The sequence below is a fragment of the Haliotis rufescens genome, unplaced genomic scaffold (assembly GCF_023055435.1).
Source record: "Haliotis rufescens isolate VD_foot unplaced genomic scaffold, xgHalRufe1.0.p SCAF_3, whole genome shotgun sequence".
Lineage (NCBI taxonomy): Eukaryota > Metazoa > Mollusca > Gastropoda > Lepetellida > Haliotidae > Haliotis > Haliotis rufescens.
In genome coordinates this window covers 10604999-10748660 of record NW_025964001.1, presented here as the reverse complement: position 1 = coordinate 10748660, position 143662 = coordinate 10604999, and the positions used below count along the sequence as shown (strand labels likewise).

The 143662-nt window shown below is 41.2% G+C and overlaps 1 protein-coding gene across 2 annotated transcripts; it reads left to right on the top strand.

The window, feature by feature from the left end:
- Nucleotides 1–37291: 37291 nt before the first annotated feature.
- Nucleotides 37292–143352, top strand: LOC124146661 (protein dispatched homolog 1-like). Of its 2 annotated transcripts, none has more exons than XM_046517066.2 (4): nt 37292–37414; nt 118560–118683; nt 126096–126369; nt 128007–143352. In XM_046517066.2, exons 1-4 carry the CDS (start codon nt 37401–37403, stop codon nt 130979–130981), a joined length of 3387 nt encoding a protein of 1128 aa, XP_046373022.1. In that variant the 5' UTR covers nt 37292–37400; the 3' UTR covers nt 130982–143352. The 2 variants fall into 2 exon arrangements, with proteins under 2 accessions (XP_046373022.1, XP_046373023.1); XM_046517067.2 differs by lacking the exon at nt 37292–37414 and adding an exon at nt 78316–78713.
- Nucleotides 143353–143662: the final 310 nt, after the last annotated feature.

Below are 143662 nucleotides of genomic sequence, written 5' to 3'. Positions count from 1 at the left end.
CAACAGTACTTTTTACACTTAAGACACTGCTACATACTGAAAAAGTTGGAAGAATGATGTTGGAAGATAAATAACATCTCACCCTCGTGTCTTTTGACAAGCCTCGGAGTTTTTCCACTTTTATCATCTCGTCCCTCTGTTCAAGATTCGATTTGGTCAAACTAAATTAAGACAAATTCCTTGAAACAATGATTGGTAATCCCCAATATTGAAGGCCGCAATAAATAATTCCACGCAATCAAAACTATGTCAAGAGCGAAGAAGGTTCTTTTACCGATGAAGAGTTGCGGTCCTCAGTTGTTCCAGGATCCGCTGATTCGAATTCTAGATTGAATCATGGTTTCACAATAGTTGTAAAAGTCTACGTCCCGCCCAATTGTGGCGTCCCTCCCACAGTAAGCTGACACGCCATGATAAAAACTAAACTGATGGGCAAAATAAATTAGACACTTGAAAATTGGATTTGACCAAAAAAGTCCCAAAACTTATCAAAACGTTACTAGGCTGAAAACAGTCGCGGAAACTCTGTAAACGTAAGGTCCAGAACAAAGCCCGTTGGTTTGGAAGATGTACGCGCATCAGTAAAAATGCGGTACCCGGTACCCGTAGAAACGGTGTTCAATACATCCTTGCCAAAATATCCCAGGTAATGAAATATCACAGTAGATATGCCACGTGTAACGGTGCAACAGAGAAAGAGGCAAAGGGTCATCCAGGATTTCTTGGCTTGACACAGCGTCGCCGTTCTTCCATTGCCAGCCCTCTCACTGGACTTAAAACTACATTATAGCTAAAATGGATAGAATTATCATAAAAACGCCCGCATGTTATCAGAAATGAGCGGGCCACTGTAACTTGATAATGCCCTCATATTACTTGACGACGGGCCATTATCACGCCCGTTGTTAGGTGACGTCATAGGATAGGGATAGGTGACGTAACGTTCAATAGTGACGTTATCTGGTTTGTTCTATGACGTTTCAATATTTGTTAAAGTGGGTCAGTGACATTCGTGTTGATTGCAGTAAATGTTTGAAAACCGATATTGTTGTTTCTTTTTATTTGATAACAAATTCCATCAATTTTAGCTATAATAACGGTAACGCTATTTTTCAGGGCATTATCATTTGCAGAAGCCCTCGGTCTTTTCAACTGCCCTCCTTCGTCGGGCAGTTAATGGAAGACCTCGGGCTTCTGCAAATGATAATGCCCTGAAAAATGGCGTTACCCTTATAATAAACGATTGAAGGATCATCTGGATCGTCAGATGAGGAGGCGTCCTCATCAGCAACAGAACTTTCAACAGCAGGAAGACCGCACAAAGGAACGAGTGGCAACGGATCCCCAGTGACGTCATCGGGCGTTTGACGACACCTCGGCGTCTGGGCGTGCATTGGTGTTCGTGGCCGTCACAATCGCTATTGAGAGTGTCTTGTGTATGTGAACCAACTGAAACAGATCATGACAATATCTGCTTCACTCTGCTCATTACTCGATACTGTGTAATTGCAACACCCACGTTCTTTGAAACGTCATTTGCGCGTCACCTGTTTTGAGATACGCATTGACACGATGCATGTAATATCGCCCATGGTGCCTGTATCAAATACACCACCATGGAATAACCATTTCTTGTTTGTTTCATGTTTTAGCCACCGTCAAACATGGGTGCAAATGTTCTTTTGCCCGACAATACTGTTCAAAGAGACGTTAGAGGGGTATCAATTTAAAGTTTATACCCTCTCATTTTATTGTGTCAGTCAACCAATAAGTGATGACTATTATTAACAGTGACACCTCCTTCGCCTGGACACCACTGATCGGCTGTGTGTCTGACGAATACTCTTTAGGAACGTCTATATAGGATTCGTTTTTCGGGAAGATTACTGATTAGGAACGTCTATATAGGATTCGTTTTTCGGGAAGATTACTGTTTAGGAATGTCTATGTAGGATTCGTTTTTCGGGAAGATTACTGTATAGGAATGTCTATATAGGATTCGTTTTTCGGGAAGATTACTGTTTAGGAATGTCTATATAGGATTCGTTTTTCGGGAAGATTAGTGTTTAGGAACGTCTGTATAGGATTCGTTTTTCGGCAAGATTACTGTTTAGGAACGTCTAAATAGGATTCGTTTTTCGGAAGGATTAGTGTTTAGGAATGTCTATACGGGATTCGTTTTTCGGAAGGATTACTGTTTAAGAACGTCTATATAGGATTCGTTTTTCGGGAAGATTACTGTTTAGGAATGTCTTTGTAGGATTCGTTTATCGGATGGATTACTGTTTAGGGATGTCTATATAGGATTCGTTTTTTTCGGGTGGATTACAGTTTAGGAATGTCTATATAGGATTCATTTTTCGGGAAGATTACTGTTTAGGAATGTCTATATAGGATTCGTTTTTCGGGTAGATTACTGTTTAGGAACGTCTATATAGGATTCGTTTTTCGAGAAGATTACTGTTTAGGAATGTCTATATAGGGTTCGTTTCTCGGAAGGATTACTGTTTAGGAACGTCTATATAGGATTCGTTTTTCGGGAAGATTACTGTTTAGGAATGTCTATGTAGGATTCGTTTATCGGATGGATTACTGTTTAGGGATGTCTATATAGGATTCGTTTTTTTCGGGTGGATTACAGTTTAGGAATGTCTATATAGGATTCATTTTTCGGGAAGATTACTGTTTAGGAATGTCTATATAGGATTCGTTTTTCGGGTAGATTACTGTTTAGGAACGTATATATAGGATTCGTTTTTCGGGAAGATTATTGTTTAGGAACGTCTATATAGGATTTGTTTTTCGGGTGGATTACTGTTTAGGAATGTCTACACAGGATTCGTTTTTCGGGAAGATTACTGTTTAGGAACGTTTTTTTATGGTTCGTTATTCAGGAAGGTTACTATTTAAGGACGTCTATATATGTTTTGTTATTCAGGAAGATTACTGTTCAAGAACGTCTGTATAAGACTCGTTATTCAGGACGATTACTGTTTAGAAACGTCTGCATAAGATTCGTTATTCGTTTCCACAATCGTTAGAATATCTGTCAAATGCAGCTTCGATGGTACGATTCCGACTGTCTCATTATCCTGCTTTTATGAATCACTTTCAATACTCAAGACTCTTTTATTCTGTAATAAAGGCCTCCAGCCCAGAGTACATGTGTATATAATCAAGTCACAACAATTTTAAGTTACAAACAACAATTACAATCATTAAGAAGAGATCTACTATAATCATCAAGAGGAGGTGAAGCATTCGTAAACTGTATATAAAGTTGTCTCCCTTTAACCCATGAGATAAACCTGCCTTGCCTGCGTGCATTTAACAATATAAAGTGCTAAAGATTCTGACAAAGAATTATCTGTCATAACTTTCTCAAATTTGTCGAGAGTACAAAGATTACTAGTAAAAATACTTGGCAAAAGCATATTTCTGAATTTGTTATACAAGTAACATGATGTAATAAAATGAACTTCATCCTCCACAATTGATACACTCAGATTATCAAAACAATATTTACATACTCTATCCTCTCTAGCAACACCTCCCCACCGCCCATTTTCAACAGCCAGTTTGTGGTTACCACATCTGAATCGACTAAGAACATTCAATAGTGATGATACCAGATGTTCGCGACAAGGTGAGCGTATACTGCGCCACCGGTCGCGTCAGTCCGCACACATTCAAAGGCAAAAACAATTTATTGCCGTAAAACACTGAGAAAGGTGAGTGTTATTTGTTAATACCGTGGTATTTGACAGGTGTGAGGTTGGATCATGTGAAATACTGTGTATACTGAAACCCCCTTTATCCGGACGATATACCGTTTACGGTAAAATCTTTTTCATTAACACATTGTCGAATTGATTGTGCGTAGTAATGCTTCTATCATTATATATAGACGAACCTACCCATAATTATATATAGACGAACCTACCCATAATTATATATGGACTGACGATCCTACCAACCACGGTATGGTTTCCGGGCGGGGTTTCAGTGAATGCCTTAAAATACGAACGGGTCACTTCTTTGCCAATCTAAAAATTGTGTTCTCGGAATTCTATTGTACCAATAAGTTTGATATTCATGGTGAATATACTTGTGTAGGAGGAAGAAAGAGAGAGACATATTCCTATTCCGATCTTGTAATCGGAAGGTATTTATATACGTTCCATTCATTGACATCCATATCTAGAACTATGTCAGTGGGGAAATGCTGAGGATCTTATTCATTCATAGTTTATTCTAGAACATCGGTTAAATGTTTAAAATAAAAAGCATCCACCTTCGAGGTATCTTAAAATATGCTACCATTTTTGGACTTTATATATATATATATATATATACTCCACGATCAAACAGCTGAGGCCAGCTGTTCTTTGATCGTGATTATAAAGGCTTGGCTGTTACGATGTACAAGAAAAACCCTTCTATTTCTGACTTAAGCTTCAGGACAAAGCCTCTTACGTTCTTATCGTCACGTTGTCATAAAATACATTTCCTCTTTAAAGAATACAGACAAATGCACTCAAGTCCACAACAGCTCAGTGGAAATCTAAGAAAAGAGGCATTATTCATTTTTAGGGCTTTTAGTTCTATTTCAACATCCCAATATGGACATGTTCTTTTTAAACTTCGTCTAAAAGAGAATATGGAACGGTCACTATATGTAACAAATAGACAAGGATAAAGGAACACTCCCTGTAGTTCCCGCACCGGCCCATCTAGTCTCACGATTTACAGAAGGATTTGTAAAAGATCAATAACTCCATAGTGACAAGCAAAGAAGACTTTACTGTGATGATCTTGCAGTTCTGAGCTTTAATAGTTTCCATTTTAAACCTTTCCTTTCATCGGCGGCGAAATGCCAAGGTTGAACGTCGCCAATATATGACTGGGGCTGTTCGCTGTGTGATGGTGTTCTGTTATAATATGGACAAAGTGGTCGAATGATAGATATTTGTATGTGGGAGTGTAGTGAGCTACGTTCGTTTGAGGCCCTGTGCTGTAGAATGCGTTTTTGAGGTCTAGGTTCATTTGGGGTCGCTTGAATGTGTGTTTGATGAAAACTTCGATTCGTTCGTCTTTGGTCCCTTGGTGTGTTCGATGAAAACTTCGATTTCGTTCGTTTGGGGTCCCTCGCTGTTGAATGTATGTTTGATGAGAGCTTCGTTCGTTTGGGGGTCAAACATTTAAGAAAGGACAATTGGTGAGAACTGCATTCGGTTGACCTCATTAGAAAATTCAAGTTTGTTGAGAGATACGTTTGGTACCCATTACTAGTTAATACGTCACTTTTTGGAACCATTTCCCTTCGGGGCCCTTCTCTTGTGGCTTGTCGAGAACTACGTTCCCTGCACGTACTAGGAACTCTCTGTAAAATGCGTGTTTATTGAGTGCCGCTTTCGTTTGGACCCAACACTATAAAGTACGTGGTTCCAATGACTACTTTAGTTTGTGGTTCCACACAATCCCGCGATGCCATGTGTGTTTGTTAAGAGCTGTGTTCGTTTGCCGTCTCTCTCTCAATTAAGGTGAAGCATTTTGAGAATTACGTTGGTTTTTAACCCCTTATTATGACATATGTGTTGTTGAGATTATGTTCGTTTCAGGTCCCATTCATGTTTATGATAGCTACGTTCGTTTGTTTTATCGCAATCTCTACTTTCTGTTTGGTGAAAGTAAGTTTAAAGAAATTGGGTCCTTATTAACCGATTCTGATGTTTGTCTGTTTGTTTGTTTGTTTGTTTGTTTGTTGTTTAACGCCGCACCAAGCAGTATTCCAGCTATATTCCAGCGGTCTGTAAATAATCGTGTCTGGATCAGACAATCCAGTGACTGACATCATGAGCATCGATCCACGCAATTGGGATACGATGACATGCTCCAAACAAGTCAGCGAGCCTGACCACCCGATCTCTTTAGTCGCCTCTTACGATAAGCATATTCACATTTTACGACAAGCATGGGTTGCTGAAGACCTATTCTACAGATCTTCACGGGTCGATTCTGATTCTCGTCAAAAGATCGTTGAATCATGTATACATTTTATTCTATATTTGCTCTGGATGGGATACCATGTAAAAGATATGATTTCTTGATCACGTGACTTCCCATGGTTAAGGGCAGGTTTGTGATGCCTTGTCACGAATAAACCATAATTAATAACCATTAAAAGACATACTTTTTGGTGGAACTCAACCTCAATATTAAACAATTATTTATAGCCCAGTCGTCAAAGACGCCGCAATTCATTGTGCAGAGTTGCTTCCCTTGGGCACGCCCGAAACCTATGATTGTGGGTTTGGGTCCCGGTTCGCCCCGATTATGTTTCTAGGTTGTCAGTACTATACCCGTGCTCTTGGGTTTCACCAAAGTGGTTAACGTCTGAGACCTGCATCTCTTCGGGCTTTAAGTTGCAACGGCGTAATTTAACAGCACCGCCGTTCAAACCACTCACTCACTCTGAAATGATTATGCAGCTTACCGTCCCCCAAGGGGCCCAGGGGCCCAGGGGTCGCGACTCGGCACAGTGAGATTCGACACAAGACCACTCTACCATCCCAACCTAATCTTGTAAATGTGTTATAACTGCCGGGAAAAAGAAAGTATTCACTTTTAAATTGGATTTGATCCAAAAATTACAAATGTTATCAGAACATTACTGGGATAAAACAATCGCAGAAACGTTGCAAACGTAAGGTCTAAAACTATGGTACCCGCATGAAATACGTCATCATCGAATAACCATTTTTTGGTGTTTCATTTTTTGCCACTACCAAACATGGGTGTATACTTCTTTTGCCAGACAGTTCATAATCCCTTCTGGCAATGCGCATTTAAAGCTGGGAACCGTTTAACAGCATTTTCAGTAACTTTCTGATTACATTACGATAAGCGGACTCATCGAGTTCGGTTCAACGCCGCTTAAAACAGGATTCCCCTTATATCACGACGTGTCAGCTTGGTGTGGGAGGAAAGCCCGAAGTGGTGCAGATCTTAAACGTTTACTACGTTGGTAAAACCCACAAGCACGGAAATGGTGTTGACAAACCCAGAAACATAATCAAGATGAATCTGGGATTCGAACTCGCAAGGACGCAGCTCCGCACAGCGTACTATGGCGCCTTTGACGACTGAACTACTCGTGCCCCAGCATTACGGTAGAAAGGAACGCGATGAACAGAGTAACCAAATCAGTCCCTGTAGACGCCACAAATCAACGCATCGCTGTTTATGGCTTCCAGCGAATGAGCCATATTCAGATGATTTTTTCATAACCATAAATTGTGTTGACTAATATACAAAATATATTACAGGAAATTTGGCAAGATATCTTTGGCATCCATCCAACCTCTTAAACTATCTACACAGTGGCTGAGAAAATAGCTGCTGTTATTCTGGGGCAACTGATCGAATAGACTCAGCAATCTTGGCGTTCAACGTTGCCGTTAGTTGTCTTCGAGAAACAGTGTGTAGGAGGACTAGCCTTGCTAAACAATGCTTTCTAGATTCGTGAATTGACAGGCTTGGCTCACAAATCTCCACTTCGCCCTTACATCCAATCAAACATCGGCAAAGAGATGATGAATCGTGAATCTTTCGATAAACCCTTACTATGCTCACGGAGTTCACTTACAAATTAATGATTACACGGAAGAAGCGTTCTGAAAGGCGCTGTCGCTTGTGCCCGACATGTGGGTAAGCGCCTCATTCTCAACCGGACTTGATTATAGAATGATGCTGTTTTAGAACTCATTGCGTGTAGCAGTTCTGTTTAATTACATTTCATTCAGTGCGTGTGGGCGCATACTTGGAAATTAATTCTGAATCTCACACAACCCTCCTACTCACAGACTAAAAGGTCTCGGCGGGGGTGCTACCGGACATCATTGTCTGTTCTGTGGGACAGATGGTGACATATTTGAACCTTTACAGTGACTGAGGTTGATTTAACGCCGCTTTGAACATTATGTCTGTTATAAAACAGGCGTGTCAGCTTGATGTGTGGGATATTCCCAAAGGTCCAGGGCCCCGTTCCACAAAGCGATCTTAGCGCTACGATTGTCGAAGTCAGTGTTAAAGAATGGGAGTTACGATCGACTTAGCGCTAAGATCACTTTGTGGAACGGGGCCCTGGACGTTTAATTACCGCACTGAGGTGAAATCAAAGGACAGGGTGCTGACAAACCTTAAACATGATCAGGGATAATTTGGGATTCGAACCCACGGTAGAAAGGTTTCCTGGCACTTCTAAGGGCAACAATCCTGTGCATCGCCTTGGACCATCCGTATCCTTCATCAGAGATCTGTGAGTGAAGTGTCTTGAATTTGTCACCTCAGTTCCCCGCCCGTAAGTGAATGAATAAGGTTTTACGCCGCAATCAGCAATAGTCCAGCTGGGCTAGGCACAACCAGTGGTCAGTAGTATGAGCAATGTATAATCCACGCCGTCCAGGACTGAATTGACAGAGCTTTTCAGTAATATCTCCGCAAGTCAACTTAATCAGGAAGGGGTGAGGTAAAATTGGGTTTAACGTCGCGTCCAAGATTAATGCACTTATATAGCGACGTGCATGCACCTGTATGGGTGTGGCTGCTTGTACTAGTCCGGGCTGATGCCGATTTATAGTGCTAGCTCACTGAGATACCATGCCGCAGTTTAACATGAATACCCCACTCAGACACAGTATACTGGCTCCGAGCCGACCAGTCCTTGTTTTAGACCCTAAATGCCGAGCGCCAGACAGGGTGACAACAAGTACCATCTTTTAACGTCTTTTGATATGACGCACCCGTGGATCGAACCCCGGACCTTTCGTTCTCCGGGCGTACGTTCTACCACTAGACCACGGGGGGGGGGGGGGGGGGGGAGGGGGGGGGAGGGGGAGGGGGGAGGAAAGCCACAGAGGGACGCAGAACGTTTACATTTTTGGTGAAGCCGACGAGCATGGGTATGATGCTGACCAGGAATCATATAATCAGGTTTCAACCGGGATCCGAAATGCGCGATCTGCGGATCCTGCCACAACTCTGTGTACTGACACACTGACACAAAGATGACCAGCATCATAGTTGTCTTGACAAAATGGCAGACCTAGCAAATTTGATTCAAATCCCTCAACTGACAGTTTCTTTGTCTGCGAATTCAAATGGTATGATGTATGTCAATTTATCAGAGCTTGATAACCCTAATTACAGAAAGACACTGTCTAAGTTTTATGTATGGTATTAAAACAATGTCTAGGCATAACAGAGCATGGACGTCTAGACATAACAGAGCATGGACGTCTAGACATAACAGAGCATGGACGTCTAGACGTAAACAGAGCATGGACGTCTAGACGTTAACAGAGCATGGACGTCTAGACGTTAACAGAACATGGACGTCTAGACGTAAACAGAACATGGACGTCTAGACGTAAACAGAACATTGACGTCTGGACGTTAACAGAACATGGACGTCTAGGCGTAAACAGAGCATGGCCGTCTAGACGTAAACAGAGCATGGCCGTCTAGACGTTAACAGAACATGGATGTCTAGACGTAACAGAGAATGGACGTCTAGACGTGAACAGAGCATGGCCGTCTAGACGTTAACAGAACATAGACGTCTAGACGTTAACAGAACATGGACGTCTAGGCGTAAACAGAGCATGGACGTCTAGACGTAAACAGAACATGGACGTCTAGACGTAAACAGAACATTGACGTCTAGACATAACAGAGCATGGAAGTCTAGACGTAAACAGAACATGGATGTCTAGACGTAACAGAGAATGGACGTCTAGACGTAAACAGAGCATGGCCGTCTAGACGTTAACAGAACATAGACGTCTAGACGTTAACAGAACATGGACGTCTAGGCGTAAACAGAGCATGGACGTCTAGACGTAAACAGAACATGGACGTCTAGACGTTAACAGAACATGGATGTCTAGACGTAACAGAGAATGGACGTCTAGACGTAAACAGAGCATGGCCGTCTAGACGTTAACAGAACATAGACGTCTAGACGTTAACAGAACATGGACGTCTAGGCGTAAACAGAGCATGGACGTCTAGACGTAAACAGAACATGGACGTCTAGACGTAAACAGAACATTGACGTCTAGACATAACAGAGCATGGAAGTCTAGACGTAAACAGAACATGGACGTCTAGACATAATCAGAACAAGGGCCTGCAGCGTGGACTCCATGTCTCACCCGCGGATCCTAGTGAATAAATCAAAATTAAATCCAAATCCAGCCTAGAAAGATATGGCAAGTCTAGATTCCTCAGCCATAGGACCATTAAGAAATCATAAATTTAGCATTGTCCTGGGCTCCATTTTACTTTTATTGCTGATATTAAATGTGGTTTCCCTCATCTTCCCGAGGCAAGGGAGTTAACTGACTGTAAAAGTCCGTGGAAACTGGACTTTAATATGATTGATGGTGGCAAAAAATGAAACAAACAAGGAATGGTCATTTCATGTCGATGTATTTGATACGGGTATCACAGTTGTGTTTGGGGGTTTAAGTTTGCAGTCTTTCGGCAACTGTTTTTTGGCCTTGTAACGTTTTAACAACCTGTGTAATGTTTTGTTCAAATTTAATTTTCCAGTATATACTTTCTTTTGCCAGGCAGTTTATGTTACTCGAGGGAAGTTCCGATTTCCTGATTGATGTGAAATGATGAAACACTACACAGTGACACTCGCCTATAGTGCCTACAATGTTCTCCTGCAAACGTTTATTTAGGAAGGCTGTGTTATTAGAGCAGAACTATATCATCAGTTCCGTGGACTATACTCGCCACCCCCACAAGGGCTACAGCGGCCAGATATCAGATAATATGTTACAGTGCATATGTCAGCTGGTTGATACGAGGCCAGATATAATCAGGAAAGCTCATCCCTTGTGAGTTAGGGCGGAATCGCCTAATAAATGAGTAGGTATCTTCTGTGTCTGCAGGATGGGTACGAAACATATCATGGTAGACCCACGTAAGTTAATAATAGTATTCCGCCGCAAAGGCACGTGTAGACTGGTAGACAGAAAAAATAACAGAACAGTTGAGAAGACAGATCGGATAAATACATATAAAACTAACTTTAGCACTGGATTCAATGAATCCCTGTTTTTCCGCTCAGGGACAAACTTTCGCTAATCTGTAAATATGCGATCTGTAAAGTCACATCGGCAGTATTTTAGCCATATTGTGACTAGTGCATTTGCAAGCTTTATATCAAAATGAAATCCTGTCAACAAAAAACAATAAAACAGCCAGTAACACATTGAGTTTAATATAAGCGACAAAAACATTTCAATAATTATAAGAAATCTCTACTGAAAGCTGAATCCTTCGTACGATTCCGGCCCTACCATAAGCATGTGTTTATGAAATCACTATAAAAAAGTGATGATACCTGGTGTTCGCGAAAAAGTGAGCGTATACTGCGCCACCGGTCGCATCCGTCCGCACACATGCAAAGGTAAGTCAACTTTTCACCGTAAAACACCGGTACATATGGTATAAGTAAACAGCGACATAATCTAAAATTCAGGTTATAGATCACCAGCATCGGCTGACAGGTAAATGCACGCACACACACACACACACACACACACACACACACACACACACACACACACACACACACACACACACACACACACACACACACACACACACACACACACACACACATACAGTAAACTACGGATATAACGAACACGCCTATAACGAACTGACCGATATAACGAACTTATTTTTAGTCTCGACCATTTGTTGTATTAATGCTGTTTATTTGCTTATAATGAACTACGGTTATTGCGAACTAGAATCAGTGGTCCCTTCGAGTTCGTTATAACCGTAGTTTACTGTATATATATATATATATATATATATATATATATATATATATATATATATATATATATATATAATGTAGACAGACAGACGTATTTCGTGAGAAATCAAACTAAGAGCATGGCAAATGTTCACAATCACGGCTTGGTTGCTCCGCTCTACAAGGATGGCTGGGATGTAAGACAATGAGGCTGGTCGGTGACGTCAGTTCCAGTGATTCCTGGGAGACCGCTTCAACAGCGGACGTCGAGTACATGGCGGTCGTTAGCCCTGTAAGACATGTCCAATGATTGCTCTTCGTGGACAGTATACGTTAAGGTTACATTAAATACTCAACTAAATGTTTCCCATAGATTTAATAGATTATTTGTTTAAGTGTGTATGTGTGTGAACAAGTTTTTTATGTCAGCATTTCAGTGATATTGTATTTTATATACGTTTTTAGTTTAAACATTGGTTATTCTCATGAAAAGGATTGGGCACAAGTTACCACAACTGAGAACGCCCTCTCGTATAGTTTTACATGACTGCCTACTTACAATTAATATAGTAAAAGGCAGATAGGAACGAAGAGGAAAAAGGAAACGTATGTACATTAACATAGACTAACATTTAGTCTCTGAAATCTTATATTACACAATATCCTTCTTGACTCTAAAATAAAATAAAATATTTCTCTATGCTGATTTCTGTGGAATAAAGCTAGCTTGAGCTGGCTAGACTTGCTTTTCTAGATTTATTTTTTTCCATAAAATAAATATATTCCACGGTCATGGTGCAGGACTAACATTAACACTGCACACGCAAACCTTTTTGTTTTCTTTATATATGTATGTACATTATTAAAAACGTTTTCGTTCACAAGATTTGGTAAAGCTGCATTGCGAACTTCCACCAAATCCATATTCATATCACGATTATCTTTCACAATTAACAAAAGTGAGTACGTCAGTTCCTTTTTGATATAAAAAATGATCATTCAATGAAATAATGATATGAATTTTCACATTGGTTTCCATCACATAACATCGGTCTTTGGATCCTTGTTTAAACCTCGGGACAGTTTCTCTTGTAACGGTACTGTCCTGATTAACGGTGTTTTTGTTTGTTTGGTTGTGTGGAGCGTTTGTGTAGGTGTTTCTGTGACATTTGGAGCACAGAAACGCCATCGCATGATTCGTTACTCCAGAAATCTTTAATTTCACGGAATATCGGGGTTTCATTTGATATTAATCATAAACCGTTGCGTATAGTGAGAACCAATTAATAACATGGAAATGAAACTAATGATTTATACGGTCAACGGTAACTTCACAATGTTAACCTAATTCAACAACAGCACAGCAAATTGACTCATCAAGTAACTGATTTAGCTTTCAGGTCATTGACATTAACTTTGCCAAGTTAGGCAACTCCGTCGGCTCTGTGAGAACACAATCAGATAACTCAGTTTGGGAGAAGAGGCACGGGGAATGTTTGCCACCATACCGCCCAACATGACTTCCCGATATCACTTGTTAACATCTTTTTGAAATTGATGACAGCTTCCCAAATTAGGGTAATGCACTGAGTGAACCACTGCTGGCACTCGACTGTAGTATATTGTACACTTAACAGATCCACTGACAGAAAAGGGTTATTTCTGGAGGTTTTATTTGATTACCCACACGAACTGACTGGCAAATGTAGGCCTAACAGTTCGCAAGAAAGGGCGCTAACCCTTGGCACGTCCTCTGGGACACATCGCGAACGTAAGCACATCATTTGCGAGAAATACATAATTCCGTTTTGAAATTTATATTCTGTTTTATTAAGCCTCCGGATGATGCTATTCTGTAACTGTGTCGCTTGTCGCCCCTTTGCGCCCGACGGCGAGGCTGATTATTGGAAATGTCTCAAATTTCAAACCTGGTCAGTCGGGCTGATGGTGGAGCACCGTGTACCAAGCCCAACTTGTTTCTTAATGGAGTGAGACCGACCGAATTTCACACTTTCAAACACACATAAAATATTTTATGATAGTAAAGGGCTGCATGTGATTGTGTTTGTGCAAGCGTTTGTGTGTGACTGTGTGTCGTTTAATATTTACGCATGTGTGTCTCTCAGTGTGTCTCATTGTGCGCGTTCATCTTGGGTTGTCACTTAGATGTCGTGTGTAAAGATATTTTGTGTTAGTGTGTGTTAATGTGTGTGTGTGTTTGTCTGGCTTTTAGTCTTGGCGTGTCACTTAGAGATCGTGTGTGTGTGTGTGTGTGTGTGTGTGTGTGTGTGTGTGTGTGTGTGTGTGTGTGTGTGTGTGTGTGTGTGTGTGTGTGTGTGTGTGTGTGTGTGAGAATATATTTTTGTGTTAGTGTGTATGTCTATCGGGCTTCAAGTCTTGGTGTGTCACTTAAAGGTCGTGCCTGTAGGTATATATTTTTGTGTTAGTGTGTATGTTAGTGTGGGTGATAGTGTTAGTGTGTGTGTGTGTGCGTGTGTCCGTGTGTGTGTCACTGTTAGTCTTGGCGTGTCACTAAGAGGTCGTGTCTGTAAGTACATGTTTGTGTTAGTGTGTGTGTATTGTGTGCGTCTGGCTGTTCTTCTTGGTGATTTTTGGTGTTAGTGATTTGTGACATTGAGTGAACAGACCCACCATGACTTCAGACTGGAGATGCAGCTGTTGAATGATCGATGTTAACAGAATAAAGTGACGTAATCAGAACACCGGGGGAAACTCGCCAGTGAGGACAAGCGGAACCTGCCACAAGGGGAAAGACATATTTTTTTTGGGGGGGCGGTCGGATAGCCTAGTGGTTTAAGCGTTCGCTCGTCACGCCGAAGACCGGGTTCGATTCCCGACATGGGTACAATGGGTGAAGCCTATTTCTGGTGTCCCCCGCCGTGATATTGCTGGAATATTCTTAAAGCGGCGTAAAACCATACTCACTCACTCATCAATCAGGGTTTCACTATCAAAGTCCCGATTCCAGAATTTGTTTTATAGACATTCAGAGGAATTGACTTAATATGACATTTCTCTTGTCAAACTTGTCATGCCCGATGCCATCCCATGCTATGACCTCCACGTTGAGTTTTCACAGCTGCGGTAGACGGGGATGGTTTTATAAGATTTGACATTTGAGATTGGGTCTCTTTTGATATTGTTTTGATCAGATAATGACTCGATTATCTCGAAACATAATGTCAAACGTCGTTAACTCCTGGCGACTAGGGAAAGTATGTGGAGTTATCCACAGTTCGAGACAAGAGGAATGTCGATCAGGAGTCCGTCTGATAATTGAAGCTACATCGACTTTATATATCTATATACAGTATTTATATCGATTCACACCATGACCCTAGGACACTTTGGTGTCTCTGCCTCTGCAGTTCATATGCCCTGCTATTCAATTAATATGAACCTGGAGCTTTTCCCCATCAACATAACATAGCTCAGATGTTGTTCTTTTGAAGTGAGTGAAAGAGTAAATGAGTGAGTGAGTGAGTGAGTGAGTGAAGATCATCGGGGGAACACATTGACAACAAGGGTACCTCATTGTATTTTCAATGTGTATCGTTTAAGAACAACATCCATTTGGATATTTTAATATAACATTTTACACCTCTCGTGTGACGCGAGATATACTGAAATCCTTCCATCCTGTCAAATCACCTCCTTTTTACGAAAATTAATCCACACGAGACCGCTGCCAACACGATCGAAGTGTAATTTTGATCTCAAAGAGCACGAAATATAGGCCGCGGCTAAAAATAGAGGAATATAGACAGATCATGTGCGATTCCAAATTTCGTTTTCGATTTGTCCCTAATTTGAATCCCTGAAGATGAAACTGCCAGTGTGAGTTTCAGTGATGTTGTGGCCCTCCTGGTAGCTGTCCGTTTGTTTCCAGTATAGAAAATGATCGATTCAGTCCCTTCAGTACGCGCCACTGTGACGAGTACATCACACCTTATAACTTCAGAAAGACCCGTCTGAGCAAATGGACTGCGAGATGCTTCATGACACGCCGGTCAACAGTAATCATATTTCGGACTACAATAATGCTAGGTTGAAAAAGACCAGTGTTTAATAAATTACACACTTACCGTTTGTAAGGCCATGACAAAATACCCCCGAAAATAATTTCATCATCGTCATTAAAAAAATCCATTGTGAATGATTTATTTGTTTTCAGTGCGATCAATAATGTGTGGTGTAATCCGATCCGGTTTTAATATTAGTTCTGTTATGTTTTCAGAAATATTATTAAAATTGTGAAGTCATGACAATAAATATAGTTACACACTTGGGTGGGTTTTCATGCAAGTCAGCGAAAGCAAGCCATGTAAAGTTTCATCTCGACCTCCTTAAAGTGTGCGCGGTTCTTGTGCCAGGAGTGATGGATAACGGGAACACCGATCCATGCTGTCAGGGTTAAATGACATATACAACCATGAGTTAAGATTTGCCTTCCACAGAGGAGCAGGAATGTTATCCCTATATCCATGTACTTGGATGAGTGAGTGACTATGGTCTTACGCTGCCTTTAGCAATATTCCAGCAATATCACGGCGGGGGACACCAGAAATGGGCTTCACACATTGTACCCATGTCGGGAATCGGACCCGGGTCTTCGGCGTGAGGAGCGAACACCTTAGCCACTAGGCTACCTGACCACCCCCCCTCCCCCATGTACTTGATATTTGGGACCCAGGGTAGCATAGGCACCCGTGACTCTATTGCTTGTCGTAAGAGGCGACTGATTTGGATCGGGTGTGCGGGCACGGAAATTAAAGCCCGCCACAATATTGGAAGGCATACACGTTAAGACTGAGTGAGTTTGGTTTTCCAGCAATATGCCTACCCGGCCGACAAAAACCACAAATAGGCTTCAGACACCTTTTATACCAATTTTGGCATCGATTCTGGATATTCTGCGTGACTGGTTAACGCTGTAAGCACTAGGCTATCGCACCGTGCCATCACACGTAATGACCGTTTCCATTTCCGGAATCACCCATCTCTGGCATTTTGACCTTTTTCAAATGGTGTCCGATGCAAATCCCTATTTCGACTTTTTCAGGTGAACAATTGACTTGCAATTGCATGTGACTTTGACAGGTCTTGCCACAGGTGTTGTTGGGGCAGGATACGCTTACCTTTTCGCAAACACCTGGTATCATCACTGTTTGATAGTGATTCATAAACACATGCTTATGATATAGTCAGAATCGTTCAATGTTTTTAGCAGAGAATTTTTAACATTAATGAAATGTGTTTTTCGCTTTTATTTATATAAGGAAAGGGATGTATTTTATATACAGTAAACTACGGTTATAACGAACTCGAAGCAACGTAGTGCATGTGAACTAGGCTTCAGCTGACCCGCCGTGATGTAACCAACGGTCACTTTAAAGCGACATTGAACCCAACTAAGGCACAAATTCGATTTTCGTCATTGCAAAGGTAACTGAGTCAGTTCGATTTAACGCCGCTTTGAACATTATTCAAGTTATATCACTGCGTCTCATCTTGATGTTGGAGGAAAATCTGAAGTGATGCGAGTCTCAGACATTTACCACTTCGCTGAAACCAAAGAGCACGGGTATCCTGCTGCCGAACCTAGACACATAAACAGAGAGAGCCGAGTGCTGAAGCCAACGATCATATATTCCTGTCACGTCAAAGGGACGCAACAGCGAATTGCAGTGCCTTAGACTTCTCCAGCATTAATGGTAATTTGAACTGTTCGAATCTTAAAGGAAATGATGTGACAAGGCGTGGGTAGACAACATATGCCACAATATCTATTTGTCTAGATTCAGTTACCTTGCAATAAACTAGTAATAATATCCAGCCACTTGTTTTATTATGATAGCATCCATCTCCCTGGTGTAATAGTACCAAGTATTAACTTGAATGGACATGCGTATTTCCGTCGAAATCAATAACCCTGACGTTGTATTAGCGTCATGTAGCGTTTGATATGAGACATATACTGAACAAGAAAAGAAACGTCGGACTTTATTTTAATCAGAATTATATTTCATTGTCATGATGATGTAAACTGTGATATAATATTCCATAACATGCACTGCCTTGTAGGTTGATATCGGTTGAAATCAGTTGCTGAAACATCCGTAGAACGATGTGGCTGACGTTAATGTGGAAGTGGACCGCATCTGCGGTCTAGTGGAAGAGCTTCCGGGGTCCGGGGTTCGATCCCCTACCGCGTCGAGCCAAAAGACGTTAAAAGATGGCACTTGTTGTTACCCTGTCTGGCGCTCGGCATTAAGGGTCTAAAACAAGGACTGGTCGTCTCGGAGCCAGTATACTGTGTCTGAGTCGGGTATTCATGTTAAACTGCGGAATAGTATCTCAGTGTGCTAGCACTATAAAATCGGCATTAGTCTGGCCAAGTGCAAGCGGCCACACACACACATGTGCATGCGCGTCGCTATATAAGTGCAATAATCTTGGACGCGACGTTAAACCCCATTTCACCCCACCTCACTACTGTGGAAGTGGTATCACAACTGAAAGTCACATGATCAAAACCGTGTTTGGCCACCGCCTGCACCAATCAGAGCTCTGCATCGGCGTCGCATTGACGTCACTTGTGTCTAGATTTCTTGTTGCAAGCAAGGCAGTTTCAAGTTCGCGAATGTTCTGACGTCGTCTTACACGCCCGTCCACAGAGTCCCACAAATGTTCAACTGGATTCATGTCCGGACTCTTGGCTGGCCAAGACATAACATCAACACTGACATGCTGACCGTGTGCAATTCCTGCCCAAACCATTACAGATCCAGCTCCTCCAAAACGATCTCTCTCGGCAACACTCGGCAACACTCGGCAACACTAGCATCAGCATAACGTCCATTCTTCTGTCTGCACAGCCGCTGTCGACCTCTGGATAGTAAAAAACAAGATTTATCACTAAGGAGCACTCCATTCACGTCCAACGCAGATATGCACGAGCCCACTCGCGACGTTGATGTCGATGCCGTTGGGTAAGAACTGGCCAACGAATGGCCTCCTGGCTCTCAGACCATGCTGTCGCAGCCGACTGCTAACCGTTTGAGCACTGATTCTGTGGTTAGAAGTTCCTTGAGTGGTCTGTGCAATTACAGTTGCTGGGAGAAAATGATTGCGTAAATATGACGTCACAATGTCGCGGTCTTGAGCTGGTGTTGCTACACGTGGACGTCGACGTCTAGGGCGATCAGTGGTTGCTCCAGTTGCATTGTAACGCTCCCTCAGACGTTGTACCTACCTCACGGACGCCCCAAACTATAACGCAACGCCTGCGCCACACATGCCTGTTCCGGTGGCTCTGTCACGAAAATTATTGGTGATTCTTGGCATTTGTTTTAAAGGTAATAGTTGGGAAAAGAATTTGTTTTCTTGCGTGTTCTTAAAACTGTCGTCAATGGTAACCAGTCACCTTAATTTTACAAAATGGTACTTGTTGTTACCCTGCCACGCACACACACACAGAGACGTGCGGGCGGTCGGGTAGCCTAGTGGTTAAAACGTTCGCTCGTCACGCCGAAGACCCGGGTTCGATTCCCGACATGGGTACAATGTGTGAAGCCCATTTCTGGTGTCCCCCGCCGTGATATTGCTAGAATATTGCTAAAAGCGGCGTAAAACCATACTCACTCACTCACTCACAGCGACGTGCATGACGCTTTTTAGTGCAATAATCTCGAACTCGACATTTTAAACCCCATTTCGCCTCACATCTATATTTTAAGATTAAACTTAACAAAATGAACACAAAGACCGCACACACATACATTGACTTGAGGTGCAACTCAAGGTGCATCTTTAACGACCACGCAACGTTCGTCGTACTGCAAACATGAAAAGTTACATCAAATACGCGCTCTTAATTCACAACAATCGATCATGGATGTTGAAGTACATCACCAGATATTGTTTGTGACAAAGGCCGATATCGTCCTTGACCTCGTCACTAATCAGCGCCACCTGGTGTTAATTGACATGGAGGAGTGGTGGCGACATAGACACGCCATGCAGTTGCTTTGTCTTGTAACGAGAGGCGAGTCAGATGCATTGACTGTCTCTACAGGCTCCAGCATGTATATTGACAGGCAGCTAAGAATGACAAACCGATGGCACTTGCAACTGCGTGAAGAAGACGCTGTGACAACGACCAGTGCCACTAGAACTGAATCGAAACATACCTGGTGCATCATATAACTAACATGACGTCATTGTTTGATAGCGATTTTATAACACGCTTCACTGCATCTTGCTTTAGTGTTTAGTGATTTTTTTGTAGATTGTCTACAAGTAGGATGACACAAAATGTTTTCTTATACACTGACAAGATTACCGATGATGTGTAGTAGTTCTTGTAATAGAGGTGGCCCAGTCGTCTTAGGCGCCGCGATTCGCTGTGCAGAGTTGCGTCCCTTGGGCACGCGAGAAATCTATGATAGTGGGTTCGAATCCCGATTCGCCCCGATTATGTTTCTAGGTTTGGCAGCACCATACCCGTGCTCGTGGGTTTCACCGCAGTGGTAAACGTCTGAGACCTGCATCACTTCGGGCTTTCCCCCCACATTAAGTTGACACGCCGTGATATAACTGGAATACTGTTAAAAGCGGCGTAAAACCCAACTCACTCACTCACTCACTTTGCTTCAGGCATACCTGTTTGTAGTGTCCATCCACAATATACCTTCTGTTTCATGGAAGCAAACCGTATGTTTTATTGAAGGCAAATATGAATGCAATGAAACTGATCGATCCCAACTAAATATCATGATCCTGCAATACCGCCTCAGTGGTCGAGTTTGATCCCCTGGCCGCGACATACATAAAGACGTGAAAAGATGGTATTTACCCGCTAGACAACGGATGCGGTCTAGTGTGATTAGGGACTGTTCATGGCGAGGGAGAAGGTATCCGGCAACGCCTGACATGTGCTCAATAGGGCAGATATCGGTGCTCTGTGCTGGTCATGATGGTGTTGTGGTGTCCTGATGCTTCAAGTGGGCACGTGTATTGTCATCTTGGAAGGCAACACGTCGACCAGAATGGTGAGGTGAGGTGAAATGAGGTTTAACGTCGCGTCCAAGATTATTGCACTTATATATTGACGTGCATGCACGTGTGTGTGTGTTTGTGTGGCTGCTTGTACTAGTCCGGACTGATGCCGATTTATAGTGCTAGCTCACTGAGATACCATGCCGCAGTTTAACATGAATACCCCACCCAGACACAGTATACTGACTCCGAGCCGACAAGTCATTGTTTTAGCACCTTAATGCCGAGCGCCAGACAGGGTAACAACAAGTACCATCTTTCAATGTCTTTTTGTATGACGCGGTCGGGGATCGGACCCCGGACCTTCCGCTCTCCGGGCGGACGCTCTACCACTAGACCACGCAGGCGGTCTCCCAGAATGGCGTGAGAAGAGTAGCATCAGGTGTCAAGGTAGTACTCCGCTGTCACCTCACATTGACGACGTGAAATGGCGTTGTGTCTGCCATGGTGATCCCATCCCGACCGACCCTTATTGATTGAGTGAGTGAGTTGCATTTAACGCCGCTTTGAACAGTATTACTGGCGTGCCCTGGCTTTCTGGCGTGCCCAAGGGACGCAACTCTGCACAGCGGATTGCGGCGCCTTAGACGACTGGGCCACCCGTGCTCCCCACACCATTATGTAACCACGACATGCTGATGGCACATAACCACGACATACTGATGGCACATAACCACGATATACTGATGGCACATAACCACGACATACTGATGGCACATAACCACGACATACTGGTGGCACGTAACCACGACATGCTGATGGCGCGTTACCACGACATGCTGATGGCACGTAACCACGCCGTCGACATGCTGATGGCACGTAACCACGACATGCTGATGTAACCACGACATACTGATGGCACGTAACCATGACATGCTGATGTAACCACGACATACTGATGGCACGTAACCACGACATACTGATGTAACCACGACATACTGATGGCACGTAACCATGACATGCTGATGGCACGTAACCAAGACATACTGATGGCACGTAACCACGACATGCTGATGGCACGTAACCACGACATACTGATGGCACGTAACCGCGACATACTGATGGCACGTAACCACGACATACTGATGGCACGTAACCACGACATACTGATGGCACGTAACCACGACATGCTGATGGCACGTAACCACGACATACTGATGGCACGTAACCACGCCGTCGACATGCTGATGGCACGTAACCACGACATGCTGATGTAACCACGACATACTGATGGCACGTAACCATGACATGCTGATGTAACCACGACATACTGATGGCACGTAACCACGACATACTGATGTAACCACGACATACTGATGGCACGTAACCATGACATGCTGATGGCACGTAACCAAGACATACTGATGGCACGTAACCACGACATGCTGATGGCACGTAACCACGACATACTGATGGCACGTAACCGCGACATACTGATGGCACGTAACCACGACATACTGATGGCACGTAACCACGACATACTGATGGCACATAACCACGACATACTGATGGCACGTAACCACGACATGCTGATGGCACGTAACCACGACATACTGATGGCACATAACCACGACATACTGATGGCACGTAACCGCGACATGCTGATGGCACGTAACCACGACATGCTGATGGCACGTAACCACGACATACTGACGGCACGTAACTATGACATACTGATGGCACATAACCACGACATACTGATGGCACGTAACCACGACATACTGATGGCACGTAACCACGACGTCGACATGCTGATGGCACGTAACCACGAGATGCTGATGGCACATAACCACGACATACTGATGGCACGTAACCACGACATACTGATGGCGCGTTACCATGACATATTGATGGCACGTAACCACGACATACTGATGGCGCGTTACCATGACATATTGTGGCACGTAACCACGACGTCGACATACTGATGGCACGTAACAAAGACATACTGATGGCACGTAACCACGACATACTGATGGCACGTAACCGCGACATACTGATGGCACGTAACCACGACATACTGATGGCACGTAACCACGACATGCTGATGGCACGTAACCAAGACATACTGATGGCACGTAACCACGAGATGCTGATGGCACGTAACCATGACATACTGATGGCACGTAACCACGACATACTGATGGCACGTAACCACGACGTCGACATACTGATTGCACATAACCACGACATACTGAAGGCACGTAACCACGACATACCGATGGCGCGTTACCACGACATACTGATGGCACGTAACCACGACGTCGACATGCTGATGGCACGTAACAAAGACATACTGATGGCACGTAACCACGACATGCTGATGGCACGTAACCACGACATACTGATGGCACATAACCACGACATACTGATGGCACGTAACCACGACATGCTGATGGCACATAACCACGACATACTGATGGCACGTAACCACGACATACTGGTGGCACGTAACCACGACATACTGATGGCACGTAACCACGACATGCTAATGGCACGAAACCAAGACATGCTGATGGCACGTTACCACGACATACTGATGGCACGTAACCAAGACATGCTGATGGCACGTAACCACGACATACTGATGGCACATAACCACGACATACTGATGGCACGTAACCAAGACATGCTGATGGCGCGTTACCACGACATACTGATGGCACGTAACCACGACGTCGACATACTGTTGGCACGTAACCACGACATACTGATGGCACGTAACCACGACATACTGATGGCACGTAACAAAGACATACTGATGGCACGTAACCACGACGTCGACATACTGATGGCACGTAACCACGACATACTGATGGCACGTAACAAAGACATACTGATGGCACGTAACCACGACATGCTGATGGCACGTAACCGCGACATACTGATGGCGCGTAACCACGAGATGCTGATGGCACGTAACCACGACATACTGATGGCACGTAACCAAGACATGCTGATGGCACGTAACAACGACATGCTGATGGCACGTAACCGCGACATACTGATGGCGCGTAACCACGAGATGCTGATGGCACGTAACCACGACATACTGATGGCGCGTAACCACGACATACTGATGGCACGTTGGCGTTACGTGTACTGCCACGTCTCGAAACACGACCGCGTCTTTCAAGTCGAGAGTGAATATTGTTTCGTCTGTTTCTGCAATACCTACGTCGTCTGCACCATTGACGTCGGGCTGCAATGTGGCGATAAATCAAACGTGGCGACGTGGCCCAAAACGGTGATGAGCTGCATGGAGACGATTTCGAATGATCTACTCGGAAACTCAAACACCAGTAGCTATGCATAGAAGGTTTGGCGGCTTGATTGCCGTTTGTCCGCGACGCAGCTGAGCCTTGGTCAAGATGAGATTATCCTGGTTGGGGTTACGGATCGTCAACGTTTTGGGTTGGCTAATCACAGACTGTGACATAGTCAGTGAATTGGCGCTGATTTGTATCAATAGAATCCTATAGCCCTGAGACGTCGGGTTGTTAATTGTACATCTACCGATTATTAGATGGTAAAGAGTGTGTTTCAAACAGTGTCATTAAGGTCGGTTGTATTCACTGCAAGGAAATTCAAAATCACATTCAAATTCTGTGTTAAAATACATACTAAAATATGAATACAAGCTGAACGTTTCAGTACTAACGGAAGTAGTGGGAAAATACGAGTGTGTGAATTAAATTTAGGTAATTCTGTATGAAAGCCTATGCCTTTAACAAGGCATCAGTTGTCACGATTGTTAACTGAATTGACTATCTTCAATGAATGTAAAGACATCACCATGCTGGGGGATCCTTACCAGTCAGCTTGATGTGAACTCTTTCTTGGCGCCACTTCACACAGCAAAACTTTGTTAAGTATCGTTAATCAACGTGAAAGTGTTGGAATTAGAACAGTTTTAGCTCTAGACTCGTTTTTGTGCATGTGGGTTCTGACATAATTACGACAATGGAGGGCTTTTCAGATGATGTGTGAAGTGGGCTTCTTGAAGTTCTGACGTCACCCGTTTGACGTTTCCACTTTTCGCACTACAAGCGCCCCCCCCCTACACACACACACACACACACACACCACTACCACCACACGCATGCACGCATGCACACCCTTACAACGGCCATGGATAACACTATGTATATATATTAAATAAATTTACCTCTTTGGATCATGAGTGAGTGCGTTAGCTGGGTTAAACCCTACATTCAAACAGTGTTTTAGTTATATCGCGCAGTGTCAGCTTAATGGGGGAGGTCAGCCCAAAGTGATGCCGGTCCCAGACGTTTACCACTTTGTAACTGAGGAACATTGCTGTGGAACTGACTGACCAAGAACCATCATCAAGTCGGGATTCGAACCCACGACGAGCAGATCCTGACACAGCTAGCGGTGTGTTTAGACCACTGTTTAGGACCAAAACGTGATCCTCTGACATAGAGATGACTTTTTCGTACTTGTCTTAAATGAGAGTTTTTTAATGAATATTAAGAATTATTAACTCATGTGGCTCGATACAAAGGATCTGAGACAAAGGCTTTTCCATTCAGAGATATTCACATCGACAGCTCTCTGGGTATACAATGTTAACAACAACAACAACAACAACAACAACAACAACAACAACAATAACGACTACAACAACAACACCAATAATAATAATAACAGATGTACGATTTGCCGATTCAAATGTATTTTAGTTTAAAATGATCCATCAGATATGTATAGCTAAATCGGGCGTTTATCTCGTTATTGGCCCTAAACACTAAAATAAACAAATAAACCAAATTCAACAATATCTTTCATTTGCAGAAATACTGTGACCAAAACAATTATTTTGTGTGTGTACTGAATGAACATTTAAAAATAGCCATAAAATCATATCAAATATTGGAATCCTAAAATAGTTTTAATGAAAAAGAAAACTATTTTTGGAAACGTTAATATGATTTTGTGGCCATTCCTGACATTGAGATGTTTCCAGTTCACCAAGCAAATTAACCCCAAAAGTAATTCACGGTGTGGCCTGGGGTTATTTCTACGATCGACGCGTATCAATGAAAAAACCCGATAAAATGGATATTTTGTTTGGATGTGATCTGAACTTTCATTTGGTGCTTGATATAAAAGCGGTTCAGAAATAACCTCGACAATGGTTTCTTTCCAATTACAATAATATCTTTTCCCAAAATGTCCGGTAACTTACCAATTCCACAGAGATGAACCCCCGCGTGTCCCGTGAGAGCGATGGAGTTTTGACATTCAGAGACAGCCTCGTTAAAGAAATTAATTCAAACGTGCTTGAATGAAAATTAGTTTCAACGATATCGGTGATTTTCAGCATGTTTGACGTCCCTCTTGGTGGTGGGCACTGTCGATATCCTCCCAAAATAGAAGCCCTGTGTCCCAGTCAATAACCAGAGATCAATAGGAGGGCTAAAAATACCACATCTTCTGCCTAATTCGGCAATGGAATATAGATCCACCAGGCCGGGTGAATCCTTGGAGAAGAGACGGTTCAGAACTGTTATGGACAGACGCGCTGTCTGGCAAACACTATCAGCATTGCGTTAGACGCAGCCAAAGCAATCAGGACATTGGGGTAAATAAAGTTGCGTTTCCAGCTTTCTGTTCCAAGATATATATAGACCAATCTGTTTCCTTTGGAGTGCCGTCTCCAGAGAACTAATGTGACACACAACGTGAGGTCGAGATTATCGAAAGTCGAATAATGTTCCTTCAGTGGGTCTCGATGAGAAAAAAAATCATGTTTATCAGTGAAAGATGGTAAAATAGACCAGCTTACGTCGATAATCATTGATTGGGATAAAGACAGTGTGCTGTTCTTCAACGAGTTTTACGAATGCTTACGCTTTATCAGAAGTTTATATACGAACGGTAGAAATTAACTAATTCTGTTACGTTTTTTAAATTGTTTTGAGAGGGACATCGACATGCGGAGATGCGCACGTGATTGTATGAGGAAAACAGTGACAGAGCGAAAGAGTGAGAGAAAGGAGAGTGTGAGTGAACGAAGAGAGAGAGAGAGAGAGTGAACGAAGAGAGAGAGAGAGAGAGTGAACTAAGAGAGAGAGAGAGAGAGAGAGAGAGAGAGAGAGAAAGAGAGAGAGGCGGATTCGGTTAGACCGTATATTGAGTGACAGAAAAACACAGTTGTATCGAGCAATGAGACGCATACATGCCCATCAGAAATAAGATATGACACTTATCAATGCTCCTTTATATTGATATAACGGTATCAGTCTGCCATGCACTAACGAGGATGCTAGATGAGGCTGTAAACCATTTAACTCTAACGCTCACGTAGTATGGTTTTTCATCCCATACATAAGTAATACATAGGTGAAAGTTGGTTCAATGAAAACAATAATGAGTCTCCAAGTTCTGAAATTGATAAATTGATTGGTTCCATGTCGGAGATTTCTTGGGTTTCCATTTTAATTTACATTTCCTGCATTAACAAATATTGGTATATATGTAACGAAAGGGACAAAAATAGCACCTTGAGTCATCCAGTCGACAGCGATGTCAGTTTGAACATACTACAGACTCTCTTAATGCTAGAGTTATCCAAACTTTACTTTTCTCTGATACTGCACAAACATACTCATATCCATCTGTCAAATAAACCTGTTTGAGACTGAATACGTCGTGGTGGATTTAGCAGTGGTAAAGTCGCTCGATTACTGGAGATTATGCCTTCGCCATGCCTTCTTTCTCGCATTTGCCTATGGCTATACACCTACATTAAAATTCCCAAAGAGTCTAAATACAGCGCTCCCCATCGATTAACAGATTAGCCGTGTCTTAAGGGACCCGTGTGCCGCATGCTCTGACGTCATAACCACGTGACCCTCGTATCTACGTGACATGACGGGTCTGTATGCCAGTGACCCATTAAAACCAAGCCACTGAAGGCCATTGCGAACCCTATCTTCTTGCCGAGAGATGATTTCTGTGGACCTTTGGGATTTGATGCAAATATTTCGGAAATTGGCACGGGACGAGAGTGCGATTTGTGATCTGTGTGACGTGGGCCCTCACGCCATTTCATTACGAGGTTAGCTGGTGTGATGGGTTTCGCTGTGGGGGCAATGTAGGTATTTAAATGAGAAATGGGGAGTTATAGATGGGGGAACTTGGTGATGGTGGTTTCCAAGGTTTCCAAGGCTGTTTAGCTGACCAGATGGCTTAAAGTAGCTCACATGTGACACATTCACAAATATTTTATTCGGGAAACATTCACCGATATCTGTTACTGGAACATTCACATATTGGTTATTACAGAAACAGTTAAATAATGTTTCACTCGTGAAGTAACTACACGTCGAAGTGATTCGTAGAACGTTTCCTTATTTGATGTAAATTCTTTTTAAATACCATAAAAATGTTGTATTATTTGAACAATGGTATAAGTCTCGGTGACGGTAAATGCTTAAAAGAAGCCGGGGTGTAGAACGAAGGGTACCTGTACATTTATACATTCGCTTTGACCTTATGTTGGTACGAGACCCGTGAAGATCCGGGGTAGAATAGGTCTTCAGCAACCCAAGTTTGCCCTAAAAGTCGACTTTGCTTGTCGTAAGAGACGACTAACGGGATCAGGTGGTCAGGCTCGCTGACTTGGTTGGTGCATGTCATCGTATATCAATTGCGTGGATCGATGCTCATAATGTCAGTCACTGTATTGTCTGGTCCAGACTGGATTATTTACAGACCGCCGTCATATAGCCGAAATATTGCTGAGTGCATCATTAAACAACAAATAAACAAACATATATTGGTACGGATTGGTACTAAGACATACGAGAATGCGTGAACTCGAGAATGAAAAAACAAATGGATATTTTACGTTTTCGTGTCTTCGCGATTTTTGCGTTTGTGGTCTAATTTGAGAAGTCGACAATGTGGTATCCAAATGTCCCATTTGTACGCTCTCAAACTTTGGCAAAAGCAACAGTCTTCTATGAAGAAGAGAGAATACTGGATGCCATAGTCGTAACGCTGTGTTGCCCTATAAACGATTTTGATTTTGACTTGTCGCTACATAACAGCGCAGAGATACGGTTACCGTAGTTATGTTATGTTAGATATGTTCCTCCCAGTATTCCGTACACTCATCAGTCGCACTCCAGTTGGCTTAACTCCATTTACTGGTTATATTGCCTGTTCTTGTCATGACGTCACGGGTTCATTGGTCGACGCAAGTCTAGGTTGCCCTGACCTGAAGAGAGAAGGTTATCTTCATGAGACAAACTACATTAAAGTACACATTACTGTATAGCTGATACGAAATTAATCATAAAACAATCTATTTTAATTACGATTGTTACACAGGTTCTTTGCGACAGGAGATGGGTCATTCTTGAGGTCATGGTGTAAGTATTTTAACCTATGGATTTGCCTGGTGATAGCCATCAAGGTTTTGTTTATCTTAATGTCAATACACTTAAAGGCACCCATTCTTTGATGTATACTGATAGTTCTATATTATCTTGAATACAACTGTATATATCGGTTAAAGTGTTTGTTTGTTGTTTAACGCCGCACTCAGCAATATTCCAGCTATATGACGGAGGACCAGACAATCCAGTGATTGATATCACAAGCATCGATTCGCGCAATTGGGATACGATGGCATACATCAACCAAGTCAGCGAGCCTGACCACCCGATCCCGTTAGTCGCCTCTTACGACAAGCATTGTCCTTTTAACGGCAAGCATGGGTTGCTGAAGACCTATTCTACTCCGGATCTTCACGGGTCCGGTTATAGTGTTGTGTATGCATCATGTATTAGAGATACCCCGATATATCCATATAAACACGCGAATGTACACATGGATGGTTGCTATATACGTTCACAATACGCTTGAAATGTACTTGAAATTAATAACTGTACATTTCATTATTGGAAGAGTTAGAATTCCAGCTATATCAAGACGGAGACAAGATTTAACACTATCCATGTGTGAAATAAAACCTGTTATGACGACGCTCCTCTTGTGTCGAACTACGGATATTGATATATTTTCGACTTCGACGCCTCGAGTTAGCAAGGTTTTGCTGCAGTACTAAAATGATTGTTGAAAAGTATGTTGCATTTTATGTTAATAATTTTTTACCCTTCACGTGAAGTGGCCTCCGTCTTTAAAATCACAGTCTTACACATCTCCAGTTCCACAATAGAACGCATTCAGGTTTTATCGAAAATACAAATGCATAAGGGAACGTATTAAAAATCCGTTTTGTATTCGAAATTTGCATACGGAGAAAGTTATGTTTTAATAATGGCGTCTGAGCGGATTTCCGGATTATCTTGTCATAACGAGCTTCCAATATGCAGCTGCAACAAGACATATCGCTGTGCATACACTCTATAATATATTGATTTAGTAAGTTGTGTTCTTCAAGATTTCAAGATACTGTGAGAAAATGATTATATTTTGAATTTTCACATCTTGAATAACTGTGACACCAATATTTTAGTGTATTTTTCAAACAATAAAGTTTGGTTTTCAATATTGTAGTACATGTATGGAATAAAGTCACAAAAACGAGAAAAGCATGCATTCCATGCAAAAGTTGACTTTTATGCACGCCCCATGCATTTCACTACCCAAGAATGGGTATAAAAACATGTGCGTCAACAGGATTCCATGAGCATTGTTTAGCATCGTGCTGACAACAACCACTCAGAAAAACAACAAAATTACGCAATTATTCAACACTACTAAATGCCCGAAAATGAGCGTCTGCGAGCCATTGGTATGCTTGAAGCAGGATCGAGTCAACGTGATGTTGCAAGACAATTTAACGTCCATAGAAACACCATTTGGTGTTTATGGCAACGTTGGCAACAGACGAATGCTGCCAGAGACCATCCTCGGAGTGGCAGACCACGCGTAACCAATAATCCACAAGACAACTGGATTCGAACAACACACCTACGAAATCGATTCCAGCCAGCAACAGTGACAGCAAGAAGCATCCCTGGCCTTTGACGAATATCTTCACAAACCGACGAGTCTCGTTTTCACCTCAGCCACAGCGTTGGACGGATTCGAGTGTACCGACGTCGAGGTGAACGTTACGTCAATCATTGTGTCATGGAAGAAGATCAGTTCGGGGGCGGCAGCGTTATGGTATGGGGTGGGATTACAGCAAGACAGAGGGCCCTTTTGATAGTGGTAGAGGGAAATCTCAATGGACAGCGCTACTGCGACGAGATCATCGGCCCTGTTGTTCTATCGTTTTTGCGTCATCATGGCCCGGGCATTACCTTTCAACATGACAACGCCCGGCCTCATATTGCTCGACTTGTTTAGGTTTCTCTTGAACAAAACAACGTGAATGTCATCCCCTGGCCGGCTCGCTCCCCTGATCTCTCACCAATCGAGCACATGTGGGATGAGATGGCTCGGCGATTTCGACGTCAACCGCGTGTTCCAGACACTCCAGGAACTTCGAAACATGCTCCAGCAGATATTGACAGATGAATTGACATTTTGGAATGTTCATGTTTTTTATGAAATCACGCATTTTCTGAAGTCAGTATGGCAAATTAAACCATTTGAACACTTCCAGTCTTTTATCTGTTGTTTCAAATTTGGTAAAAAACATTGCATTAAATCTTTTTCAATGTCACAGGAACTTTTGTTGTTCAGTATACCAGGCATGTCAAGGCAATAAAGGGCTCCTCCACAGAATCTACCAATCTTCAAAGTGATGAGCTCAAGCTTTTATCACCACCCTCTCATTTCCGCATTTAAGGCCTCGTGGTGACATTGATTAGGCTGGACGATTAATATAAACGGTGTAAAACATAACTCACTCACTCAATAAAACACCATAAAATAAATAGACTACGCCTGTCATAGCGTATGATTGTATGTAGTCATTGTTGAGTGTCTGTTCCCACAACGGTTGACTTGGAACATCACTTGCATTAACTATTGAACAACTAAAAATTGATTATTTTTTCGTAATGTTTGGTAAAAATTTACCTTTCAGAGATTATTTTACTTTTTAAAAAACCCATCTTGGTTAAAAAAAGGTCACTTCCCCGGGTGTCGTGGATTTCGTACAATGGCATGGTTGTGTTGAACGTCATCAAGTCCAAATGCAAAATCAACATTATCTTGAAGCGGTCGTAAAATCATAAACATCGTAATCATAAGTGAGTTGTTGTGGCTGTTAAACTAACAGAAGTGTGAGATTGGTCAGGTGTAGGTTACACATATCAATCCTTCCACGCTTTATCGCAAATAAGTTGAGATTAATAACCAGATGTCCCCCCAAATCTTCTGTCAGTTGTGTTTCATTCTATTTCTACTACACACAGCGGTATACACAAATGCATTGAAATAAACTGAAGAACAAAAGAAGCCATACCTCTCAGTTAATTTTATCATATGTTTGATTTTCAACCGAAAATACCTTAATTTAGGGATACTATTTCCCCCCAAAACTGAACTGTACTGGCGCTTAGTCAGCACTCAGAGAATACTTTTAAGTGTTTTTTTTATTTTTTAGAATATAAATTGATTTAAAACTTTTAAATATAAAAAATAAACAAATTCGAATTATAACTGCTGATTGGTATCTTTGACATCTTGTCTTTGAAAATAATTTCTTTTTGATTTTTCGGCAATCATTTACAACATTTTAAACACGGTAGGGGTCGGGTAGTTCATTTCTTACCCCAATCTCCATTGACCCAACATATTTTTACACAAAATTACCCAGCCACAGACGACCTTTTACAAACTGTTGCGTGATGGCTAAATAGAATTATGAAATTTAACAACAGATTTTTCAATTCTAAAGTACATTAAAAAACAAATTCGGTATACTTTCTTTTGCCCCTCAGTTTACAGCTTTTATTGTCACCGACGTGTCCTATATCAGATTCTTTCAGGGGTGGTTGGGTTGGCTGGTTGGTTTGTTGTTTTACGCCGCACTCAGCAATATTTCTGCTATATGACGGCGGTCTGTAAATAATCGAGCCTGGACCAGACAATCATGAGCAACGATCCACGCAATTGGGATCGATGACATTCTTCAACCAAGTCAGCGAGCCCGGCCACCCGAAGGGGTGGTTTGGTGACTCGGTGGTCAAAGCATTCGCTCGTGGCGCCGAAGGACCAGGTTGGATTTCACACATACTTTCCTGTTTGTAACCAATTTCTGGTGTCCCCCGTCGTGATATTGCTGGGGTATTGCTAAAATAGGCGTAAAACCATACTCACTCACATACTTAAATTGCACGTCGCTATATAAGTGCAATAATCTTGGACGCGACTCATTCATAGTATATTAAATATTATCTGAGTTCTAGTAAAGATTTAATGTTGGTTGGTTGATTAATTTGTTGTTTAACGCCGCACTCAGCAATATTCCAGCTATATGACGGCGGTCTGTAAATAATCGAGTCTGGACCAGACAATCCAGTGATTGATATCATGAGCATCGATCCACGCAATTGGGATCGATGACATGCATCAACCAAGTCAACGAGCCTGACCACCCGATCCCGTTAGTCGCCTTTTACGACAAGCAAAGTCACCTTTTACGGCAAGCATGGGTTGCTGAAGACCTATTCTACCCCGGAATCTTCACGGGTCTAAAGATTTAATGTGTTTATATAGGTACCCTATCTTGAACCACTTTCTAAAACATTTATATTACACGGTGGGGCAAAACATGACTGTGTCGAAACCATACCGGTATTCGAGTGAACATAGTTAGCGTGATGAAAACACAATGCCGGGCGGGACTCAACCCAAAAAGTACGAGAATCTGTACTTTACTGAGAAAGTGTTATCCAAAATATAACATTTGTTAGAGTTAGAGTTTACAAGATGTCATTGAATATCCATGACTGATTCACACCCCGACGGAAACACTAACGACATGCCATCATTTCAAAATCAATACATCACTGATTTCCATTCTCATACATGCCTCAAATATTTCATATCTTGTAATTTCAAAGCTTTCAATATTTCCCAAGTGCTGTTGTTTCCGCTTCAGAACATGACGTTTCGATAACCGACAAATCTTGTCGTCTTTGCCTCTCACTGGATGTTCAGAAGCAGCCTTCAAGGCATCATGGATAAGGTCGCACTCTAGACCTTTGATTATAAGCCCCGAAATACTAGCATTAATACAGAGAATCAGAGATTCTGTAATGACCTGTGTTCATTTGCTAGCTGACGAAGAAGGACGTTTCTTTTCATCTTCATTTGACATCGCACACTGCCATGACGTCACTGCTGTGGATGTTTTAGATAAGAGTTTTCTTTCTCAAATTTAGATTTGATTTACATGTTAATGTGTGTTATTTTATATAGTAGACAGCCAAGACAATGTTTTAAAGTTTTTATCTGTGATCAGTGTGTGAATGATGACGTCATTGGCAATGGCTAGCGTGCCAACGTACCGTCGGTTACACGAATCGCTGTTCTGTTTAGGTAATGATAAGCTATTGCCTGCGCGCAGGTCTTCACGAAAGTGTCACATTGACGGATAAAGATAAGCAGGTATGTGTGATGTGTGGCATTTATTTCCATTATGACATGTTTTTTTGTGTGTGATGTAGCGATCGTGTATAGTGATGAGGTATTTACAGCGTTATCGCAACATGGGATCGCGCATTTTCGGCTATATTTGGAAAGAATCGAGAAAACACGTAAAGTTTTTTGCTTGTTTTAATACAGGGAATGATAAGGTTTAATTCTACTGGTCAACAGAAGAGCTACTGTCAGTCCGAGATTTCTTTTCCCCCCAGCCGGGAGATGGCTGAACATACAGTCTGTGTGACCAAGCGACTTTGCTTGTCGTAAAAGGTGACTATGCTTGTCGTAAGAGGCGACTAACGGGATCGGGTGGTCAGGCTCACTGACTTGGTTGATGCATGTCATCGTATCCCAATTGCGTGGATCGATGCTCATGATGTCAATCACTGGATTGTCTGGTCCAGACTCGATTTTTTACAGACCGCCGTCATTTAGCTGGAATATTGCTGAGTGCGGCGTTAAACAACAAACAAACAAACAGAACATCCCTCGTTTATCATCAATAAACATCCCGTGTATGTCACCAATACACATCAAACGTATATCACCAATACACATGCCGTGTACATCACCAATACACATCCCGTGTATATCATCAATACACATCCCGTGTATATCATCAATACACATCCCGTGTATATCATCAATACACATCAAACGTATATCACCAATACACATGCCGTGTACATCATCAATACACATCCCGTGTATATCATCAATACACATCCCGTGTATATCATCAATACACATCCCGTGTATATCATCAATACACATCCCGTGTATATCATCAATACACATCCCGTGTATATCATCAATACACATCCCGTGTACCTCACCGATACACATCCCGTGTATATCATCAATACACATCCCGTGTACCTCACCAATACACATCCCGTGTATATCATCAATACACATCCCGTGTATATCATCAATACACGTCCCGTGTATATCATCAATACACATCCCGTGTACCTCACCAATACACATCCCGTGTATATCATCAATACACATCCCGTGTATATCATCAATACACATCCCGTGTATATCATCAATACACATCCCGTGTATATCACCGATACACATCCTGTGTATATCACCGATACACATCCCGTGTATATCACCGATACACATCCCGTGTATATCACCAATACACACCCCGTGTACCTCACCGATACACATCCCGTGTATATCACCGATACACATCCCGTGTATATCACCAATACACACCCCGTGTATATCAACAACACACATCCCGTGTACATCACCAATACACATCCGGTGTATATCACCAATACACATCCCGTGTATATCACTAAAACACATCCCACGTATATCACAATACACATTCCATGTATATCACCAATACACATTCCACGTTATCACCAATACATATCCCGTGTATATCACAATACACATTCCATGTATATCACTAATATACAACCCGTATATATCACCAATACACATCCCGTGTATATCACAATACACATCCCGTGTATATCACCGACACACATCAAGGTACATCATTCGCTCTGTATGTTTCTACAAACTAAAGGTGAGTGTAGTCATGTAGCAAATATACTACATGCGTAAATTACTGGTACATTTGTTTTCATGACCTGAATAAAAAAATCTTTATTCCAAAGCGTGTCGTTACGAGTGAAAACGCCAGAGTTATCAACTTTCCAAATTATCAACTCATTGATATAGAGAGATATCAATTGTATATATACAGATGTTCCCAAAGCTATGGGTGTGTCCGTACTAACGAGGTCCGCACTAACGTGAGTACACATGTGTATTCAATACACATTTTTAGATTTGCAGATATATGTTAATTTGTGTATGCGAATGCGAAGTATGTTACTGAAAAATAAATATAATGTATTTTGCTACACCCTGAGCTAATAAAAAAACAACTGCTATAATACATGCCGAGTAGCACTTTGCCCTCCTACGCACGCCACGCGCACAGACCCAAATAGATCTTTAAATAGTGCTGACGTTAACATACGAGTATGGTAGCAAGACAATTAGATCTGGAAATGCAGCCAAAGAATTAATTAAGTGTGTTGGTCCGTCACTTGTGGTCTTTCAACTACGTGATTATAACAGCTCTGTTTGAACCCTTCAGTCAACCCACTAGCAGCGTCTCGACGCAGCAGGAGCGGGATTATCGGGGGGAGGGGGGGGGGGGGGGGGGGGGGGGGGGGGGAGAATTAGGGCCATCTCCCAAAAGTGATTCCTCACTAACTCGCGTGACGGTTTGTACAAATGAACAAACTGGATTCTAAATATAGCGGCTGACAAGGATCATCCACAAATTCTGTCTTTTATCTCACTTTATGGCCATGACGTTCCATAGCAACCAAGAAAATGGTGAGAGAATCCGAGAAAGAAGCCTTCAGATTCATGTAGAAAGTCAACATGTCTCCTTGCGGTTGAAAACGGAGAAGCAGACGAGATGTTTTGGGGAGCGAGTAGAACCCACCAGAGGTAATCGCCAAACAGAAACGATTCGGATGAGCTCTTTTATCAGATTTCTAGGCAATTCAATCAATTTTGCTAATGTTAGAAGCACTTTATGGAAGAACCTACCAAAATAGTGAAGAATCTGTACTAATCCCAGTCGCTCATTGATAGAAGCTAAAAATAGCCGCTCTCTGCCCGGCCATGCAAGTGACTCACTGTCAATGGGAAAGGCGAACTCTACCTCGTTTCGTACGGACACGTGCATATTTTATGGACTGGTCACATGACCCGGGATGTGGTAGTAGAGCAGACGACAAACTGCAAGAGACCAGAGGGTTTGTACAATGAGTGTTTCCCGCCTAGTAAAGTCCCCTTTTCAAGATGCCAGGCAGCAAGCATGAGCCACAGAGTGTAAGTACATTGCATTCCCTGCCTGTCGCTCACTGTACATTATTATATGTGCTGTTGAGGGATGATTTTGATCGCCATTACTGTCCATATGGGATGTTCGCCCTAGACATTATCGGAGTCTAACATTACGATTGCCTAATACATCTATGTACGCAAGAATCTTGCACGTGCATTTAGGAATATTGTCAACCACATTGTGTCACAATGCTCGCTCAAATGTCCACCTATAACCCACTATTCTTCAGTGACAGTTCAATTATATTCGCTAATGACCCAATCGAACGCCTTCACCTAATTTATATAAGCATTGTAGATGTATCATTAAAATTCACATTTAAATTCAGGCTTGATCAACACGATTTTCAAACGTTGAAGGGTAAGATTAGGTCGAAAAGTGTTTTATTCAATTATCGGTATATTAAAACTATTTTAAGTGTTGAATCTCTCCGGTTATTGACCTCCCTTCGGTGTCGCGCCTTAGCTGTCGATGACGTATATAGATCGACGAATGGATCCAAGGGACTTTATAGCCGCCGAGTGCGAAATGCTTTCGGTGCAATTATGGGTCAGTTTTATTTCGTTACTGGGGACAGTGATCTATTTTTCTATTTCGGTTGTCATGAATATCAACAGAATTTATCATTATTGATTTTTTGTTATTCTTCTAGTGTCCGTATATCGTGTTTAGTACACTTTTTTTCAATTCATTTTAGTTCACATTCATATAATGTCCAGTCATACAATTACTTTATTTTGTGCACCATTTTGAAATACGGTCGTCTGCATTTTGAAATTGTACAAAGGAATGATTGCTATACTTTTTTCCGTATTACATATAATAATGATAAAATATCAATAACCATCATGTCATTGCTACAATATTCCTTGGTAATGTCTTTTTGATATTCACTGGGTATAACTGAAATTCAATCATGTTTTTTTCGTGGCTTCATATTTGTGGTTATTGCATTGAGAGACAATACGAAGCCTGAAGCTCTTGCTTTATACAAAGATTAATGTTATTGCTTGTTACAGTGTCTAACGGAAATAACGGATATATAGTGTTAATCATGCCGTGGCTCCATAAAGAGCAATACGTTAATATCACGCAAACGATACTTCACATAAAAGAACTATTTGTGTAGGAAGTAATTTGTCAGCTAATTACGTACAATATCGAGCAAAGCGTGCTCCATGCTGTTACTCAACAGGTGAATGGCCCGACAACACATTACCGAGTCTTGCTGTAGATGCATTGGTCACCGTGGCGAATATACGTTAACAGATTACTAAACAATACGTCTCCCACACGGGCTTTATTGAAATTTTATTGACAATCTGATTAGGTTTAGGGTGTCTAATGGATATCTATGTATACGTGCAAGAGGACTGATTATTGGGACAGTGTTAACATGTCATTAAGCAGTCTACCTTTCGATTCAATCCCCTGTGCTAATATGCAAGAGGATGGCTTTATTTGTGGAGAATGCCTACACTTGGTGCTTACCTCGAGGTGTATACACTCAAGGAAGATACTTTAACACACGAAGTTTGGAAAAATAATCGGTCTGCTTGAAGACAACACTGTCCTCGATCCGTGATGTGGGGTTACATTGAGTGAGTGAGTAGTTGGGTGAGTGACTGAATGTGAGAAAGGGGTTGTTGGGTGATGTACATACATCTGTCTTCAAAGGTTCGCGACAATTTGTGAAAAAGAAAGCACATGTTATTGAAAATTTACTGAGAAAACATGAAGTAAGTATGCTTGACTTTCTCATAGAGGACATCTAAGTGAAATTTGGGGATAGGCCATTTAGGCAAGAAGTTGGAATTCCCATGGAAATCAGTTTTCGATCCGTTTCTTTATGCATATAGGTCGGACTTACTGCTCGGTTTGCCAAAATAGGAACGCTAAGCTTAACTTAAGCTACAGGTATGATCTGAAATCGTATAATAATCAAATAGCAAATGCCATTTCGCTGATTTGCCCACCTGAGGTAGAATTAAAAAGCGATCCATGAAAGCAATTCATCTATTTCAGATTTAGATGTATGCATAAAGATTCAGAATGAGAAATGAAACTACCTACAAGACTGTATGACAAGACAGATGACGTCAGCTTTCCGATAGTCAACTTTCCCTTTTATGTCGAGCAATATTCCATCAGTTCCAACCGTTGGTGTCTGCATTTCCCGACTCTTGAGGTACAATCGAGCATGCTGTTTCTGCGAAGATTTAAAGAGCATCGTCATATGACACTTGCTTAAGAGTTGTTTGATCAGGGTTACAGCATTCAGTACCTTAGTGAAGCTTTCACATATTTTATGGTAGACACATAGAGGTCATTTCCAAATTTGTCGTATTATTGCCCAAATGAAGTCAATGACGATATAACGATATAATATTGTTCTGCCTTATGCGCGACAATATGCCTCACATAAAGACAAATAGCCGTGTTTGCATAACCGAAAAAAATATTTTTAATGTCACCTCTATACTACTACTATGACTTTTACGAAAATATACATTCTCCATTATCCTATGTATTGTATTTCCTTTCTCTTTGATATACCTGGTCTCAATCGCTAACTTAGTTTCGTTTTAAGCCCGATTACGATATGAAAATAGCGTCCAGTCAAATTAATCTCACGAGCGAAAGAAATTATCTGCACATTAAGAGATGGAGCAATGGATGTGGTGACGCCAGTTTAAAAAGAAGCAATGGTTGCGAATGGGGTCAGGGTATTCATAATATTAAACTGGAGATGTAATGTACAAGGACTGGATAATCGAGGATGGAAGATATGTATGAAATAAGAAGTCACTAAACATCACCTAATAATGGTTAGTCCTCTCGTCCAAGGCGCCACAATTCGCTGTGAACAGTCTGGTTCCATTGGAATGCGAGAAACGTATGATCACAGGTTCGGATCCTGGTCCGCCCTCATTATCTTTCTAGATTTGTGAGCCCATTACCTGCGCTGTCCAAGACCTTGGCCCACTTGCACAAAGCGATCTTAGCACTACGACTATTGTAAGCCTACGTTAAAGTATGGGAGTTACGATCATCTTAGCGCTAAGATCGCTTTGTGCAAGTGGGTCCTGCACTTCTTCGGACTCTTCCCTCAATATGGCAACACGCCTTGATATAATTGAACTACTTTTAAAGTGGCGTTAAACTTCACTCACTCTTGCAATGACGAAAATCGACTGTTCGTGAGTGAGCTTGGTTAAAACTTAAACTGACCATGCGACATACCACTATACGCGTTGTTGCCACGCATCGTTTGGTTTGTATACCTACTTGTACTGTACCCTACATAAAGCGCCGATTTGACCAGTGCGAATACGAAGTAGAATAGGTCTTCGGCAACCCAGGCATGCCGTAAAAAGCGGCAATGCTTGTCGTAAGAGACGGCTAACGGGATCGGGTGGTCAGGCTCGCCGACTTGGTTGATGCATGTCATTGATCCCAATTGCGTGGATCGATGCTTATGATGTCAATCACTGGATTATCTGGTCCAGACTCGATTATTTACAGACCGCCATCATATAGCTGGAATATTGCTGAGTGCGGCGTTAAATACAAAAAGAAAATAAAGAAGCGCCGTTCATGTACCCATGTTCCGCAGCTGTTGTTTTTAAAAAAGAATCTGTGGTTTACACAACAACATGAGCTTCTACTGCCAGACTGAACCATGCCATTTGAGGTTAGGCGTATTTTCTCATTGAAATCTCAAGTTAAATCGTACACACAAATCTGCGACGTCAGCAATGTCGACTTGCATCTAAGACTGAGAGACGCCTGCACTCTTTATTTGCGTGTGTCTCAAACAGTGTGATCCGCTGCAATGTCTTCACATGATCCAGGGATAATGTAACATGTCGACCGGAATAAACATAGTTTCAGATTGGTATTAATCTGGTTTGAGATTTGACAAAGGCCAACACTTCAAACACACTCCTTAACAATACCCGATAATTACAACTTAATTGAAACATTTATTCGGTTCAAACAGTTTGCGAGAAAACAGCATTCATATCACGTTTTTATGGACAAAGGGTCTTCATACGTAACACTAGTGTGTAGGCTGCATTTTATTGATTGATCCACAAACCTCAACGAAAACACCAGTTTCTAGAGTTCCAGATTCTACGGTTGGACAAATTTCAAAATAATAATATTACCATCAGTTACTTGAGGATATTATATTACAAATCCTATATACATATTCCCTAGAATATTCCCAGAACCGCTGTATTGAAAGAGTTGTAATTTCAGCATATACCAGTATGCATTTTGTACAGATTTATATTCTTACATGTGATTATTTCAGAAGTACAATGGCATGTACAAACTAGAGGAAGATAATTGTACACAGGGAGAGCACGGTCAAGGACACTCTGATTCACGAAGACCGTAATGTTTTCCAATGTACAAGGCAGCCCAAAGATCATGGTGCTGTTGGCGAGTTATCCTGCCCAACCCGAATACAATCACGTGACATAGTTTGGATTGTAGAGTTGTCAGTTTTTAATTTTATTCTTAATCAAGGTTCAGACTGACAATTCTCTAACCCGGCTATACGTGCGAGTTGGACAGACAAGTATGGAATGCCAGTTTAAAAACAGTGTGAATCAAAAAGAGATCCGCCATCACCCTTCCAACTATCCACTCGTCTGAAACTTTTAGCTTTTGCAATTTACATTAATTGTCCTATTCAAATACACGTAGTATCAGTTAAGATTTTGTTGTGTTCTTCACATGTACAATTAAAGTATACTTCAGTATATTGAACTACTGATAAAACGAACTTCAAGGCCTATTTAAAAACAGTTCGTTGTATAGGACGTACATTTGATCGCCATAATCTAGGTAACCTAAGGTTGCGCTTCTGGTGATAACGACTGGATACGTTACGACCGGTTGTAGTCTTAATTTGATTTCTTTCGTCCAGATAAATATTCTCTATGAAGTTGTGTGGATAATTTGCATGGAATTGAATTTAACTTGCCACAGCTTCATCCAGTGACCATCTGTGAGGTATCCCATTTTGCGAATATCTGGTTTCATCCTCGTGTATTTACAGTGACTCCTAAGGGTAGGTTCTGGAATCCGTCGCTAAAACGAGGGGTGGCTGAACAGTTCTGAGCCGAACTATAATGCCTTGATGAAGTTGGTTGTTAATTACTTATCAACATTATTCCCTCTGAGGTCAACACACAACTTCTGCCAAAGATGCTCGAGTCCCTAGATCCCTTTGGTGTAGAAAGTTTCCTCTTTTCTTGTGTAAAAGTCACCCACAGCAGAAATGACGTCATCATGATTTGCATAATTCTTGCCAGACAGTTATGTCTACAAGTTTGGAAAGAGGTGAAAGTCTGGCGGTGCCAAATCTGGGGAATGCGGAGGATGTACAATGAGTTCAAAGCCACAGTCGTGCGTTGCAGCCATGGCGACATCAGACATCAGCACATTAGCATTGTCTTTGTGGAACCAGACATCTTTAGTGAGTTTTCCAGGAGGTTTAGCGTTGCTATTAACCTTATAGTAGCCATTATTGGTCTGACCTTTCTGGAGTTAGTCCACCTTTCCAAGGCTTTCACTGTTGTTTAGTCTCTGGCTGATAGTGGCGAACCCAACACTCATCCAAATCGCTCAAATCAAAACGAAACTTCTAACGATAGATAATGAAGCTTTTCTGATCAGGAGTCAGAAGCCTTTGAGCCCAACGTGCTGAAACCTTTGTCATACCCATTGCAGTCCCCAGAATGTTCTCAACTCTCTCATGAAGGTTGTCTAATGTTTTGGCTATGTGATGTGATGCGAGTCAAAATTTTCCTTAGTGGTGGCAGTTGAAGGTCTTCCTGAGTTTGGATAATCTTCGACGCTCCCTCTTCCTCTTTGAACTCTGTCCTTCTCTAATAGTGGCAAAGAATGGCGCATCTCCTCCTAACGTTGACTCCATGTCCGCGTGGATGGTTGTTGGAGGTCAGATTGATAGACTTTATGACAGAGCGGAAGCCGGTTTTGTCCATTTTCATCAACAGAGCATACTAGTTACTTCGATGCCTGAAGAATATGCTGCCTGATTGTGTATTTGGTTCAAATGCCGCGGATAATATTGTACTTAATACATACAAACCGTTAAGAGTGTACTGTACAGCCTTCGTTGTCAGGCTCATAACTTTTCAGCCGTATATTCTTCGTATATTCGTTGGGTTGTATATTCTCGTCACCAAATTCGTCCTTGTGTGTGATCCTCGGGTTTGTCAGCAACGTAAACGTCCTGTTGTGCGATCCTTGTGTTTGTCAGCACCGTATTCGTCCTTGTATGTGGTCTTTTGGTTTGTCAGCACCGTATTCGTATGGGTTGTATATTCTCGTCACCAAATTCGACCCTGTGTGTGATCCTCGGGTTTGTCAGCACCGTATACGTTCTGGTATGTGATCCTTGGGTTTGTCAGCACCGTATTTGTCCTTGTATGTGGTCCTTTGGTTTGTCAGCACCGCATTCGTCCTGGTGTGTGATCCTTGGGTTTGTCAGCACCGTATTTGTGATTGTGTGTGGTCTTTTGGTTTGTCAGCACCGTATTCGTCCTGGTGTGTGATCCTTGGGTTTGTCAGCACCGTATACGTTCTGGTGTGTGATCCTTGGGTATATCAGCACCGTATTCGTCCTGGTATGTGGTCTTTTGGTTTGTCAGCACCGTATGCGTTCTGATGTGTGATCCTTGGGTTTGTCGGCAACGTATTCGTCCTGGTGTGTGATCCTTGGATTTGTCAGCAACGTATACGTTCTGATGTGTGATCCTTGGGTTTGTCAGCACCGTATACGTTCTGATGTGTGATCCTTTGGTTTGTCAGCACCGTATACGTTCTGATGTGTGATCCTTGGGTTTGTCAGCACCGTTTACGTTCTGATGTGTGATCCTTGGGTTTGTCAGCACCGTATTCGTCCTGGTGTGAGGTCCTTTGGTTTGTCAGCAACGTATTCGCCCTGGTGTGTGATCCTTGGGTATATATCAGCAACGTGTTTTTTCTGATGTGTGATCCTTTGGTTTGTCAGCACCGTATTCGTCCTGGTATGTGATCGGGGGGTTTGTAACCCCCCTATTCGTCCTGGTATGTGATCCTTGGGTATATCAGCACCGTATTCGTCCTTGTATGTGATCCTTGGGTTTGTCAGCGCCGTATTCGTCCTGGTATGTGATCCTTGGGTTTGTCAGCGCCGTATTCGTCCTGGTATTTGATCCTTGGGTTTGTAAGCACCGTATTCGTCCTGGTATGTAATCCTTGGGTTTGACAGCACCGTATACGTTCTGATGTGTGATCCTTGGGTTTGTCGGCAACGTATACGCCCTGTTGTGCGATCCTTGGGTTTGTCAGCACCGTATTGGTCCTTGTATGTGTTCCTTTGGTTTGTCAGCACCGTATTCGTCCTGGTGTGTGATCCTTGGGTTTGTCGGCAACGTATACGCCCTGTTGTGCGATCCTTGGGTTTGTCAGCACCGTGTTCGTCCTTGAATGCGGTCCTTTGGTTTGTCAGCACCGTATACGCCCTGTTGTGCGATCCTTGTGTTTGTCAGCACCGTATTCGTCCTTGTATGTGGTCTTTTGGTTTGTCAGCACCGTATTCGTATGGGTTGTATATTCTCGTCACCAAATTCGACCCTGTGTGTGATCCTCGGGTTTATCAGCGCCGTATACGTTATGGTATGTGATCCTTGGGTTTGTCAGCACCGTATTTGTCCTTGTATGTGGTTCTTTGGTTTGTCAGCACCGCATTCGTCCTGGTGTGTGATCCATGGGTTTGTCGGCAACGTATACGCCCTGTTGTGCGATCCTTGGGTTTGTCAGCACCGTATTTGTGATTGTGTGTGGTCTTTTGGTTTGTCAGCACCGTATTCGTCCTGGTGTGTGATCCTTGAGTTTGTCAGCACCGTATACGTTCTGGTGTGTGATTCTTGGGTTTGTCAGTACCGTATACGTTCTGATGTGTGATCCTTGGGTTTGTCAGCACCGTATACGTTCTGATGTGTGATCCTTGGGTTTGTCGGCAACGTATACGCCCTGTTGTGCGATCCTTAGGTATATCAGCACCGTATACGTTCTGGTGTGTGATCCTCGGGTTTGTCAGCACCGTATTCGTCCTGGTGTGTGATCCATGGGTTTGTCAGCAACGTATTCGTCCTGGTGTGTGATCCTTGGGTTTGTCAGCACCGTATTCGTCCTGGTATGTGATCCTTGGGTTTGTCAGCACCGTATTCGTCCTTGTGAGTGATCCTTGGGTATATCAGCAACGTGTTTCTTCTGGTGTGTGATCCTTGTGTTTGTCAGCACCGTATTCGTCCTGGTGTGTGATCCTCGGGTTTGTCAGCACCGTATTCGTCCTGGTATGTGATCCTTGGGTTTGTCAGCACCGTATTCGTCCTTGTGTGTGATCCTTGGGTTTGTCAGCACCGTATTCGTCCTGATGTGTTATCCATGGGTATATCAGCACCATATTCGTCCTGGTGTTTGATCCTTGGGTTTGTCAGCAACGTATTCGTCCTGGTGTGTGATCCTTGGGTTTGTCAGCACCGTATTCGTCCTGGTGTGAGGTCCTTTGGTTTGTCAGCAACGTATTCGTCCTGGTGTGTGATCCTCGGGTTTGTCGGCAACGTATACGCCCTGTTGTGCGATCCTTGGGTTTGTCAGCACCGTATTTGTCCTTGTATGTGGTCCTTTGGTTTGTCAGCACCGCATTCGTCCTGGTGTGTGATCCATGGGTTTGTCGGCAACGTATACGCCCTGTTGTGCGATCCTTGGGTTTGTCAGCACCGTATTTGTGATTGTGTGTGGTCTTTTGGTTTGTCAGCACCGTATTCGTCCTGGTGTGTGATCCTTGGGTTTGTTAGCACCGTATACGTTCTGGTGTGTGATCCTTGGGTTTGTCAGCACCGTATACGTTCTGATGTGTGATCCTTGGGTTTGTCAGCACCGTATACGTTCTGATGTGTGATCCTTGGGTTTGTCGGCAACGTATACGCCCTGTTGTGCGATCCTTGGGTTTGTCATTAACGTATTCGTCCTGGTGTGTGATCCTTGGGTTTGTCAGCACCGTATTCGTCCTGGTATGTGATCCTTGGGTTTGTCAGCACCGTATTCGTCCTTGTGAGTGATCCTTGGGTATATCAGCAACGTGTTTCTTCTGGTGTGTGATCCTTGTGTTTGTCAGCACCGTATTCGTCCTGGTGTGTGATCCTCGGGTTTGTCAGCACCGTATTCGTCCTGGTGTGTGATCCTTGGGTTTGTCAGCACCGTATTCGTCCTGATGTGTTATCCATGGGTATATTAGCACCATATTCGTCCTGGTGTTTGATCCTTGGGTTTGTCAGCAACGTATTCGTCCTGGTGTGTGATCCTTGGGTTTGTCAGCACCGTATTCGTCCTGGTGTGAGGTCCTTTGGTTTGTCAGCAACGTATTCGCCCTGGTGTGTGATCCTTGGGTATATTAGCAACGTGTTTTTTCTGATGTGTGATCCTTTGGTTTGTCAGCACCGTATTCGTCCTGGTATGTGATCGGGGGGTTTGTAACCCCCCTATTCGTCCTGGTATGTGATCCTTGGGTATATCAGCACCGTATTCGTCCTTGTATGTGATCCTTGGGTTTGTCAGCGCCGTATTCGTCCTGGTATGTGATCCTTGGGTTTGTCAGCACCGTATTCGCCCTGGTGTGTGATCTTCGGGTTTGTCAGCGCCGTATTCGTCCTGGTATGTGATCCTTGGGTTTGTCAGCACCGTATTCGTCCTGGTATGTGTTCCTTTGGTTTGTCAGCACCGTATTCGCCCTGGTATGTGATCCTCGGGTTTGTCAGCACCGTATTCGTCCTTGTATGTGATCCTCGGGTTTGTCAGCACCGTATTCGTCCTGGTATGTGATCCTCGGGTTTGTCAGCAACGTATTCGTCCTTGTATGTGATCCTTGGGTTTGTCAGCACCGTATTCGTCCTGGTATGTGATCCTTGGGTTTGTCAGCACCGTATTCGTCCTGGTATGTGATCCTTGGGTTTGTCAGCGCCGTATTCGTCCTGGTATGTGATCCTTGGGTTTGTCAGCGCCGTATTCGTCCTGGTGTGTAATCCTTGGGTTTGTCAGCGCCGTATTCGTCCTGGTGTGTGATCCTTGGGTTTGTCAGCGCCGTATTCGTCCTGGTGTGTGATCCTTGGATTTGTCAGCGCCGTATTCGTCCTGGTATGTGATCCTGGGGTTTGTCAGCGCTGTATTCGTCCTGGTGTGTGATCCTTGGGTTTGTCAGCGCTGTATTCGTCCTGGTGTGTTTCAGTTACGTAGTAAACCTCTACGACCTGGATCACTTTGGGCTTTCCACCAAAAGCGGCATTAACTCGCTTAATTATGTTGTGCTTATCATTAATACACAAAGGTCAATAATTCAGTTGACCAGTGGTGTTCTAACCCCAAGGCTGGTATTGCTACAAGACTGTTAAAAGCTGTTACATCAATTCCACTTAACTCACCAGTCAAGGGACCTGCACTCTCGACTGGGGAGTAAACCCGTATGGGAGAGTGCAATAAAAGCGAAATTAACCTTCGTTAACATACTTCCCTATCGTCTACGCCGACAACTTTCGACCATTTATTCCACTATCTTAAGTAGAAAGGTATTTTTAACTTTATAGCTCACTAAGCAAATTTGTTGGCAGTAGTGGTAATTACATTGTATGTAGATAGATAGGGAATCCCACCTAACGTACTCTTCCCCACACGACAAGTCTTGACACAATGCATCTTGACAGCTTCAGTTGGCCACTCTGCTATTAGTACTCGTTGTCTGAACTGTCGTGAGGTAAGAACGGTAGCAAATGGGGAACACAAGGGGAAATTACAAGGTAGGACTGGATACCCGCCAATTGTGCTTTCCTCCGCGATATAACGCCAAGATACAACACGAGTAGACACGTCCCGCCTTGACTTATACAAGGTTAGTGAACCCGTGTTGTAGGATTATTACAGTGTTGTTCAAAGGAAACGTTCCCACAATGCGACTGGGTCTCAAACAATTCGGTTCATGGTCGCGATCGACGATGTTTGTGTTTGACTAGTAGTAAACAAAGACGTGCCTTAGTGGTCGAGGGGAATTCTATTTTGAACTGTAGTGTACCAACAAATGTCTTCCGACTGTTAAAGTGAGTTGTAATTACTGACAGATATATCGACAATGTTTGTGTTTGACTAGTATTTAACAAAGACGTGCCTTAGTGGTCGAGGGGAATTCTGTTTTGAACTGTAGTGTACCACCAAATGTCTTCCGACTGTTAAAGTGAGTTGTAATTACTGACAGATATATACATTTTAAACAGCCCATAAATATCTGTGTTGGACTGATGGCACGACACGCACTTTACATCCAGGGGGATAGATTAGAAATGGTCATAATTTAGGGAGCGTGAGAGTTGGTTGTAATAGCGTTTCGTGTTTTCACGACGTGTGTGAGCCAAGTCACAAGTCAAAATTGACTTTAGGGAAAGTGATATTAACATATAGTGACTAGAGATTGTGGTGAATTGGCACCAAATACCTCAGAACTCCAGCTCGCTTTCTTTTCCTTTAACTCATATAAATTGAATGTAAGTTAATATAAAACGGCAACGCCAGAGAATAATCAGTCTTGATTATCTGCCGAAACAGTTTCCACTGACCGTAAAAGGTAAAAGATAGTGTGGATTTTTTCTAAAATTGTTCATGCCATCAACCATCGGTTTTCCTTCTCCAGATGTGTTTATCTGCAGATCGTCGTGGTATAGCTGGGATTTTGCTGACTAATGTGTAAAACAACATCACGAACGTATGGTAATGAGTAAATATACCACAGATGTTAAACTGGTTACTCCATCTCCAATGATCAGGGGCGGAACTACCATTGTAGCAGAAAAAGCAGTTGCTTACAAATAAGAAAAAAACCCCCACATTTTCTTTCTAAAATAAGTAAACCTCAATTTACCATCTATACAGTAAATTATTAATTGAAACTCTACGCGGTCGAATATGATATCTAATGCCTAACTTGAAAATGGGAATATTTAAGCACTTTAGGATTTTAGTGGTAGATGGTTTATCAAGTTGTGAGAGGCCACTGAGGATCTATATCCGAATATTGAAATGGCTGTGAAAACCCTGGTCACCATGCCTTTATGTTCCGCCACTGTAGAACGTTCGTTCAGCGCAATGAGGCAGATCAAGACATACCTCAGGTCAACAATGACCAACGAGAGGATGAGCTCTTAGGCACTCCACAAGGACACTGACGGCGTTGACAAAGTGACTGACGACTTTGGTGGAATTGCCCTAAGTTTTGAATTATAACTGATTTGTCACAAACGTTTCAACGTTAATTCAAAGATCAAGATTCTGCGATTCTGTCCATGTCTTGATTACTTTATATTCAATGTGTATTTCATTGTTGTGATAAAAGTATTAAAATATTATATGCCTCCAACCCCACTTAGCGGACTCGGGTGCTTCGAGCCCTCGTAAATTGGTCATGCTTACACAAAAAATTAGCCAAGCTGCGTCCCTGATGACACTTTAACTGTTGAGTCTATTGTTTAGTCAATATTTCAAGAAAACGTCCAAAAGGATTTTTTCGATAGATATACACATGATAACCGCTATAACAAATGTAGGTCTTTTAGTTTTGTTTGTTTGTTTGTTTGTTTGTTGTTAGACGACGCACTCAGCAATGTTCCAGCTATATGACGGCGGTAAATAATCAAGTCTGGACCAGACAATCCAGTAATTGACATCATGAGCATCGATCCACGCAATTTGATTACAATGACATGCATCAACCAAGTCAGCGAGCCTGACCACCCGATCCCGTTAGTCGCCTCTTACGACAAGCATAGTCGTAAAAGGCGACTAACGGGATCGGGTGGTCAGTGGATCCTCGGTGTTTAAAATACACATGACTACAATATGCCAGATGGAATATATCACACTTACACAACCACGAGTAAGTTCATTATTCCAAAGGAAGGATCCAGTATCCTATTTCACACAACCACAACAGCCTGTCGCAGGATGCTTTAACGACGTTTCTATCCTCGCTATGTTACACGATATCAACAAACGGTTCTCTATCACCAACCTTATAGACACGTAGAATACATTTCCAAATTTGACGCATCAGTGACCAAAATGATGTCCGAAGGGAGCCCCTATTTCGACTTGTACCATATGTTCCCGTGTTTTATTCAGGTTAACATTTGACTTGCCTTTGGGTGTGTTTGTGACGAGTTCCACTGGTGAGGATACGCTCACCTTTTCACGATCACCTGGTATGATCACTATTTGATAGTGATCCATAAACACATGCTCACGATATAGTCGGAATCGTACAATCGATTCTGCTTTTAGCAGAGATTTGTTATGAATATGGAAAGGGTTTTGTCGCTTTTATTCATATACCACATATTTATATCAGCTTACAGACAGAAAGAATGAGCTTGTCCGTTGCCGCTATAAGATTTCCATTTCTCACACGCCTTTTTCAGCAATAACAAAGACAGGTGATCTGGGATAGGGTGATCAATGTGTAGCTTCACATAGCGTGTTGTTTAAGTCTTAGCACTCGTTAAATGTACTTTTTTAAACAAAAATTAAATTATTTGCCCCAGGCCATACAGCATTTGCATGCTACCACAATTCTGTAACGTGAAACATTAAGCCACCACCTGTGGTTTTGTGAAAAAAAATCTCCAGAGCAGCTATCGCTATACGTACCCAGTGGGTAATGAATACAAATTATCGGAAACATGTTCCCTCTCTTGAGAACACTGAGCGTGCATGACCTTTGTTAAGAAATAGCAGCAGGTTTCCAGTTTCTAATACATAGGGAGACATCATTCCGTTATCTGTTCTATTTTAAGCCAAACACGAGACATTGAAGGCATGATGGCACTGGCGCTGTTTGAGTCAACTCTTATGTTTTACCTTTTATGGTAGCGTTCTATAGGTCTATATTTAGCACGGTCTGCTTCGGCGACAGGTACCCAGCTAAGAAATGGTGCCAATTTGAATGGTATAATGGTAAACCTACCATAAACAGTTTTTGCAAAATTATTCGGTTTGGACAAAACAATGTCTTGTTTTAGGGAATTGTTATTCTGTTGGCTTAAAATTATGCTGAAGTTGTATTTTGTTTCTTAATTCTTCAACTGCGGTTGGAATGACACAGGCTCTTCACAGCGCGCAATGATTCACCAGAATAGCATTGTTATATGATTTCACATTTCTTTCTTCTTTTTAATCCCAACAAATCGATCGGTGTTGTTTAAAATATATAAAATGAAATATATGTGTTCAAAATTACTTTCAGCGGATTTTAGATTGATGTAACGTGTACTGTTACCATGGTAATGGATGTTAACATCATTGATATATTTTCGATTTGGATGAAATAAAATTATCTCTAAAAACCCTGCCAATGTTTAATTCCGTTGAATATAATACTTCAGTACCTACACGTGATTACCATACGGTGTTTTCATCTTGTTCCCACTGTTATATTCTATGTTATGATCTTGCTTACCTCACACAATGTAAGTAATTCTGGGGATTCTGGGTAAGGGGTAGCATTTTCATCTATTCGTTCTCCAGATCTACGATATGGGTTCCCCTCCCCATATAGATTTAATGTGGGAATTCATCTTCCGCATCACATGATGATCGCTATAGGTGGCGAAAACCCATACTCACTCATTCACTCACTCGATTGCTGCATGTGACCAAAAGCGTTTGCTGTTCACGCCGAGGACCCGAGTTCGATGCCCAAAAGTGTTGCATTGCTACTGTTATGTGTGAAATCATATCGTTGTGGTGCGGTCGGGTAGCCTAGTGGTTAAAGCGTACGCTCGTCACGCCGAGGACCCGAGTTCGATGCCCAAAAGTGTTGCATTGTTACTGTTATGTGTGAAATCATATCGTAGTGGGGCGGTCGGGTAGCCTAGTGGTTAAAGCGTTCGCTCGTCACGCCGAGCACCCGGGTTCGATTCCCGACAGGGTTACAATGAGTGAAGCACATTTCTGGTTTCCCCGCCGTGATATTCCTGGAATATTGCTGAAAGCGGCGTAAAGCCATACTCATACTCACACACGTGTCTCACCACGTGATTCATTTGCTACAACACTTACTATAGCACTGTACCTCACTCACTCACCTCACCCCTCAACTAATACAACCATCCATCCATCACCCCACTCACTCCCTCGCTCACTCTCTCTCTTTACAAAGGGCGGTGGGGTAGCCTAGTGGTTGAAGCGTTGGCTCGTCACTCCGAAGACCCGGGTTCGATTCCCCACATGGGTACAATGTGTGAAGCCAATTTGCCGGTGTCCCCCGCCGTGATATTGCTGGAATACTGCTAAAAGCGGCGTAAAACAATACTCACTCACTCACTCTCTTTACAATTTGTAGGTAAAATCGCATTCACAAATTACACACAGCCTGCATTCAAATGGTAGGTACGCTTTGTTTCAGCGCATTGTTTGGTTCTGATGGTACGTAGTTAATGATCGTGTGTAAAGCAATAACCCACACCCCATAGTTTAATGATGAAGGAAACATCTGCCCGCTACATTTCGTCATATTAAACACAAGTAAAGGTTTAGGTGTCCGGGTGAGGAGCTTCGCAGGCCGAGCACGATCCTGATACACGACTCCTTGCCGAGGCTGTCTGATTAATTAGGCTGACCAATGTCCATTTGGTCAGAGTCAGGCCATGTGTCCAGTTAAATTAATCTTGTCGAACCATTTGTAACATTGATGTAGAGACCACCAGTGCTGGTCTTTGACCGCTGGGGAACAACGGCCTCCTATTATTGGTGATCAGTGATTCTAGCATGTATATTTCACTGCAATTGACATCGATCTATCTATAGCGGTGGCACGTGGCCATGTGCACAGCGCCCAGGTCACACACAAGTCAGTTGGCGCCGGAGAATAGGTGGATGGGTCCTAACCCTTGTTCGAAATTCGCCTCTGTTCGCCAATCAGTGAATGTGGACCCAATATAATGAGATGATAATGTGAATGCAACACCTTAATTGTAATTAATTTATATGCACATTTATCCATTGACCAGAGAATTAAGTACCTCCATGAACAAGTGTGGATACCGCGCAATAACGACATTATTTTAAATCTTATTGTTATTGTTTTCATTACTATCATCATCATTTATGTGTGTGTGTGTGTGTGTGTGTGTGTGTGTGTGTGTGTGTGTGTGTGTGTGTGTGTGTGTGTGTGTCTGTGTGTGTGTCTGTGTGTGTGTGATGAATACACATCCCCTGTGTGGTTTTCTGAACTCTATACATGAAAACAAATTGATTGCACGGGTGGCCTAGACATCCAAAGGGCTGCAATTCGTTTTGCAGAGTTGCGTCCCTTAGAGATGCCAGGAACCTATAAGTATGTTTCCAGGTTTGTCAGTACCATACCCATGCTCGCCATACTCGTCTAAGACCTGCATCCCTTTGGGCTTTCCTCCAACATCAAGCCGATGCGCTGTGATATAACTGGAATACTTTCAAAGCGGCGTTAAACCCAACTCACTCACTCACAGAATGTTTTTGCAAATGTATTGCTGCTACGACGCATATAATTCATTATTATAATTGAATTATTGGACTTTCTCAGACATATATATGTTTGCTACGGAACATGGTAGCCGACCGGTGAGTGTGTTCGCTGGCCACGCATAAGGGTTCGGGTTCTGTTCCAAACATGGATAACAGACACTCACAATTTGTTTTAATTTCGAAAAGGAGCATATCAAACAACGTAATCACTCTTAACAACTGAAATCCCTGCCATCCCTCAGACCAGACCACCGGCACGTCGTGCTGTACGTCACACGGTGGTTGTTGGAAGAAGTCTATTCACGAACTCTACTTTTGAATGAAACCAATACACAAGGGAGATGGCCATTTCTCTGAGTGCTATTGAGGTACTACATCATTCAACCCATATCATCTCAGCGCGACCTTGTTTCATCAAGAAGCCTAACCGTAAACGGAACTCGCCAATGGAACCGTTCTTGGAATCACAATCTGATATTACTCTGTTGACTGGCAGACCAAGAACTATTTGCTTGCGGGTCCCAGGAGAAATTTGTATTGTGGATTGATCACCTGACTGGATTTGACACAGTGACACAGTGCTAGGATCTAGAGGGAAATACATGTAGGTTCCTTTAAATATCCCCAGAATGTTCTGGACACCCGTGCACTATCTGCACTTCAGGACAACCACTTTGAGTGGTTGATTGCGAACACAATTCATCCTGGGTTTTTTTTTCAAATACGCGTACTTTGCATTTTCATTCACAATACGACCATGACTCAGGATTGAAAGTGGTAGTTAAAGGATTGTATTACGCATATGGTATTTTCACGAATTTTTGCTATTTGCTGATTGGCTAGTTCGTTCGTTCCAACTGTTCCTTTTTCATCGAAACATGACGTCACTGTTGTCGAAACTGTTCACGACTACGCAAACGATTTTATGGAACGTTCAAACAATACAAAGTAGACACAATTTATGAATAACAACTTCTATAATTACTGTCAAGGCAACGTTTCGGTTTAGATCTTATTCTATTTGACAACGGTATAATGATCTATACCGAAACGTCGCCTTTACAGTAAATAAAGAAGTTGATATCCAACTTAAATTGTGTCTACTTTGTCATCCGTCAAGTTCTAAGTAATGCCTATTAAACAATTCATTCCAACAACAGGCCAAATGAGAAGATGTCCTCGCTACAGACCAGGAAACCCATCTTTTTCTACATTTTATCAGAAAAAGGACTCAGGGTAATATGAAGACTAACCTATTCCCAACTTATCTGTCATTCGTGGATTATCTGCTGAAAGTTCCTCGCCACTCGCTCCACTTAATCCGACATCCCTCGCAGGTCGTATGTTAATCTCTCTGGTAATTATTTGCAGCTGTATCTTCCATACTAATCTGCTGGACAAACGAAAGTAAAATTAAACAACCCAAAAATGTTTTTTCAATGATGATGTTTTTGATAGTGGTATCATACCTGTGTTTGGACCTTACATTTTGCAGTGTTTCGGCGACTGTTTTCAGCCTGGTAACGTTTTGAGAAAGTAACTATGAAATGTTCAAGAAAGGGCAACAAGGAACAGACTTGTCCTTCCTTCTTCCGATTCGTTCTAGATTCGATAAGAATCTCTCGGGTATGCTTGGTCAACGTGTGAAAGAAATAGGAAGTGATCTAAAACAGTCTAAACAGGCTCTTCGCGTTTGTAAACGAATTCTCATTTTAAATATTTTCAGGGAACACCGGAAATACTGGTAAATTCCAGCGACACGGTTTTCATATTTAAAAGAAAAGCCGATAAAATAGGAATAGGTCTACACAACATTTGCTTATAATATAATATTGAATGCAAAACAACCCACAACAACAGTGAGACCCGTGAAGATCCGGGGTAGAATAGGTCTTCAGCAATCCATTCTTGTCGTAAAAGACGACTATGCTTGTCGTAAGAGGCGACTAACGGGATCAGGTGGTCAGACTCGCTGACTTGGTTGATGCTTGTCATCGTATTCCAACTGCGTGGATCGATGCTCATGATGTCACTCACTGGATTGTCTGATTCAGACTCGATTATTTACAGACCGCCGTCATATTGCTGGAATATTGCTGAGTGCATCATTAAACAACAAACAAACAAACAAACAAACATATTGGTACGGATTCACGCATACTAAGACATACGAGAATGCGTGAACTCGAGAATGCGAAAACGCGACAAATGGACATAGCAATAGTGACATTACTTATATGACCCTCATAATTAGGTTCTTCCATGAAAGGGGACACGGTTGGCGCAGTCGTCTAAGCTGCTGCAATTCGCTGTGACGTGTTGCGTTCCTTGGGCATATACCTGAAACATGAATAGACCGCCTCCGTGGTCTTGTGGTAGAGCGTCCGCCCGGAGAGCGGAAGGTCCAGGGTTCGATCCTGGGCCGCGTCATACAAAAAGACGTTAAAAGATTGTACTTGTTGTTACCCTGTCTGGCGCTCGGCATTAAGGGGCTAAAACAAGGACTGGTCGGCTCGGAGTCAGTATACTGTGTCTGAGTGGGGTATTCATGTTAAACTGCGGCATGGTATCTCAGTGAGCTAGCACTATAAATCGGCATCAGTCCGGACTAGTACAAGCAGCCACACACACATACACGTGCATGCACGTCGCTATATAAGTGCAATAATCTTGGACGCGACGTTAAACCCAATTTCACCTCACCTCACCTGAAACATGATTCTGGGTTCGAATCCCGGTTCGCCCCGTTTATGTTTCTAGGTTTGTCAGCACCATACCCGTGCTTGTTGATTCCACTGAAGTAGTAAACGTCTGAGACCTGCATCACTTCGGGCTTCCCTCCCACATTTAGCTGAAACGCCATGATATAACTCACTCACTCTTCGGTGCAGAGTTGCGTCCTTTATTCGCTGAGCTTGGATTTGAATCTTCGATGAGGATCTTTTGTTTGCCTGCGCCATACCTATGCACGAAACAAAGGATCATAACGAAGGCGAACTTGGAGTTCGAACTCATGATCATAGGACCTTTGCACGCATAAGGGACGCAACTCTGCACGGCGAATTTCAACGCCTCGGTCGACAAGCCACCGTGCCCTCAGTTTCACATTACTCGCAACATATGGCAACACCTTTGTCTCCGAGAAGTAATCCGCTGCTCACACGTAGACTCGTCGCCTGTAATTCAGTTAGGAGACTAAATACGTAGGTGGTTGGTATAGCGTGTTCCGTACTGACGTACAAGGCAGCTTTGCATCTCTCTACTTCAAAGACGCCGACTCTTCTAAATATCTAGCCTGCAATTTGTACCGATGTGACTTCCATCACTTAAGGTCTTCACTAAGGCTATGTATTTCTTTGGTCAGCTAACCGCACTTAAATGTACTTTGGCTTGCATTGTGCTAGATCAATAGTAATGGTATTAGAGCTGACTGGCGTGTAGATTTAGATATCTGCCTTCATTCACATGGAAACAGGTAGAGTGGCATTTGAAGACATTATAGTCATAGATTTTATACTGTAATACTGGGTTTCATACTTAGTGGAAACAGAAAGGCTAAATGTGTCAACCATTGGCACTGTATGGCTGACAGCCTAATACTGATAAGAAAAATCTTGGGTAACAAAGTCATAGAGCAATCTAGATTAGTGTTAGCTGCCCTGTCCAATAAAATTGCTATTGAAATGTCAGTGACTGTACTCACTCCATTAAAACAATCATAGGTTATTTCTGAGTGCATTTGGACATTCATGCCACACAACCGATTGAATTTATAGCCGTTTCCTTATTTATTTCTTTGAGTATGGTCAAGTATGCTAAAGTGAATATTTATTAGCCCAGATATTTCAGGATTATGTGCCAAGCAACTTGATATTTTTGCAATATTTAAGCAAAGTGGTCAGAAACTACGTCTGAATGGCATTAATTGAGGCAGATTTAAATAAATAATTAAATGCATATATATACGATCAAGAAATTGAGATTCATATTCTTCAGATCAGACCGCCTCCGTGGTATAGTGGTAGAGCGTCCGCCCGGAGAGCGGAAGGTCCGGGGTTCGATCCCCGGCCGCGTCATACCAAAAGACGTTAAAAGATGGTACTTGTTGTTACCCTGTCTGGCGCTCGGCATTAAGGGGCTAAAACAAGGACTGGTCGGCTCGGAGTCAGTATACTGTGTCTGAGTGGGGTATTCATGTTAAACTGTGGCATGGTATCTCAGTGAGCTAGCACTATAAATCGGCATCAGTCCGGACTAGTACAAGCAGCCACACACACACGTGCATGCACGTCGCTATATAAGTACAATAATCCTGGACGCGACGTTAAAACCCGATTTCACCTCACCTCTTCAGATCAGGTTTTGTGTAACTTACTAGAAGGTTAAAGAATTGTTGAGACAACTGGTCAACGGTTGATTCTCGCCTCTGTAGTACAGTTGTACGAAGTCCAGCGCTGGATTCAAACATATCCGCTGTAACCTAGTATTTGGATCCTCGGAACAGCGAATTGTAATATATTTCCAAAATTTAATTTTTTGTATTGTTATAACCCAGGATCACCATTAAATATGCCTAAGTGTCCAATGGACTGGTGTATTACACAACCGAAGTGCTGTAAAATCCCTCGTACTGGGAATAGCGTTGCAATGTGTGTCTTTATGACACTGTTATCAGTTTTGATAATCATAAACCAAAGCGTTTAAATATATGAGAAAATCAAAATTAATACAAGGGTTTATGAAATACAGAGTGGACTAACGTCTGTAATGTTTTGGTCAAATCTAATTTTCAACTGTAGACTTTCTTTTACCAGACAGTCTATTCTGGTTTAGAGCCATCTGTTTTAAGAGGAAATGATGAATCCAGTTATATGAATTAAGTTATAAAAATGAAATATTCCCAACCTTTAAAACGTTTAAAGAGAATAACTCTTTTATTTGGCAATGTCTTAAGTATTGACTGGTTGTTTAGTGTAACCTCATTAACACCGACCGTTCTGTTATCATCAGAGTTGACAGTCGAGATACCGAATAACGAGATACTGCATCAAGGATTAAATTTACTTGAGATGAAATCGGTTTCCCATGATCCCAAACAGAACGTCATTGTCTTCATTCCGTCCTTCCTACTTTCCAAACTAAGCGTATTTTCACACACACCCCACCTGTTCCGTGTGGTCTGAACGTTATACATCGGGAATAACGTCAACTCGGGTTTTGCCCCAAGTCAAGTTTAATTCGATAGTGTCTATTTGAAACTGCAGTCTAAACTCTCAAAGTTCAGAATTATCCGCGGCAAATCGCCGCACGCCGGCATGTATACGTTGCAGCCGACAAAGAAATTGACTTTTACAATATACAACCTGATGACGCACATGGTCTGCGCGCCGATCTACATAGCCACGTCGCTTCATTTGTCGGAGTGTGGCTGCGCGATGCCAAGGACGTGCGAGCACCGTGCTATATCTTGCTACTTCTACTGTCATTGATTCTCGTGGGTGGCGTGAGTTGACTGATACCGCTAGATGCCTTAAGCTTAACCTTGCTTCATTTCCGCTCAACATTATGGCTTGTTAATTCGGCTACCTTACTACAACCCGAGCTATGCTTAGTATGCAAACAAACGCAACACTGTGTGAGTCTAGCCCCTGTGGATGTGTGTTGAGGGTGATTGTCGTCACATCCCTTAGCCGAAGGCCCTTCAACTTTCAAAATGTCGCTGTAATAATGTTTATATAAGTACGTTGACTGTCAATATTAACAAGTCATTTCCACGTCAAACACAATTGCGTACTAGTGTCAAAGAGCTGTATAATTTGTTGCCCAGCGTCATGTGACTGGCGAATACTGGCGCCAAACGCCATGTGACGGGCGAATACTGGTGTCCAGCGTCATGTCACGGGCGAATACTGACGCTCAGCGTCATGTGACGGGCGAATACCGGTGCACAGCGTCATGTGACGGGCGAATACTGGCGCCTAGCGTCATATGACAGGCGAATACTGGCGCCCAGAGTCATGCAACGGGCGAATACTGGCGCCCAGCGTCATGTGACGGGCGAATACTGGCGCCCAGCGTCATGCAACTGGCGAATACTGGCGCCCAGCGTCATGTGACGGGCGAATACTGGCGCCCAGCGTCATGTGACGGGCGAATACTGGCGCCCAGCGTCATGTGACGGGCGAATACTGGCGCCCAGCGTCATGCAACTGGCGAATACTGGCGCCCAGCGTCATGCAACTGGCGAATACTGGCGCCCAGCGTCATGTGACGGGCGAATACTGGCGCCCAGCGTCATTTAAAGGGCGAATACTGGTGCCAAGGTCCATGTGACGGGCGAATACTGACGGCCAAATATTGATGTCATACTTCATGTGACAGTCGAATATTGCATGATGCCCTGTTGAATAAGATCAGTAAATTCTGAAGCCCGCCTTAAGCAAGGCAAGTATTAATAAGCAGACAAAATCCTTTGTAGGGACAACTTGGTCTTAATATTTATATAACATAGGAATTATAATGTAAACTAATAATCATTTTCTCATAGACTTGTGCAAGTCTATATTATCGGCATTAGGAGTTCACTTCACTGTTTAGCTGTTTACCGTTACAGCACTCTCGACACCACTATGTCGTTGCGTATCTTTACGTAATGAGCATGTATACTGAAACCCGACTTCCACTAATCATACAATGTGGGCAATTGTTTACATATGGGAAGTATTTTAGATAGTTGTATCGCAGCTTAATGCTTGCAGGTGCTCTGTCAGACATGGTGGAGTATCTCCACCGGAAACAACCTCGACTTCATAATTGATTTTCGCATCGTGTGTATCCCGCACATGTCATTACACTGCACAATTATGCATACATTTTTTAATATTTTATCAAAGATTTAAACCGACTGATAAGGAATATTGTACAGTAGATACTGACCCTGAATATTTATGGCGTTCAGAGAAAACATTGCAACAGAATTGGGGATATGTTGTATGTATTTAATATTTCAAATTGAATTATCTATTAATTGCTCCCCTTTCCTCATGCACAGCTTGAAATGGGATGAGTGAGTGAGTTGGGTTTAACGCCGCTTTTAACAGTATTCCAGTTATATCGCGGCATGTCAGCTTAATGTGGGAGGAAAGCCCGAAGTGATGCAGGTCTCAGACATTTACCACTTCTGTGAAACCCACGAGCACGGGTATGGTGCTGACAAACCTAGAAACATAATTGGGGAGAACCGGGATTCGAAACAACAATCATAGGTTTCTGGCGTGCCAAAGGGACGCAACTCTGCACAGCGAATCGCGGCGCTTTAGACGACTGGGCCAGCTGTGGGTCCAGCTTGAAATGGGAGGGTTGAAGTATGTCAGAGCATGACAGACATTTCAAGGACTTGCTGCAGATCGTCGATAGAGACTTCTCTGATAAAGGTGGGGGCACAGGTGGCCCAGTCGTCTAAGGCGCCGAGATTCGCTGTGTCCTATAGTTGTGGGTTCGAATCCCGGTTCGCCCCGATTCTGTTTCTAGGTTTTTCAGCACCATACCCGCGCTCGTGGGTTTCACCGAAGTGGTAAACGTCTGAGACGTGCATCACTTCGGGCTTTCCTCCCACATTAAGCTGACACGCCGCGATATAACTGGAATACTGTTAAAAGCGGCGTTAAACCCAAATCACTAACTCTTGATATAGGCAACATTGCAGGTTCGGTGGATCTTTAAAAGGCCGATAAATCAATGATAATGTCGACATATAATGACACCGACCCCATAATTGCTTTCGAAAACTGACATGTTTTGACAATTTCCTTAAAACATACCACAGACTGCGTTTTAAGTCTCTTTTTGTTAACTTTGAATATTTTTGTAATAAATAAAATAGTCATTGTCATGGAAAGGGAGGTTTAATTGAATGGCAATTACACTCGAAAATTAATCAGCTCTGGGTTTTTTCTTAAGCTGATTTGACTCTTTTGTGCATTCTTGAGTATCATCCACAGAATGACTGAAGTATCTCTACACATTTTAAAAACATAAAACGACAGCCCTGAATTGAAAAATGTATTTTAATGAGCAAAGTTTGTTTCATTGTTTTTATTTCTCTGTGTAAAAGGGCACGTTTCCTTACTGCACTTATCGTACTGCATATGAACTACGTACCATGTGACCCACCTTCTGAATGTAGTTTAGTAGTGCATCAGGAACGTGGCCGTGTACGTCCAGGCTCACATCAACATCGTGGGGAGCTTGTGCGCAATAATTCGTGGGACGTCGTCCGACGGTTTGTGCATTTCCAATTCGTCTCCAGAACTGCCGGATGACGTGACCCGCGACTTGCCTTGCTGGAGAAACTTACTCCTCATTTATTAATTTGAATTAAATATTTGATAAAAAAACCCGTTGTCATGGTAATGTGTGCTACTTTATTCAATGCATGAATTTGACCTATAGTGTACATCGTAATGGACACAGATCAGGCCAAGTTAAGTCGCGTTGGTCGCGGAAAGGAGATAAATTGGTATCCGTGTTTTGCAGTCCGACCCCTGAGTGTTTCCAGGGCGTCTGTCCTGCCCGACACTAGAGCACACGTGGTGTCTCCTGAGGCAAGTAAAGAGGTTCGAAATATGTATCTGTTCCCCCATCAGTGAATGGGTGCCCGGTAGAATGAGATGGTAATGTGCCTGTTAACCTTTCTAGCGCCTCACAGGCAGCTTGGGTTGTATACTCCCCATGGAGTTGAGAATGAAATTGGGCATGCTTTAGGTTGTTGATCTGTAGCATTATAAATATGCACTTTATTATTATTATTATTATTATTATTATTATTATTAGATTAAAATAAAAAATGCAACAAAATGGGTTTGGGTGATCCTAGCACAGTCAGGCTGGTTAAGCTCATCATCAGCTCAGGGACCTTGCCCCCTCTACACGCAGCCCAGACAGCGAATGGGACTTCTCCAAGGACTCCCCAACACTGCAGCCTTCTGCATTACCCAGATTGTCAGAAGGGCTGTATTCCTGGTAGCAAACCAGGGTACTCTCCCAATGCCAGTCAACAGATTGGGAGGTACCAAACCTAAGGCACCGAGAACAATGGGGAGTCGTACAACTTGGTACTTGGGATGCAAGTGTGACATTTCGAAAGCGAGGTCCGCATATTTGCCATGTTTTTCCTCAATCTTTTCAATCACATTAGTGTCAAAAGGGACAGACAATTCAATCATATAAATGATTTCATTGGATTTATCAAAAAGGATAAGATCAGGTTTGTTGGCCTGGATACGTCTGAGGCTGTAAACGGGCCTATTCCAAAGGATTTTGTATTTATCATTTTCCATGACGCCCTCTACATATCCGGGTCGTACCATGGATGGACCTCTGTGTCAAAACCACAAGCATGGCGAAGGCGGTAATAAAATGATCTAGCTACAACATCATGTCGCTTAAGATACTTTGTTTATCCCAAAGCGGGGCATCCCCTGACAATGTGCCGGACAGTCTCATTAACTTCATTGTATAATCTACATTTCATATTTACATTTTGATGCCAAATCACACATTGACGGTTTCGAGTGGGAAGTGACTGGCCCTGAGCAGCAAACAGACAGCCTCCTGTTTCACTTTTCAGGCCAACCGACTTCATCCAAGCGGAGGACTCTGCAGGGTTGCTTATCTCTCAACACACTGCACATAACTCGATGCATTGGTCATTCAGATAGCCTCTCCTTGAGTCTTGGCCGATTTGATATAGCACTTCGCTTGGTTGACACTCATTTCTGTACCAGCAGTACAGAACAATAAACAAAATCAACACTGACATTGAGATTATGTCCCACATCCTTGGCTCGTTTAAGAAAACTGTGGAATTCCTTGTTTTCATCATGAGTCTTGACATGCTTCACAAGAGGATTATCAGACAAATAAATATTATTAAAAGTCTGTTTGCATACACATTGGGGAAGATATCTGCAATGCATATCATGATAGGGAAAACCGCTGTAATGGTTTTCAAAAAATGACCACTTGAAGATTCGAACAAGGTCTTCAGCATAATGAGCGAACACTTTACCTTCAACACTACCCGATATAGCAACGAGAACCCCATGTCTACACATTTGTTTGTTTAAAACCACACTCAGCATTATTCCAGCGAAATGACGACCCTAAATAATCGAGTGTGGACCAGACCCGGGGTACGACCACGCCCGTTTAACGAAGTCACGGAGCCTGACCACCGGCCTACTTAGCCTCCTCTTACGACTAGCACAGGTTGTTGGGGGACATATTATAACCGGATGCCCACATTGATGTATGTATAAGACACAGCTTGAAGCAACACGTGCGTCTTCATCATCAACTATCTCCCACTGTCTCTCCGACAGAACCATTTTCCCGGGACACGTGTATCATATCTCCTTGCTTTTTAAACCACCCAGCCAAAACATACCATATAAATCAATGCTGTGATTTGATGGAACTTCCTCAGATAAGACCGTGTCTGTACAAATCGCAGTACGCCAGACTTGGTGTAGAGATTGGCTGATAAAGTAAAACTTCAAACGGCGCTGAAGACGTTCGTGAATAATAAGGCGTTCGGGCTGTACGGTTAAGCGAGAAACTTTCTGATAGTAGGGATGCAGACATCCTCGATGTTCCAGTGTATTATATCTCCATGCTATTATATTAAAAACCCTGGACCCAATCGCTACCATGGCTTCGTTTTAGCTCGAGTATAACAACGCTAAACATAGCAGTCCAATCAACTTACTTTCATGACTGCGCGAACTGCTGGGCAGCATTCCAGTTTTATGTCAGATAGTTCCCTTGCTTCGGGAAGATGGCGGCGTTTCAGCTTGATGTCATGCAGGTCGTAAAGTTTACCAGTTAGGTGAAACCCACGAGAACGGTATTGGTGCTGACAAACCTAGAAACATAATCGGGACCAAGCGGGATTCGAACACACGGTCATAGGTTTCTGGCGTGCCCAAGGAACGCAACTCTGCACGATGAACTGTCTTAGACCCCTGGGCCACTCGTGCCCCGAAACTAAGCCACACTGGTGATTGGGGCCAATGTATTTACCATAATAATATTGAGATATAATAAACAGGATGTGCTCGCTCTCTTGCATTGACATGGCCGCAACATTGTTTAAAGCGTTAACAAGCCCAACCGATTCATCTGGTCGTTTACAAATATTCTACATACATAGACACACAGTGATGACAAAGCGCTCCATGAAATATCAATGCTGTCAGCCCTTTTGACACGCCTCAGGACCCAGTGACACTTGAGTCGGCCTCCCCACCCGGAAGTCAGAGATGAAACGTGTATGTTATGAGGAGATCCGAGACTGAGAATCCCGTTAGGCCTCCATGAATGGAAACATGCGGCTTATTGATAGCTCAGCGTGAATGAAATACATTAATAATTCATTTTGAAGTTGGTACGACACGACGGGACGTATCCGCGAGTCGTGTTGAGGTGGTAAATAGACAATCGGTCGTAAATATTTTATGACCTTTCCCACCTAATGTAAAATCCGTTTCATTTCATAAGCTGGGGTTTGATGAAGTCTAAGGCAGGTGTCACCGCAAGGAAGTAAAGGGGATTAGGTTTTGTTGTACGCGTATGTGATTTTGATACAGATTATGTTTTCAGTATATGATGAATGTACTGTTAGAACATGAAACCCCCCTGACGATAGACTAAACAGAAAGAGTAATCATATCTTACCAGCACACTCAACTCGGAAATAACCCCATCATTGCTTTGCTTTGGCCTATACTCGAATATATGCAGTTCGTACATAGATACACTACCATTATGCAATAGAGGAATGGATCTATTCAAACTGCATATTTACTTTTGTGTTCGACCCGTGAAGATCCGGATTAGAATAGGTCTTCAGCAACCCTTGCTTACCGTAAGAGGCGACTATGCTTGTCGTAAAAAGCAACTAACGGGTGGTCAGGCCTTGGTTGATGCATGTCATCGTATCCCAGTTGCGTGGATCGATGCTCATGATGTCAGTCCCTGGAATGTCTGGTCCAGACTCGATTATTTACAGACCGCCGTCATATAGCTGGAATATTGCTGAGAGCGGCGTAAAACAACAAACAAACTGATGTGTTCTTTCTTCACAAATACTTACAGATCGCTTAACGTAGGCAAGATAATACTCTTTGGTGGCAAGGCAGCCATTATGCTTAGCAAGCGATGGTGTAACCTATTTAAATGGTTAGTGTAATATTGTTGTATAACTAAAATCGGCGTAAAACCACATTCACCCACCCACTCACTCAATGCACGTGGGATGTATCAACTTTTCAAATCATATTTGCTGACAAAAATATTCTCGTTTTCGCTATTCTATGCCGTGGTAATAGTTTGAGATATGTTGTAGAACATCACCATTAATCCCGTACACGCTACTTTGACATTTAATCATTTCACTTAGAGAGACGTATAACATCGCGACCATACCGTTTTTGTTTCCTCAATAAAGGGATTGAATTACATTGGAAATGTTGCATCGTGGAACCCTGATGAGTTACACAGTCAGCACGACCAGTACAGCGTGAAAGTCGTGATCCTGTGTGTTGCAAGTCGTCAACGCGCGATTCTTTAGGTAACGAACATATGATGCTAATGTTCCAGAATTGAAAATGTGCTCGCGCATGCGTTGTCGTGAGACACGGACAAGTACAGTCAGATCCACCGATCGACTGCATTTGACCTCTGTGACAAAAGCCCTGCTTGCGGGTCACAGTACCATGCAGTGACATATTTACTTGCGAAGTTATGTTGATGGAGGGTTGGAGATTGTCAGCAGTTCAAGTCCTCCATAACTGCCTGAAATCTCAAGACGTATATCGTGGGGATGCAGTGTCTAAGCTTTACGCTCTGGGGATGGGCACCAGACCGTAGACCACGTGTATCGTGGGGATACAGTGTCCTAGCTTTACACTCTGGGGATGGGCACCAGACCGTAGACCACGTGTATCGTGGGGATACAGTGTCCTAGCTATACACTCTGGGGATGGGCACCAGACCGTAGACCACGTGTATCGTGGGGATACAGTGTCCTAGCTATACACTCTGGGGATGGGCACCAGACCGTAGACCACGTGTATCGTGGGGATACAGTGTCCTAGCTATACGCTCTGGGGATGGGCACCAGACCGTAGACCACGTGTATCGTGGGGATACAGTGTCCTAGCTATACACTCTGGGGATGGGCACCAGACCGTAGACCACGTGTATCGTGGGGATACAGTGTCCTAGCTATACGCTCTGGGGATGGGCACCAGACCGTAGACCACGTGTATCGTGGGGATACAGTGTCCTAGCTATACGCTCTGGGGATGGGCACCAGACCGTAGACCACGTGTATCGTGGGGATACAGTGTCCTAGCTATACACTCTGGGGATGGGCACCAGACCGTAGACCACGTGTATCGTGGGGATACAGTGTCCTAGCTATACACTCTGGGGATGGGCACCAGACCGTAGACCACGTGTATCGTGGGGATACAGTGTCCTAGCTATACGCTCTGGGGATGGGCACCAGACCGTAGACCACGTGTATCGTGGGGATACAGTGTCCTAGCTATACGCTCTGGGGATGGGCACCAGACCGTAGACCACGTGTATCGTGGGGATACAGTGTCCTAGCTATACACTCTGGGGATGGGCACCAGACCGTAGACCACGTGTATCGTGGGGATACAGTGTCCTAGCTATACACTCTGGGGATGGGCACCAGACCGTAGACCACGTGTATCGTGGGGATACAGTGTCCTAGCTATACACTCTGGGGATGGGCACCGGAGCGTAGACCACGTGCACATTCCCTTTAGAAGTAGTGTTGAAATGAACAGGGGTAAAATATACTGAACAACAAAAGTTCCTGTGACATTGAATAAGATTTAAAGCAAAATTATGTTTTTTACCAAATCTGAAACAATAAAAGACTACTGTAAGTGTTCAAATGGTTTAATTTGCCATACAGACTTCGGAAAATGCGTGATTTCATAAAAAAACAACATGAACATGCCAAAATGTCAATTTACAAATCAATAGCGTGTGTGTCCACCTCTGGTTGCGGCGCAAGCAACACATCTTCGTCCCATGGAATGGACCAGGCGTCGCACAAGTTCTTTTTGGATATCTGTCCATATCTGCTGGAGCATGTTTCGAAGTTCCTGGAGTGTCTGTGGAACACGTGGTTGACGTCGAAGGCGCCGATCCATCTCATTCCACATGTGCTCGATTGGTGAGCGATCAGGGGAGCGAGCCGGTCAGGGGATGACATTCACGTTGTTTTGTTGAAGAGAATCCTGAACAAGTCGAGCAATATGAGGCCGGGCGTTGTCATGTTGTAGGTAATGCCTTGGCCATGACGACACAAAAATGGTAGAAGAACAGGGCCGGCCGATGATCTCGTCGCGGTAGCGCTGTCCATTGAGATTTCCCTCTACCACTATCAAACGGGTCCTCTGTCTTGCTGTAATCCCACCCCATACCATAACGCTGCCGCCCCCGAACCGAACTTCTTCCATGACACAATGATTGACGTAACGTTCACCTCGACGTCGGTACACTCGAATCCGTCCATCGCTGTGGCTGAGGTGAAAACGAGACTCGTCAGTGAATAGAACTTATCCCCACTGCATGGTCGTCCAGCGTAGACACTGTCTGCACCACTGTAGACGTGCTTGACGGTGTTTTCCCGTCAAAATCGGACGTCTGACGGGTCTTCTGGCGACAATCTCTGCACATCTAATGCGACGACGTACGGTTCGTGAAGATATTCATCGAAGGCCAGGGATGCTTCTTGCACTTGCAGTCACTATTGCTGGCTGGAATCGATTTCGTAGGTGTGTTGTTCGAATCCAGTTGTCTTGTCGATTATTGGTTACGCGTGGCCTGCCACTCCGAGGATGGTCTCTGACTGCATTCGGCTGTTGCCAACGTTGCCATAAACACCAAATGGTGTTTCTGTGGACGTTAAATTGTCTTGCAACATCACGTTGACTCGATCCTGCTTCAAGCCTTCCTATGGCATACCAATGGCTCGCAGGCTCGCAGGCTCGCATTTTCGGACAGGCGTGGCATTTCGTAATGTTGAATAATTGCGTAATTTTGTTGTTTTTCTGAGTGGTTGTTGTCAACACGATGCTAAACAATGCATATGGAATCCCTTTAACGCACATGTTTTTATACCCATTCTTGGGTAGTGAAATGCATGGAATGCATGCTTTTCTGTAGCAGTTGCGTTTTTGTGACTTGATTCCATACATGTACCACAATATTGAAAACCAAACATTACTTGTTTGAAAAATACACTAAAATATTGGTGTCACAGGAACTTTTGTTGTTGAGTATATATTGACACGTGGTAGTCCATAATCGCCATATTGCAGCAGATCAAATTTCACAATGATACACGCTGATTGGTTGTTTGTTGTTTAACGCCGCACTCTAGCTACATGACGGCGGTCTGTAAATAGTCAAGTCTGGACCAGATAATCCAGGTATTGACATCATGAGCAACGATTCTGCAAGTGGGAGACGATAACATGCATCAACCAAGTCAGCGAGCTTGTCCACCCGATCCCGTTAGTCGCCTTTTACGACAAGCATAGTCGCCTTTTACGGCAAGCATGGGTTGCTGAAGACATATTCTACCCCGGATCTTCACGGGTCGGTACATGCTGAAATGACATACCTGGATAAACATGAAATGTTCTCTATGGCGGTCATGTTTAATAACAGATGAAAATTCTAACAGCAACATAATACCATCACGTTGATCTCCGTTTCAGAGGAGATGTTAAATGTTTCATATGGCTTCTAGGCTCTCAACACATGGCGATGTAAAATGTAATAGATTATGAATGACGAACGATGGACGGACACAGCGGACAGACGTAACAGGTGAGCTACAAATGCCATCTTAAATGCACATTATTTCGCCCTAACGATACACGATGGCCCATTACAGCCCCTCATAACGCCACGGGGACCCGGATGTCTGAAACTGTTTATCGCCTGTTTAATCTCGCGGAAATCGTGATAGAATGCATCGAGAGCAAGTGTTTTTCGAGTTATTAATCATATGTGGTTTTCACGAACGTGACGAAGCAGGAATGTTCCTTCAAGAAAAACCAATTATTATTATATATTACCATTGTGGCTTAGTTAAACAGGAGCTCCGCCAACTTGATATATGATTCAAATAAGATAAAGAATCCTTATTGGCACTATGGTATAATAATATCGGAACGCTTGTCTCGAACTTACCGAGGACTTCGAGTAAAAGAAGTTTCACTATTTGTCACACAAATAATTGGGATCTCAGCAATAATCTGAATATGTATCACATTTGTAACGTTTGTTGAAGTATTATTGTTATATATTCAAAGGGGAGTTGCAAAACACCTTACCAACTCCCCAATTCCTGGGGATCTAACAAGACATACCTCTAATTAAATTACTATCCTGAGCGAGAAAACGTTCCAACCCATAATTTAAAAAATGGGTGTCTCATGCTCTTAAGTGGCTGCACATTTGTTAAAAACGCCGAAAAGGCCAACTGATTCACCTGAACCAGAGTTTATACATTTTAACGAGAAATGAAATAAAAACAAACGCTGTTGAAATTCCGCCCTCAGGGTAACAATCATATACAAAAAATTGAAAAAGCGAAATGAAACTGTTCACCTACAATGGAAATCAACTGGCCATGGGTCTCGAATCATTCGATAACAAATATTCAGATGCAAAAATGGATCATAATCTTACGATGGTATATTTACACGAGGAATAGACTACCGGGGGAAAGAAAGTATACACGTGAAAAATGGATTTGTCCTCAAAATTACAAACGTTATCAATCGTTATTAGGCTGAAAATAGTCCCGAAACTCTGCACAATTGGGGCCCAGAACTCAACTGTGATACCTGTACCCAACACATAACCACCGAATAACCATTTGGTTTCATTTTAGCCAACCTCAAACATTAGTTTCGGTGGAACCTAGTCATGCTCAGTTAGCGTTATCGTTTCCTCATTTGCATATCACTGCAACGTCGTTGTTTATATTGTTGGGAAACTATTTGTCCACTGAAAGATTATGATTTAAACAAAAAACTGCTTTGAGAATGGTTTGATTGAAGGTAAGTATCACTGTGGAACAAAATGCACACACACGCACATGCACGCACGCACGCACGCACGCACGCACGCACACACACACACACACACACACACACACACACACACACGTAGAATAGGTTTTCAGCCACCCATGCTTGCCGTAAAAGGCGACTATGCTTGTCGTAAGAGGCGACTAACGGGATCGGGTGGTCAGGCTCGCTGATTTGGTTGAAGCATGTCATCGATCCCAATTGCGTGGATCGATGCTCATGATGTCAATCACTGGATTGTCTGGTCCAGACTCGATTATGTACAGACCGCCGTCATATAGCCTGAATATTGCTGAGTGCGGCGTAAAACAACAAACCAACCAATACACACACACACACACGCACACACGCACACCTATTCACGGGCGATATATAGTTAACTCACTTACCTACTGTTCATATTTTGAGGGGGTATTTAATAATAAAGCCTTTCAGAGAGATCGATTCTGTTCCAAAATGGGATTAATATTCTAATGACTGTGTTCCAGAACGATAAAGGAAAAGAAGATATTATTAACGAATATACTTTATACAATGAAAGTAAGATTACGACATTAAGAGTGTGGAGACAAATACATTTCCGATTGAAATAGGTTTATGAATACTTATATCGTGAAACAGTTCCAAAATACATAGTACAATCTTCCTAAGTCGATCCATGTGAGATATCTGTCGCCACATTGATTTAGATCGCCATGTTTCATAGGGCTTCTAAGCTCTTAAGACTACCGTACTGTCGGTAACATGTTCTGTACACATGTATGCTCAGGGAAGACTATTTTTTGTAAAAAAGTATTTGTTACGTTCTTAAAAGATTTTATTGGGTGTTTGAAGGGATTGTTGAAAGCCATATGTGGCTTGATAACGCTGACGCCGCGGGGTTCATTAAAAGTCGTTCTCGCAACTGTTTGACATCAAAACCAGAATATTTGGCCTGAAAGGCGATTAAATGTATTTTATCATTTGAAAAGACAATCTGTATCTCTTCTTTCTCATCTGTGATTTTCAAAGTCAGCCAAATGTTGGTCACCTGGCAAAGATCTATCGGCAAAACACCGACTGTCACAACATATAATTCCAGAAGCGGGAACGGAGCGTCATGAGCTTCTAGACAACGGAACAGACATAATCAGTATTGAAGCTTTAGATCTGAAAATGAAATTGAATACAGATACAAGAAACGAATTGCTTCATTGGTTGTGACAGATAAATACCAAAGTTGATGAGGAAGATATAGATTTGCTTAGTTTTAATCTAAAATAACCCAGTGCTCGACTGCCCCAATTGCGCTATTTTGGTCAATGGCCGTATCTGAGGACTTGTGTCGCCGCAGTGCCAAGAGTGTCTATTTCTCTTACAGTAATTATTCTGTCAACCACCATCTACATGTACCCACAGTGGAACCCTGTGAGTATGGACTCCTTGACCTGAAGCATTGCCTTGTGGGTGATTATTGTTAAGAAAAGTTACGTATTATCAAAGAATTCAATCTCATTAAAATCAGATCTTAGTTCTCGATATCGCTAAACAAAGATCTGAGGACATCCCATTACAGGTCACGTCAGACCGACCTTGCGCGAACTTTGACCGACAAATGGAATGACCAATGAGAAGGCAGCTTTCTCGTGCTTTACGGCACTAATTTAAAATTGGCGACTTCACTTCGAAACATATTTTGACAAATTCTCGATTACAAATTTGAAACCTGAACTTAAGAGCATTCTGGAATGGCTAATAGACGGTCTAGATTGTATGGATACAGTCGTTAAACCCGTAACTATCGTTCGGAGTTAGAGTTTTCGAGGCTGCATGATCAGAAATCAAATTTCGGCACTTTCATAATCTGGTAAGCGATGCTCTGATTGGTCGGATGAAAGGTCGTTCTGGCGTGACCCCTAATGGGATGTCCTCAGATCTTTGTTTAGCGGATGCGAAAACAGAGGTCTGATTTTAATGAGATTGTCAAAGAATTGTACTTTGCTGGATGCGACGTTAAACAACAAATACTCACAAAGAACAACAATGACTCGCTTTTCCGGGAATCTGTATTCCGGACTATTTCACTAGAAATGGTACGTACAGGTCTGATTAAGAGGTTTTACTGTATGTACAAGGTGAACACAACTTATTTATTTGCTCGCATATTGTATGTTTTATTTTTTTCTTATATATTTGATGTAAATGTGTAAATGCTGACGTCACATCTCAATCTACCTTTTCAGTAATTTGATTGGATGACTATCTTAAGCGACGTTCTCATTCGAATCCCCCCCCCCCCCTCTCTCTCTCTCTTTCGCTGTGTCATTTTTTCATCATGACCTCCCTGAATCTCACCGCCTCTCCCCTATGATAAATGGCCAGTCCCAAGAAGTCGCGGCTAGTGAAATTCTTAGTGGGGGTCAGCGTAACATTCGGACCAATATATCTGGTTCTGTATCTCGAAAATGAATATAATCGATGAGCTCCTACTGCAAAAATGTAACGACGCGCTATTATATTATTGTGAATGTTTTATACACCGTTGTTTCTGAGCGCCATGGAAAGTATACCCAAAATGTTATCATTTTCTTCTGTGGTGGTTTTCATTTGCTAACATTGAAATTTCCGAATCGATGTTGACTTTAGAAAGCTGATATCTGATTGGTTGAAAAACCCACGCATCTTACATTTTGATTGGGTGGTCAAAGTTCGTTCATGGTTCACCTGACGCGACATTCTGTGGATTTCGTCCTCATATCTTGAGGTATGGTATCGGAAAACAAAGTCTGACCTTAATGAGACTAAATTTACGGGTTGACCGAGACCAGTGTTCACCTGACTTTATTGTTATACTCACAATATGTAAGGGGCGTAATAAAGTAGTAGAAGTGCTTTTGGCAATAACAATTTACAACTGATAAAGTCGGGCCATGTTACATCTTCCCGAGGCAAGGTAGTTAACTGGCTTCTAGTATATAAGTCCAGTTTCCACCCTTACCGAACTAGGCTGGAATTATGGAGTTATACATATAGGCTGGACTAACGAGTCTACCCATAGTCCAATCAAAATCGCGTAACGAAATCGACATCAGGATTCGTAAACTGCCGTGCAGGTTTCGGTCGTTTGCAGCATTTGCAAAGCTTGTGTACCGCCAACAAGGCGTGAACAGATATTTTCCAAATGTTTTCATGTTTTTAATCAAGGTGCACACGTAATTTGATGCACATTGCGAAGTTAGACCCGTTTTATTACAATATAGATCTTTATTATCGATCAGATCGTCTTAACTGGGCGCCGCCATTTTGTTTTGAAGCAAATGCAAGTGATATGAAAGGTGGAGTCTGATTGGTCAATAGGGGGGGACAAAGAAGGGACATAACTCTTGATAGCCACTGGTGGCGCTACGATCGAACCTGGAAATTCGAGTCAAGTTCAGTAAGGGTGGAAACTGGACTGTCTATTAACTCCCTTGCCTCGGGAAGATGGCCATGTTATTTGCATGTTACAAACGGAAGTTATCGAGGACTAGCACACGAGGTGTTATATACATCGCTCTCTATAAAGTTTCATCAAAATTTCCGAATCGATGTTGGCTTAGAAAGCTGATATCTGATTGGTTGAAGAACCCACGCATATACAGAGGCATAACTTAAGTGATTAAAAAATGACACTTATTACAAACTTTGGAGAAAAACTGCATGAGCAAAGACTTGTCAAAAGATCGCAATTTGCAAAGTAAGCGTCATGGTTTTATTCTTCTTAGTTTGTGTGCTTGGCGAAAGGGATTCGTATATGAAGTCTTGTCACGTATAAGGATAACATCTAAACGCATTGAGGGGCGGTCGGGTAGCCTAGTGGTTAAAGCGTTCGCTCGTCACGCCGAAGACCCGGGTTCGATTCCCGACATGGGTACAATGTGTGAAGCCCATTTCTGGTGTCCCCCGCCGTGATATTGCTGGAATATTGCTAAAAGCGGCGTAAAACCATACTCACTCACTCACTCTAAACGCATTGGATTATTACTGGTTAGACTTGAACGGCATTAACAGTGAAGTATAGCGAAGTATAGCTGTAAATCTAGTGTCGCTGAACTGCTGCCCTTGTAAAGTTTAAGACACTTTATGAGCCCATTTATTCTACACCATCCATCTTATTCGCACTGCACTTAAAGTATTAGCCCCAACTCAGCATTCCCAAAATTAAGCTTTCGTACTTGACGTAACGCTGTACAAACAGGTTTCGGGTTACAAACGTCAAAAATGGATCATCCCGAGTTCATTTAAATGTTTGCAATTAAATTTTAACATTATTTCTATGGCGTTGAATGTAGCTTTCTCGAAAGCACAAATTAATATACACACCTGGTATTGACGAAACTCACAAGAAACATGGATGTATATAGAATGGTAGGACTCTTATTTCAAATAACTACCTGAGAGAATAAGGAGAGACATCTATTTGAGGAGACGCACTATTTTCATATCGGCTGAGTTGCTTGACGTCACTCGCGTATGGCGCATGGATCGTGTGGTGGGGATGAGGGTCGCCTTTACCATCGTCATGAATTGTTTCGTTGCTCGCCGTTGATACTAGAAATAGTGCAAACAGGCTTTACTCTACCTGAAATATGATTTTACCTACATTTGATTGAAATAGAAATACAGCTTATAGTTATCAATTCATTTATAGACAAGGTCATACATTATGAATGGAGCTAATTTTACATTTATCATCACATGACGGTGCACGCATGGTGTTCATTACTTTTTATGGATTTTTATTAATAGAGGAGTATTTTTAATTGACTATTGCGATAAATTAAAGGTACATGGTTAAATTAGGACATATCTGATTATGGTTTGAAAGTGGATCGGTTAGTCAAGATACCAGTTCATTGGTTTTATTTGTGCGTATATTTTATTGTTATGTTATAGTACTGTTAAGATGTCGTGTTTGCACCTATTAATTTCCGTATTGTCTATGAAATGTACTCGTGAGAGTTTATGGTGCGTGTGCATGTGCGTGTGTGCGGGCGTGTGTGTGTATGTGTTCGTGCGTGTGTGTGCGTGTGTGTGTGAGTGCGTATTTGAATGCCGCGATAAGAATATTTCAGTTGCATGACGGTAATGCACAGTAACGTGCAGCGCCTGAACACCGCTGGAAAAAGTCTAGCAAAAGACAAGTCATGACACCCAGCGCGTTCTGTTAGTCTAATGATCAATAAAATTAATATTGTATGATGTTATGTTATCTTGGCTGATATTAATCATTTCGGCATGTCACGGTATCGATGCATTTTAATACTTGTGGCCACGATACGAAAAACCATATTGCCTTCCTAATATATATAATACAATAATTACCTTCATGACATGTGTCCCACAGTGAGGTAATTGTATTGGCATGTATCCTAAAGTGACGTAATTATACTGGCATGTATCCTAATTTGAGTTAGTTATCTTGATATATATAGTATAGTGGTGTAGTTGTCTTGATATATCTATATAAACACTGTATAATTAGGTAATTATTTTGATATGTATGGTTACATGAGGTAGTTATCTTGACAGGTATGGTATATCGAGGTAGTTATCTTGACATGTGTGGTATAGTGAGGTAGTTATCTTGACATGTATGGTATAGTGAGGTAGTTATCTTGACATGTATGGTATATCGAGGTAGTTATCTTGACATGTATGGCATAATGAGGTAGTTATCTTGACATGTATGGTATAGTGAGTTAGTTATCTTGACATGTATGGCATAGTGAGGTAGTTTTCTTGACATGTATGGTATAGTGAGGTAGTTATCTTGACATGTATGGTATAGTGAGGTAGTTATCTTGACATGTATGGTATAGTGAGGTAGTTATCTTGACATGTGTGGTATAGTGAGGTAGTTTTCTTGACATGTATGGTATAGTGAGGTAGTTATCTTGACATGTATGGCATAGTGAGGTAGTTATCTTGACATGTGTGGTATAGTGAGGTAGTTATCTTGACATGTATGGTATAGTGAGGTAGTTATCTTGACATGTATGACATAGTGAGGTAGTTATCTTGACATGTATGGTATAGTGAGGTAGTTTTCTTGACATGTATGTCATAGTGAGGTAGTTATCTTGACATGTATGGTATAGTGAGGTAGTTATCTTGACATGTATGGCATAGTGAGGTAGTTATCTTGACATGTATGGTATAGTGAGGTAGTTATCTTGACATGTATGTCATAGTGAGGTAGTTATCTTGACATGTATGGTATAGTGAGGTAGTTATCTTGACATGTGTGGTATAGTGAGGTAGTTATCTTGAAATGTATGGTATAGTGAGGTAGTTATCTTGACATGTATGGTATAGTGAGGTAGTTATCTTGACATGTATGGCATAGTGAGGTAGTTATCTTGACATGTATGGTATACTGAGTTAGTTATCTTGACATGTGTGTTAAAGTGATAGAGTTATATTGAAATGAATGGTATAGTGAGGTAGTTTTCTTGACATGTATGGTATAGTGAGGTAGTTATCTTGACATGTGTGTTATATTGAGAGAGTTATATTGAAATGTATGGTATAGTGAGGTAGTTTTCATGACATATATGGTATAGTGAGGTAGTTATCTTGATATATAGTGAGTGAGTGGCGCCGCTTTATTCAGATTTACAGTTAGCATCTGTTAATTACCTGTCTCGGTTTACTAACGTATATGAAGATGAGATATGCGCGTTACATGTACCGTTCAATATATATATATAAATATATAAGCGCTGGTGTGTAACGTGTATTGTCAGCTGTTGATTGACAGGTCAGCATTTGACAGGTGTAACAATTAAGTCTGAATAATGGAACATTCCAAAGTCACTTACCGCTTCTCAAAGTCCTTTTATATATAAATATATATCATAATAGGTATCTTTTCTTAGTAGTTCGAAACACTTATTTTCAAACTGGCATTTTTGTATAACCTTCGTGGGAATATTCAGTAGAATCTTAATCGAAGCGGCAGTAGATGGTTTGAATCGCCCAACCTGACACCCCCCGGCCAAATGGAATGTTCCACTAACAGTACATTACCGTCGCCGTGTGTATCGCTAAAGGAGTGCGAGTACGTGTGTATGGTGGTAGCAATCAGTGGTTGATGGTACATCATGTTAGTCAGTGAGGGCGATGGCATGTGTGACTGGGAACCAGAGCGGATAGCTTCAGTAGATTTCAACAACCCGAGAATATAACTTGTCACCTAGTTCGCTGCATGGCAAGTCCAGCATAGCTTGTGTGTTATGTTGTGTGAGCTATTTGATGACCCGACCACTGGTCGCGCGGTGTCGACCCAACTATTTTCAGCCTGTTTGAATCACCAGCAAATGTCCCAGCCTTGTAAAGCCATTGGACAATCTGACGAATATACAGTCCTGCCGTGACTGTCCATCTTAACTTAATTTTCACCGATCGAGGACGCAACTATGAGGTAAGCGATTTAAACTTCGTGCAACGATTTCTTCTGATAAACACACCGCCAAAAGTTGCCCTGTTTCGTAAACTGAATGAGTTGACCTGCTCGTGTAGGCGTAGTAGACAGCTTATGTACACATTGAAGTCAATACCGTTGTATATTTCGCGGATACAACACAGGAAATAATGGGTGTGCGATATGAATGTTTATTTAACTTCATAGCACGCCTTCAACATCAACAATGTATTTAATTGTGTAAAACTTGCAAGCATTTAGCGGGGATATATTATTACCGTCTCGTGCACAGTGATTTGAACAGGGCACGACGGTCGTGATTTAAAACGTTGAGGAAGAAAGATACGTTTTATTGATAATAAGTGGAACAGTATTTTAAGAAAGAACGTTAAAATGTGTTTGCATTTAGCAGTGGAAATCAATATTATTACCAAATGTATGTTCTATATCTATCACTATATTCCTTCAGTATCAAAGTATGTCAAATATCCCATACATTGTCCATTTTAGTCTTGACTTTGACAATACATGCAGATTACGACTGGAAATACTGAAAATTTAAATAATCTTTTAAACGCATATGGCAAAGTCTCTTTACATTGAAGATAATGTAAATGTTATTCTATGAATCAGTTTGGTTAGCAATATTATGTCATGTCAACACCTTTAGTTACGTACTATAAAAGGTTTTGGTTGTGTAATCAATTTTTGTCAGGAATTTGAAGCGGATAATTCATTAAATTCTGTCCCATTATTTGTGATTAGAGAGGTGGGTCGGTTCAGCGCACCGTAGGCATGTGTGCGGAGTAACTCCGACTTGTTGCATACAATTCAATTAACGGTAAACCAAAGCAACATATCAACACACTGTGTCTCAGCTACTGACTGCTGTTTGTGGCAAGATTTATTAATGAAGCTGTCCGACCCTTCCTTGAAAGTGAACTGCCTATGAGATAGCATCGTGGTGGGATTGTTTTTTGTGCTGCATCAATTAGACCTAAATGAAAAATGTTTAGCTCCAATTACACAACTTTCAAGATGAGGATACTGGGTTAGCAGAATAGTTTTTACTTGGCATTTATATTTAATCAGCCCAAATATAGGATGTTTTTAGATTTAAAGGCCAATTGACTTGCAAGTAAAAATTGTGGCCAGAGAAGGTCACAATGTCTAAGCTGAGAAGTGAACAAACACATGATAGAGAAACCGTCACAGGGGACCAGTAAGGTGTAGACTTCCTGTGCCAATCCCTCATCCGCGTGGGTCAGTCATAATCATGACGACCACTTCCGTGGTTTAGTGGTAGAGTGTCTGCCTGGAAAGTGAATGGTGCGTGGTTCGATCTCCGGTCACGTCATACAATAGTACGTTAAAATATGGTACTTGTTGTTACCCTGTCTGGCGCTCGGCATTAAGGGGCTAAAACAAGGACTGGTCAGAGTCTGTGTCTGAGTGGGGTATTCATTTTAAACTGCAGCATGATATCTGAGTGGGCTAACACTATAAAATCGACATTAGTCCGGACTAGAACAACCAGCATCACACGTGCATGCACATTGCCATGTAAGTGCAATAATCTTGGACGTGGTGTTAAACCCCATTTCACTTCACCTCTTAATCAAAAACGTGTCATTTCTTTGACTTTTGTCAAATGCAACATAAGATAGTATAGAAAAGATGACTCGAGGCATGAGGCAACACACGGCTACCCTGGTGACAATGATTAAACCACCCATTTCACAATATGGATATAAAAACATTATGACCAACGATGTTAATGAGTGACTGGACTCAAAAACAGTTGCCAGTGCTTGCGTGTTTGATACATGTCATTTTGCCTGCTCTTTCAAACTGTTTGATGTATGACAATCAAACACCTAATGATTGTCCCACAGATACAACACCCCAGTTTTACACATAGCTTTAATCACATTGTCTGGACTTGGATGGGAAATTGGCACTAGAGCATAGTTCTAGTTCACTCCCACTTGTCAGACGCCCCGATTGTCAGAGGTGCCAATCATAGGACAGGTCAGTGAAGCGTGACCAGTAGCACTGCCTAGTCTCACCTACTTAAATAATGAGCATCTCCCAGTGGTGAGTGAGTGAGTATAGTTTTACGCCGCTTTTAGCAATATTCCACCAATATCACGGCGGGGGACACCAGAAATGGGCTTCACACATTGTACCCATGTCGGGAATCGGCGTGACGAGCGAATGCTTTAACCACTAGGCTACCCGACCGCCCCTCCCAGTGGTGAGCAGAGTAAGGTGCTCCAACTCCTTAGATTTGTTTGTTTGTTGTTTGACGCCGCACTCAGCTATATGGCGGCGGTCTGTAAGTATTGTAGTCTGGACTAGACAATCCAGTGATTGACAACATGATCATCGATCCATGCTTTGCGGATTGATGACATGCATCAACCAAGTCAGTGAGCCTGACCACCCGATCTCGTTAGTCGCCTCTTACGACAAGCCTAGTCACCTTTTACGGCAAGCATGGGTTGCTGAAGACCTATTTTACCCCAGATCTTTACGGGCCAACTCCTGAGGTGGTTCAGATTAACCAGATTGTGTTAATGTGATTGTGTTCAGAAGTTGTGGTTAATCTGTGCCCCGTTGCTTGTGTTTTTTCAGTGATACAGAACGTGGGACTCAGTGTCTGTTTATAAAATCGTTTGACCTAATGGATGCTCATATTCGGTCAAACGATATATATATGTTGCATTCTCATCTAGTGAATTAGATACTTCAAAGAATAAGACGGCATTAATAAGATTAACTGCTCCATAACATCAACAGAAGGGGATTCAAACAGAGCAATTGGGCCACAAGCCCATTGTTTTACAAGTTACAGATAAATGGCAGACAGAGTCTTGTCTTTACTTGGGTTTTGCCAGTAATATTCAGTAATATATTTAACTCTATAATTTTTAAACTTTGAACATATTAATAAGAAATGATACTCATCCTCGATAACATCAAATGTTAGATTCTTTACAAAAATCACATTATCTAACATCTCAGTATCAGGTGCACTTTTAACACCCAAAATTTCACTCCTGTAATACATCGTGGAAGTTAGATACGAATCATATAATAAACATCATGACTTTATATTTGAATACAAGACATGTACGTTTATGGCCTTTACCCGCTGACACATTTTGGCATACAGAAAAGTAACACGAAGATCCAGGGTAGAATAGGTCTTCAGCAACCCATGCTTGCCGTAAAAGGCGAATATGCCTGTCGTAAAAGGCGACTAACAGGACCGGGTGGTCAGGATCGCTGACTTGGTTGATGCATGTCATCGATCCCAATTGCGTGGATCGATGCTCGTGATGTCAATCACTGGATTGTCAGGTCCAGACTCGATTAATAACAGACCTCCGTCATATAGCTGGAATATTGCTGAGTGCAGCGTGCAACAACAAACCAACCAAAAATATTTAAGCGCCTTGTCTTGACTAATGACTTGGAGTCAAGGAATATGTTGGTTTTATGCCCAGATTAAACGTTTGATCTGTCTGGTCCTGTAAAACAATACGAGAAAAAAACTCTCTGATTTAAAAATATGTCTGCCTTTTAAAGATATCCGGTCAAAGTAAATTCTGAAATAATATACACCAAGTGCATATTTGAGATTTATTGTATTTCCTACTGTCAAAGGCTTGCCGGTGGCTGCTGGTATAGAAGTCACAGTATGAAACTGATGTAAATGAACTACAGTTAGTTTTGAGTCCAGTCCTTGACAGCTGTGAGTAGATTATCCATGTGATAGCCATACTTCCTCTATCCCTCATTTGTGAGGGTTTTGTTCAGTACATTGCCTTATCATCTTGATCTATGAAATGTAGGTATATGTATAGCAGAGACAGTAATTCCACGTTGACGGGATCGTGTACTAGGGCTGTGTGCATGGTTAGCAACGGACTACATTTTTTATGTTTGGAGTCGCTTTCAAATTTATGCACATACCGTATTCAAAGTAATAAGCGCCCAGGGCGCTTACAAAATTAGAAATAGGGGCTCTTATTGTAATATTATTTTGGTGGAAAAAAACAGAGCACAAAGATAAATTTCGTGGTTTATGCTGACACCTGAAATGTTTATATACGACATATATTTTTCCAGAATTTAAACGCTCATAATTAAGGGTGCATATAACACACGAATGTGTATTATACGCGAATAAGTAATTCTTTTGTACATTGATCAGTCAGAAGGGGTGCTAATTGGGATTGTTCACTAACCAATATATTAGCAAATATTGCCGTGGGCGCTTATTACGTTGAATACAATACTTCTTATTATAGGGAGTAAACACAGTAAGTTAAATCCAGCACAGTGATGTAACTTTTATACCATTCACAACAGTGTTAAAACTAAATTACACATGTGCATTTCATCACTTACTTGATAACGGTGTTAGAACTACACTGAAACATCGCTCTTAATTGTAATAAACAAGTTGTTCATCCATAAATTCTTATCCTTACTTAGTTTTCTGAATGTTTGCTGCATTGCAATATTCCATGCCATGATATAACTATGACATTGGTTTGTCATTTTTCATGCGAGACGATACAAGTGGACTTCAGGGTGACAAAATTCATGAACATTAATTGTAAAATACTGTTTTCTGTCTTTAAGTTCTGAGCTCTGAAGCCACCATTTTTTAGGTGACCCCAATCAATTAGATGCTTTATTTGATTCATTCCAACAAAAGAAAACCCACACTGAACACAAATATTACACCATGAGTAACCCCTGTAGGGGTACATGCCATGGTCCTCAGAAATGACAGGGTGTTTAAAATATCCACAGTATAATGGCGTGGAATGTATGGAGCAGGGAGCAGGCCAATTAAATTTGTTTTTGTGTACAGAAATTTGATATTCTTGTCTGAATGCTTAGCTCACTCGCTCCCAGAATTACAAGCCTTGATGCTGATTGGCTGATTCGAAAGTTCATTTGGTGCTTCTTCTTATTGAGATATCCTCAGATCATTCCGCAGAGAGGTATTGTGTCAGATCTGATTTCAATGAGATTGGTCTCCTAATAAGACTGTATGGTGACCTGTGGTGCCTGACCCCACAGGGCCACGGGCCCTGTTGTAAGTGTCCCCGCATTTGTCATACAGGTAAACTAAACATCATCTTCCTGAGGCAAGGGCGTTAACTAACTATAAAAGTCCAGTTTCCACCCTTGCTAAACTAGGATGTAATTTCCAGGCTCAATCGTAGTGCCATCAGTGGCTATTACGAGTTATGTCCCTTCTCTGTTCCTCCTAAAAGACGAATCAGATTCCATCTCTCATATCACTTGCATTTGCTTCAAACAAAATGGCGGCACCCAGTCAAGACGATCTGCTTGATGATCAAGATCTATATTGTGATAAAAAGGGTCTTAGCCCGCTAAGTGAATCGAATCACGTAAGGACCTTGATTAATAGCATGAAAGAACTTGCAAAATATCTGTCTGAGCCTAGTTGGCGGTACACATGCTTTGCAAATCCTGCAGTCAACCAAAATCTGCAATTTGAAATCCATGTTTCCATGCTTGCCGTAAAAGGCGAATATGCCTGTCGTAAAAGGCGACTAACAGGACCGGGTGGTCAGGATCACTGACTTGGTTGATGCATGTCATCGATCCCAATTGCAAGGATCGATGCTCGTGATGTCAATCACTGGATTGTCAGGTCCAGACTCGATTAATAACAGACCTCCGTCATATAGCTGGAATATTGCTGAGTGCGGCGTGCAACAACAAACCAACCAAAAAAATTCAAGCGCCTTGTCTTGACTAATGACTTGGAGTCAAGGAATATGTTGGTTTTATGCCCAGATTAAACGTTTGATCTGTCTGGTCCTGTAAAACAATACGAGAAAAAAACTCTCTGATTTAAAAATATGTCTGCCTTATAAAGATATCCGGTCAAAGTAAATTCTGAAATAATATACACCAAGTGCATATTTGAGATTTATTGTATTTCCTACTGTCAAAGGCTTGCCGGTGGCTGCTGGTATAGAAGTCACAGTATGAAACTGATGTAAATGAACTACAGTTAGTTTTGAGTCCAGTCCTTGACAGCTGTGAGTAGATTATCCATGTGATAGCCATACTTCCTCTAGCCCTCATTTGTGAGGGTTTTGTTCAGTACATTGCCTTATCATCTTGATCTATGAAATGTAGGTATATGTATAGCAGAGACAGTAATTCCACGTTGACGGGATCGTGTACTAGGGCTGTGTGCATGGTTAGCAACGGACTACATTTTTTATGTTTGGAGTCGCTTTCAAATTTATGCACATACCGTATTCAAAGTAATAAGCGCCCAGGGCGCTTACAAAATTAGAAATAGGGGCTCTTATTGTAATATTATTTTGGTGAAAAAAACCAGAGCACAAAGATAAATTTCGTGGTTTATGCTGACACCTGAAATGTTTATATACGACATATATTTTTCCAGAATTTAAACGCTCATAATTAAGGGTGCATATAACACACGAATGTGTATTATACGCGAATAAGTAATTCTTTTGTACATTGATCAGTCAGAAGGGGTGCTAATTAGGATTGTTCACTAACCAATATATTAGCAAATATTGCCGTGGGCGCTTATTACGTTGAATACAATACTTCTTATTATAGGGAGTAAACACAGTAAGTTAAATCCAGCACAGTGATGTAACTTTTATACCATTCACAACAGTGTTAAAACTAAATTACACATGTGTATTTCATCACTTACTTGATAACGGTGTTAGAACTACACTGAAACATCGCTCTTAATTGTAATTAACAAGTTGTTCATCCATAAATTCTTATCCTTACTTAGTTTTCTGAATGTTTGCTGCATTGCAATATTCCATGCCATGATATAACTATGACATTGGTTTGTCATTTTTCATGCGAGACGATACAAGTGGACTTCAAGGTGACAAAATTCATGAACATTAATTGTAAAATACTGTTTTCTGTCTTTAAGTTCTGAGCTCTGAAGCCACCATTTTTTAGGTGACCCCAATCAATTAGATGCTTTATTTGATTAATTCCAACAAAAGAAAACCCACACTGAACACAAATATTACACCATGAGTAACCCCTGTAGGGGTACATGCCATGGTCCTCAGAAATGACAGGGTGTTTAAAATATCCACAGTATAATGGCGTGGAATGTATGGAGCAGGGAGCAGGCCAATTAAATTTGTTTTTGTGTACAGAAATTTGATATTCTTGTCTGAATGCTTAGCTCACTCGCTCCCAGAATTACAAGCCTTGATGCTGATTGGCTGATTCGAAAGTTCATTTGGTGCTTCTTCTTATTGAGATATCCGCAGATCATTCCGCAGAGAGGTATTGTGTCAGATCTGATTTCAATGAGATTGGTCTCCTAATAAGACTGTATGGTGACCTGTGGTGCCTGACCCCACAGGGCCACGGGCCCCCGTTGTAAGTGTCCCCCCATTTGTCATACAGGTAAACTAAACATCATCTTCCTGAGGCAAGGGCGTTAACTAACTATAAAAGTCCAGTTTCCACCCTTGCTAAACTAGGATGTAATTTCCAGGCTCAATCGTAGTGCCATCAGTGGCTATTACGAGTTATGTCCCTTCTCTGTTCCTCCTAAAAGACGAATCAGATTCCATCTCTCATATCACTTGCATTTGCTTCAAACAAAATGGCGGCACCCAGTCAAGACGATCTGCTTGATGATCAAGATCTATATTGTGATAAAAAGGGTCTTAGCCCGCTAAGTGAATCGAATCACGTAAGGACCTTGATTAATAGCATGAAAGAACTTGCAAAATATCTGTCTGAGCCTAGTTGGCGGTACACATGCTTCGCAAATCCTGCAGTCAACCAAAATCTGCAATTTGAAATCCATGTTGTTTACAAACCGGATGTCTAGTTCATTAAGCACTTTTAATTGGACTATGCATAGACTCGCTAGTCCAGGCAAAATGTACCTCCATAATTAGTTACACCAAGGTTCCGTCCATCCGTCCGTCCGTCCGTACGTCCGAAAACTTTGTCCGCACGATTTCTCTTAAACTATTCAGTGGATTCATCTCAAACTTAGTACATCTGTGTCATATGGAGGGGTGCAGTCAAAGGAAAAAAATTGTATTTATTAATTTTCCATTTTTTATGAATTTTTCAAACCCTTACCCTATCCTAGCTATTTGATTTGAAACTACTGACACATTAGGCGGGTCATGACATCATGAGCATTGATCTACGCAATTGGGATACGATGCATCAACCGAGTCAGCTAGTCTGACCACCTGATCCTGTTAGTTGTCCCTTACGACAAGCATAGTCGACTTTACGGCAAGCATGGGTTGCTGAAGACCTATTCTACCCCGGATCTTCACGGGTACAAGTAAATGTAACAATAAAAAAACATAGTAATAAGCTTGTATATAAAGTACAATCTAAATTACAATCTAGACTTTATCTAGCACATCTTCACATACTGTGGAATACATCAGGTACATATCGCACAGTTAATATTCGGGGGGATGGATCTGATTAGACCCTGAAACAAATATATCCAATACAGCCCATACAAGTCTATAATATTTGGCAAGTCTAGATTACTGCAATATCAGGGGAGAGAGTATCTGGGCTCCTTTTTATTATTAACTAAATTTAACAACTGTTTTTATCTGTAGATATGTTCATTTTAGAGACTAGATGTCAGTCTATGATATAGTCATCAGCATTCAGAGTGAGTAAGTGAGTGAGTTGGGTTTAACGCTGCTTTTAACAGTATTCCAGTTATATCACGGCGTGTCAGCTTAATGTGGGAGGAAAGCCCGAAGTGATGCAGGTCTCAGACGTTTACCACTTCGATGAAACCCAAGAGCACGGGTATGGTGCTGACAAACCTAGAAACATAATTGGGGCTAACCGGCATTCGAACCCACAATCATAGGTTTCTGGCGTGCCCAAGGGACGCAACCCTGCACAGCGAATCGCGTCGCCTTAGACGACTGGGCTACCCATGCCCCCCATCAGCATTCAGAAACTACATAGGATTCTGATGTTGCTTGTCGTGCCAGGTGGTTTTCTTTCTCACAGTCGGCTTTCTTCCTCTTTGGGGTGCAGAATCGGTCTGATTTTAATTTTTCGATGCGTTTGATCAGTTTCACAAATCTGAAGATGTTAGGATGATGAAGAAAGAGACCCCATTGGTTCTGTATATAACATCAATATAATTTACTGTAAAATCTTTCAATTACTTTTTTCTTATCTTCAAAGAGTATGATGCGGCAACTAGGGGATTAAGATTAAGGGTTTATAGAGGGCATTATCTGTCTTTCAAATCAGCGGACGATTCCATTCTGCATCTGAGGGTATACTGAGACTGTTGTTTTAACTAACCCCTACTTTGCTGTATGACAAGTGAGTTATGACAAATGAGTGGATGACAATTCCACCCTATCATGAAATGAAGTGTAATGAAAACCACATGATTTGTATTTGACTTTAGGTGAATACTTTGAAGGTAATGAATATGATAGATTTTTTCACCAAACAGAAGGTGAATACCGGTAAGGCTTGAAATATAGTAGAATCTGTTTAAAGCACTAACTGATATCAAGCCATTCAAGATGGTATTTATACTGGAACCAGTTGCTCGTATGACAACAAATGTCATTTTGGTATATGTCCAAATATATGAAAATTATGCCATATGTTGAAAGGAAGCATTTCAAATTGAATCTTGCAGTATTTCCATGGACATGTTCTGAGAAAGGAGTTGCTGTATGTGTACATCAAGGATTGATCAAGGCTTGATCAAGGATTCCAAACAAGGACCTTGCCAAGCCAAATTGAAGAAAGCACTATTCTGCCCAAAATTTCTGGTTTCTTAAAATTGGAGGTATTTTGACCTACTATTTCTGTCAGGGGCTGGCCTTGTCTTGGGGCTGTGTCATGACAGACCGATACACAGAAGACATCTACTATATGTCAGGGGCTGGCCTTGTCTTGGGGCTGTGTCATGACAGACAGATACACAGACGACATCTACTATATCTGTCAGTGTCTGGCCTTGTCTTGGGGCTGTGTCATGACAGACCGATACACAGAAGACATCTACTATATGTCAGGGGCTGGCCTTGTCTTGGGGCTGTGTCATGACAGACAGATACACAGAAGACATCTACTATATCTGTCAGTGTCTGGCCTTGTCTTGGGGCTGTGTCATGACAGACAGATACACAGAAGACATCTACTATATGTCAGTGGCTGGTCTTGTCTTGGGGCTGTGTCATGACAGACCGATACACAGAAGACATCTACTATATGTCAGGGGCTGGTCTTGTCTTGGGGCTGTGTCATGACAGACAGATACACAGAAGACATCTACTATATGTCAGTGTCTGGCCTTGTCTTGGGGCTGTGTCATGACAGACAGATACACAGAAGACATCTACTATATCTGTCAGTGTCTGGCCTTGTCTTGGGGCTGTGTCATGACAGACCGATACACAGAAGACATCTACTATATGTCAGTGTCTGGCCTTGTCTTGGGGCTGTGTCATGACAGACAGATACACAGAAGACATCTACTATATCTGTCAGTGTCTGGCCTTGTCTTGGGGCTGTGTCATGACAGACCGATACACAGAAGACATCTACTATATGTCAGGGGCTGGCCTTGTCTTGGGGCTGTGTCATGACAGACAGATACAAAGATGACATCTACTATATCTGTCAGTGTCTGGCCTTGTCTTGGGGCTGTGTCATGACAGACCGATACACAGAAGACATCTACTATATGTCAGGGGCTGGCCTTGTCTTGGGGCTGTGTCATGACAGACAGATACAAAGATGACATCTACTATATCTGTCAGTGTCTGGCCTTGTCTTGGGGCTGTGTCATGACAGACAGATACACAGAAGACAGCTGCTATATGTCAGGGGCTGGCCTTGTCTTGGGGCTGTGTCATGACAGACAGATACACAGAAGACAGCTGCTATATGTCAGGGGCTGGCCTTGTCTTGGGGCTGTGTCATGACAGACCGATACACAGAAGACATCTACTATATCTGTCAGTGTCTGGCCTTGTCTTGGGGCTGTGTCATGACAGACAGATACACAGAAGACATCTACTATATGTCATTGGCTGGCCTTGTCTTGGGGCTGTGTCATGACAGACCGATACACAGAAGACATCTACTATATGTCAGGGGCTGGCCTTGTCTTGGGGCTGTGTCATGACAGACAGATACACGGAAGACACCTATATATGTCAGGGGCTGGCATTATGTGAAGAAGTAGTTTGGGCTGCATTTAGTGACCACAGTGGATGACAACATTTGATGAAGTGAAGAACTTGGGGAGTATTGTGAAGTTTTGGGTTTAGAATCCTTATGCCAAGTAACTAAAGAAATTGCTAATCTAGAAATATCTGAGTTTGTATGATTTCACCTGGATCACAATAATTCTGTCTACCATTTTAGATTCTGTAGCCAGAATTGAATTAAAGAATGAATTTTGTTCCTATAGTTTCAATGTTTCTTGACACCAAACTTTCCATTCACTGAAACATATATTTTACAAAGGACTTAATTAGTGCACATATTGACATTGCCCAAATGAATCACTGTAAACACCTTCTGAAAAAGCCACATGCTTTTATTTTGAAATCATATGGTGGTGTATGTTTAACATTGGGAACAATTTATCGTATAGAATGACAGCATGTGAGATGTTCAAGATTTTATTGGACTTCATGTATTAATGTCCTAAACATCCCTTCCTTTATGACTTCCCTGACAGACTGAGCTGACTTTTATGTCTATGTAGTTCCTGAATATTAGATTTCTACAAAATTGAGTTAAAAAAACGAGATGGGAATTTTGCAATATTGCACAATCACTTTAGATTTATGGTCAGAATGATTCTAGAATCTACATTCCATGCATTGTAGTTTAGGGATAGAGTAGCGGAACTTTGAGAGTGAAACTCTTGATTCAGTGGCTACTACATACTGAGTCAAACTGAGGGAAACTGTCAGGATTAACAAACAACAGGGTAGGATGAGGGTCCAGTTTGGCCCACATGAATTAAGAATGAAACACTTTTTTTAGAAATTGTTGTGAAACTTATCAGACATGTTCATGTGAATAAGAGTGAGTGAGTAATGGTTTTATGCCGTTTTTAGCAAATTCAGCAACATCACGGCGAGGGACACCAGAAATGGGCTTCACACATTGTACCCATGTCGGGAATCGAACGCTGGTCTTCGGCTAACGAGCGAACGCTTTAACCACTAGGCTACCCGACCGCCCCTCATGTGAATAAGAACTAGAATGGGAACATGTTCATTTCAATAACTACATGTTTGGGACGTATGACAACACTAAGTGCTGGGATCAAATGTGCCATAAGGGCTGATTTTAGAGGTTTTCTTGAAGTGTTTTGTTATTTGTTTTGTTTGTTTGTTTAATGCCGCACTCAGCAATATTCCAGCTGTATGACAGCGGTCTGTAAATTATCGAGTCTGGACCAGGTAATCCAGTGATAGACATCATGGGCATCGATCCACGCAATTGGGATACAATGACATGCATCAACCAAGTTGGTGAGTCTGACCACCCAATCCTATTGGTCGCCTCTTACGACAAGCATAGTCATCTTTTACAGCATGCATGGGTTGCTGAAGACCTATTCTATTCTATGCTAATTTTTTACATGAGCAAGTCTTCGACCCAAGCCTTATGTCATAGATGTTCATTAAAACATTACAAACATATGATAAAAAATGCTTAGGTTTTCTTTTGAAAAGAAGAAAGGCTAGTTGTCAGTCATTTGAACATGTCTGATATTTTTCATGCCAAGAGTTCAAAGTTTCCTGCAACATTAAAGTTTAACATTTCCAGTTGGCCAAGTACGGTCCTTATCCTACCTCCTAATTTCCATATATATGAAGCAGCATATTTATCTTACCATGGTCCAGCAAGGTGGGTCCAGAGTATTGAGGTCTCGCTGAGTAGTATTGACCAATGTCAATTTAAATTAATATAATGTAGTTTGTCTCAAAGTATTTCATCCTGAAGGATATGAAGGTACGAGATGGCCAGGATGGTTTGCAAAATGTAAATGTTACATTGCATTATTTGAATCACAATAATATCTTGGCATCCAGCTACGTATGAACTGGGACATGTGCAGATCACACAAATATCAGGCATCTTCCAGAGGCAAGGGATTTATCTGACTTTAAAAGTCAAGTTTCCACCCTTGCCGAACTAGGATAGAATTTCTGGGCTGGATTGTAGTGCCACCAGTTGCTATTAGGAGTTATGTCCCTTCTATGTCCACCCTATTGACCAATCAGACTCCACCTCTCATATCTCTTGCACTGGCTTCAAACAAATGGTGGCGCCCAGTCAACACAATTTCATTGATAATATAGAACTTTACTGAAATAAACCAGGTTTTTCATCACAAAGGGCACCTTGATTAAAAACATGAAAAGATTTGGAAAATATCTGCCGATGCCCAGTTAATAGTACACATGCTCTGCAAATCCTGCAATCTGACGAATTCAGCCTTGAGGATGCCATGTTGTTTATGAACCGGATGTCGATTTCGTCGATTGGACTATGCATAGACTCGTTAGTCCAGCCCAAATATAACTCCATAATTCCAGCCTAGTTTGGCAAGGGTGGAAACCGAACTTTTAACATCAGTTAACTTCCTTGCCTCAGAACGATGAACATACAGGTAAAAAGGGATATGTTTCTTTGGCATCTGCACCTCACTTACCTATGCATGAACCATATTTATTTCTATTTTAATTGATATGATTGTTTGTTAACATTGTATCTATCATCCACTGACAAAATGCCAGAGAATAACCAGTCTCAATTTTCCGCTGAAACGTATTCCATATGGGTGTATGAGGCAAAATAGGGGTGAAAGTCATATGAATGAATCACTGAATATCAGCGACACCAGGTGTTCGTGAAAATGGTAAGCATGTCCTGCCCTACAGGTAGCACCTGCCACTCACACAATTTGCAAAAAAAGTGAATGTTTTTTGCCTGTTGACGAACACTAGTACTCCTGCCATGCGACGACAGCCTGTAAATAATCCAGATAATCAGTGATGAACCAGAAAATCCATTGACATGATGCATCTGCTGCTTGTTAGTAAGGAAAAGCATTTAAAAAATATGTTTGTTTGCAACAAACCGTCTGATTATAAGCAGGGTATGAAACTCCCAAAAATTTCAGCCAGACCACAGGACTGGCTAGCTGAAATACTTGCCAGCCCTGACCAAAACCTGCCTGCCCACTATAATCATATGTTTCTCAGGATAAGCTAACGGGGTTTCTTTTTGGTTACATTTTATCATTCATCTTTACATGTGAATTAATGATTATCATCGGGAAATATTTAGAATATTGTCACATATGAAATATAACCCAACTGTCGGGCAGGGGGATTTGAAAATCTGGCAGCCCGAGTTGAAATCAACCCGTCTCGGACGGTCGGGCAGGCAGGTATTTCGAACACTGTTATAAGTAACAGCAGAGCATGTTTATGAGCAGCCATGACTCTTGACGCTGTGGACAAATAGTAGCATAGTCACTACTAAAGCTTAAAAAGGCTAAATAACCTGACTTGACTTGGTTTGTTCAATTTCAGATTAGAAACAAATATGAAGTTGACCTCGCTCAAGTTTGTACTCTGTAAAAACTGGAAACAACTCCCTGTCTCATTGGTTTTGAAAACACATGATTGGACACGCAAGACTCATTCTGGTGACCACTTTTCTCTGTCCAGAGTTGCATCCCTTTGCCTTGCCAGAATCCAATGATCATTGCTTCACATACCTGATTCAACACATCTTGTGGGTTTCAACCAACAATAAGCTCATATGATGTACAATAATTGTTGTTTTTTTAGTGCAACTCTCTGCAATATTCTAGCTGTACGACGGCGGTCTGTAAGTATTCGAGTCTTGACCAGAAAGTCCAGTGATTTACACTCAAAGCTCAAACCAAAAGTACAAACATTTCAAGTCGAACTGGTATTCTCTAAACACTGTGTTGTTGATGTTGTACTAATGCAAATGTATTTACTGGCCTGGCCTATTGTTGAAGAAAATATTGATAAACAGTAAATGCTCTAGGTAAAATATACTGCAAAAGACATTGTGACGTTTCTCCTGCACTGCATTGAGACTAAGCAGAGCAAAGATAATACATATATGTTGGGAAGTGTTCATGTCAAAACAAGAACAATCTCATTTCTTATTTCAAATACTTCCTGGACCAGATTCTAGGTTACCAAATAAAAATTACAATATATTGTATGTAGGTTATAAAGAAAATTATGGAATTTATTTTGAAAATACCGGACACCTGTTGCTAATACAAACATGTATTTATTTTTATATTCCTCAAGCAGCTGTCAAAATAAAACAAATGAAATAAATTTGACTTCAATATGAAACAGGAAAGTAGGATTTTATTAGCTCTTGACACGTTTACATGGACATATCATTTTATTTGTGTCCCTCTTTTGTATATTTTTCACTAAGTGCACTTTGAGCTGGTTTGAAAATCAAGAAAAGAACAGATCACTCCTTGCACATTATTTGACCTTTGTATATTATCTCAAATGTTGTTTATGTTGTAAGGAAGGTAGCCGGTGTTTTTCTCCAGGCCAATCAGGAAGCAGGCGCAAAAGCTAACCAGAATAGAGCATGTATATATGTATGCATGTATATATAGATCCATTCAGGTTTTGTCTTGATTATCGTCCACATGTTGCGCTATAGGTCGACAGTGACTTACGCCCACTCTCTGTGCTAGGAAGTGGGGTTCACATGCGCAAATCATTCAAATATTTATTTCCTATTTAGGGAATATCATTGTGAAAGAAAGCATATATTTGTTGCAACAAATGTGTTGTACTGATGCTGTGTAAGTTGATACTCTGTAATCATGGTGTTGTATATACAAGCTATATTAAAGCCCTGATAGAACATTCTATTCATGCTTTAGTAAGTGGTGCTGGGATTTTTCTCTCTATTGAAGCAATGTTGTTGTTTTTTGTAACCGACATCACCATAAGTTGTAGGACTATCACTCAGGGTACATGTGGTTTTATGCATCCCGCATTAGTTTTTTTGCCCCCATCCTGAGGGACGCAAATAACCACATGTACCCCAAGTGATACTCCTACAACAAATTTATCTTACTGACATGCTTTAATCTGCCTTTGTGACAGGACTAAAACAACTGTTTGAGTGTAGCTTTTTGCTTTGAAGCAGGGTATAAGGAATATATATTCCCACATGGAATCCATGTGCAGCCTGTCTTCTTCATGGCGGGGTATAATGGATTTATTCTCCTGCTCAGAAATTTATTTCCCTCCCAGGCGGGATACATGGCATTTTATGAAGATCTCGTGAACCAATCAGATCTGATCATTCTGACATGAAGGTGTGATAAATAGATAAATGGTTTTATGCATCCCACCAAGGGACACACAAAACATATATACCGCGAATGATACTGCTACAACAAATTTTCTTGCCGAATATGTTTCAGTCTGCCATTGTCAAAGAATTAAAACAAATTGAAAATTTATGAAAAAGCAGCCATTCAATTGAAACAAAGTTTACTTGTGCTGTGTCACGTGACTTTCATTAAGTTGTAAGCAGCATGCAGCTTTTCGTTTCGTTACAAATCCACATACAGCCTGTTTGTTTCATGGCAAGGTATACAAGATATATTTTCCCAATCGGACATTTAGCTCTGTCCTAGACAGGATATGTTGTATTTAATCAAGATCACATGAACCAATCAGGTCTCAATGTGATGATAATTTTCTTTACCAAGACATCCAACATGTCCAGTCAACAATTATTACATTTGGTAAAACTGGAGCACAATTTGTTTCGATTCCAGGAGTGGTTTTGTTATGGTTCCACTGTTATTGATGAGTTATTGTCATGTCTGTGTAATAGAGCTGATGTGTCCCATATTTGAATTACTGAAAGGCTATCCTAGATAAGCAATTAATTTAAAAAACACACTAGATTATTGGATTTTTGTACTCAGACATGAGGAGTGGATGATCATAATATTATTGATCATGATGGTGGATGATGATCATGATGGTCGATGATGATGATGATGATGATGATGATGATGATGCCACAGTCAACAGTATTGCTGCTATGTAAACAAACCAGGACATGGAGTGAGTGAGTGAATGAACATCAATTCCTGCTGTAGTGAGCAGTATTTCAGCTGATGGTGAATGATGATGATGATGATGATGAATTCCTGAATTCCTGCTGTAGTCAGCAGTATTGCAGCTATGTAAACAAACCAGGACATGGAGTGAGTGAGGGTTGCCTGTGTGCTGGCATATCATTGCAATATTGAACAAAACTATGGGAATCATCCACCCTTTCAAACTCACTCGGCCATGCATGGGAACATTTCAGCACCAAAGAAAAAACTAGCTTGTCTACCAAAAATTGGAAACAATTGTTTCAGACAATTATTTTTCACACTTCCTCGTCACAAAAGTCTTTTTTCCTTTCATTCTGTTAAAGGTAAACATTATACACGGAAACAGATTTTTCATGTTTTCCACTTGTCGGTCATTACAGCCACATTGGCCGTGAGTAATGTCCTGGTATCAAGTGGACCTGTGTATTTCATGAACCCAAGTGTGTGAAAGATCAAGAGAATGTTTGTTAGCTAGAAATTGTTAAACAGACACATTACAACCAATCCATCAAGTGACACTAACATAATTAATTTTCTTTCAATCATGTTCGTACTTCAGCATGCCTCTGAACCAATAGTACAAATGAATTGACATTGATACCTTTCACAAATCTTCTTACTCAAAATTTAGTCACACATTGGATGATGTCTTTAGCAAGCCAAGTCATACTTGCTGGGAAGTTATCGGACAATAAATCGGGGGCTAACAGAGCAGACACATAAAATAAGACTGTTAGTGGTTCTTGTGCTGAGATTTGTCAGGAGCATGGGGCTTGCGTTTCCCCATTGTTGATTCACGCTTGCTGAAGCATGGGCATCACACTCTGGCTACCAACTTCCTAATTGAAGTAACAGACCAGTCTCCACCAGCTCCGTGTGCTGTGTAAAACTGTCTCAAAGCTTTTAACATAGTTCTAGTCTCAGGGTATTTATTTACATTTATTTATGGATATAAGTGTATTGTTGAGAAGATGGATGTTATTTCTTGCACTGTTTGGTCTTTGGCGTGATGGGTCTTGTTGAAGTATGTGATAAGCAGTATTCATCCCGGTCGGTGAAATGATGGAGTCCATCGGGTTTACCAGTTATTAACAGTAGAGCCTTGTTTTATAAAAGGGGGCCATTTTTTTTAGGAGTGCAATATAAATGTTGGAATAAATGACTGCTTAGACATGCGTTATCATTTCTATACATTTAAACTCTTTCAACACTCTTTATTTTTCAGTATTATCAACCATGTTAGCTGAGAGCTGTACCCATCTTAGTCTAAGCCATTTGTAATACTGTAATTGATAGGAGATATTTTAACTGCTTTTATCATGTGTCGGGCACAACAATCAGCAGACTGCAATGTTTCTAAGACTTCACACAGCTACATCTCTAACCCTCCACTCCATTAAAAGAGGGTAAGAAAGGTGTCCCACATCAAACCTGTGCCTAAAGGCCACACGTTTTTTATGTTTCACTTCGCCCTATGTTCAGGCCCTCCATCCCTACTGGAAAGCAGCCAGTCTAAGAAATAAGTTAACATTTAATTATTATTTTTATGTCTCCCGCAAGTAATATAGACCCTCTTATACAAAATAAAATGTTATTTTTATAACATTCCATGTCTACTGTCAGTGATTCAAGAGGCCACCTGCAGTTTTAATTCCATTGCAGAATGACTTTCATATAAATAATTATACAACTGACATTATTTTAATTTTTATTTTGACTGACCTTGTTTGGAAAAGCTGAAATAAATCTGTAAAATATAAAATTAAAAAGTGTGGCCTGATGTTCTGTAAATGTGATATATTGCGATATGCAGTGACTATGTTATGGATAGGTATAGATTGTAAACATACATCGTCTGGATCCTTGCTGTCAGTTCATGTTTTGTAGCTTATTTGTCTTCTGCATCCTAAATCAAACATATTTATACACGACAGTTCTGCAAGCTTCTGCTATTGCACTGTGCCCATGGGACTCTGGTCCTATAATGTACCCAGTGCCTCGTGTTTGTCATAGGAGCCGAGTGAAAAATGGGTTGGCTGATCTTTTATCATCACATCCAGATAGTTTAAGATGTTGCTCATGCTTTCGACCACTGGTGTTTCTGACCCAGATACATTCATATTGTTTGTTTGTTTGTTGTTTAACGCTGACTCAGCAATATTCCAGATATATGACGGCAGTCTGTATATAATTGAGTCTGGACCAGACAATCCAGTGATTGACATCATGAGCATTGATCCAGGCAATTGGGATACGATGACATGCATCAACCAAGTCAGGGAGCCTAACTACCCGATCCTGTTAGTCGCCTCTTACGACAAGCATAGATGCCTTTTATAGCCTATTCAACCCTGGATCTTCACAGGTGACATTCATATTGAAATATACAGGATCATCATGACTGATAAATAATGATACTTGTTACAGACATATGTACCTAATGCAGTGGATATCTGTGACAGTATCACATTTGAATGCCCTTCATTTTAAGTATATTTTGAATTTTTGAGTATCATTTCTTGGCTTCACATAATAATCCAAATCTAATTTATTATTTTTTTTGGCAAAAGAATGTTAGTAGTCAATAGGCCCAGTTAAAATTCCATCCCACAGAAAATAGGCTATGCAACTACAAAAAACTAAATATTGTAAATATTCAACCAACTTCTGCACTTTCTTTAATAGGTCAACCAAAGTAGAAAACTTGTGTTTCATATGTTCTCAATGACTGGCATGAGGGAAGAGGGGACTTGTATTATTTTGTTTCATGCTTGACTAAGAAATGTTGGCTGGCCATGCTGGATGTCCTGAAAAAAGTGTGTTGTGTTCGAAGAAATATTTTGCATGATTTGAAAAGCTAACAAAAATCCTCGGCCACTTGAGCTCCCCAGGATATTACATTGTTAGACACTTAGTCAGATGAGCACCTTAATATATAGACTCTGGCCCTGAGGCATGTTACTGGCTTTGTCTTATGGACCAGCATATTTATTGAACCCTGAATAATATTTCTGAAACAAGGTCCATCATTTTCCAGTCAGAAACTGTAGTCTAATGGACCAGCATATTTCTTGGACCCCAAATGATATGTCTGAAACAAGGTTCATCATTTTTCAGTCTGAAAGTGGATACCCTGATACAGCCTGTTGATCAAGACACAGTCTACTGATAATGTTGATGCACTGTGTGACCTGATGAAAGTATGCGGTTATTGCCATTGCTTGAACGGATACGAGAAGCTTGATCATGTCTTTCCCATGTGACAAAAATTGACTCACCAAATATAAAATGTAATTTATACACTGACGTGTGACTCAGAGGATGATTGGTCATTCATGATTATTGTCATCATGATCTTACTTTGGTAGTCCTTAAAGCCAAGAGACAAAATTGGTAGCGTTCGAGTTTTGGTTTTATCATATTTAGAGCATTATTTTGTTCTATTATGTTGGTTGGTTGGTTTGTTGTTTAACGCCGCACTCAGCAATATTCCAGCTATATGACGGCGGTCTATAAATAATCGAGTCTGGACCAGACAATCTAGTGATTAATATCATGAGCATTGATCCACACAATTGGGATCGATGACATGCATCAACCAAGTCAACGAGCCTGACCACCCGATCCCGATAGTCGCCTTTTACGACAAGCATAGTCGCCTTTTACGGCAAGCATGGGTTGCTGTGTTCTATTATGTATTGATGAGTGTCTCATAAAAGCACGAATAGGAACCAACCACTGAAAAGTGATTTTAAATGTCAACTTTTATGTTACATTGTTTCAAAATAGTAATACATACACACATTTTGATTCTGAAATTGCTACACTGCATTTGGTCCCAGAAATATACATACCGGTGTATATCCACAAAATAAAAATAAAATTCAAATGGAGTCCAGAAGAAAAATTAATCTGTGGGAGCTGATCCAATCTAGATTTGCTGAATCATGCTAGACTTGAGTTGGATTTTTTAAATATATTCTCAAAGGTCTGGGAGACAGATTAAGGTGAATGACTACAGGTGTGATGTACTTAGCAATATCAACTATACCCCAACTGTCCACTCAGATCAGCCATTTTGCTCAGCCAATCCCCATGGGCGGAGCTTGTTACGAAAAGTGAGTAAATGTGTTGGCAAGATATTCTGCTGTGAAAGGCTGGGCCCCAGGAGGTAATCAGTGACATCTGGGATGCTGTTCATCCCTATATGGTGCTTTGGCAGAAAAAGTGCCGTCCTGCTGTTTATTACATGCCTACGTAAACATGATAAACAAATGCTGGGAAGTAATGTACATTTAATTGGAGAATGATATAGGTTGGTTATTGGAGCACAGCGCTTAGCACAGCGGACATGATTCTGGGACTAATGAGCGAGCCTACTTAACGAAGTGTCCAAGGCTGGCGGTAGAGCAGTTAGTGGAGATGGAATTAGGAGTAGGATGCTGGCAGTCATTACCTCCCTTGATCAACCTCTTCCTGTACGGCAGTCAGGAGGAAATAACTGGCATTCCATGTATATCACCATCTGCTGTGGTATACTGGATATATCCCCTACTGCAGAGGTTATCATCAGCAGCTGTATAACATCACCACATACACAATTTACCATCACATCTGTGTCAGATGCAGAATATCACCTGATGCTGCAGATGTATAACATCACCACCTGCTGTGGCTGTATAACATCACCACCTGCAGCTGTATAACATCACCATCTGCAGCTGTATAACATCACCACCTGCAGCTGTATGACATCACCAGATGCTGCAGCTGTTGACATGACCAGATGCTGCAGCTGTATAACATCACCATATACTGTAGATGTATTACATCACCACCTGCTGTGGCTGTATAACATCTCCATCTGCAGCTGTATAACATCACCAACTGCAGCTGTATGACATCACAGATGATGCAGCTGTATAACATCACCAGATGATGCAGCTGTATAACATCACCATCTGCTTTAGATATATAACATCATCATATACTGCAGCTGTATAACATCGCCATATACTGCAGATGTATAACATCGCCATATACTGCAGATGTATAACATCACCATCTGCTTCAGATGTAGAATCTCCATACACAACGATGAATTCAATTTGTTATTCAGAGATAGAGTGGGAGTGAACAAACCTAGTTCAAACATTGTTGAAAGAAAACCTTTACATAATAGTTACTGATGCATGTCATCGTCTCCCAGTTGTGTGGATCGATACTCATGATGTCAATCACTGGTTTGTCTGGTCCAGACTTGATTATTTACAGACCGCCGACATATAGCTGGAATATTGCCGCTTTAAACAAACAAACAAACATTATAGTTACCGGCAATTATTTTGCCCACCTGAGTTGCTTCTATCTGTAAACAAAATAGCTTACATACACAAGAGTGAGTGAGTGAGTATGGTTTTACGCCGCTTTTAGCAATATTCCAGCAATATCACGGCGGGGGACACCAGAAATGGGCTTCACACATTGTATCCATGTCGGGAATCGAACCCGGGTCTTCGGCGTGACGAGCGAACGCTTTAACCACTAGGCTACCCGACCGCCCCACATACACAAGAAATATCGACTGTCATATATAGGGTTTGGTGGTGCTTATAAGGATTACTTACAGATTGGTCTAGGAGATGGTCAGAGAGTGCTTTTTGTAGCAGGGGGCTTATAATACAGTGAATATGGTAGCTTGTTTTTACATAGCACAAAGTGTTGAACAGGTTGAACTGTCAAGCTTCAGTTAAAGTTTATACCTTGTTTGAGTTCAGAGAGCAATAAGGTGTATGAGTGTAAATCATCCTGACATCCTACTTGGTGATTCAGTGAATAGTTTATGACATAATACTTCCCCTTGTCTGAGTACTGTATAATTGGCTGGGATTGGCCGGCAGCACACTCTATATATACAAGTCAGGTTTATTGGACAAAGGGTATGAAACCCACTACAAGAAAGCAAGAAAGGATTGGCTCCGTGTCCGGGAATGTTTGTTGTGGCTTAGGGTAGGGGGCCATATCCTGTTGTGTTCATAATAATATGGGCGGGTCGGTTTGATATTCATGACTGATGTAATTTGTCATCAATCATTGAAAATTGCACCTTTTAAATTCTGACAAATTGATCCGTGTTTTTTCTGATAGTGATGATTAGTGTGTCAGACAGACTCGGCACAGATATAGTAGTATATTGACCTTGATGGAAATGCATAGTGACCTTGAAAAGGTGTGTAGCTACTAGGGCTGGGACGGGTAACTCGGGTACCCAGGTAGGGTGGGTACTAAGTAGGACCCGGGTACCCACAGGACTACCCGGACCCGTGGTTATTCACGTGATTATATTGTTTAATGGCAAAAACTTATCTAGAAATCTGTGGTTTCACTACAAGTCACTAATGTTCGCATTTCTTTCTGACTATGCAACCATTCCTTCTGGCTTTTCATATCTTTGAATAAAGATATAACTTGAGTCAAATTCAGTGTATGCATGACCAGATTGTTTAATACATGTATCTAAATGCGTTTTGCCAGTGCTATGGTAAGAAAATGCCCAATCGGAGATTTTGTACCTATCTCTTGAGACCTACAGAGGGTACCCGGGTAGGGTTGGGTAATAGGGGGTTTGGTACCCGGGTAGTAAATTCGGACTCGTCCCAGCCCTAGTACCTACTGTGATGGCATGATGTGAGCTACATTCCAGGATGGTAGTTTGGGTAAGCATGATGCTGGTGGTCTCAATGAACATAATGAGAACTGTGATTAACTTTGGATATTTCGAGAATAACACACAAACAGTGAAAAATTAGGGTTATCTGTCCCGATTGAATTAATTTGTAAGTTCCATGCCTTGGGGAAGATCTTTCAACATTATTTCTGAGGGACAGGACTTTCTTGTTGGTTGTACATTATATACCAATAGTTTTTTTTGTTGTTGAGAAAATGTTTGTTTCCTGATTTCAAAAGGACACATCAGCTCAAATACTCTATTGTTGTAATGGTGTCACATAAAATGGATGAAATCATCGGCAACTATTTATGACAATGCGTTCATATGGGGTCTTGTTAAAGCTATTACGTGAGATAGGTACTGTGTCTTGTCAAAGTGAGTTCACGATTTCAGATTAGTCATAAATGTAACATAACTAATACGTGTGTGGGGGAAAACCCTTGGTCATCCCAGTATTTATGTATTTGAATACAGCACAAATCAAACCAGAAGGGAAGGAAAAGGTGGCTCAAAATCCCTAGCACATCCTGCAGAAAATATTATATTTTATTTCTATTTCACCTTGAAATCTATTTACACATTGTTTCCTTTCATTACATGACCTCCATATATGATACTCTATATCTTCGTATCGTGGCACACAGTGTCTTGAGTAACGCCTGGAGAATCATTATGCTCTTAACTTGGCTAGTGTTTGCAAGTGCGTACAGTGTTTGCAAGTGTGTACAAGTAGTCTCCATAATGACAGTGCTGGTTTAGTTCACCTTCATGCTGGAGGATTTCATCTGTTTATGCATGTCTCCACTAGCTTTACATGATAGGGGAGTTGGCCTGCGTCAGTGTGAATGTGTGACAGGTATGTGACATCTGCAGGGGACCGCTTGCTCGACAGGGATTTCAATTTGGTATTGAAATGGCAGACAGATGTGACATTCATGTGATATGGCTGGTGATATGGGATCTTTTTCATAACACAAATTCATATTGTCATTCAAAATAGCAGGAATGGTGATTTCAAAAAGGTTACCATGGTAACCTAGGATAAACATTTAACCATTGTGTTAAGTAACCCTGATGCCGTCTCATGTCAAAGACCCAGGTTTCATTTGTGTGACAATTATGTGAGTGATGGGTGCTACCGGTGGGGTAAGACATTGCTCACCCTTTTTGCTAACACCTGGGCCCACTTGCACAAAGCGATCTTAACGCTAAGATGATTGTAACTCCCATACTTTAACATAGGCTTACGATAGTCTTAGCGCTAAGATCGCTTTGTGCAAGTGGGCCCTGGTGTCATCGCTGGTTTTCAGTGATCCATTCACAACATTTTCACCACTGTTCTGCCTTTTACGCCCAATGGAATCTGTTTTGTCAGATAATCGAGACTGGTTATTCTCTATCATTGATCAGAGCTCCAGATAAGCTGCGTATCTGCGTATAATACGCATCAGAAATGGAGAAATACGCAGTAAAATAAAATCCAAGCGTATCAAATACGCAACGAACATTACAGATATGCTACAAAAATAAAACTTGTGCGTATCATCAAAATATTGTGAAGTAACCCTGCGTATTCGATTAGCAAATCAGCAACTTATTTTGAAATTATAAACGGGCATTCCGTCAACCTTGCCAAACTCCACGATGACAGTTACATCATGATCATTTGCCATCACACTTTCTTGCGGAAGTATCTTGGTAATTTTGAGTCCTATAAAGCTCTCGAACCCACACGACACCAGTTTGCAGGTACTAGATGAATAGTGTTTTTAAATATTTAACTTAAATACCCACATGTGTAAAAACTAGTGGGTAACAGAAATTTGAATACCCAGATAGAATTACTGATACCCAATGATTTTAAAATGCATGGGTAAAATACCCACAACACCAAAAGCTTATCTGGAGCTCTGATTGATGTTTTATATTTACATGGATACATTGTTATATTGGCGTCCTCGACTGTGATATAGTTTGAATATTGCAAAGAGTAGAGTAAAACCCAACTACACAAACTAAGATGCAACAAACGAAGGTGCACTAAACCATGCACAGCTTTGAAATGAATAAGAAGCTTGTTGATGCTTACATTAAGTGGTCTCACCTGAGAAACTAAATATAGGTGTAGTTGGAAACCACATGGCACTATTACGATGTCATGACATTCTATAAAGGTCAGTTTTCAGTTGATCTTCTGCCAAATTTGAAAGATTTTAGGAATAAAACTTGTCTTTTTGTAACCTTTGCTGGTTTCATAATGTGAAACTTCCTGCTGACCAGGATTGAGAAGTACATTACTTTTAAATATTAATTTCCACGATGATGTCATTCATATGTGTGTATCCATGGCTACTTATTTGTAATGACCTTTAAAATACAATGTTGAAAATGACCCATGAAGATCCGGGGTAGAATAAGTCTTCAGCAACCGATGCTTGCTGTAAAAGGTGACTATGCTTGTCGCTAGATGCGACTAACGGGATCAGGTGGTCAGGTTCACTAATTTGGTTGATGCATGTAATTGTATCTCAATTGTGTGGATCGATGCTCATGATGTCAATCAATGGATTGTATGGTCCAGACTCGATTATTTAAGACGGCTGTCATATTGTTGGAATATTGCTGAGAGCAGCGTTAAACAAACAAAAAACAATGTTGAAAATATTTTGCAAAAAATTCAGGTGAACCACAGATCCTTGACACTGTATTGATATTTTTGAACATGTACAAAATGGAGGACATTTGCATCCATAACTAAGAACATTAATTTTATATGGCATTTCTGATAAAACCTATGATTGTGGGTTCGAATCCAGGTTCGCCCTGATTATGTTTCTAGGTTTGTCAGCACCATACCCATGCTCGTGGGTTTCACAGAAGTGGTAAACGTCTGAGACCTGCATCACTTCGGGCTTTCCTCCCACATTGAGCTGCCACTCCGTGATATAACTGGAATAATGTTAAAAGCGGCGTTAAACCCAACTCACTCACTCTGATAAAAATAGAATTGTGTTGTTGAACCAGTTGTCATCATAATGCTAATTTAAAGTTTATGGTTTCCAGAATACATATAATTAAATCATACTTTACTCAAGAAAATGAGTAAGAAAACCGTCCTTGCACCTAATCATCTGGTGACACACACTAGGCAGCGGAGGTTCCATGTGTTGATGTTGCCCTGTCACGACACAAGACACCCATTTCCTCACATAACGGATGTTCTTATTATGTTCATTGACATATTTGTATACACACGTTAGAGAGTGTATGGCAGGATTTTCAGGTCACAGATGGTCGCTAGGAAGTATTGTTTGTACAATGAATGGTTTATGTGGAAACAATATTAAACCGATTTAATTTTTGAATTCGTGCTTTCACACATATAACTGAATGTTGTGCTCTAAAGCTCATTAACACGTTTTTATTGTATATAACACTTTTGCCTTTCACACAAACAGATATAACCTTGAAACATGGCTGTCAGATGTGTGGAAGGTGATTGGTCGTTTTCATCGCATTGATATTTCATTAGCATCAGATATTTATACCAGGAAGTACAAAATGACTATTGTCCAATTCTAGAATTTATCAAGTCAGACAATTAAGCTGTATTGATAAGTTTTTTTATGTACCAATGAGGGACTGGGTTAGAATTGCCGGGTCTTCGGCAACCCATACTTGCCGTAAAAGTAAAAAAGGCGACTGCTTGTCATAAGAGGTGATTAACAGGATCGAGAGGTCAGGCGAGCTGACTTGGTTGATGCTTGTAATCGTATACCAACTGAGTAGATCGATGCTCATGATGTCATTTACTGGATTGTCTGGTCCATACTCAATTATTTACAGACTGCCGTCATATTGCTGGAATATTGCTGAGTGTGGCGTTAAACAACAAACCAAACAGTTCATTGATGACTGAAAATTAATAATCATGATGATATGGACTATGTGGCTTTACAGAATGATCAGCCTTCTACACTTGTCTAGATAGACAAGCAGGGCGGTCAGGTAGCCTAGTGGTTAAAGCGTTCGCTCGTCACGCCGAAGACCTGGGTTCAATTCCCCACATGGGTACAATGTGTGAAACCCATTTATGGAAATAGCTAGGCAGCGCTTGAAAAAAAGTGCCTGTGAGCCCAGTTATGCACCCTTCCACCAGTCTTCCAAGAAAACTAGAGTTTTGAGTTACGTAAAAAGATCACGGAACAATAAAAGTTTTGACCTGTAAGGGGCCAGAATGAAAAATGTTTTGTTTCCGGTCACCCGCCCCACCCTGCAAAATAACTAAGGCCACACTTTCTAATGTTATGTTTCACGTCTCTATTACAGCTTTTCCATACAAGGTCTGTTGAAATAAAAATATATAGCTATGGCAATTATTTAATTATATGAAAGTCATTCTGGCATGGAGTTAAAACTGCGGCTGATAGTGATGTATATATATCATATAAGAGGGTCTGTATTACTGGCGGGAGACAAAATTTAAATAAATATTTTTATGTTTAATTTAAACCTGGACCCCTGTGTGTGTGGCCTTAGACGGAAAAAGAATTTTGCCAGCTGTATATATTATTTTTTAATATACGCCCTCCAAATCGGATTAGTCCCCGAGTACCAGTCAGCTGTACCTATGCAAGGATGAACATTGGGGATAAGCGGACTGGTGTTCACTGTTGTTGTTTTAAGCGAAACACTGATCAGGGTCATAGATGCCCAACGCCGGGGGTCAGTCAAAATCCTCCAAATCATCAAGGTACATCTTACCGAGGCAAAAGAGTTAACAGACTATAAAAGTTTAGTTTCCACCATTTCCGAACTAGGCTGGTATTATGGAGTTACATTTTGGCTGGACTAACGAGTCTATGCATAGTCCAATCAAAATTGTGCACCGAAATTGAAATCCGGTTTGGAAACTGTCGTGCAGATTTCGGTCGATTGCAGGATTTGCAAAGCATATGCACCACCAACTCGTTGTCAGCAGATATTTTCCAAATCTTTTCATGTTTTTAATCAAGGTGCTCACGTGATTTGATGGATTTCGCGATGGAAGACCCCTTTTATCACAATATAGATCTTGATTATCGATCAGATCGTCCTGACTCGGCGCCATCATTTTGTGTGAAGCAAACGCAAGTGATGTGAGATGTGGAATCTGTTTGGTCCATAGGAGAGGCTTAGAAGGGACATAACTGGTAATAGCCACTGGTGGCGCTACGATTGAGCCCAGTAATTCCAGCCTAGTTCGGCAAGGGTGGAAACTGGACTTCTAAAGTCAGTTAACTCTCTTGCCTCGGGAAGATGTCAAGGTATGGAAATCAATACTTCTGCCATTCCTACCCAACTTGATATGACCGGGTAGCATTTCCCTAAACAGAGATATTTTTATGGTGGCATCATGTCAGATAGAAAAAAGTATTCATGTTCGATGATATTGAAATAAAATATAGAAAACCATTATGAAAAGATGAATGTATATGGTAAAGTGTTACTCCTATCACTCATGTACACTATGTCTATACCAAGGAATTCCATCCGTCCTTTCAAGATCATTTTTGCGTGTGACCTATAACTTGAAAACAACTGCATAGATTCTTTTAAAACTTGGTGAAGATGTTGTACCAATAGGAGAGGTGCAGTGCAAAGTTTGGTTTCAAATATTCGGATTTTCTGAAGAAATACAGATATTTTACATTTAATGAATTTTTCTACTTAAACATTTGTGTGACCTACAACTTGAAAACTACTCCGTGGATTCTTTTAAAATTTAAGGAACACTTTCTATCCTAATAGGAGAGGTGCAGTGCAAAGTATGATTTTGATGTGTGTATTTTTCATGTTTTGAACTTTTTTACTTCATCATTTGTGCGACCGATAACTTGAATAAGTGTTTGATTTCGATAACTGGATTATCTGTTTTGAACTTAGAAATATGTTGGAGTTGAGGTCAGGGGTATTAGTGAGTCCTGCTCACATTTTGCCTTGTTTACCATATACAGTCAAGTCTCGTTAATCCGACACTTGTTAATCCGACAGTCGGCTTTATCCGACACTAATGATAGGAACCGATTTAATCAGTGATATTTAGACCTGTTAATCGGACAGTCTCGCACTCCGACTCCGACACACCTAATTTGCAACGAATTCCTGAAATCACTCATTAATCAGTCTAGTTAATCCGACACAGTGATCAGCAGCCTACATGGTCATCTGCCCATGAATACACAGCCCCATGTTTTGATGCTAGATGAGTCGGCGAGTAGCTGCATATTTCAACAGCTGCAGAGATAAACTTGCTTAACAATATCACATGCCTAGATTATTAGTACCTCAATCTTATTAAAATTGGATACAAGTTCTCGCTACCGCTCCTGGTCATCCCATTACAGGTCAGGTCAGAACGACCTTTCGTGAACTTGGACCGACCAATGAAATTACTAACAGGAAGTTGACATTAGCCACTAAGAAAGTAGCTTTCTTAAGCATTGCGGCACTAGTTTCAAATTAGCGACTTCCATTCTAGACAGTCCATAACAGTAGTTTTGTTGATACAATGTACCACCTAATTTTGTTTATCCGACAAACTCGTTAATCCGACATAATCATATGCAACCAACAATGGGACTTGACTGTATTCCTTCTGTTGAAACCTGTAGTTAAAGTCACCTTGAGTTATAGACTTTCTCATGTTTATGACTTGCAAAGGCTCAAAATTACCACTGCTGCCGTGCCCGCGGCAAACATAAAACAGAAAATGGCACACTTGAATTTTATGCACAGTTCCTGGTGGTCAACGTCATTTTCATTACTTTTTTCATGTCTTGACAAAATTATACTGAAGTGAAAAGACGTTTCCCCATTAGTTGAATGTTCCACTATTGCTAATCAAATGCCTGTTGTAAAATCAATTGGCATTATTGGGTGGTTTCCGTTGGCAATATCTTACAGACCTTTGACAAGATAGCACGAAATACACTATTCGTCAAAATGGAACACTAAAAAGAAAAAAACTCCACTGTTTTATATTTCTTCAAGCCCACTGCTGTTACTTCTAATAAAGTTCCTGCAGACATCAAGCAAGGAAAAACAGACTATATCACAGTGTGCTTGTGCTAACATCAAAATTGAAAACATCACTGTGAAGCAAAATTGAATGTAGACACGATTGACATGTGTGATAGTGCAGATGAACAAAGGCCAAAATCATCTAAAACTATATCAATGCAAGGTATTCCCAACTGGCCTCTTCCAAAGTACAAATTGTGCTTAATATGTGACACGGCTGAAAATGTTTAAAATATTTTGCAGAATTTGTAACGAGTATGGTCAAGCAGTAACTCTCTGTACGATACAACACAACAATATTTATATCATTAAGAACATTGGTCTGATGGATAAGCTGCCTCTTGTTATAATTATTGGGTAATATGGCCAAGGCACACCTAAACTGAAAATGGCACACTTAAAAAACAGGTCCAGTACCCTTGGGCACACCTGATTTTTTTCCAATTTCAAGCCTTGCTTGCTCCAACTGCTTCCTGAAAACCATAATAAAATCTGTTTTTTCGATTATCTGAAATTATCCATTGGGTGGAAAAGGTAAAACAGCGGCATAGATTATATGCATGGATCACTGAAAATCAGTGATGACACCAGGTCTTTGCAAAAAAACATAATAAAATCTGTTTTCTCGATTATCTGAAATAGATTCCATTGGGTGTAAAAGGTAACATCAGAGGTTAGAGGCTAACAGAACTCCTTGCAGAGCCTTGCTCAGCTCTTGGCAGTGCTAGTTAGCTAGAAGATGTACCACGCAGGTGAGGGCAATGTGCTGCTCACTGGGCTGTGCAAATACCAACATCAAAGGCACATTTAGTAGTCAACCAAGAGAACTTCCCAGGCCGCATGGGCAGGAGTGAGTAGAGTTTAATGCAGCTTACAACAATATTTGGGTTACATCACGGTGTGTCCGCTAAATTTGGGAGGAGGTATCCAAGTGATGTACATGTACAGTAGAACACGGATATAACGAACACGGATATAGCGAACAAACTGATACAACGAACTGTTAAAAAATCCCCAATTTATCTCCTATATAATATCATATAAAATTTACGTATATAACGAACTCTCTATAGCGAACTAACGGATACAGCGAACTGATACCTGATCACCGACAAGCCCATTTATCACTTATTAGCGACGTGTATAGCAAACTGAGAAATCTCACTCAGTGTCAAGTGTCACTGACAATTGGCTGTATGCAATCAGCGGCGAATCAAAACAATGGCGGCGAATCAATACAATCAGTGGTGACGGATCAACCTTGTTAAATTTGTATTGTGTTAATCTTACCTGTACATGTAATCTTGTCTGTAAAACAAACAGTTTTTGACAGTTTGGCGGATCTGAACGATGCCGTTTCAAGAATGCACTCAGCGAAACGAGGCCAAAGTAAAATCACAGACTACACATTTCGTATGTAAATCGAAAAATGATAAATATGTTTATATTTTGTACATGTATTTGATAACAATCTTCAGAAAATGTTATGAATTTAATGTTATTAAATGAATGTTGTAAATTGATATCAGTTGAATGATCACTGCTAATACAAATCAATGCTGCAGTTACGTGTGTATTGTGTTTTGTCTTATCCAAGATGGCGGACGTTTCCGAGCGAAAACGTGTATAACGAACAACGGATATAACGAACTGATTTCTCTGGTCCCTAGTAGTTCGTTATATCCGTGTTCTACTGTATGTCCAAGATGGTTACTACTTTGGTGAATTCCAAGAACTTGATGTGGGTTTTGAACCAACAATTAACTCCTTCTTGGAGGACAAATGGACAGAACTGTTCACAATGAATTTAGTATCTTAGCTTCCTGGCCCCCATCACTCACTCCTATCCCCCGTCACCATTCCCATCACCATCCCCATCACCATCCCCATCACCATCCCCATCACCATCACCATCACCATCACCATCACCATCCCAGTTGGAAATTATAGGAAATATTTTCTTTCATCCAGCTGAATTATTGTTGGTAGGTATGGATCTTGTAAATTCCATTGAAGAAGGCCTATTATAGTATGCTAGTAGTAACAATAATACCTCAGGCTTGCTGACTTGGTTGATGCATGTCATCGTATCCAAATTGCATAGATCGATGCTCAGGATGTCAATCACTGGATTGTCTGGTCCAGATTTAATTATTTACAGACTGCTGTCATATAGCTGGAATATTGCTGAGTGTGGCGTTAAACAACAAACAAACAAACAAAAGAATAAGGATGATATTCAGTAATTTTGAATAAATCAAGCCAATAATTCCTTGAAAGGTATGATCATATATTCACATTAGAAGCCAAGATAAGGACATATAGTTATGATAATCACAAACAAAATACCTTGTTTTGGCCTAATATGTTGCTTGTTGTTTGATGCCACGGAGGCAATATTCCAGCTATACAACGGCAGAGTGTAAAATAAATGGAATCATGACCAGATAAAACTAGTCATTGATGTTTTGTGAACGATCAACACCTTTTGTATGTGATGATCCACACCGTTTGTATGTGATGATCCACACAGTTTGTATGTGATGATCCACACAGTTTGTATGTGATGATCCACACCTTTTGTATGTGATGATCCACACCGTTTGTATGTGATGATCCACACCGTTTGTATGTGATGATCCACACCGTTTGTATGTGATGATCCACACCGTTTGTATGTGATGATCCACACCTTTTGTATGTGATGATCCACACCGTTTGTATGTGATGATCCACACCGTTTGTATGTGATGATCCACACCGTTTGTATGTGATGATCCACACCGTTTGTATGTGATGATCCACACCGTTTGTATGTGATGATCCACACTGTTTGTATGTGATGATCCACATCGTTTGTATGTGATGATCCACACAGTTTGTATGTGATGATCCACACTGTTTGTATGTGATGATCCACACAGTTTGTATGTGATGATCCACACAGTTTGTATGTGATGATCCACACCGTTTGTATGTGATGATCCACACAGTTTGTATGTGATGATCCACACTGTTTGTATGTGATGATCCACACCGTTTGTATGTGATGATCCACACAGTTTGTATGTGATGATCCACACTGTTTGTATGTGATGATCCACACAGTTTGTATGTGATGATCCACACAGTTTGTATGTGATGATCCACACTGTTTGTATGTGATGATCCACACAGTTTGTATGTGATGATCCACACCGTTTGTATGTGATGATCCACACTGTTTGTATGTGATGATCCACACTGTTTGTATGTGATGATCCACACTGTTTGTATGTGATGATCCACACAGTTTGTATGTGATGATCCACACTGTTTGTATGTGATGATCCACACAGTTTGTATGTGATGATCCACACAGTTTGTATGTGATGATCCACACAGTTTGTATGTGATGATCCACATCGTTTGTATGTGATGATCCACACTGTTTGTATGTGATGATCCACACAGTTTGTATGTGATGATCCACACCGTTTGTATGTGATGATCCACACAGTTTGTATGTGATGATCCACACCGTTTGTATGTGATGATCCACACAGTTTGTATGTGATGATCCACACTGTTTGTATGTGATGATCCACACAGTTTGTATGTGATGATCCACACCTAATTGTATGTGATGATGCACACAGTTTGTATGTGATGATCCACACCGTTTGTATGTGATGATCCACACCGTTTGTATGTGATGATCCACACAGTTTGTATGTGATGATCCACACCTGTTTGTATGTGATGATCCACACCTGTTTGTATGTGATGATGCACACCGTTTGTATGTGATGATCCACACAGTTTGTATGTGATGATCCACACAGTTTGTATGTGATGATCCACACAGTTTGTATGTGATGATCCACACTGTTTGTATGTGATGATCCACACCTGTTTGTATGTGATGATCCACACAGTTTGTATGTGATGATCCACACCGTTTGTATGTGATGATCCACACTGTTTGTATGTGATGATCCACATCGTTTGTATGTGATGATCCACACAGTTTGTATGTGATGATCCACACAGTTTGTATGTGATGATCCACACCGTTTGTATGTGATGATCCACACTGTTTGTATGTGATGATCCACATCGTTTGTATGTGATGATCCGCACCGTTTGTATGTGATGATCCACACAGTTTGTATGTGATGATCCACATCGTTTGTATGTGATGATCCACACAGTTTGTATGTGATGATCCACACCGTTTGTATGTGATGATCCACACAGTTTGTATGTGATGATCCACACCATTTATATGTGATGATCCACATCGTTTGTATGTGATGATCCACACAGTTTGTATGTGATGATCCACATCGTTTGTATGTGATGATCCACACCGTTTGTATGTGATGATCCACACCGTTTGTATGTGATGATCCACACAGTTTGTATGTGATGATCCACACCATTTATATGTGATGATCCACATCGTTTGTATGTGATGATCCACACTGTTTGTATGTGATGATCCACATCGTTTGTATGTGATGATCCACACTGTTTGTATGTGATGATCCACATCGTTTGTATGTGATGATCCGCACCGTTTGTATGTGATGATCCACACAGTTTGTATGTGATGATCCACACTGTTTGTATGTGATGATCCACATCGTTTGTATGTGATGATCCACACCGTTTGTATGTGATGATCCACACCGTTTGTATGTGATGATCCACACAGTTTGTATGTGATGATCCACACCATTTATATGTGATGATCCACATCGTTTGTATGTGATGATCCACACAGTTTGTATGTGATGATCCACATCGTTTGTATGTGATGATCCACACCGTTTGTATGTGATGATCCACACCGTTTGTATGTGATGATCCACACAGTTTGTATGTGATGATCCACACCATTTATATGTGATGATCCACATCGTTTGTATGTGATGATCCACACTGTTTGTATGTGATGATCCACATCGTTTGTATGTGATGATCCACACTGTTTGTATGTGATGATCCACATCGTTTGTATGTGATGATCCACACTGTTTGTATGTGATGATCCACATCGTTTGTATGTGATGATCCACACCGTTTGTATGTGATGATCCACACAGTTTGTATGTGATGATCCACACTGTTTGTAGTTGATGACACGCAATCAACCAAGTCACTAACCATCGATTCATTTTGTCACCTCTTACATCCAGCATAGATTGCTGCGGATCTATTCTAACCTGGGATCCTTACAGGTGTGTTTCCTGAAAGTGTTTCTTCTAAGTGTTTCTTAGAATAAGAAACAGTTTCATAATAACTCCACATATTGGACACCGAAGAAAATATTCTCCTTAACCAAAGGAGAAATTCATGTTCAAATGTTCATCAAGCTGGTACACCCGCACTCAGAATTTGTCATGAAGACTAAAAAGTAAAAGCTTGTAGCACCTAATTCTGCTTGAAAGAATTTCAAGTACTCCAAACTCTGACTGAAATTCAATTTCAAGAAAAATGTTGAACAAAATTTCTCAAAGCATTATATAATGAACGTTCCAAGTGGTTGCGGAGGTTTTAATTGAAACTGTCAAAGGAAAGAAAATTGAAAAATGTGAAATGTTGCCCACTTTGCAAAAGAATGTCTATTTTGCTTTTAAAGAAATTAGAAGCCTCTTGTACTTGGTCAATATTCTGCAGTGTTGGAGTAGTGGCCCTTGACAGGGGGGTGTCAATGGGACAGCCAGGGAAATACAAAGAAGAGTGATTCCTTCAAGTGTCATGGGCCCAGAAGTATTTATAATCTTTAAAACTTGGTGATGGTATTTCAAAGATCAAAGTCTGATTCTGTGGCTTGACGTTCCATGTTCGAGTAGATATTCAGGAATCTCTTTGAGGTAGTTGACCGATTTAGTCCTGTAATTTGACAGTTGGTTTCTTGTGAAAACATTGAATTATGCTAATAGCCCTTGTCCTGACAGATGGTATTGGGTTCAAAAATGGAAACTGAATAATGTTTGCAATATGTAGGTCATCGCGGATAATCATGAATTCCATTGTGTACTTTAAAATATAGGGTTTTTAGCAAGAGATTCTAGCAAAGTTGATTCTGTTTGTTCTCTTTGCAGGCCTAGATAAGTTTATGATAGTTGTGCATTTATGTGACAAAATTGTGCAAATGTTCCACATTCATGACTTTCTTTAAAGATGTATGTAATGTAGAGTTATATCTGATTTGATTGTGTGACAAGAAGGCATGTTGTCAGGGTTTATAAATGAGGTTGGTTTCCTTAAAGTTTTGAATTTGTTTTACAAAGATACTGACAAATGATAGATTATATGTATAATTATTTTTTGTGGAAGTGTGTGCTGTTCCGTAAAACTCGAAACTGGTCCAATCTTTTCATTTCAAAGTACGCTTTGACAAAAGTAGGCAGTGACAAAAGTAGGCAGTGACAAAGTTATAATGCTGTATAAAAGAATGTTGTGGTAAAAGTAGGCTTTAGAGCTGAGAGCTGTACCCATCTTAGTCTAAACCTTTTGTAACATGGTAATTGATAGGAGATATTCAAACTGCCATTTTCATGTGTCAGGCACAACAAATGGCACACTGTAAAGTTTCGGAAAAGAGAGCGTGTTACGTGTGGCCCAGTCGTGCAAGGTGCCACAATTCACTGGGCAGAATTGCTTCCCTTGGGCACGCCAGAAACCTATGATTGTGGCTTTGACTCCCGATTCGCCTCGATTCTGTTTGCAGCACCATACCCGTGCTTGTGGGTTTCATCAAAGTGGTAATATCTGAAACCTGCATGAATTTTGTCTTTCCTCCCACATTAAACTGACACTGTGATATAAGTTGAATACTGTTTAAAGCTGTGTTAAACCAAACTCACTCACTCACTCATCTATCACCAATAGTTCCAGTGTGAACTTCAGTGTGCAGTTGTTTGTGATGGTGACTGTCATGTATTTTACCAAAGTGGTAGCCTTTTTAGCAGCTGTATTTAGATAACAATCCATACTTGAAAATTGTCTGCACATTAGAGACCGCCTCCGTGGTCCAGTGGTGGTAGAGCATTTGCCAGGAGAGTGGAATGTCCAGGGTTTGAACCCAGACTCTCTCTCTCTCTCTCTCTCTCTACCTCTCTCTACCTCTCTCTCTCTCTCTCTCTCTCTACCTCTCTCTCTCTCTACCTCTCTCTCTACCTCTCTCTCTACCTCTGTACCTCTCTCTCTCTCTACCTCTCTCTCTCTCTACCTCTCTCTCTCTACCTCTCTCTCTACCTCTCTCTCTCTACCTCTCTCTCTCTCTCTACCTCTCTCTACGGTACCTCTCTACCTCTCTCTCTCTCTACCTCTCTCTCTACCTCTCTACCTCTCTCTCTCTCTACCTCTCTCTCTCTCTCTACCTCTCTCTACGGTACCTCTCTACCTCTCTCTCTCTCTACCTCTCTCTCTCTACCTCTCTCTCTACCTAGACTGCCATTAAAAGATGGTACTTGTTGTTACCCTGTCTGCCGCTCGGCATTAAGGGGCTAAAACAAGGACTGGTCAGCTCGGAGTCAGTATACTGTGTCTGAGTGGGGTATTAATGTTAAACTGCGGCATGGTATCTCAGTGGGCTAGCACTATAAATCGGCATCAGTCCGGACTAGAGCAAGCAGCCACACACACACACACACATGCATGCACGTTGCTATATAAGTGCACTAATCTTGGACGCGACGTTAAACCCCATTTCACCTCACCTCTCTCTACCTCGCTCTACCTCTCTACCTCTCTCTCTACCTCTCTCTACCTCTCTCTCTACCTCTCTCTCTACCTCTCTCTACCTCTCTCTCTACCTCTCTCTACCTCTCTCTCTACCTCTCTCTACCTCTCTCTACCTCTCTCTCTACCTCTCTCTCTCTACCTCTCTCTACCTCTCTCTCTACCTCTCTACCTCTCTCTCTACCTCTCTCTACACCTCTCTCTATCTCTCTCTCCACCTCTCTCTACACCTCTCTCTCTACCTCTCTCTACCTCTCTCTCTACCTCTCTCTACCTCTCTCTCTACCTCTCTCTCTACCTCTCTCTACCTCTCTCTCTACCTCTCTCTCTACCTCTCTCTACCTCTCTCTCTACTTCTCTCTACCTCTCTCTCTACCGCTCTCTACCTCTCTCTCTACCTCTCTCTACCTCTCTCTACACCTCTCTCTCTACCTCTCTACCTCTCTCTCTACCTCTCTCTCTACCTCTCTCTACCTCTCTCTACCTCTCTCTCTACCTCTCTCTACCTCTCTCTCTACCTCTCTCTACCTCTCTACCTCTCTCTCTACCTCTCTCTACCTCTCTCTACCTCTCTCTACACCTCTCTCTCTATCTCTCTACCTCTCTCTCTACTTCTCTCTACCTCTCTCTCTACCTCTCTCTCTACCTCTCTCTCTACCTCTCTACCTCTCTCTCTACCTCTCTCTACCTCTCTCTACCTCTCTCTACACCTCTCTCTCTACCTCTCTACCTCTCTCTCTACCTCTCTCTCTACCTCTCTCTACCTCTCTACCTCTCTCTCTACCTCTCTCTCTACCTCTCTCTCTACCTCTCTCTCTACCGCTCTCTACCTCTCTCTCTACCTCTCTCTACCTCTCTACCTCTCTCTCTCCCTCTCTACCTCTACCTTCTTTTAACGTCTTTTGGTATGGCACGACCAGGGATCAAAATGCTGACCCTCCGGGAGGATGCTAGACCATGGAGGCTGTCCACTGTTGAATAACAAATCCATGTTGTATGTGCCCATGCTTACCCCAGTGTGTTTTCCTTGCAGCTATGCCCGTATTCTGGCTCACTACCCCTATGTCGTTCTGCTGGTGGTCCTGGTGGTGGTGGCAACGTGTCTCGTGGTGTCCATCATCAATGGGGAGACGCTGGACTTCAACGACCCACTGCTGGTACTGTACTACTCACGCTCATAGAGAACAGACTGTATGCTGTGACTTATGTTAGCCCGGGGACAGTCAGGGCATAAAGAATTACCATAGGATGTCCCAAACAGTATTTAGACCATACATTTGTCAAATCCCAATTTCATTATCTCCAAACTAAGACCAAATGTTTAGAAAATGCAGCATGCAAAAAATATTTGATTCTACAAATTAAAGAAGTTGCACACAGAAGTAATATAATTCATAAAGTTGCACGCAAGAGTCTATATAATGTACTAGGGCTGTATCGATACACTTTGTCAGGATATGAGACATATTTTGATGGAATGGTTGCGATATGATTAACACTACAGTGAATGGCAACTTGACACATATCATGTTAGGAGACATTTTCCATCTGAAGTGGGAATAAAAAGTAGTGAAAACTAAATACCGTATTCGACGTAATAAGCGCCCCGCCCTAATAAGCGCCCACGGTGATATTTGATAATATATTGGCCAGTGAACAATCCTAATTAGCACCCCTTCCGATTGATCAATGTACACAAGACTTATTTATTCGCGTATAATACGCACTCATGTGTTATATGCACACTTAATTATGGGCAATTAAATTCTGGAAAAATATATCTGTCGTACATAAACATTTCAGGCTGTCAGCATAAACCACAAAATTGATCTTTTAACTCGTTTGTTTTCACTAAAATAATATTCCAATAAGAGCCCCCTATTTCTAATTTTGAGTGCGCCCTGTGCGCTTATTACGTCAAATACGGTACATTGAGAATATTAGAATTTGTTGAAGAAAAAGTCCTCAAGACCTATTGTCCAAACTGGCAGAAAGTACAAGTGGTTTATTACAGTTTTTCTTGTTACCCTTTTATTTATGTGTATTCCTTTGTATCAATACATCACCTTGCCATGATATTCGAGATCATGACACACTGTATCACGATACACCAATCATTTGTTATGGACGTTCTTTGTATACAGAAATATATACAATTTACACATCATTATATACTCTGTAAACAGCTATATGTACAATGTAAACAGAATTATATTCTATGAATCTATGAATATACAGCCTTATAAACAAGGAAACATATGGTGTGTGCATGAGAGACCTCATCTTCCAGAGGCAAGCGTGTCCACTAGCCTATATCAAAGCCTAGTTTCTACCCTTGCCACATCAAGGCCACATCTTGGCGCCACCTTGCGTATGTAGCAGGATGTGGAGTCATCCCACAGATGACATCCTTACCTTGTCATCTTGCTGACGGGGTTTATCTCTTTGGTCATGTGAACAAGGTGTCCGACCTCTGATCAGAAGGTCCATGGTTCGAATCCCATCATGGGACTCAGAAATGTTATGGCTACTACACGTAGATCACGAGTTGTGCCCCTTGTAATTAAAACGTGATATCCAATCAGATCGCTGTTCTTATCTAAAAAATGGTGACTAGCATAGGCGACAACCTAGCCGATCAAAAACCGAAAACATTCACGATTTCATCACTGACACAGAAACATAAGCAATCGTTGGGAGCTTTAAAAAATGAAAAAGACATATTTGTGTCAACAAAGACAGGCAGAGGTAAAACACTTTCATATGAAGGTGTACAGTCTTGGATGTTGATTTTGTGAAACATTCTCTGATTGGACTATTGAAATGTGCGATAGTCCAATCATATTTAGCACAGGAAAGTGGGCTTGATGTGGCAAGGGTGGAAACAAGACTTTGATAAAGAAGGCTAGTGGACACTCTTGCCTCAGGAAGATGGAGTGAATTCTATAGAAATCCACAGTTTGACCTGAAAGGCAAAACAGTTGATGAATCCTGCTTTTCAGAGTCCCTTTGGTATCAGCTGGTTGTGGGATCAAGTTCCCCATGCATCTGATCCTGATTCTTGATCCATCACCACCACACTATTGCTCTTGGGTTTCTCAATGGTGGAAATTGAATGCACCCTGCATGTCTTTGGGCTGTCCTCCCAGATCCACCTTATACCTGGATATACTGTTCAAACCTGTGAAGATCCAGGGTAGAATAGGTCTTCAGCAACCCATGCTTGCCGTAAAGGCTGACTACGCTTATCGTTAGAGGCGAATAACGGGATTGGGCGGTCAGGCTCGCTGACCTGAATGATGCATCTCATCGTAATCCAATTGCATGGATCTATGCTCATGATATCAATCACTGGACTGTCTGGTCCAGACTTGATTATTTACAGATCACTGTCATATAACTGGAACATTGTTTAGTGCAGTGTTAAACAAACAAAGACGGACAAACAAACAAATGAAATACTGTTGAAAGCAGCTTCAAATCTTACCAATTCATGCCCCTGTGGGGAATTGGTCCCCAGCAACCTATATTCATTGTACGAGTAGACCAAACTGATCGGGTGGTCAGGCTTCGTTACTTGGATGAAGGTGTGTCATCGCTGTTCACAATATCAATCATCAGATTTTCTGGCCCTGACTTGATTACTTACAGGCTGCCATCATATAGCTGGAATATCGCTGAATGCAGCGTTAAACAACAAACAAACAAGCAAACAAACTTACCAATTCACACATACTGTCTGCATCTTGTAATTAAAACAGGTCTGAAGTCATCACATTAAGCAGTTGTAGAACCTACATAATGTGCGTGATGACAAGCATGGCATCCTTCTTCAAGTCAAGTCAGTAATTCTAGTCGGCAATTACATGTTGTGTCTGTCTGAACCAGGCCTTGCCACACAACCTCAGGAATCTGCATTCTGATTATTGGATTTTGAGGGATATAAATTCCTGTATGCAGCTATTTCGGTCCCTCAAAGACAGAAAAATAAGTAATGATTATTTGCCAATTGTGAGTGGTGGTGCCAGACACTATTTTGGGAGCGATTGGTTTATTTTGAGGTGTCATTTGATCTATTGATAGAAATGTATACATGTACCCTGACAACAAGGTCCACTCAAGTTCATTACAGAGGCAGACAAATACGAATATTGACATCCACATTAGTCAAGTGTGTTTGGGAACTTCTCTTTCACATCATGCACCTATCACGTGATGATGAATCGTATTTTGATGACTGATGGACACAAATAATATCCTTTCCTTTTTAGACCAATAGACTGTACTAGGTTATATTTTTACTCAAGGAAAAGGGCCATATTGATAGCATTGTTTTAGAGATTAGGACACTTTTGATTAATTGCTGCTGAAACCGATATGCAAATATGCATAATGATCGTTTGTTTTTAAGTTTCTCGTTTCAGTTCCAATTATATTTTTTCCCACTTTATTGCACAGAATCAATGCTTCATGATTCTGTGGAGGATTTGTTTTCATAAACCAATGTAATATGCAATCACAAATTTTCTGCAGAAAATTAAATAGATTGCTGAAAGGAATGATGCATGATGTAATTGATTATTTTCCTGTAATTACGCTTGTAATTTGAACCCCCTAAGCATGCAAATACTACAAATTGTTTGACATTTTGCTCTCTTCCAGAATGGGAACACAACATGTTTGTTTTCTGGGATGTGTTTTCAGTAAGATAAACATGATAAACGTTTGATGGTTATTCAATATTTGATCAGCATAATACTGGTGTTACTTTCTTTGGCATTAAGTGATGGATCATGTTACTGGTTTCATCAACACTGCTGCATTTCATCTTTTTCTGCTTGATCTCAGTGGGGATTCGGGATTCGGATTGGTCCACAATGTGCTGGTCATAAGAGGCAACAAACCTTACAGTTGGTCAGGCTCAGTGACTTGGTTCATAGCTTGTCTTCATACACTGATGTTGCTCACAATATCAATCACTGGTTTGTGTGTACCACACTTGGTTATTTATGCAACACTGAAACAGCTGAAATAGTGCGGACTGTGACCTTAAACAACATTCAGACTCTAGTTGGATTCTTTGGTTGAAGGATGGTGCGGAAGCCTAGTGACTACACCTCTGTTTGAAGGGTGGTGCAGAAGTCTAATGGTTACACCTCTGTTTGAAGGGTGGCAGGGAAGTGTAATGGTAACAGCTCTGTTTGAAGGGTGGCAGGGAAGTCTAATGGTTACACCTCTGTTTGAAGGGTGGCAGGGAAGTGTAATGGTAACAGCTCTGTTTGAAGGGTGGCAGGGAAGTCTAATGGTTACACCTCTGTTTGAAGGGTGGCAGGGAAGTCTAATGGTTACACCTCTGTTGGAAGGATGGCAGGGAAGTGTAATGGTAACACCTCTGTTTGAAGGGTTGCAGGGAAGTGTAATGGTAACAGCTCTGTTTGAAGGGTGGCAGGGAAGTCTAATGGTAACAGCTCTGTGGGAGGGTTGCAGGGAAGTGTAATGGTAACAGCTCTGTTTGAAGGGTGGCAGGGAAGTCTAATGGTAACAGCTCTGTGGGAGGGTGGCAGGGAAGTGTAATGGTAACAGCTCTGTTTGAAGGGTGGCAGGGAAGTCTAATGGTAACAGCTCTGTTTAAAAGGGGGGCAGGGAAGTGTAATGGTAACAGTTCTGTTTGAAGGGTTGCAGGAAAGTCTAATGGTAACAGCTCTGAGGGAGGGTTGCAGGGAAGTCTAATGGTAACAGCTCTGTTTAAAGGGTGGCCGGGAAGTCTAATGGAAACACACCTCTGTTTGAAGGGTGGCAGGGAAGTGTAATGGTAACAGCTCTGTTTGAAGGGTGGCAGGGAAGTGTAATGGTAACACCTCTGTTGGAAGGATGGCAGGGAAGTGTAATGGTAACAGCTCTGTTTGAAGGGTGGCAGGGAAGTCTAATGGAAACACACCTCTGTTTGAAGGGTGGCAGGGAAGTGTAATGGTAACAGCTCTGTTTGAAGGGTGGCAGGGAAGTGTAATGGTAACAGCTCTGTTGGAAGGATGGCAGGGAAGTGTAATGGTAACAGCTCTGTTTGAAGGGTGGCAGGGAAGCCTAATGGTAACAGCTCTGTTTGAAGGGTGGTAGGGAAGACTAATGGTAACAGCTCTGTTTGAAGGGTGGCAGGGAAGACTAATGGTAACAGCTCTGTTTGAAGGGTGGCAGGGAAGTCTAATGGTAACAGCTCTGTTTGAAGGGTGGTGCGGAAGTCTAATGGAAACACCTCTGTTTGAAGGGTTGCAGGGAAGCCTAATGGTAACAGCTCTGTTTGAAGGATGGCAGGGAAGTGTAATGGTAACAGTTCTGTTTGAAGGGTTGCAGGGAAGCCTAATGGTAACAGCTCTGTTTGAAGGGTGGCAGGGAAGTCTAATGGTAACAGCTCTGTTTGAAGGGTTGCAGGGAAGTCTAATGGTAACAGCTCTGTGGGAGGGTTGCAGGGAAGTCTTATGGTAACAGCTCTGTTTGAAGGGTGGCAGGGAAGTCTAATGGTAACAGCTCTGTTTGAAGGGTTGCAGGGAAGTGTAATGGTAACAGCTCTGTGGGAGGGTTGCAGGGAAGTGTAATGGTAACAGCTCTGTTTGAAGGGTGGCAGGGAAGTCTAATGGTAACAGCTCTGTGGGAGGGTGGCAGGGAAGTGTAATGGTAACAGCTCTGTTGGAAGGGTGGCCGGGAAGTCTAATGGTAACAGCTCTGTGGGAGGGTGGCAGGGAAGTGTAATGGTAACAGCTCTGTTTGAAGGATGGCAGGGAAGTCTAATGGTAACAGCTCTGTTTGAAGGGTGGCAGGGAAGTGTAATGGTAACAGCTCTGTTTGAAGGGTGGCAGGGAAGTCTAATGGAAACACACCTCTGTTTGAAGGGTGGCAGGGAAGTGTAATGGTAACAGCTCTGTTTGAAGGGTGGCAGGGAAGTGTAATGGTAACAGCTCTGTTGGAAGGATGGCAGGGAAGTGTAATGGTAACAGCTCTGTTTGAAGGGTGGCAGGGAAGCCTAATGGTAACAGCTCTGTTTGAAGGGTGGTAGGGAAGACTAATGGTAACAGCTCTGTTTGAAGGGTGGCAGGGAAGACTAATGGTAACAGCTCTGTTTGAAGGGTGGCAGGGAAGTCTAATGGTAACAGCTCTGTTTGAAGGGTGGTGCGGAAGTCTAATGGAAACACCTCTGTTTGAAGGGTTGCAGGGAAGCCTAATGGTAACAGCTCTGTTTGAAGGATGGCAGGGAAGTGTAATGGTAACAGTTCTGTTTGAAGGGTTGCAGGGAAGCCTAATGGTAACAGCTCTGTTTGAAGGGTGGCAGGGAAGTCTAATGGTAACAGCTCTGTTTGAAGGGTTGCAGGGAAGTCTAATGGTAACAGCTCTGTGGGAGGGTTGCAGGGAAGTCTTATGGTAACAGCTCTGTTTGAAGGGTGGCAGGGAAGTCTAATGGTAACAGCTCTGTTTGAAGGGTTGCAGGGAAGTGTAATGGTAACAGCTCTGTGGGAGGGTTGCAGGGAAGTGTAATGGTAACAGCTCTGTTTGAAGGGTGGCAGGGAAGTCTAATGGTAACAGCTCTGTGGGAGGGTGGCAGGGAAGTGTAATGGTAACAGCTCTGTTGGAAGGGTGGCCGGGAAGTCTAATGGTAACAGCTCTGTGGGAGGGTGGCAGGGAAGTGTAATGGTAACAGCTCTGTTTGAAGGATGGCAGGGAAGTCTAATGGTAACAGCTCTGTTTGAAGGGTGGCAGGGAAGTGTAATGGTAACAGCTCTGTTTGAAGGGTGGCAGGGAAGTCTAATGGTAACAGCTCTGTTGGAAGGGTGGCAGGGAAGTCTAATGGTAACAGCTCTGTTTGAAGGGTGGCAGGGAAGCCTAATGGAAACACAGCTCTGTTTGAAGGATGGCAGGGAAGTCTAATGGTTACACCTCTGTTTGAAGGGTGGCAGGGAAGTCTAGTGATAACATCTTGTATGCAGTCATGGTTCATTTCCCCCATTGGGTTTACTCTACACTATTTCAGTTATATCATGGCATATCTGCTTCAATAATGCAGGTCTTAGACATTTCCCACATTGGGTTTACTCTACACTATTTCAGTTATATCATGGCATATCTGCTACAATAATGCAGGTCAAAGACATTTCCCACATTGGGTTTACTCTACACTATTTCAATTATATCATGGCATATCTGCTACAATAATGCAGGTCTTAGACATTTCCCACATTGGATGGGATGCATGACCATGTTATGGCACTGAGAAACCATGATCATAATCAGGGTGAATATGGGATTTGAACCTATAATCATAGGATCCTGGCATTTCTAAGGGACACAACTGTACATTCTTTGCCTGCCTCACAATTCAGTTCCAGGCATTCACTCTTTTTTTATTTGTTTGATTTTAGCCAGTATAGGTGGGTACATACAGATCAAATTTTACAAAAGATTATTTCAGCCTTCACCGATTTTCCATTGCCTAGCGGGTCCCACAAAGACCAAGACAATTTGTCATCTGAATAAAATGTATTGTATGCATTAAAAAAAGCTAACAGTTCCATTCCATTTGCAGGGATTTGAACCCCGTGGGACAGAGATCAGCGAGAGAACCGTTGCCTATGACAACCTCATCGACAACATCGGCGGCAAGGCTAGTCTTACCCCCTTCAACTACCAGGCCAATGATCAGGTTCTTGAAAGAAGTCGGAAAAGGAAAAATAAGAAAAAGAATCGAAAAGGAAAAAAATTTGGCAAGCAAACAGGAAGAGATGATTTGGACAATGTGACTGAAGCTCTGATTCATGTTGAAGATCTCCCCGATGATAAGTTTTTCTGTGGAATTCCATGTATGGCTTTTTTATTATTATTATTATTATTATTATTATTATTATTATTATTATTATTATTATTATTATCTTGTAATTTTATTCTTTTGTTGTTTCATTCAAACCAACTGAAACAAGTAGTGAATTTCATTTTTATATATGGTTAAGGAAAAAGGAAGATATGCTTTAAGCTCTGCCTTAATGTCTTTGGGAATAATTTCACAATGCAAATGTTTGAAACATAAACTGCCACAGAAGAGGAATTTAAATTCAGATGACATCATTTGAAATATTTCAACTTGTTGTAATTAAGTAGTAATTTAGATGAAGTAAGAAATTGTCAACATAATAGTTTGGTAGAATAGTAATCCTTGATGTGTGTGATATAATACAGGGTATATGTGTAATAATGTGTGTTGCTGTTGATTGGCCTGCAAATAAAACCCATTGATCACCAGTTGACTGATTGGCCCGCAGATATAGTCCATTGATCACTGCTTGTCTGATTGGCCAGCAAATATATAACCCATTGATCACTGCTTGACTGGTTGACATGGTTATAACCCATTGATCACTGGTTGACTGATTTGCTCATGGTTATAACCCATTGATCACTGGTTGACTGATTGACTCATGGTTATAACCCACTGATCACTGGTTGACTGATTGGCTCATGGTTATAACCCACTGATCACTGGTTGACTGATTGGCTCATGGATATAACCCATTGATCACTGGTTGACTGATTGGCCAGCAAATATAACCCATTGATCACTGGTTGACTGATTGACTCATGGTTATAACCCACTGATCACTGGTTGACTGATTGGCTCATGGTTATAACCCATTGATCACTGGTTGACTGATTGGCTCATGGTTATAACCCATTGATCACTGGTTGACTGATTGGCTCATGGTTATAACCCATTGATCACTGGTTGACTGATTGGCTCATGGTTATAACCCATTGATCACTGCTTGAGTGATGTGCTCATGGTTATAACCCATTGATCACTGCTTGACTGATTGACTCATGGTTATAACCCATTGATCACTGATTGACTGATTGGCTCATGGTTATTACCCATTGATCACTGGTTGACTGATTGGCCCACAGTTATATATAAACCCACCATGGGCCGATGTCTGCAACACTCTTGTATTTGGTTGATAGAAGGCAGCACATCATTGTAAACGTTTTTGTTTTGTGAAAGTCGCATGACTACCCTGAGGATTGTTTCTATTTAACGGCTCATCTTCATATCCCTGTGCCAGGATCTACTGATTGTGGGATCTACTAGAGTCAGGCGATGCAATACCTATGTTCGTCAGATTAACCAAACTGATAAATATCTATAACCCCTGTCAAATTGGATTTTTACCCATTTTTAGCTGTGAAATCCTCAATTATGTTTTTTAATATATTAAAATAATGAAACTACTCTTAGGACACTTGAATATAGTCTGCATGAAAAGGGCACATTATTTTCTTCCCTACAGTGCGAGCAAATGTATTATATTTTGTAGGGACTTTGTTAATTTTCCACATGGCATGACAGATTAACTATTGCAATATGAAAGAAGTGGGTGGTCCTTATCTTCTTTTGAGTTGTATACTTTTAAATCCAACTCACTCACTCACTCTTGATTTCTTTCAGACAAGGAGTATGCCAGAGTCGTGTACAAGGCAGTAGATGGGTCGAATCTGTTCACACTTCATCATATCAAGGCCATGTGCAAAATGGAGACCCAATATCTGTCATCAAATTCACTCTTCACCGAACAGTGTATTCACGTTGAGTCAGGGAAAAACTGTTGTCGAAGCTGGTCTTTAGGGAGCTACATAGCGTTGCTAAGCAACAAATCAAGCTGCCATACAATCACGGAAAAGGATGTGTCCAATGTCCTCAAATTGCTCAAGTCTTGTTCCAACTACTATATTAATTACACCATGGGAATTAACTGTGAGTATTCTGAAGGAGCGTGGTACACAGCATCGAGCTATCCTCAGGAGGAGTGTCACGGAGTCCCATCCAAATGCACAAGGTACAATGCAGTGTATCATCTCTTCCATCATCTTCTTGACGTCCATTTTATCCAAAATGTTGCAGCTAATTCCTCACCACATTTGACGTATGCCGTAACATTTTTCCCAGTAGCAGGAAGCTCCTTAGATCTATACAATTACATGGAATCATTGCCAAGGACCTTTGATGGTGTGGAAATTGTTGGAGCTAAATTCGATCTTAAGTACAAGTTATTCCAAGAGATGTTGAAATCAGATACAATTTGGTTGGCATCTGCTGGTTGTGTAATCTTCCTTGCCATGTGGCTTTATTCGGCATCAATTTTCATCACCGTGATGACCTTTTTAGCTATGTTTTGGGCCCTTACGGTTGCCTATTTCTTGTACATGCATGTGTTTGAAATCAAATTTTTCCCGTATATGAACATGGTAACTGTTGTAGTCATGATAGGTATTGGTGCTGATGATGTGTTTATTTATTGCAAAGTTTGGCACCTTGCCAAGGCGGAAAAAAATAATGGTACTCTTGAAAAAATAGTCAATGACACGTTACGTCATGCAACGTTATCGATGCTGGTGACGAGTCTGACAACAGCGGCATCATTTTATGCCAACTACATCAGTGACATCACCGCCATTCAGTGCTTTAGTATATATGCTGGGACAGCAGTCATCTGTAACTTCTTCTTGTCTCTCACATGGATACCAGCTACAATCATGCTTTATGAAAAATGGTGCAATTTTTGTGTATGCTCCAGTCATGAATTTTATACAGAAGAGAACAATTTCTGCTACTATTTGTGTCGAGTTCCATACAAATTGTACTATGTCCTCACAGACTGGTCAAGGATATTTTTTGAGAAGCTCCTCCCATGCCTTGTGATTAAGTTCCGCTATGTGTGGCTCGTCCTTTATGGCGGTCTGGGAATCTGTGGTGTGATTGTCATTTTTTACTACCCCAAATTGAAACTGCCATCTACGAGAAAATTCCAAGTGTTTTCTTCCAATCATTGGCTGGAGAAGTATGATTTTCAGCTGAGTGATAGCTTCAGTTTTGAGAAGATGAAGGAAGAGGACATCCCAGTGTTACCTGTTACTATTGTGTGGGGGATTCATGCCAGTGACACAGGAGACAGACTCAATCCCAATGAGAAAGGTTCCCTCGTTCTAGACTCTGACTTTGACCTAGCTGAAGAGAGTGCTCAGCGATGGCTTTTGGAATTTTGTGCTCGGTTTCGAAAATCTGAATTTTATCTCAACTCTCCTGGCTTACAACTCACCAACTGCTTCTTGGAGAATTTTGCCAATGAATACATGAAACGGCCATGTACTCAAGATGAAAAACCATGCTGCAATGAAACAGCTTTCCCTTTTCCTAAGAATAAGTTCAAAAAATGTCTTTTACGCTATGTCCCTTTGCTCCAAAAAACTCCAGCAGTTCGTTACAATAAGCATTCCCCAGGACCTCGATTCTCTAATGGACGTATCAGTGCCTTCATGGTGGAGTTCCTTAGCAATGAACCGTACAGCCATTCCTACGAAAAAATGAAACAGTTTTATCTCAAAGTGAACCGCTGGGTGACAGAGGAAATGGTGCAAGCCCCGGCTCAAATGAGAAATGGCTGGTTTGTGACAAATTTAAAATTTTATGACCTCCAGAACAGTCTAGCTAAAGGAACACCTCTAGCTCTTGGGGTGTCGTTATCATTTGCAGCTATTGTAGCTTTCTTCACTACATTGAACGTCTTGATCAGCTTCTATGCTATTATTACAATTGCGTGTATAATCATCGTTACAGTTGCATCACTGGTGCTACTTGGATGGGAGCTTAACATTCTTGAGTCTGTGGTCATCACTGTAGCTATAGGGATGTCTGTTGACTTTACCCTACATTACGGAGTAGCGTACAGACTCTCGCCAGACCTGGATCGAGAAATGAGAGTCGCTTGTTCAATTGGTCGCATGGGAAGTGCGGTCGCTATGGCTGCATTGACAACATTCCTGGCCGGTGTGTTCATGATGCCCTCCACTGTTTTAGTCTATCAAAAGTTTGGAACTTTTTTAATGTTACTTATTACCATTGCATGGATATATTCCACTTTTTTCTTCCAGTCTCTGTTACGAACTATAGGACCTCAGGGAGGGTTTGGTCAGTTTCATTGGCCAGCTTCAGACTGTTGTTCACCGTCTGCCCGAGAACATGTGGACAAGACGGTGTATGCTATGTCCGAGTCCACACTGTCCAGTTCAAGTACAAGCAACCCAAACCATATCAGTAGTGAGGTGCATGAACTCGAGCCCTTGACCGAGGGTCAGGAGACTCACCCAAGGCATTCCCACTTTCGTCATCATCATCCTCATCGTATCAGGTCAAAGGGCCCTTATACCCACATGAGGGCGAGAAGCCCAGGTGGCTACGAGTCCAAACGTGGAACATGTGTCACCTTCGAACCTTCTTCAGAAACCCAAACTTCTGAAGTGATCATTGAACAGCCTGAAACCCATGAACCTGTGGATTCCGGTATTATGTCTGGTGCTTCCCAAACTGACGCCAGTGAGATCAAAGAGGGATCAGGCCATTGGGCAAAAAGTGATGAACTTCTTTAATTTGTTAAAATTTGTAAGTTTGTTAGGGTTGGTTTGAAGCTACACAAAGAATTAAGTACATATCTGATACCTATTTATTCAATGACTGTCATCCTGTTTTATATTTTAGATTGTTCTTCAATATCAATTGGTAATGTGACGTACATGTTCTGCTGTAGTTTGTACGTGCACATTTGAATTAATTGTTCTGGTACATTTTCCATTTTGGTCTTTTTCTTTATTCTTGTCATGTCAATAATTGAAAGAAAAATAAATTAAATCTTCTAGAAACTTGATGTTTCCCCTTAGCAATACTTTTGATACGTATCTGAAGTGTAATATATTACATGTCAGAAGCAATATATCAAACTCTCTATGAGCATACTTAGATCTTGTAAACCAAGGTTTTAGATAAACAATGATCTAACTGTTTGATTTGCATTCTAGAAGTTGGTGAGAAAATAAGAAAGGATTCTTTATGCATAACAACTTCTGGTTTATTGCATTAGCGACATTTCGATGTAGATTCTTACACTGTTCTAAAGCTGGTGAAGGGTTTAAGAAACTACATTGAAATGTCACTAATGCAATGAACCAGAAGTTGTTATCAATAAAGATGTACGTTTTCTAACAATGATATGAACTGAAAGAAACTTTGGAAATGCCATATTGTTTTAAATAAATATTTATAGATGGAGCCATGACCCTTCTGTTGAATGCCACTGTAGATCTAGATGATGTACTAGATCATTTAACAGATGGACAATTTGAATTTCCTGAATGAGCTTTTTCAAATATGCAGACTCGAGATTAATGCAGAGATGAGATCATCTTGAAAGAATTGAGAGTAAGGTTACTGCACATTTGGTCAGTGATCCAAGCACATGGAAAACTGCAACAGGCCAGTGTTGCTCCAATCTAATTAACAAAGATCTGAGGACAACATCCCATTCCGGGTCATGTCAGAACGACCTTTCATCCGACCAATCAGAGCATAGCTTACCAGATCATGAAAGTGACAGTCGGAATGTGTTTTCTAATCATGCAACCTCGAAACATTTAACACAGGGTTTTCCGAACAACAGTTACGGGATTAATGACTGAATCCATACAATCTAGGGAATCTATTAGCCATTCGAGAATGTTCTTTTGTTTAGTTTCAAATTTTTAATAAAGATATTTATCAAAATTTCTTTTGAAGTGTAGTCGCCAGTTTCAAACTAGGGCCGTAAGGCATGAGAGAGCTGCCTTCTGATTGGCTAATGTCGACTTCTTGTCAGTCATTCCCTTAGTCGGTCAAAGTTCGCGAAAGGTGGGTGTGACGTGACCCATAATGGGATGTCCTAAGATCTTTGTTTAGCGGTATTTTAATGAGATTGATGTTGCTCTGTAGATTATATATAAGCATTGAAACGTGAATGATGATATATTTGGTAGGCCCAATAACATCTGATGACCTAATGAAATAGTCATATCAACTATACAAATTCAACCACTTTAAGTTAACAGGTCTCCTCAGTGTGAACTATTTGGTATAAACTCTACACCTCAAGATTGGTGGCTGAATATGTAACTCCAAATATCCAGGCAACGTAAGTCTGTAAGTCTGACTGCTGACACAGTTCTGAATTATTGCAAAATATTAATTGTGAAAAGTTGGGTGAAGCGTCACTCACTCACGTCAACACTTTCTTGACAAAACAGATTCACTGTTTACATTCGTAACCAACTTGTGTTATTCTAGGACAAGCTGAATAGTGACTCGTGCCTCTCTCGTGGACATTTGTAGCGACTGGGTTCCATCTAAGAGGAAACAGGAAAGAGGAAATAGCTAAAAGATTTGTCAAATCGTTGCTTAATGATTCATGTATATTTTTCCCTATAAATGTTCCAGATGCCATCTTCAACACATTGGGACTTACTGTATTGTGCAACATGATTGACCACATTTAACTGTTTGTTGGGTGTATATTTAGATGCAAGACATTTGTAAAGTAAAAAATTATTCCTGAAGGATTCTTTGACCGAAGTACTTGAAGTCATATGCGCATTATGATTGGTTTGTGGTATTTTCGCACATAACATTCATTGATATGGGGACGAGTCTTCTTGCAGGTTACGGAAATGGGCAAGTGGTGACTCACTGTTAATTTCATTCCTGGCTACCTCACGACCACACAACTGCCTCAAATCAGTTTTTGGTTCCAAAATACCTACAGACGTAGAAAATTGCTAGGTGTTCCTTTTGACATGCACATGATGACATACACCATTGACAGTCCTACCAAACATTCCTGCATCATGGGAATCACATCCATTGACAGTTTTGTTTGTTTGTTTGTTTGTTGTTTAACGCCACACACAATATTCCAGCTATATGACGGCAGTCTGTCAATGATCGAGTCTGGACCGGACAATCCAGTGAACACAGATGTTTAAATAGATTGTTTTAAAAAAAATACATAATAAATTAATGTTGAAATTATAATCTGTATATGTGTATTGTGGCCATGCATCTTTTGAAATAATGGTTGATTGCTAGGCCGTGATGTTTCACATAAATTGTTTTTATGATAATTTCTAAGCAACAATCATTCGATGGAAATACCGGTAATATTTTTGTCTGTGTTTTATCGTGTGGTCATGAGGATTGTTTGTGTAGGCATTGCACCATTGGGTTGGAGTATGATAACCATGCATTTTTATTCTCATATTATAGGGTTTAATTTTTTAATAACCCTGTTAAAGCATTAAATATTGTGTTCAAATCTTAAAATAGTTCTTTGATTGACATGTCCAATACTTAGTTCCTTTTCATTTCTTCGGCCTTACCAGTTCATATTTCTACAGTTTTAGCTCGCCAAGATCATGAAAAATTTAATAAATTTTAAATTTGTCAGGCAGTAAAATGTTATAACAGCCTATTTTCAATGAAGCAGCATGTTTTTTTTTACTTTTTAGGGAGACTAATCCTCAAAACAACAATATAAATTTATCTGCCTTTAGGCTTCAAAAAATAAAAGAATTGGTTCTCAGGCAATGTTTTTTGAAAATATAGTGTGTGTGGGCAGTGTCTTTGTTTTTCTTTTGGTTGTTCAAACTAGTATGTAACCAATAAACAGTTGTGTAATCAATAAACAATTGTGTACAATCAACCTGGGAGAGGGCCTGCCTACATAAATGTATTCCTTGATACGTAAAAAATACTGGAATACAGTATTTGACTACTGTTGGACTTGGAATAATTAAGGATTATTTTTTTTTAAAGTGGAAATAAAAACGAAACGTGCGGCGAGCTTTATGATGATGCTGACGGTGCCTGAGAACCAAGACTATTATTTTTTTTAGCCTTAGTAAAATTGACTTGTCAGAAAGTAATACAGTAAGTCAACTTCAATGGAAACATTACTGATGATTGTTGTGCTGGACTCTCGAAGGAACACTACCGATGTTTCCAGGTCTCATCTATAACCCATCATATAACTGGGAAGTGGGAGGGACACACCAAATACCAACCAGCAGTGTAACATGGAGGTTTTAATTTCATATTGCATTTCTAATGTTTTTAACTCTGCATGATACCCAGCACACTTGCTACAGGTTTGTCACTCAACATGGTGTTGTTTTCTGTTTGTCATCTATCACCTGCACAGAATACATGTATGCCACTTTTACAAAACCTTGGTCTGTGGTCAAAATAACATTAAATGAGACTATTTTATTTCATTTTTGGAGGTAAGAAGATATGATCTTTATTCATAAGAATGATTATTGAGCTTGGCTTTAAGAATATCTTTAAGCTGGACTTATTTTTAATTATTCCTGATTTTGAGGGAAGATTGACTTGACAACAATTTCAACCTCTTATTCTTTATTGTTAATAAATCGATGCTGTCTTTCTTGATACTACAGCTTCTGAAATGAACCTTAAAAGATATTCTGACTTTTAAGGTCTGGATACATTAACTATTAAAGATACTGAACACACAATGCCATTTAGAAAGTGGTCAAATGTTATATTTGGGATAACAGTTTCTGAGTAAAGTATAGATTCTCGTACTTTTTGGGGTGTGCTCGCGATTAGGTGCCGCACTCTGGCAGTGTGGGTTCGAACCCCAGACGGGACTCACCCCAAAAATGTACGAGAATCTGTACTTTACTCAGAAAGTGTTATCCCAAATATAACATTTGTTACATTAAGAACAAGTCAGGCGGAAGTCCAAATGAATGAAATGACACAGTTTAATCTCTTATGAAATAAAGGTTAACATATATACAAACAAAAAGATGCCAGATAATTAATTATATAATGCCTACACTGAGGAATAACCAGTCTCAATTATCTCCTAAAACAGATTCCATTTGGCGTAAAAGGCGAAATAGCTGTGAAAGTTCTATCTATCGATCAATGAGAATGAGTGATGACACCAGGTGTTTTGGCAAAGTACGCATTTCCTGCTCTATATGTTTTCTGTTGCATCCCAACCATGTATTTAAATGTTTGTTATTTGATACTTCTCCAATGTAAGGCCAGATGGACTGGGAAGTTTTATTGTTAGATTGTGTAGCAGTACCAATTTGTAAACCATCTGATGTGCACAAAAATTAAACAATTAGGTAAACTATCGGTATTATTCAGAACGAAGGATATTGTGTTAACTTGAGTTTTATATCATGCTTCACTGATGTGTAGTCCTTTAGCTCGACGTTAAGGCGTTATGTACATACTCAAGGAGGGAGACCAAAGGTGAATGTTAAATGAGGATATATACCAAGTTTGATTAGTGAAAAGATATAATCCAATTTATCAATGCATTAGGTTAAATATAATGTTATGATAATAACATTTTGGAGAACTCATTTGTGTTTTCGGCATCTAAAAATGTCTAGACTTATCTGATCTGTGTTCTGCATTTCCTCGTGATTCTGTCAGCAATTCTTATATATCAGATGATCTAAGCTTGCCAGAGAAATTTATTTGTTCTATTATGAACCTCTGTGAGACTGTCAGCCAAATGTTACCATGGTTACTGACGGTGCTTATGCTTGTTGCTTTGTCAATGTATTTGTCATAGTAAGTAACCATGATATATGTGGTCTAAATTGGAGAAACACCATGACTTGTTTGTGTGAGGTATTTGTCCACTTTTGCATTTAAGAATTTTTACCAGTCTGTGTTAACATTCCATTGCATAAGCTGAGCATGTAGAACAAGAACAGGTTTTAATTGGAGACTACAAATCCAAGCGTCTGTGACGTTTTTTAAACCTTTGTTTGCATTATTTGTATGTATTATCAATGCTGAATATGTACATGTGTGTATCATTTGTAACCTCTTTGGATTTTCCATTGATGCTTTTCACTAACAACAGAGTTTTGATTCATTCCAATAATTACTGATCCATGTTGGGCTGCATTGATAAACGTTGTTAATACAGATACTGTTGTTAATAGTTGATGGCTAACAAACTTAAGATAATGTCTTTTAAGTGTGAAATATTCAAATGCTTTGTGTTTTTTTTTTGTGGTTATTCTCATGACAATCAACAGCATGACAAACAGTTTTGTGACAAACGGTAGTATGACAAGTAGCAGTTTTGTGACGAACAGTTGTGTGACAAATAGCAGTTTCATGACAATCAGTTCTATGGCAAAGGACATTTCTATCTAAGGAACAGTTGCATGCGAAACTGTTCCATTACCAACAACCTGTTATTGTGAGGTAAACAATGCCGTAGTGGATGCTCGAAGGATGGCATTCAGTCAAGTCCTCCATTAACACATGTCTAAGTTAATAATCGACCCTCTTTCAAAAAGGGACTGCTTAATGTGTTTGTCTGGACTTGACTATCGCCTCATTTCTCGTCCGTAAGCTCCATATGCACACTTCAGGGACTTTCTGATCCTTCTGTAGAACCACAGGGAATGTTTCTTGCATATTATGGTCTGATGTTGAGGGTCAGACTGATTCGTTATTAAATACATCGATCAAGGTCAAGGTCATGTAAGTTGAAGTCATAATATGGCTGAAATAGTAAAGAATATGTGCAAGAAAACAAGAGATAAAGGTTATTGTTAAGGATATCTGCTCATTTTTGTTTTGTTTAAGATATTACAAAAGAATTTGTGGCATGGTTGAGAAACTTTATATTTGCTACCTCTTTATAATTTTTGAGTAAACATGTTTTTATATTTCTGTATGATCATTTGTGACAATCACAAATCGTCCACTATAGAGATGTTTCCACTTATCATTGAGGATACTATTTGGAACCACTTATATACAACTGTGTAACAACTTCTTTACCAACAACAGTATCGTGACAAACAATAGTATTGTGACAAACAACAGTATCATGACAAACATCAATTTCAGGACAATCAACAATTTCATCACAAATATCAGTTACACAACAAGCAACAGTTTCATGACAAACAGCAGTTGGATGACAAACAATAGCTACATGACAAACAACAGTTACCCGACAAACAGCAGTTTTCATCCAGATGACATGCTACATGGATGCCACAATTATTTACATTATTCCGGTCAGTTTGTGTTTGTCTGTACATTTGAACAAACACAACATTATAGCATGACAAATGTCTGATTTGTGTATGACTACTAAGATCAGTTTGAATTAAAGAACAAAACAATTCTTGTTCATTGTCAGAACTTGTTTCACACCAGGCTAATTTATTTTCTAAATTTACAGGGGAGTGAGTGAGTGAGTGAGTTGGGTCTATGCCACTACAATCAGTTTTTCAGCAATATTACCACTGCAGTATGTAAGTTTAATGTGACCCCAAATTGAAGCAGATTTTAGATGTGCATCTGTGTTGACAGACCAAGGATCATAATCTGTTTCGAACCCACAACTAGTGGATCCTGGCATGACCAAGGGACTTTTAAGCAAGCACAGCAAATTGCAGATGAACCTACCCTAGAATAATAATTGAAAATATGTAAGACCCTCTGTGAATAAGCATGCTTACAAAAGAGATCTACATGTTATTATTTTTTTTAAACAGAGCTTTCCAGAAAAAATACCAAGTTAGCTTCCAATTTACAGACATTGAAATATAATCAGATTCTTAAAAAAATCTTTGTAAATAACCATAAATCAGAAATAAGAAAAAAAGATTGATCTTGCCTTTATGTCACCGACATTTTTTTGAATTATTTATTTATTTTCTTCTTGTAAATAATATACTTATGATAAAATATATCATGTCATTTTCTGGTTTTATGTTTATGGCTAATAAACACAAAAAGCAGAATGTGAATGTCTTATTATCTTATAGAGAGCATAAAATGTCTTATCTACATCAAGACAGATAATAAAGATAAGGTATCCCATATTCAACTGCAGGTTGGTCTGGTGTGCGGTGTGTATTACTAGTGATCTGTTACATGCCTCCCTCCTTCCTGGTGTGCGGTATGTATTACTAGTGATATGTTACATGCCTCCCTCCTTCCTGGTGTGCGGTATGTATTACTAGTGATCTGTTACATGCCTCCCTCCTTCCTGGTGTGCGGTATGTATTACTAGTGATCTGTTACATGCCTCCCTCCTTCCTGGTGTGCGGTATGTATTACTAGTGATATGTTACATGCCTCCCTCCTTCCTGGTGTGCGGAATGTATTACTAGTGATCTGTTACATGCCTCCCTCCTTCCTGGTGTGCGGAATGTATTACTAGTGATCTGTTACATGCCTCCCTCCTTCCTGGTGTGCGGTATGTATTACTAGTGATCTGTTACATGCCTCCCTCCTTCCTGGTGTGCGGTATGTATTACTAGTGATATGTTACATGCCTCCCTCCTTCCTGGTGTGCGGTATGTATTACTAGTGATCTGTTACATGCCTCCCTCCTTCCTGGTGTGCGGAATGTATTACTAGTGATCTGTTACATGCCTCCCTCCTTCCTGGTGTGCGGTATGTATTACTAGTGATCTGTTACATGCCTCCCTCCTTCCTGGTGTGCGGTATGTATTACTAGTGATCTGTTACATGCCTCCCTCCTTCCTGGTGTGCGGTATGTATTACTAGTGATCTGTTACATGCCTCCCTCCTTCCTGGTGTGCGGTATGTATTACTAGTGATCTGTTACATGCCTCCCTCCTTCCTGGTGTGCGGTATGTATTACTAGTGATATGTTACATGCCTCCCTCCTTCCTGGTGTGCGGTATGTATTACTAGTGATCTGTTACATGCCTCCCTCCTTCCTGGTGTGCGGAATGTATTACTAGTGATCTGTTACATGCCTCCCTCCTTCCTGGTGTGCGGTATGTATTACTAGTGATCTGTTACATGCCTCCCTCCTTCCTGGTGTGCGGTATGTATTACTAGTGATCTGTTACATGCCTCCCTCCTTCCTGGTGTGCGGTATGTATTACTAGTGATCTGTTACATGCCTCCCTCCTTCCTGGGCAGCATTGGTTCCGGCATGGCTACAAGAGCTGATGAAATGATAATTGGGTGGTCACAGTGTGTGACTTGACTGCTGGAATCAAGGATTGGGTGATCAGTGTGTTTGACTTCCTTCATTGTGTGAATCAAGGATTGGGTGATCAGTGTGTATGACTTGGTTCATTGTGAGGGTCAAGGATTGGGTGAGCAGTGTGTTTGACTTCGTTCATTGTGTGAATCAAGGATTGGGTGATCAGTGTGTATGACTTGGTTCATTGTGAGGGTTGAGGATTGGGTGATCAGTGTGTTTGACTAAGTTCATTGTGTGAATCAAGGATTGGGTGATCAGTGTGTTTGACTTAGTTTATTGTGTGAATCAAGGATTGGGTGATCAGTGTGTTTGACTTAGTTCATTGTGAGAGTTGAGGATTGGGTGATCAGTGTGTTTGACTTGGTTCATTGTAAGAGTTGAGGATTGGGTGATAAGTGTGTTTGACTTAGTTCATTGTGTGAATCAAGGATTGGGTGATCAGTGTGTTTGACTTAGTTCATTGTGTGAATCAAGGATTGGGTGATCAGTGTGTTTGACTTAGTTTATTGTGTGAATCAAGGATTGGGTGATCAGTGTGTTTGACTTAGTTCATTGTGAGAGTTGAGGATTGGGTGATCAGTGTGTTTGACTTGGTTCATTGTAAGAGTCGAGGATTGGGTGATAAGTGTGTTTGACTTAGTTCATTGTGTGAATCAAGGATTGGGTGATCAGTGTGTTTGACTTAGTTCATTGTGAGAGTTGAGGATTGGGTGATCAGTGTGTTTTACTTAGTTCATTGTGAGAGTTGAGGATTGGGTGATAAGTGTGTTTGACTTAGTTCATTGTGTGAATCAAGGATTGGGTGATCAGTGTGTTTGACTTGGTTCATTGTAAGAGTTGAGGATTGGGTGATAAGTGTGTTTGACTTAGTTCATTGTGTGAATCAAGGATTGGGTGATCAGTGTGTTTTACTTGGTTCATTGTGAGAGTTGAGGATTGGGTGATCAGTGTGTTTGACTTAGTTCATTGTGAGAGTTGAGGATTGGGTGATCACTGTGTATGACTTGGTTCATTATGTGCATCAAGTATTGGGTGATCAGTATGTTCGACTTGGTTCGTTGTGTGAATTGAGGATTGGGTCATCAGTGTGTTTGACTTGGTTCATTGTGTGCATCAAGGATTGGTTGGTTATGGTGTGTGACTTGGTTCATTGAGGATTAGGTTGTCACATTGTGGGACCTGTCACCCTGACTGTGTGGGCTGTTGATCATGCTGTGGATCGCTGATCTGCTGTGATAATGCTGACATAGTGATGACGGGATTAAAACAATATTCATTCACTCATTCCTCTCCCTAACAGTCCAGTGCTACCAAGTATTGCTCATGTTGTGGCTCAAGTTCTTCAGCAAAGAATATTTTTGGTGATACCTAGGATTTCAGATACATTTCTATTTCAAATTTGTATTCGTTGTCAAAAGAAATTAATTGATAACAAATATTTATTTATAAAAAAAAATCAGTTAAAAGTGTGGTTGAAATAAAAAATATATGTATATCAGTGGGGCTTTCTTGAATGACAGGTAAAATAGTTTCTTCGCTTTATAAGAACTTGCCAACATATTTCTTGTTTTAAAGATTCTCTTTGTTAATATGCCAAGAAAGAGGAGCCAAAAGAATATCTTGATGCCACTGAAAATGAGAAGGCAAAATAATATCTCTATGCCATACAAAAAGAGAAGGCAGACTAATAAACTTTATTCCTAGAGGAGTCAAAAAATATACTTCGGAGTATGTTTGGTGTTTTGAAAGAACAAGCTGTATTTTTTTTTAAATCAAAGATTTACATCCCTGTCCATGTCGGTCTTCTTTGGAGAAGTCTTTTTATTGCTGAAACTTATTCACAGACAAAATATCAAATTCAACATTTGTGATTTTTTTTTATGTTAGCTGATAAATAAAACAAGCTGAAATTATGCAAGATGTTCTCTGTAGGTGTGTTGTAGATGTGCTGTATTTCACTCGGCAGAGGTGAGTTTTGTAGTCATCCATGCCGGGTAGTGCTAGGCGCAAGCACCAACTAAGGTCTCCCAGATCATAACAATACTCGTTGGTGACATGAGTAAGTAAAAGTCCAAGAACTTTTGTCCTTTGTCCCACATTAAGCTATCAGTGCTGTCTACACTAAATGCAACACAGTGGTTACCCAACTCACTCCCTTGTGATAATTCACCTGATCACTGTTGCTATCACCAATCACATCCTTCTGAAGCCTGTGTAAATTTTAATAAAACACAATAATATGTATTAGAAAGCAAATCAAATAGCATTTTAATTTTGTTTTACTTTTCAGAAATTAGCATGTCCTCATGTGTAAGACAAGAACAATGTTGGTCAGGCCTAAAACATTTTTGTAAAGAAGCATTTACAATTCTGCCAGTCCAATATGTACAATCATGTATGTCCTCAAGCAAAGTGATATATAAGAGTTATTCGCCCAGGAATCAGAGATGGTATATATGACAACACATCTATCGGTATATGTCTTTGTATATAATGATTTGCATTGATATGCACACTAAAAGAACGCAACCCTGACCTGTATTCACCTATGACTGTCAAGAGTTCCCCTGCTGGAAGGGGGAACACCTTGATTGGGGAGGGCTTTATACGTTCATGCCGGTGGAGATGTTGCAATCCTATATCACTCCTGTCAGTTGTCCATGTGGCCAGCATGGGACATGGCATTTCAGTATTCTGGATTTGATCAGTTCTGAACCATTGGAAATGGGAACATGTCAATGAGGTTATCTGTCCTATTACTATGGTTACGGTTGGCGTTCCGACAGTGGTTCATGGTACTCTGTTTGTAGCACTTATATTGGTGTTACTGTAGCATCTTTTACAGTTATCTTGCTTTACACTTATTACTATCGCTCATTTCTAACTGTCATCAGCTCGGCTAGTGTGTGTGTGTTCATGTGCTAACAAATCCCTTGGAGCAACATCTACTAGATCTTATGAGTATGGAAAGCTTTTATTGTACACCCACTGACAGATCTACTAGATTTTGTGTGTACATTCACCGACAGATCTACTAGATTGTGTGTACGTACACTGACAGATTTGCTAGATTTTGTGTGTCGTTCACTGACATATCTACTAGATTGTGTGTGTACATACACTGACAGATTTGCTAGATTGTGTGTGTACATTCATTGACCGATCTACTAGATTGTGTGTGTACATTCACTGACAGATCTACTAGATTGTGTGTGTACATTCACTGACATATCTACTAGATTGTGTGTACATTCATTGACCGATCTACTAGATTGTGTGTGTACATTCACTGACATATCTACTAGATTGTGTGTAGATTCACTGACAGATCAACTAGATTGTGTGTGTACATTCACTGACATATCTACTAGATTGTGTGTGTACGTACACTGACAGATCTACTAGATTGTGTGTCTAAAGTCACTGACATGTCTACTAGATTGTGTGTACATTCACTGACAGATCTACTAGTATGTGTGTGTACATTCACTGACATGTCTACTGGATTGTGTGTGTACATTCACTGACAGATCTACTAGATTGTGTGTGTACATTCACTGACATGTCTTCTAGATTGTGTGTGTATGTACACTGACATGTCTACGAGAGAGTGTGTGTGTGTGTACATGCACTGACATATGTAATGTATGTGAGTGTATAAACATGCATTGACATATGTAGTGTGTGTAGATGCATTAACATGTAGTGTACGTGCTTGTATGCACATGCATTGACATATGTAGTGTGTGTACATGGGTGCGCTTGCACTGGCAGGACTTGGAAGGGACCCCTGTGCCTCTTTCCACCTCTTTATTACATTGTACAATACTCAGAGCTGGTATTTTTATGAACACAAATATGCTTTATTAAATAAACATTTACCGAAAATTAACTGTTTGTTGTATTTTGTACAAAATAAATTGTATGATGTTCTCATATCCTCTAAAGAGTCACTATATATATATTTACCAGACCAAGGTTTTGCTTATAGACATCTAAAGTATTAAAGTGGTTAAAAATATAACGCCCATAAACACAGGTGAATGTTCACACACATATGCTAACTATGTTAAAGGAATTATTGTTTTTGAGTGAGGGAATGTTGTTTAACATTGCAAACAGCAATATCCCAGCTGTCCCTCACCCCTGAAGATTCGGGTGAGAGTAGGCCATCAGCTACCCATGCTTGTTGGTGAGG

Coding starts and splice junctions, on each gene's coding strand:
- LOC124146661 (XM_046517066.2), top strand. Junction 118,684..126,095: donor ACTTCAACGACCCACTGCTG/GTACTGTACTAC, acceptor TTCCATTTGCAG/GGATTTGAACCCCGTGGGAC. Junction 126,370..128,006: donor GTTTTTCTGTGGAATTCCAT/GTATGGCTTTTT, acceptor GATTTCTTTCAG/ACAAGGAGTATGCCAGAGTC.